Source organism: Pagrus major, chromosome 1 (genome assembly GCF_040436345.1).
Source record: "Pagrus major chromosome 1, Pma_NU_1.0".
In the NCBI taxonomy this organism is placed as follows: Eukaryota; Metazoa; Chordata; class Actinopteri; order Spariformes; family Sparidae; genus Pagrus; species Pagrus major.
The window spans coordinates 18,241,454-18,357,851 of NC_133215.1; the positions used below are offsets into that span (position 1 = coordinate 18,241,454).

The 116,398-nt window shown below is 41.9% G+C and overlaps 11 protein-coding genes across 12 annotated transcripts; 5 read left to right on the top strand and 6 right to left on the bottom strand.

Moving 5' to 3' along the window:
- Positions 1-14,917: 14,917 nt before the first annotated feature.
- melk (maternal embryonic leucine zipper kinase) lies at positions 14,918-23,433 on the bottom strand. Its single transcript, XM_073465630.1, has 18 exons — positions 23,347-23,433; positions 22,961-23,073; positions 22,781-22,866; positions 22,096-22,212; positions 21,849-21,992; positions 21,651-21,719; positions 21,211-21,303; positions 20,860-20,958; positions 20,510-20,578; positions 20,074-20,172; positions 19,748-19,834; positions 19,429-19,560; positions 19,083-19,247; positions 18,168-18,450; positions 16,254-16,347; positions 15,965-16,121; positions 15,773-15,876; positions 14,918-15,687 (listed from the first exon to the last, which is right to left on the bottom strand). The coding sequence occupies exons 2-18, from the start codon at positions 23,037-23,039 to the stop codon at positions 15,510-15,512; spliced, it is 2,055 nt and encodes a 684-aa protein (XP_073321731.1). The 5' UTR covers positions 23,040-23,073; positions 23,347-23,433; the 3' UTR covers positions 14,918-15,509.
- A 5,781-nt stretch (positions 23,434-29,214) lies between these two features.
- On the top strand, positions 29,215-37,979 carry adamtsl7 (ADAMTS-like 7). The gene is made up of 12 exons (XM_073469343.1): positions 29,215-29,284; positions 30,020-30,149; positions 30,270-30,445; positions 30,593-30,707; positions 32,319-32,507; positions 32,743-32,872; positions 33,582-33,804; positions 35,064-35,237; positions 35,373-35,546; positions 35,658-35,837; positions 36,181-36,325; positions 37,411-37,979. Exons 1-12 carry the CDS (start codon positions 29,216-29,218, stop codon positions 37,563-37,565), a joined length of 1,860 nt encoding a protein of 619 aa, XP_073325444.1. The 5' UTR covers position 29,215; the 3' UTR covers positions 37,566-37,979.
- Positions 37,980-38,968: 989 nt separating this feature from the next.
- ptpn9b (protein tyrosine phosphatase non-receptor type 9b) lies at positions 38,969-49,173 on the bottom strand. Its single transcript, XM_073467343.1, has 13 exons — positions 49,121-49,173; positions 46,620-46,763; positions 46,040-46,129; positions 45,695-45,819; positions 45,325-45,430; positions 45,087-45,197; positions 44,092-44,990; positions 43,859-43,955; positions 42,995-43,064; positions 42,811-42,889; positions 42,528-42,678; positions 42,125-42,332; positions 38,969-41,129 (listed from the first exon to the last, which is right to left on the bottom strand). Exons 1-13 carry the CDS (start codon positions 49,151-49,153, stop codon positions 40,906-40,908), a joined length of 2,337 nt encoding a protein of 778 aa, XP_073323444.1. The 5' UTR covers positions 49,154-49,173; the 3' UTR covers positions 38,969-40,905.
- A 1,087-nt stretch (positions 49,174-50,260) lies between these two features.
- On the top strand, positions 50,261-65,918 carry polq (polymerase (DNA directed), theta). Its single transcript, XM_073467345.1, has 35 exons — positions 50,261-50,515; positions 50,636-50,729; positions 50,816-51,210; positions 51,312-51,541; positions 52,704-52,880; positions 52,970-53,100; positions 53,204-53,360; positions 53,441-53,552; positions 53,660-53,861; positions 53,952-54,093; positions 54,187-54,333; positions 54,453-54,665; positions 54,751-54,893; positions 54,999-55,188; positions 55,372-55,514; positions 55,681-55,874; positions 56,211-56,335; positions 56,734-56,977; positions 57,477-59,016; positions 59,099-60,695; positions 61,283-61,423; positions 61,508-61,710; positions 62,069-62,276; positions 62,358-62,551; positions 62,639-62,767; positions 62,850-63,024; positions 63,180-63,300; positions 63,514-63,614; positions 63,698-63,780; positions 63,860-63,961; positions 64,038-64,149; positions 64,535-64,659; positions 64,750-64,885; positions 64,999-65,105; positions 65,536-65,918. The coding sequence occupies exons 1-35, from the start codon at positions 50,445-50,447 to the stop codon at positions 65,647-65,649; spliced, it is 8,298 nt and encodes a 2,765-aa protein (XP_073323446.1). The 5' UTR covers positions 50,261-50,444; the 3' UTR covers positions 65,650-65,918.
- Positions 65,919-66,242: 324 nt separating this feature from the next.
- Positions 66,243-77,095, bottom strand: uba6 (ubiquitin like modifier activating enzyme 6). The gene is made up of 30 exons (XM_073467346.1): positions 76,999-77,095; positions 76,849-76,877; positions 76,109-76,203; positions 75,885-75,996; positions 75,236-75,316; positions 74,983-75,105; positions 74,647-74,770; positions 74,234-74,337; positions 74,066-74,128; positions 73,606-73,682; positions 73,381-73,447; positions 73,112-73,255; positions 72,755-72,901; positions 72,582-72,662; positions 72,392-72,469; positions 71,948-72,129; positions 71,651-71,756; positions 71,458-71,547; positions 71,279-71,359; positions 71,049-71,177; positions 70,879-70,930; positions 70,703-70,766; positions 70,544-70,613; positions 70,389-70,460; positions 70,176-70,299; positions 69,752-69,945; positions 69,096-69,223; positions 68,740-68,827; positions 68,517-68,611; positions 66,243-68,208 (listed from the first exon to the last, which is right to left on the bottom strand). The coding sequence occupies exons 1-30, from the start codon at positions 77,060-77,062 to the stop codon at positions 68,067-68,069; spliced, it is 3,006 nt and encodes a 1,001-aa protein (XP_073323447.1). The 5' UTR covers positions 77,063-77,095; the 3' UTR covers positions 66,243-68,066.
- A 2,190-nt stretch (positions 77,096-79,285) lies between these two features.
- On the top strand, positions 79,286-82,209 carry grhprb (glyoxylate reductase/hydroxypyruvate reductase b). The gene is made up of 9 exons (XM_073467349.1): positions 79,286-79,515; positions 80,372-80,505; positions 80,587-80,659; positions 80,782-80,898; positions 80,987-81,075; positions 81,167-81,271; positions 81,398-81,533; positions 81,759-81,889; positions 81,989-82,209. Exons 1-9 carry the CDS (start codon positions 79,343-79,345, stop codon positions 82,108-82,110), a joined length of 1,080 nt encoding a protein of 359 aa, XP_073323450.1. The 5' UTR covers positions 79,286-79,342; the 3' UTR covers positions 82,111-82,209.
- A 1,557-nt stretch (positions 82,210-83,766) lies between these two features.
- On the bottom strand, positions 83,767-90,091 carry zbtb5 (zinc finger and BTB domain containing 5). Its single transcript, XM_073467348.1, has 4 exons — positions 89,511-90,091; positions 88,432-88,645; positions 87,487-88,329; positions 83,767-87,352 (listed from the first exon to the last, which is right to left on the bottom strand). The coding sequence occupies exons 2-4, from the start codon at positions 88,639-88,641 to the stop codon at positions 86,201-86,203; spliced, it is 2,205 nt and encodes a 734-aa protein (XP_073323449.1). The 5' UTR covers positions 88,642-88,645; positions 89,511-90,091; the 3' UTR covers positions 83,767-86,200.
- A 417-nt stretch (positions 90,092-90,508) lies between these two features.
- Positions 90,509-94,491, top strand: polr1e (RNA polymerase I subunit E). Its single transcript, XM_073476547.1, has 12 exons — positions 90,509-90,595; positions 91,464-91,567; positions 91,676-91,752; positions 91,828-91,913; positions 92,101-92,156; positions 92,245-92,389; positions 92,809-92,919; positions 93,048-93,144; positions 93,233-93,363; positions 93,469-93,550; positions 93,926-94,057; positions 94,217-94,491. The coding sequence occupies exons 1-12, from the start codon at positions 90,520-90,522 to the stop codon at positions 94,380-94,382; spliced, it is 1,263 nt and encodes a 420-aa protein (XP_073332648.1). The 5' UTR covers positions 90,509-90,519; the 3' UTR covers positions 94,383-94,491.
- Positions 94,421-102,082, bottom strand: fbxo10 (F-box protein 10). Its single transcript, XM_073476534.1, has 11 exons — positions 101,896-102,082; positions 101,002-101,622; positions 99,690-100,505; positions 99,349-99,498; positions 98,370-98,506; positions 97,615-97,685; positions 97,296-97,448; positions 96,828-97,175; positions 96,425-96,735; positions 96,126-96,313; positions 94,421-95,564 (listed from the first exon to the last, which is right to left on the bottom strand). The coding sequence occupies exons 2-11, from the start codon at positions 101,584-101,586 to the stop codon at positions 95,384-95,386; spliced, it is 2,940 nt and encodes a 979-aa protein (XP_073332635.1). The 5' UTR covers positions 101,587-101,622; positions 101,896-102,082; the 3' UTR covers positions 94,421-95,383.
- Positions 102,083-105,995: 3,913 nt separating this feature from the next.
- On the bottom strand, positions 105,996-107,669 carry LOC141005311 (interleukin-8-like). Its single transcript, XM_073477140.1, has 4 exons — positions 107,394-107,669; positions 107,130-107,262; positions 106,886-106,972; positions 105,996-106,332 (listed from the first exon to the last, which is right to left on the bottom strand). Exons 1-4 carry the CDS (start codon positions 107,443-107,445, stop codon positions 106,320-106,322), a joined length of 285 nt encoding a protein of 94 aa, XP_073333241.1. The 5' UTR covers positions 107,446-107,669; the 3' UTR covers positions 105,996-106,319.
- Positions 107,670-112,499: 4,830 nt separating this feature from the next.
- LOC141005298 (interleukin-8-like) lies at positions 112,500-113,709 on the top strand. 2 transcript variants are annotated; one of them, XM_073477118.1, is made up of 4 exons: positions 112,500-112,744; positions 112,861-112,993; positions 113,100-113,186; positions 113,328-113,709. In XM_073477118.1, the coding sequence occupies exons 1-4, from the start codon at positions 112,678-112,680 to the stop codon at positions 113,341-113,343; spliced, it is 303 nt and encodes a 100-aa protein (XP_073333219.1). In that variant the 5' UTR covers positions 112,500-112,677; the 3' UTR covers positions 113,344-113,709. The 2 variants fall into 2 exon arrangements, with proteins under 2 accessions (XP_073333219.1, XP_073333228.1); XM_073477127.1 differs by having other exon boundaries at positions 112,593-112,744; positions 113,331-113,582.
- Positions 113,710-116,398: the final 2,689 nt, after the last annotated feature.

Consider the following 116,398-nt stretch of genomic DNA (forward strand, 5'->3'; position numbering starts at 1 on the left):
TTTTTCCTGTTTATAGTTTGTTGCCTGGTATCAGTTGACACAGGTGCCACAGAATAAGACGGCATTTTTATCCGCTTCCTGAGTATTCAAAAAAGAAGAAGCGGGAAGCAGTGGCACCCTCTCTTTCTCTCTCTCTCTCGCTCTCTTTCTATTTCTCTCTTTAAACTCCCCAAAGATGGGCCCCCCCTAGTGGATCGGCTGACTAACTACAAAAGCACAAAGAGACTCAATCATCATTTAAAGGCGCCATTTTACTTTTTTTGACTTTCTTTCAGAACCATAAAATACTTCTTCTTCTTCTACTTCTTCTTCTTCTTCTTCTTCTCCCCCTTTTGAGTGCTTGTCCTTGTGCTGTTTGACATCCTGAAATTGTTTCTATAAAAGCATTGCTTTCGTGAAAAAAAAAACAAAAAACTGTTTTTATTTTGTTTGTCTCCTACATCAGTTCTGCGCTGTGACAATGTATGACACCAGGGTCGAGGCCTTACCCATCATGTACAGACAGAGTCGGACAGATTTGCCCTTGAGCGCGGATCTGAAATCAGTGTGTTATCCCTCTCAAACGTTTGAGGGCCCACGGTGTTGATCTTGCGAGGGGGCAATATCTTCCCAAAACTGTACGTAGCTTCCTGTCTCACTTCTGTCCATACAAGATTTGTACAGTAATCAGTGAACGAGAAGAGAAGTCACAATGTCAATAGCAATTTCAATTATTCACATTTGAATTTAGATTTTAGTGATGAAGCTTCCTTTACGATAAAAAAGACTAAGAGGTATGTGGTGTTGTTTTAGCCATCGTCTGCAAGTGTTTACATATCTTTTGTTTGTTTGTTTGTTTGTTTGGGGTATGTGTGGCTGACCGTAGCGCTTCATTGCTACTGTGTAGTTTTACTAGCTAACAGATTGGAGGCACCAAATCTGCAGCGTGAGACATAAAATATAGCTATATAAACATATACCTATAAACACTGAACAAAGCTGTTAGTTTCTCAATCTTTGTTGTTTCTGGGTTTTGAAATAGTGATAGAGTGGATCCTTTTACATTTGTAGACCTTAAAAGTTGTGTGCACACAACTCTAAAGAAGATTCTTTATGACGGCTCGCCCGCTGTGCTGCCAGCGTGCACCGCAGCAGGAGCCTTTCCTTATTTCTGTCTTTCTCTCTTGATCTTTCTGAGGCATTATTGAACCTGAACCACACCAGCTGAAAACAAGGACAGTGCCTTTAGTTTTATATGTCAACGACCCCCTTACTGACCACGCATCACTAAAAACAAGATTCAGCGTCCCTCCCTGCAACTCCTTAAACAAAACCTTGATAAAGCCTATCTGCCCATGCGAACACAGGGTTGTAGATCAGAAGCCTTCCACAAATATGTAGCAGTCAGTAATTTCAATACCAACTGCAGATAATAATTTACATTCTGTACCAACAATAACATCGCACCTCTGATAACAGGACCTAGCCCCGATCCAGCACCCTGATGGCATCGATTTGTCCTGGAACTTTAACATTTCAGTCACAGGTTGACTCTAAAATTTGTAACAGAGATGACGAAAATACAAACTCATCTGATGGGAAATCCTCTGAGCAACAAATGACGTCAGGAAAAGAACAACAAAGACAAAACATATTTTAAAGAAGAATCTTTAGCCATGTAACTATTTCATGGATTGCCATTAAATATGGAATAAGCGTACGTGATTCCCAGTGGATGTATTTGAATAGCTTTGGTGATCCTCAGACTTTTCCTCTAGCGCCACCAGCAGGTCAAATATTTTACTTTTTCAAGTAAATACATATCTCAACGGCTTGGCACTAAATTTGGTACAGACATTCATAGTTCCCAGAAATGTATCCTCATGACCAGAGATGGGAATTTCCAGCAAAAACGCTATGCGATAGTCATCGGGAACCATTCTACGATTAGCCATTCTACGTAACCCATTATGATAAATTGTAAAATCTTGATGAGCTTCTGACATTTTAAGTTGCAAGACTGTCAGGTCAAAATTAAAATTTGTCTGATAATTTGGTTTAAGCTAAACTAGATGGTTAATGGACCACAGTGCCACTAGCACAGTGCCCCATTAACATCTGGCTTGTCTCCTAGCAATTAGAAAGAAGTCAATTGCCTATTTTTAGCAAGTTTAAGCGTTCAAGAAACCTGCAAACTTGCCCTAATTTTGATGTTAAAATGGTATAAGAAGATTTCCTTCCGTCCATTGAGTTTATATTTTCAACATTCTTCTGCAGCAAATTTGTATTAGGTATCTCTGGCTGAAATGTCTGAGTTCTGGGAGATAACCCTGCAGGATTGTGATATGAGATGGATCAGGGATAAACTGAACCCACTGGCTTGACCATGAGAACAGTGAAAAAAAGGCACAAAATATAGAAAAAAGCCAAGTCAGCGACAGACATATTGCAAGTCTGTCCATTAATATTCCTTTTTTATTCAACCAGAGCATCTTCTAAATGAATTACACCCTTTTTACACACACACACACACACACACACACACACACACACGCACACACACACTACTGTAAACATGAAGAAATATTGATTGAAAGCCGTTCTCCTTGAAGAGGTGAATCCAGTCGTGCCTCCACCAAACCGGCCAAATTCACCGCCCGTTCTCCGGCGTAGCCAAGAATCCAGAGATACATTAACAGGATTATTTGTTAACTATGCATCTCATAGTGACACAGCTTGCCTTGCCATTGCTTTGACCTAATTGGTTCACATGGGGAGAGAATGGGCTCTCATTGGCCCGCAGTCGTTTCGATTGGCAGCCGTGACATTGACTGCAGCGCTGAGTGGGGACTGTCATTGTGGGTGGTACTGTAGGAAGCACGGCGGGCAGAGGCCACACACACACACACACACACACATAAATATAAGTACAGACACACACTCTCTCCCTCCCTTTGTCCTCTGTGGAGTGGTGATCGCCCCGCCTCTCATGCCCCCGTGTTCCCCAAGGGAGGCCAAACCTGCTGTGCCATCAGAAGCTCATCCCTTCTTTTTTCTCCCCCCCTTCCCCACTCCCTCAGCCCTAATCTCATCATATCTCATGCACTCGTCTTCCTTTCTCCTCTCCCACCCCTCCCGTAGCACTGCCACACCACCAGGATTAGGAATATTAAAACTATTCTGTTGATTTCAGGCCTGTGACCTTCCTCAAAAAGTCCTCCCTCTTTCTTCAGACAGACCTATTAATCCTTTTTTCCCCTTTGCTTTCTTACTTTTCTCTCTGACTATTCAGACGTGATGCTCAATGTCCTGTCAGAAATTCTGCACAGGAGTGGTGTTTTGTGCCAAAGCGAGGTCATTTCAATGGCAATATTGCTGCCGGTATCTTTATTTGGCCACGAATATCCTGCGAGATGGTATCACCTATTCTGCTGTCTGCTCATGTATCTATTAAAACACAAAGAAACATGAGTTTCAGCTCAAACAAAGACGTTTCATTTCCAGCTTTGCTACAGTTTACTGTCCATGAAAATACAATCGCATCCTGGATCTTTTTTTTTTTTTATCCCAGCTCCAAATCAAATAGGAAATAAATGCAAATGAGTTTTTTTTCTTTATTATGATTTCTCACCGAGTGTGCACCGCCTGACTGTATCTCAATATGAATCCATGAAGATGGCTACTGCCTTCGTAAAACCTGAGGGGATTTCAGCATCACATCTTGACAGCAATTAGTGGCACAATCTGTTTCATGCTTGCTGATATAACTAGGCTCTGGACAGATCTCATACTGAAGTGTTACAATGTTCTCTACATCTTAATATTATTCAACTGTGGAAGAGGAGAAACACACAGGACTCAGCCTACAGAAATCAACTGTGCTTTTAAAGCAGATGTTTCAATCAAAAAAAAAAAATAGATAACATGATTTTTCACCTTACTGTGGCCTTTCGTGTAACAATCTGGAGTTTTTTTGTGTCCATGGCTTCCTATCTGGGGTGTTAAAGAGATCTTTATATCTGTAATGTTTTGGTAAAAAAAAAAAAACACAAGATGGAAAGATACACATCAGAACGCAAAGACGAAATTAGGTTTTAACGATTCAGCTTGCTCTAATCTTCAAAATCAAAAACGCGACAAAAAGAAAACATATCTGTAACATTCACCAAAGCCTGTGATGCCTGTTTTAAAATGATAGATTCTTGTACAAAAAAACATATAAAATAGCAGAAAAGACTTACGGATACAAACACAAAATGAAGATAAGAAATGCCTTCAAATATTCTGGAGGGGAGGATTTAAAAAAAAGTAAAAAGAAATGCTTCTTTAAGAAAATGTGTATGTTTTTTATTCAATTTTCTAGTAGTTGCAAACAAAACTTGGTGTTTTTTCTCTTTGTGTGTTGTGTGTTGTCTTAATATTTGAATGTATTTTACTGCAGTGCGAATTTGCCAAAGATATCATATCACTTGATTTCTCCTTTATTTTTTGTTTCTTTTTTGTTTCTTTTTTTGTTCCTGAATTGTGACCAATTTTGTTCAGAAAACTGGAAATAAATGGTGAATTTGATATTATGCTTATTTTTCATAATTCTATTGTTAATATTATTGTTATTTTATTTCCGGGGTTTGAGTTTACTGTGAAATATTAAATTGCAGTTTGCTTGATGCATCTCTTCATACTCAGTCTGTGTACCTGTCCATCCGTCCACCTGAGTGACTGTTGTTGGTGAATTATTCCATTTATGTACCTGTAATGTGAAGCTAAGAAGTAATTATTTGTAAATATTTGCCATAATTTTATTGGTCCTTCAGAATAAAAAATAATTTTTTGGAAGTTAAAGGTTCTGTGTCAGTACTTAGCTGCAGATTTACATGTGTTTGTGTTTGTGTAAGTCAACACACATACAAACAAATGGCACATTCCTCAACATCCAGCGTCAGCCTGGACAGTCGGAGGCTTCCAGAGCAGGAGGCTGTTTGTGCCTCAGTTCGACCCCGCGGTGCAGCTTTCATCCTGGGGACACAGATCTCATCTCGGGGCATCTGTCTGGAGGCGAGGGGGGGGACACACACCCTCCCTTTCCTCTTCCCACCACTCTGAGTGAATGGAGTGTCCCAGTGCTGCAGTCTTGGCTGCTGGCCGAGTCCAGGAGGGGGCAGAGGTGTGTTTGTGCGTGTGTGTGTGTGTGTAGAGGAAAAGAGGACGAGGAGGAGGAGGAAGGGGGAGAGGGGTGATAATAGGACACAAGCCACGACATGGCGACAACACGCCACACACACAGAAAACAGCACAATCCCAGCTTGAGACACAGGCCGGGCTGTCCGCAGCTTGGGTGCCTGCCCAGGACACCAGAGCGGCATGGTGCGCTTTTGTGTGTGCATGTGTGTGTGCGTGCATCCAAGCTCGTTTTGGTTACTTGCCAACTAAAGGAAGCTCTGTCACACTGTATAAGAACGCATCATATGGTACAATATGAACACTTAAGAGTAAGTTAACAATCACTGCATCAGGGTTGGATTAACATGGGGGGCCCCAGGGCAAAAAAATAAATAAAAAAGTAGCTATGGGCCCCAGTGACGCTTCACACACATTTCCCAATCCCATTTGATTTCTAGAAACGAACCAGTGGTTTGATGCTGACATACCTCCATTCTCCAGGTTGTCAGTTTAGTTTATAACAATCTGTTTAAAAACTATTTTATCTAAAGGGAAATTGCACCAATTGTACATGTCAAAGAAAACATTATTACATGTATTATATTCCATTTTTTCCCTCTAAGTCCCTGAAATCCTGCACACTGGACCTTTAAAGTCAGGCTATCTCAGCCTCTGCTGCCTCAGTTTTTCACATTTTCTTCTTAAATCTATCTCTTACAGTATCAACTGAAATATCATAGCAATCTGACAAAGGACCCCACAAGACTTGGTGACAAGATTTGGTTACAAAGCAGGCGCCACATCAAAACTTCAGTGCACATCACCAAATGTGCAATGAATCAAATTACCAAAAGCTAATTGTCACAATCACAAGACGATCTTCCTTCAGGCCTTATTTCAAACATTCAGCCTCTGCACTTATGATGCATGTGACAAGAACGCAGTAAGATTAAGGAACGGATGGACTGTTTAATTTTGCACAACCACTGTATAAGAAGCCACTGTATGTTATGCTAGAAGACTACTAAAATATGGCCAAACATTCACTGTAAGTAACAGTGTTTGTCTGACAGATGCAGAGCCGCTGTAGGATCTGTCAGATCAATGTCAGCCTGAAAAATGAGGGTTTGACAGTGTTGAGTTAGTTAGAAAGCAGTGCCACACCCTTCGCCCTCTTTACTCCCCTTCTATTGCTCCAGATTACATAACATGACTAGGTACTGACATGTTCTACCTCCCCTCTTCCTCCCCTCCTCTTCCTCCTCCTCTGGCTTCCTATACAAGAGCAGGAGACAGACAACAGTGGTACTTATGGAGGCCAAGAAGTCATGCAAATTAACGTCAGTCAGCATCAGTATTTTTTGGCCCCCCAGAGCCCCTGTAGGGAGGAGGTGTGGGGCCAACTGAGTATAATTGGGCCTCAGCTGATTAGTGAAGAGGGGCTCATGCAGGAGAGAGAAGGGAATGAGAAGAGGAGATGCTGAGGAGATATTAGAAGTGAGAGAGCAGGGCCTTTGAATCAAACAGGAGGAGAAGGAAGAGAGAAACTGACAAAACACACAGGAAAAATAGGATGGAGCGGGGAGTGCGCTAATACACGTGTTGCATATTCATGACTGCTGCTGTGTTTGCATTCACACTCTCGCTGCCATCTCTGCTCTCTTTCTAGTCGATACTGTTTATCTCCACGAGCGAATTTGTCTCGTCTTGATATGTTGTGTGTTCGGGTGTAGAAACATTACTGAAGATGTGCGACAGGCATGTAAATGCTATGCATTATTTATTATCATGTATTCATTTATGTAAAAAATCCTCTGGTTTATACAACTCGGTTCTTTTTGACCATAATTCCTATTAGTTACTATAACATTGTACTCACTGAGTTCAATGCTGAGATCTGGGAAAGTGGCAAGATTCACTAAAAAAGACGAAGGCAAGCAACACAAGTTTTAATAATTTGTCATCAGACAAAGACGTCAATATTGGATGATTCTGCAACACTTCTTTTCAGGTCCAACACCAAAATTGTAGAAAAAAATGTTCTTGCTTTTTACGATATCTGTGCAGTAGTGAATATAGGCAAATGTAAAGCTACCATGACGTCAACCATTACTTTGTGGACTGCCATTTTGAAGCGAGAGTTTGGCATTACGGCCGTCACCATCTTAGTTTTTTGGACACTTAGAAAAACCGGAGGACACACTCTGGTAGCTATTGTCAATCACAAGATAGCCATGCCCAAAAGCATACCCTGCTCTCTCGTCTATTTTACTCTAAACGGGACCATAATTTATAAAACGATCAACATGCCGTATTGAAGACGACTTTAAACTAGCGATTGAGCCCATGAACCCATTAGGAAACTGTTTATTGAGGTAATAAATCAGGTGAGAACTTGGCTCATTTTCTCATAAGCTTACATACAATAGGACTTCTTTTTGCTAAATGAAAGTAAAGGTGAATCCATACTGTCCATTATAAGCATCTCCTTCATTCTTCTGGACTTTATTACCACACTTCAGGCATGCACATTCAGTTTTACCTCACAAAAAAGCGTTTTAGATGATCAAGATAAACTGTTGTCTGACTGCTCATGTTGTGTCAACATCAAACTAATTACTTTGGTGGGCACAATGTGTTCATCACTCATGGCCAAAAGTATGAAGATAAGCAAAAAGGGTTGTATTAAATCAGAATTATATGGAGCCCTATTACCAGAGCAGTTTGTTATTGTTTTCAGGTAAAATAATGTTTTAAATGGTTCTGAACTTAGATGATGTTAGTCTTCTGACTTTGTGCTTGTAAATACTAGAAAACTGGATATCTTAAAGCCTAAACTCTTTGGAACTGAATTGAATAAACAACCACCCAATGACAGCAGAGGGACTGCAGGCCAACATTGCTTCATTTTAAGGGGTCACAAGGACGTTTCAGTCCCACTTTCATGTGTAGTTGCATGCCACCTGTTTCTATCATCACCTTTAAAGCAACAATGTGTAGAAATTCGTATTTTGTGCGATTTATTTTTATTACCGTGCCACTCAAGGTACTCAAATTTCTAGAGTCGGAGAGAAGCGATCCAGTCTTCTGCTGGTCGGACTCTTGGCTCATCAAATGAGCAGAAACTCTCTGACAGACTCACAGAGAAAAAATGTGGTTTGACCTTATCACAGAAGACATTTGGACCTCACAGAATGAGCCTTTACATGCCTCTCGTTGCCCTTTACAGCAGCGTCCACACACACACGCCAAAGTCACAGAGATGATGATTACACAGTGACAGTGGTAAAGATGAGCGAGGCTTGTACAGAGTGCTTATGTGCTGTGTTTCAGTCATTAAGGCCCCCCGGACACCAGAAATGACGAGACATGTAGTTCCATGTAAAGTTTTTTTCCCGCCCTCGGCCCGTCACTCACAATCACTCCCTCACACAGATACTACATGTAACAAATGTCAGACGTGAGTACAGTGTGTGTGTGTGTGTGTGTGTGTGTGTGTGTGTGTGTGTGGGTGTGTGTACATGTGTGTCAGCGTGTGGATGTCGGACCATTGACAGGCATGGAAGCAGCTTGTTGAACTAATAGCCTAACTAATGTGTCTACATTCCCTCCCTCCCTCCCTCCTCACCTCCCTCCCTCCTCACCTCCCTCATCCCCTCTCCCCTCTGCAAAACTGACATCTATGAACTGAGCAGAGAAAGGAGGGACGGAGGAAAAGAGAAAGGAGGGGAAAAAGGGGGGGAGAGGAGAGCGTTGACAAGCGGCAGACCCTCTCAACCCTCCCGTCTGACTCCGTCTATCTCCACCTCGCTCCCTGAGGGTTTGTCTCAGAGGATGGTGCTATGATGAATAGGCCTGTCTAAGCTAACCTAGCAGAGACCAATTAGAGAGAGAGAGAGAAGAAGAAGAAGAAGAAGTAGAAGAAAGATAGAAACAGAAAAACAACGAGAGAAACTGAAGCAAAGGGAGAGCAAGAGACAGAGGGAAAAGAAGAGATCGAGAGGAAGGGCCGATAGGTTAAGAAGAAGGAAGGAGGACTGGGGTAAAGAGGGAAGTTTAAGATGATGTATGTTGGGAGTACAGTTGTCTACATGTATGTGTGTGTGTGTGTGTGTGTGTGTGTGTGTGTGTGTGTGTGTGTGTGTGTGTGTGTGTGAGCTGTCAGTGCTGAGGGAGAGGTAGTGTGAGAGGGGCTGGCCTCTTAAGTCTTAACCTCGTCTGCTGCTGCAGGAGAGGCTTTGACAGCAGAGACGCACAAACAGGACTGACCCTCGCAAAACACTTCCTCCTCTTCTCTTCTTCTCTTCTTCCTACTGATTATTCTGTTAGTCCTTATTACATTAGCAGCCTAGCTCTTTTGTCCCACAAGTTGAGCTATCTCATTATCATCTTCTGGAGATATTTTTGTATCAATAAAAGCACAAATGTCTGCAAATATACCACAGGCATCCCGGATTGATTGTTGCTGGCGACTTCAGGACTGCGTTTCCCAGAGATCGACTAAATCAGTCCTTCATTTTCTGTTATTTTTTTTATTTGTTACTGGTGATTCATCTGTCAGCATCTGCAGCTGTCATTTCACTGCGCCTGAAATTTGCTGCATAGCGCACCACAGCATGTACTAAGAAAATAGTGATGATTCATGTGTCAGAAATCTCTGTTTAATTGAGTGATTTATAACAAAGCATCTGCAGGATGTTTGTTGGCAGAAGACCTCTGTAGGTAGCATTAGCACTGGTGGCCAACCCAAAGAAGAAAATTAAAAAGAAAATCAAAGGAAAAAGAAAGATAGCACTGCACTGTCCTCACAAGTCCCGCCATAACTTCTTAAGGTTGTCACCTTATATGACCAAAGGTAGACAGAAGCACACACACCACAATTTCGCCATTGATGGGAGGTTGTGTGCATGTGGATGTTTAAGACTTTTAAACTCCCTGGCTTTTCCCAATCACCTTTACACTCATGTCATATCAGAGGTGTCATAATTATTAGTTTCAGACTTTTTTTTACATTTGCATTCACTTTCCAGTCGTATTTACGATGAGGAAAGTTACATTTTTCTGGAAAGGAACTTTTCCTGTTTCTACCATCCATCCCATATGATGTTAACGTTGCATTATACTGGATAACTTTGGCACCCCATGTAGGCCGAGTCTGGCCTGAGATCAAATCCCACCAACACTTCCTCGCCTGTGTCTGCCATGCTAATTTTCCTCCTTCAAACAAACATTTGATAAATGGCCTCCTCGCTCTTCTCTTTTAAAATAGGAAAACTCTCCCTCTCCTCCTGCTCTCCTTCCTCCAGACGATCTCTGTCGTCCTCTCCCCATCGCTGAGACAATTACAAACATCCAGCTTCCCATTTATCACTAACAATTAAACAGCATGGACGGAGGCTACTTCATAAGCAGCGAGGAGAGGGCGAGGAGAGCGGGAGGAGATGAATGCGAGTGGAATGAAGTAGAGTCAACAGTGAAAAAGAGAGAGGAAGGCTGACAGCACAATTAAGGTTTTTAATTCTCTGCTTGAGTGGGCCGGTCCAGTCTTTATGCTAATTAGGATGCCACGGCCATGTAATAAATCTCTATGATCCAGCCTCATTTCCCCTCTGTCTCTCTGTCTGTCTCTTTCACACACACACTCACGCACATTTACAACAGCACAGAAAGTTCACCCATTACTTTTTATGGCTGCACCCTCAGGCTGGAGTGTTAATAGTTTTGATAAAATTGTTTCTTCATGCTTTTTTCATGCTTCACTGTGATCTGAGAGCCACAGCGTGTCAGCACATACTGTTTACTGGTTGGCCAAGCATCCGCTATCTTGGCTCGACGCCTATACCACATGTAGTTTCTCTCCCTGTTAACTCCCTTTATTAGTGTTTTTCAGGAATATGGTTTGCAAGTCCCGCGCTGTCGGACCGCACTGTATAAACACACATTTAAAGGCACAATGAATGCAGAAAATATTCTCTTATTCCTCTCTCTTTTTCTCTTATCCGCTCATCTCCGTTTGACAGACATGTCTAATGATAACATCTGCGGATGTGAAGAAAACAGCACAACAATCCGCTGATAATTGGGGCACCGCATTTAAAGACGAGGAGAGAGAAAATGAGAGCCATAGATAAGTGGACAAGTGCATGCTGTTTGTTAAAATAGCAACTAGCAGATATATTTTCACCCTCATTTAGGTCACGAGGATGCACGCTAATCAGTGTTTTTCTTTTCCTGTTGCTTCCTACAAAGTGTCCCAAAGCCAATTTAAACACAGAATCTGTGTAAAAATCAACTACAGTTGTATGTTCATTAAATAAATGAAGGTAAACACATGTCCAAGCAAATTGAGGGGGATTTTTACTCAAAAGAAACACACAATATGATCATTGCACAGCAGAACTCAGCCGTGCTGCACAACTCTATGACCAAACATCCTCAGTCTGCTTTTGGTGTGACGCATCTCCAGTTTCTTCTGCTGGTATAACACTTTGTCACTGGTGGTGTCGCTGTCAGCCATTTTGTTCTGCGTCAGTGTCAAAATGGCCACAACCCCAACTACCAGAGCCAGGTGAAGCAGGTACAGGGCCACGTGGAGACATGTCAGCAGTAGGGAGACGCAGACGCTGGCAACGCACCAAGGCCCGGCCAGGAGCAGAAGCAGGGAGTGATGGAGGGAGCTGAGGACGAGAGCCGGGATGGACAGGACAAGTCTGAGCAGCGTGGAGGTGAGCCAGGAGTACAGAGACAGAGGAGACAAGAGGAGAGACACCACTGCCTCACTCGTGGATACTGCCTGAAAGATAAAAATGAAAGGTGGAAATGTTTGCTGCTGCAGCTGGAAATGACTCTAAGGGAGACACTGTGAGAGTGAACCAAAACAGTGAAGTTGTAGGCCAGAAAACCAAAACAATCAGCTTAAAGACACCAAAATGCTCCATAGAGCTTAGGGTAACTGCTTAATCGGGTTAGAATTAATCGGGTTAATCCCTACGATTGCAAAGCTTTCACATACAAGTATTACTTTTGATTACTGTAAACATTGATTTTTTTCTTGCCTTTATTGGACAGTCAATAGTGAGGAGGCAGACAGGAAAAATGAGTTTGACATGCAACAAACTTTATCAGCTGAAATCACCATTGGCCAACTAAGTATAGACATTTTTTTTTTTTATTTGAATAAGCAATACAAAAAAAAGACATCTGGAGAATCTTTGGGTAACTATATCCTTTTTTTTCTCCTCACATCCATCTTGTAACCATGGAACCGGTGCATTATAGCACGAGTGGGCCCATCCACACATTTATTAGCATCAACCTACCTCACAAGGATTTCCATGCAAGGTGTCATTAGACGTTTGAGCCTTGTGAAGCCCTGAAAAATGAGCAACGTACAGATATGCAGACAGAAGAACAAAAGAAATGGATGTGTCATGCAGCTGCCTCACACACACACACACACACACACACACACACACACACACACACACACACACACACAAAACAGCAAGCAAAATTGTTGGACCATATCGGTATAATAGCACTTCTCAAGAAACATAAACTCACATAGGAAAAGGAGAATGAGAGCGATTGCCAGCAGAGGCCTCATTTCTCCTACACGCCTTCACACTCCCAGGCCTGAAAACAACAAAACAACACAGTTCAACACCACGCTGCTTTAATCTGTTCCAGTATTCACACGACTCAACAGGAACTGCACATTTTAATAACTTGTTGAGAGCAGTTTATCATAGATTTACATGTCTACTTACCCAACACACTTCCAATCTGGATGTACAACTGCGGGTCAGCTCACTCCTGCTTCTGTCCAGCTGTAAACTTCACACTATTCTATATTCTGCTCAAATTCTCTGCTCTAATTCATTAATCCTCCTCAGGACATTGTGCAAGAGTCTTGCTCTCAAATCAGAGTGGACTGTACTGCTTGATTGAGGGAGTTGTCAGCGCCACCTGTTTGAGTGGAGGGTCAACAACATGAATCATTTCATGACAGATCATGACAGGATTTAAAGGTGTGATTTGAAAGATGTGGTGAGAATTTGAAGGTAGCTCCAAAAATATAGAGTAATTGCGCAATATATTCTTTGCTAGCTATCTTTGGCTAGTTGCTGTTAGATAGTCTGACCTCAGATCATGGGAGTAGTCACCGCCGGCAATAGGGCTCAGCAGTATGGGTGCAGTATGGAGGTGATTTACAGCGGCCCTGACCAGGACTATGACTAAAGGGGTGAGAAGACACTGTGTGTCAGGAGAGGTTTGCAGCAGGAGAGGAGGGAGAGAGCGGCAGGCAAAAAACAGCATGGAGAGCCAGAATATTTCCACATCGTACTCAGTAAACTGAGGATTTATCTTGACTTAAACAGAGGTGATTGTTGAGGGACAAACCAAGACATTTTTCGTAAGTTAAATTTTGTTTATGTCGAGTTTGAATGAAAGTGTTTAACTATGAGTTAATGATGCAATCAAGCCTGTTTTAGTTCAGTAAAAGAGAGAAACTTAAATTCAGACGGTGTATGGGAGTGTGAGTCTTATTTGTTTACTTATTAGACTAAGAAGCAAGACAGGATGGGCCAGCGTTAGTCTTTGACATAATGTCAAAACTGATATTTTCTTCACATTCTGTTAATAATGTTAGCTGATTTTTTAATGGCTATCTTACACATTGCCCCTTTAAGGTTTATCTTAATCTCAACCTGACCTGTAACTCCTACAAACACTGAGGGGTTAAAGTAAATCAAACGAATAAGGCACCAATTTCCTGACATTGAATAGAGAAATCGCAGGAAAGCATGCAAGAAGTTGAAAACTCTTTGGCTCCTGCAGCAGCTCTATTGTAAGGAGATGAAAATGGGCAATGGCCAGAAAAGAGGGGAGAGTCTCTCTTATATGTGATAAAGGTGACAGCTGGCTTTTAGTCCAGCTGTTGTCCACACCACACACACAAACACAGCTCTCATCTTCCAACCTCCACCCAGCAGGAGTCATTACCACCACTGGAATACTATAGAGGATATGGGGCTTTATTCTATCTCTCAAACTCCAACCTTCACCCTGTCTTAAATTACCATCCCCACCACCCACCCTCTCTCAGACTCCATTAAGGTCGAACCCCCCTTATCATCCTCTCAACCCACCATTACCTTTCCCCTCCCTGCTGAGACACCAAGGAGAACCTGCCACAAATAAATGCCAATCAGCTGCAGTGCTGTTATGACTAAGTGGCATCTTGTCTCAGAATAGGGAGGGGAGCGAAGCCCTTCGACTCTTGTGTTTTACCCTGTTCAGATGTCGCAGGCAATGATCATCATTATTTAGTCATCCAGACGGTCATAACAATCACGCTCCTACAGCCATTTCTGCCATAACAATGATCATCCACCATTTTGAGCGTCAAGGCTAAATCATTATCCTTCATTGGAGTTTTACATTTACTTGAGAACACAGCAAGTTCAAGATGTGCTCCAAAGTTATAATATTCAAGGATAAAATGGACCCAAAATAAACTTTGTATGTGCGTTATTATGGTTGATATCACTGATGAAACGCTGTAGACATTCGACACCTTTCAACACTTATTTTTTGTTGGAAACGCTGTCACCAAGATTAACGATCACTATCAATCTTCATACCAAAGAGGAGTGAAGCCTAGAAGACGAACAGAAGGATGGTGACAGAATGTAATACACACCACTGCTCCATCAAACTGCTGAATTAAAAAAAACAAAACATTAATGCATCCGTCTACCTAAAAACAGGCATATTGTATTTCCCAGAAACCATTTATTTTTGCTCTTTTTACATGTCAGAAGAATCAGACACAACGTAACAGTTTAAAACTAGACCAAAGATAAAAGCAGACAAGACAACCATGTAAAAACATGACAGAAGAATTGTAAACATATACATCAAAAAAACAATGTCAGTAAATTAGCAATGCTCTGCTTCTTTGTTATTCAATCAAGTTAAGCGCCTACAGGGGAGAATAACAACATCAAGATATAAATATGGAAATAATTAGCCAGAAGGTATGCTGTAAATAGTGCTGTAAATAGCGTTGTTATATTTCACACAAACACGTATTCATCTCGAGAGGATTGGCGCAGATCCTATTTAGCTTATGAGTAAGTAAGTAAAACAATATTCTACATAAAACAAGACACGCTGTACAGGATCCTGACATGTAATGCTCATAAATTGAATTCAACATGTAGTCGGGGGATTGTTAGCTAGGCTATGGACAGTTTTAAATATTCACTATGAATAATGAACGACTGATCATTAATGTGCTAAGACACCATCAATCACTGATCAATCACCCTTTATTGAATTGGTATTGCAGGAAAGTGCATTATTTAGATACTGGATGTGGAGAGGATGTCTTCAACTAGGTGCTTGTAGACCCAAGCGTCTCCCTTCAGCCTCTGGCGGCGGACCCCCACGACCTCAGGCCTCTGCAGCAGGCACACCTCCAGCTCAAACGCCATGGTTACCTTCCCAAAGTCGCCCTGTGTTTGACACTTCAGGGTATACCTAAAGGAAGTGCGAAGAAGACGATTAGGATCGGATCAAAGAATGGGATGTCTGATCAGAAAGGGGAAAACGTGCATCATTTTACCCTTTCTGTGTGAAATCAACGTTTTTCTCCGGCAGGACGGAGAGGATCTGGTTCAGGATCTGGTCTGGGTTGGTCTGGCTGGTCAGAGTAACATTGTACTGTGCCTGGAGGAAAAGACAGACATAAATGCTTTTCTCTGTGGAGTAATAATTTGACGTGGGACACAGAACACGAAACAAGAAGTGTGTATACCTTGATCTTGCGCGGGCCATCACGCAGGGCTCGTCTCTTACTGGGAGTGAGCATGGTGATCACCTTATCCAGGCCTCTCTCCAGGGAACCAAACACTTTTCCTCCTCTCTTCTTCTTCCCGCTGTCTCCTGTAACAGCCAAGTCCAGAGACCGAGACCTTGAGAGCAAACAGAGTCACACATTTAGTCCCTTCGGTGGGTCATTTGATCAAACTTCTATGTGAACTTTAGCCTCTCTCCTTTCTCCCATTTCTGACTCTCACCTCAGAGCCTCCACCCAGCCCACTCACCTTCGCTCAGGACTGAAGGCCATTATTTCAATGTTCGGAAACTCCTTGTTCTCTGTCCTCTTCTTACTTTGCTCTTTAGAGGCGCTGCCTCCACCTACAACATACAAAGGAAAAAAAAAACAGTTTGGTTCAAAAAGTCACATTAATCTCATACGCCCACCGCTGAACCAGTCATTACATGCTCATGCAGTGTAGCCAAAATTTCAAACCAACAGAAAGTTATGCTAAGTTCTACTCAAAATCCAAATGTTTCTAAAAGGTGTGAAGTATGTAGAGCTGCAACAACTGGTCGACCAATCGATTAGTCAAATGACAACATTTATCAGCAATATTTTTGATAATAATTTCAACTATGAAATGCAGATTATTTATTGTTTTAAATTATAGTAAATTTAATATTTTTGAGTTTTGGACTGATGGTCAGACAAAACAACATTTGATGAGATCATCTTTTCACTGTTTGTGAATGTTTTTTATAGACCAATGATTTATCAAGAAAATAATTGGCAGAGTAGGGTTGGGGTAAGTCTATCAGTGTTTCCCAAAGCACCAAGACGACATCCTTAAATATCTTGTTTTGTCCACAACCCAATGCTTTCAGTTCAGTGTCAAAGAGGAGTCCAGGAACCAGAAAATATTCACATCAAAGAAGCTCAGAATTTTGACTAGTTTTTCTAAAAAATATTACTCTGATTACTTTGTTAATTGATTATCAAAATAGTTGGCGGTTGATTTAATAGTTGACAATAAATCCATTAATCGTTGCAAGCTCCAGTAAAGAAGAAAGAAAATGTTGTGTTCGACCATCTCACCTGGTGTCACTCAGCATCTTATAAGTTCAAGAAAGACTGATGCAAAATATATGATATGGTCAATACGATATGGAATAAGACGATTTTCCAACCTCGAAGCCTCTTGACAGAAAATAAATGTAAAAAAACTTGAGAGACTGGCCAGTACAGCCCTTTGCTTTTATGCATGGAGCTCACTGGATTTGACATTGGACTTGTGAACACAAAGGCTTTGGTATACACAGAGACAAGTAGCCCGACACACACACACACACATATACACACAAAGAGAGAGGCTAGGCTTTAGTGGCAAGAGAACACATGTCACTACAGCCCACGTGGGACAGTGAGCAGAGGAAAGAGACAGCTACACCTGTCACAGCACACGCCTAGGGACAGACACACCAGACCATATTGTGTGTGCGTGTGTGTCAGTGGCAGCGTGTCTGCACTGTAGCTTAGAGAACAAGGGGCTGTAAAGAGAGCAGGACCGAGCCAGATTCCACAGGGTTTAACACCAACTGGGTCAGCTGTGGCGCGTTAGGCGACTTGTGGCCGAGTTTAAAGAGGGAACTAATGAGGCCGGACGTCTGAGCCGAGAATTCACTTTGACAAATAATTAAGACTTTAATGATTTTCCATTCATATTAGTGTCCTTCATTTACAGATAAGCGAACAGAATTAGCTTCCTGATAATAACCTCACCTTCGAGTTGACAGTGACAATAAGTGTGTATGTGAGTGTGTGTGTGTGTCCATTTTCCCACTGACAGCTAAATCATAGAAATATGAGTGGCTTTGGGCTAAAAAAAAACAAAAAAAACAGGCCCAATAAATGAGTTTATTACCAGAAGACAATTTACTTGCAAATGTGTGGCATGTGGACGTGGCACTTGTGATTATGACAGCTGCATGAGACAGAGCGAGGGACAGATAAATGAAAGAGCAATGTGGAGAGGGCCAGTTGGCTAATGCAAATAATCTAATAGAGATTGTACTTCAAAGCCCTTGTTTGGAACAATAAACAATTACAGTATACAAATAAACTGCATGACTGACTGAAACCCTGCATTGTCTGCACTTCATTACCGCCACTGGTTGAGTAACAGAGAGACTCCTCTTACCTTTGGGTGTTACTGCATTGGTTTTAGTGCCATTTGCATTTTGATTTGGTGTGGTCAGCACATTCTTGTTGGGTCGTGCATTCTTCTTACTGGACACAGGAGTTCGAGGAGGAGGCAATGCAAATATGTCAACATCTTTGTCCTGCACAGCAATATTCTCCTTGTTTTCAGTGGTCTGGTCTCTGCCCCTTCTTTCCTGGCGGTGTGGTGTTGTCACTGTTCGGCCCCTGTCTGGGGTTGGGCTGTAAGCGCATCTTCTCTCCACGGCTGGAGATGCTAGCCTCTTTAGGAATACAAAGAGGAGATAAATGCAGAGTGAGTAGACTTCTCTGGAAGCGGCATGGCTCTTGAGTGTCTTTTTCCAGAAACCTGATTACTCAAGCTAATCCAGAAAAATTGTTATGAGCAGTTTGATATTGGAGCTATTTTTCCTACCGAACTACACCCACCAAACGCATCACTGCACATAAGAAAGCATGGACGAGAGGCTAGCCAACTAAGCTAGCTAACATTACAGCCCAGCTGAAGAGGATATTATTGATGTTTATATCCCACGCACGAGCTTCTTGCCCATGAGTAGATGCATGTTTCCTTTATGATTATTTTGAGTAACCAGGCCATGATTTCTGGAAAGAGACATTGCTGTTGAGTTTTTTAAGATGTTTTTTTTTTAAATCTGTACTTGATTCAGCTCGTTTTGCTGGAAGATGAGTGGAGAACCCTGTTTTTGCCATCTAGTTCCATTATATTCAAGAGAAGGCAGACATCTACAAAGATGACACCTTCAAAACTCGGTAGCTCATAGCATTACAGGTAAGATGACAAATATCTCTTTTTGATTTTGGGGTTGAATGTCCCTTTAATCTGAGGACAGGGAAGGCTGCAAAAACACATTCGTCCCCAGCTTTCACATACCATGTCTTTGTTGTTTGCGGATCCATCTGGCTGACCTCTGACCCCCTGGGGTGTGTATTGTGTGCCTGAAACCCACGGGCAGTCATCAATATAGTCTGAGCAAAAGTCGAGAGAACCGACAATCACGGCGTCTTCATCCTCGCTGAAGTGAAGGGTGTTCCTAGTCTGAAAGTAAGAGGGAAAAATAAATCAAAGATCTGCAACAACACTGGGAACTGGGAAACAATACGAGTGCAAGGTGCAGGGTAGAGTCATAAAGACTGAACCAGAACATGCAGTTGTAAAGACAGTCAGCAGCCCAGAAAAGGAACAAAGCCTTTTGGGAGTTGTGGTTCCCGAGTCTGACCTGTATTCCCTGGTGCAGTGGAGAGCAGGAGTCCTCACAGACTGTTGGTTCAGGGCGCAGGCGGACAGGCTTGCCCCTCTGCTTCTTTGACAGCAGCAGCAGGTAGGTGGCTGTGGTCTGGTCGTACCGCCACTGAGTTAAGATGCATATCAAATAGAGAGTTACGTTTGCACAGAATACAAGGGGAACAAAAATGTTTAACATATGCAGTTGTGGTGATATCACCATCCATAACACAATAAAAATCCACAGATGTTGAACTGATGAGCGTTATAAACATGAATGCTAACACTCAAATGTGAGCACAAAGGGCACTCACCTCCTTGACCAGCGCTGTGGTGCTCTCCCGAGATCGCTTCATGTTGACAGCCATCTCAGTGATACAGTCCACATCTATGTGACCGAGCTACCAAAGAAAACATCATGTTGTCACAATTTTTTTCTCCATTTTTTAATGTGTGAACACGAATCAACAATTCTCAAAAAAAAAAAGGAAAAAAAGTCAAATCAAGCATTATTGAATCGTTTCAGGGAAAGGACCTGAGTGGTGACTGATGCAAAAACCTCAGAAAATTGATCAAAAATGTCAGTTTGACATCAACACAGAGAGAGAGAGTGTGTGTGTGTGTGTGTGTGTCTGCGTACCGGCTGCCTGCTGAGCCACTCCACGGGGCTGTTGTAGTCTTTCATCACCCAGGAATGGTCCAGCAGCTGTCTAACAGTCACACGCCGCTTGGGGTCCACCTACAGGACACATACAGAAACTACAGCTCAACATGCAAGAGACTACAAATCCAACAATCTACAGTAGGTCTTAAATACTGTACATGTTGTACAGATGAATAAAACTATATTTTAATTCTGAATTTCTTTTTTTTAATATTCATCATAAACTCCATTTCTTTCTACTCTCCATCTTTTCTACTCTTCTATTATAGCAAGTTGCTGTGACATATACAAAAGCTAACTGAGATCTACCTGTGCAATGAGAACCAGTGTACAGTTAACTGAAATAGCTAAAAGTGAAAAACAGAGGAGAGATCGTAGAGAAAAAGAGGAAACAGAATGACTGATTATGTACCTGCATCATCTGGTTGAGGAGGAGGACACTACCTGGAGAGAGCCACCGTGGGTTATCATATTTACCTCTCTGATGAGATAAAAGACATAAAAAACACAGATTATGAATAATAATATACATTAGAAATAGAAACAAACACATGGCTTTGCCTTAGGTGGCAATGACTATAATAACTCATAATAATTGTAGGAAATGGATACACGATATTTAAGAGCAATTCCAGAGCAGTTTTTCTTGAGTCAAACAATAAAATAATAAACATAATAAAACAATGCTTTTGTTTAAATAATTGGGGCTCAGAATTTCTGATAATTCATTTCCAGAAATATTGTGCTGGGAAAATGTCTTACTGTAATCTTCCTGTAGAGGACCATGCAGTTGTCGTCATCAAAGGGCAGGTATCCACAGAGCAGAGCAAACAGCAGCACTCCCATACTCCACACATCAGCCTGCAGGTTACACACACCGCACAGCAGTATTTCAGCTTCAAGTGTTAGAGTTGGGATTTCACAGCTCAGTTGCACCGAGTCATGCACCAGCGAATATGATCAGTACACCATGAAAAAAGCAGAATCGTGGAACAGGTAGGTAATCATGACTTTTAGTGAAAAACAAATGCAAAGATCTGTGGGTTGAAGTAAGGACACATCTTTAAATTATAACCTGGATGGTTCTAGCTGTGAACAGCTCAAAGCTCTCACCTCTGAACCAATATATGCTCTTCCCTGGATGAGTTCAGGAGCAGCGTACGCAGGGCTGCCACAGCACGTCATGAGCTCATAACTCAAACCTCCCTGAGAGAGATATAACCACATAAGAGACCACATGATCTGGATTTACACATCAGCTTTATAATAGAGATCAACCAATATGTTTTTTTCCAGGGATGATCATAAGTCATCACTGAGACTGATGACTGATATTTGGAACCCATTAACATCAGTTAAGTTCTAAGTTCTGTACTTTTAGTCCACTACGTTTATTTAACTTTATTTTCACAACTTTAATTACTAGTTACTTTGTAGATTCAGATTATTACTACTTGATTATAAGTTGGCATCAAAGCCAAAGTAGTTCAATTTCTTTTATCTGCAATCTAACAAACAAAACACAATAAGAAATGAGGAATATGGTGATGTACCTTAGGTTTGGCACATAATCCAAAGTCTATGAGCTTCAAGTTGTGGTCTTCATCGATCAGCAAGTTCTCCTTCAGGTCAGAGAGACAAACATTGCAGCAGGCATTAAAATTAATATGCACAATATATCACAGACAAGCAGACACATTTTATCATAGTTTCTCGTCACTTGTTCACATGCAATCAAGTGGTTGTTTTACCGGTTTGAGGTCCCTGTGTGCGTATCCCTGGCTGTGGACGTAGGCCATCGCAGACACAATCTGTCTGAAGAACACCCTGGTCTCCTCCTCAGACAGACGGTCCTTTGCTATGATGTAGTCAAACAACTCCCCACCTGTACAGTACTGAGAGGGAGAAAAAATGACAGAGGGAGAGAAGATGCAAACTGAATGAAGACGACAACGTCAAATTCACACTCACACAAAGTCTCTGTGCATGTTTACTTACCTCCAGCACCATGAAGATCTGGGTGGAGGTCTCTATGACATGGTAGAGACGACAAACGTGCTGATGACTCAGGTTCTTCATGGCCTCAATCTCAACCTTCACACGGGGTAGATCGTCCTGGGGTGACGGATAGACAATTTTTCATTTATTTCGTAATTTTTTAATGCTGTTTTTCAAGCAGAACACAGAAAGATTAGCAACCATGGTTCTCCAAATATAAGGAAAAAATAAAGAACAAAATAAAAGGCAAAGAAGGTTACTGATAAAATGAAATAGTTCTGAATAGGATTGGAGACAATTTGGTATTTAGTGTTTATTCACTTGTAGTGGAATCATATTATGGTGATCTGAATTTTTTATACCAAAATCTGCTGTCTTAATAATAAGTTTCAACAAATGTTAACAATAAAATAAGAAAATGTGTTATTCAAGTTCACAGTTTAACAAATAGTGAAGAGTTTTGTCTGATTCAATGCTTGGTAGTGGAACAACAATTGATGGCATTTGTTTGCCTTTCTTTATCAGATATCACTGTATGCCTCAATTCTGGGGTGTGGTAAGTTGTGATTTGTTTTACATTTCACAGACTAAAGACTATACTTTAAAGTATTACACACATTGTATAGTCTCTACTGTCTTTTGTGACATGTGGCCAGACGTGTGGGCAGAGGGTCTCTTGACTCACCCCTAGATCCTTCTTGTTCATGATTTTAATGGCAACCTTTTCTCCTGTCAGGATGTGTCGACCCAGCTTGACTTTAGCGAAGCCTCCTGAAAAACACGCAAGGTCCATAACACGCATAAGAGAGGACACGACACCGACAGAGCTGTTTCACACACAGACACGCATTAATATCGTCACTACCTGAGCCGATGGTCTCATAAACCTCATAGAATTTGAAGAGCTCGTCGGCCCCGCGGTGCTCCGTCCGTTCCACCGGCATCCTCCCTGCTTCAGCCGGGCGAAGATAAACCTCGCTGCGGTGGGGGGAAACAGTTCAGCATTCAACTTTCTAAAATACTCAACTAAGCTGGAAAACACACGCCTATCTCCGTGTTTAAAATAAACGTTAGAAGGCGGCTAACATTTTCTAGCTAACCATGCTAACGTCAGTTATCGCTAAAAGAAGAATAGTAGCGTTAGTTAGCTGAAACAAAACGTTAATACCAATAAAACTAATACAAGTAACTTTGGTAAAATTACGGCACTATAAGCTAACTGAACAACGCCCCTTGTCAGTATGAATTTACCTGAGTTTATGTGAAAATAGGAGCAGAAGGAGGTGAAGTCAGTCAACAACCTTATGGCAGAGCAAAGCCCTCCGGCAGAGATGTTTTGTTCCAGAAGTTTGAATTTCGCACGTCGACGTTGACGTCATTTCCTGCTTCCGGTTTAAGCTTCGCACGCCCCCCTGTGGCGAATAATAGTACTGCGGTCATTAAAAAAACAAAAAGTTGTTTTAGAGCGATGTTGATTAAACTTTATTTAATTGAGGCTGTAGTTTATGGTGTTGTTGATTATGCAGACTGATGTTTTCAATTTTAAATCCAGCCAAACTATAGATGGGGTGGACAAAACATTAGAAACACATAACATATATACACAAAGATATTAACAAATTAAGAGACAAGCAAATACAGATGTTTCTTTGGGTGCATGTTACAATCAAGCAGCTAACATTCTTGCATGCTTTGTAACATTGTACGAAGGTCCACTAGACCGCAATTTTCGAGCGTGATGGCATGAGGGCCGTGGTGGCAGAAGTATTCAGATTGTGTTATGTAAGTAAAACTAGCAACACCGCAACATTAAAATACTCAATTACAAGTCCTGCATTCAAATTTTTACTTTAGTTAAAAATAATTTATTATCAGAAAAATCCTTATAAAGTCTTAAAAACAAAAGTACACATTATACGACAGACTGACCTCTGTGACTGCTATGTTATTAGTATTATTACAATATTATGACTGACAGGTTAAAGGGTAACTCCACCAATTTTACACATTAAAGTGTGTTTACAGGTCTTGATAAGTACTACTGCGTATGTAAAAAAAAAACGAGTATAAAGGCTTTTGTGGCTCCAGAGGAAGCTGCATGTAATCTGATAAATTGCCTCCTGTGATGTCCTTCGGTGGCTAAATTGTATTGTGGGTAATGTAGGTGGCAAGCTTTGAAAAGCAGACCAATCCTATAACATTGTTTGAATCATTATGGACAGTTTTCTGAGTAACCGTGAAGAAGACAAACGAAGGAATATCTTTCACAAGAATAGTGTTTGTCCCACAAACAGAGTTCCAGAGGCTTGACTAGTCTACGCCAGTTAGCACTGAAGCTGTTCTGTTGGCCAAACACCTCACAAGGCATCAATTTATACTGGATTTCTGTTTACTTTGTTACTCATCCTCAAACACTCATACACACACTGTATGAACAAATGTACCCTTTGTGTGCCCCCTCTGTGCAACATTGTTTGACTGAGGTACTTACAAATAAAGCTAAATAAATTCCATAGCCTAATATATGGCACATGGATGGTAACACCCCTTTGAATAGTAATAGTTAGCTGTTAAATTTACCCACAAACATACATGTGCATTCATTAGCGGGTTTAAAAAACCTGTAGGATGGAAAGCATCACGTGTGTGAACCGCCATACTTGACCCCAAAGGTATGTGGGTGCAATAGCTAGCTGACCAGAGATGTGTATTTATGGTGTCAGAAGGTGTGTGTGCCTTCACCTGCACAACTTCTGGAGCCTGTAATTAGGACACGGTGAGAGGTGAGCTCAGAGCCCACTGGATGCATTTTACGTAACAGACCCTTGTAATGACTGTATACAAGCACTCTCACTGCTGCAGTTTACTCATTGGGCTGTAAATGCCACAGTAACCATTTCTCTCTTACATCAACTTACTGCACCTGTTCTTGTCAATTAGTAATGAGTCGGTTTTAAAGCTCTAAGTAGCAAAAAAATCCTGCTTCTTAGGTCTTGAAACAGGCCACTGCAGACATGTATTAGCCTTTAAAAAGTAAGAAAGACTTGTTTACCAAGAAATATATTGTATCCTGACACTTAGCCGACACTGACAGACAGCTGCAGAGGAATTTCAGTGATTGATTGGTGGTCGCCCTGTGTTTCTCATGGTCGTTAGGGAAGGAGTCGGTCGTTAGGGAAGTAACCGGTGGTTAGGGGACGTCCAGGTGTCAGCGGGATGACAAAACCCCTCATTTGGTTTCTGGGGCAGCTGGCCAGGACGGGACAGAGCGACATCAAACAACCCACAGCTGGAGGAGAAGAGAGGCGAGTGTGAGGCAAGTGTGAGGCGAGTGTGAGGAGAGGAGAGGAGAGGAGAGGAGAGGAGAGGAGAGGAGAGGAGAGGAGAGGAGAGGAGAGGAGAGGAGAGGAGAGGAGAAGAGAGGAGAGGAGAGGAGAGGAGAAAATGAAAAGAAGATGGGGGAGCAGAGAGGAAATTGAGAAGCGAGAAAAATGTAGGGGATGTAGGGGTGTTGAGATAAATTTCTGTTGACTGTATTATTCATTCATATATGTCTTTTACAATTTTGTCTTCCTTTCGTCTCCGTCTTCTTGCGGTCAATGTGGCCAGTTAGGACCGACACACATACACATCGAATTACTGACAACACAGAGAAACACTGACTAAAACACATTTTAAATAGTCACATATGGGTGATTCTCAGGAAAGCAATAGAACAATCTGAACAATCCAAAATCTATCAGTAAGGGCTCTTTCATTCCCAAATCTCCATGAGCTCACAATTTTACTGCGCTTTAAAACATATTTTCAATGTACTGTAACATACTGTAGGCCAGTGGGTGTTACCCCCCTCTGGGTCCTTTTATAAGATAAAACTCGAGAGAAATGTTTTTTCTTTCTTGAATAAAAATTAGAAATGGTTGTCATGTTTTTTAGGACAAGTTCTGTTACAGTCAATGGTTTTAACAGACAGCGCAGGCCTTCCATGGCCATGGCCAGCCTGTGTTTGTGTGAGTTTGCCAGTTAAGTTTCACATATACAAGCCTCAGTAGTGAATCATAGCAGTTAGGCATAACCAATGTCATTACCCAAATCCCAATGTAATTGCAGCAGAAACTGCAAAAGATGCAGCATACCAAATTATTTAAGTATCAACCCGTCTGTTTATGTCCATGGTTTGTCTGTGTACTGCATGCATGTATGGCTGTATGCTTGTACATGTCACTGTTTGAGCGAAGCTGTGTGTTAAGGAGCTGCTGTGCCACTTCCAACAGCTCTCATGGACTCATACTATGTGTGTATAATCAGACATGGCAGCTATTAAGCTGTCACAGTGGAAAACAGACGTTGCAGTCCTAACAGTGCCTGTCTTGGACAGAATTCCCAGTATTCCCTCGCAGACTTTCGGAGGCTCCCAGAATGCCTGTGTCATAACTCAATGACTACCGGGTATTCACTGTGGGGGACCGGCGTCTTAGATCTGGCTGTGTGCCAGAGACAGGGAGAAAGAATAAATAAAAGCATGTACAGTATGTTAATGTGGTTAGATGTTTATGTTAAGTATAGAGTTAATGGTATATTAATGTTTTGTGTTGCAGGACATCAGTGTTCTTCTGTGTCTCAGGTCAAAGGGCAAAGTGCCAAACACTCACCCAGACAGACAGACAAATGCAGACAGGGGCATTAAGACAGAGGAAACGATACACTGGCATCATTTCTCTCCCTACTGCCTCCAGCATCCTCATGAGGCTTCACAGAGCTTTGCAGAATCACAGTCTGCTTGTCTCTCTCATTCATGCTGCTTTCACGGTGACTCGATTGATTTACAGTGTATTATGAACATTGCATCATAGTGGTTTATCCACACATATGTGGCTCGTATATCCTTCAAGGGTCTACGCACAGTCACATGCACCTACACATGGATGGATTAATGAATGGGCACACAAGGCATAGCCCAGGGGCCCAAGGGGTCAGGCAGCAGAGATGCAAAATAAGCACAAAGAGACAGAAAACAACCACAAAGAGACACAAAATAACTACAAAGAGACACAAAGTGACAACAAAGAGACACAAAACGACCACGAAGAGAAACACAATGACCACATAATCACAAGAAAAGGCTACAAAGAACTTCAAAACAACCAAAAAGAGACAGAAAAAAGACTACAAAAGGACACAAAGTGACAAAAAAGAGACACAAACCACCACAAAGCCAAACAAAATGACCAAATGACTACAGATGGATACAAAATTACTATATGGGACACAAAGTGATAACAAAGAAAAACAAAAATGACGACAAAGCAGAATAAAACAACACACAAAGACACAAGGAAAGGCTACAAAGAACTTCAAAACAGCCATAAAGAGACACTAAATGACCACAAAGACAAACAAAATGACCACAACGACACAGGGAAAGGCTACAAGGAACTTCAAAACAACCACAAAGAGACACAAATATCTACAAATATACACAAATTACTATAATCAGACACAAAATGACAATAAAGAGAAACAAAAACAACCCCAAAGCCAAATAAAACAACCACAAAGACACAAGAACTTCAGAACAACCATTCAGAGACACAAAATGACCAGAGACACAAAATTACCACAAAGAGATGCAAAACAGCCACAAAGAGACACAGCATGACAATGAAAAGTTTCAAAATGACAACAAACAACTTGAACTTTTGTCTGTGTCTCTAAGAGTTGTTCTTCAAGTGCAAATCTAGGTTTCGCTGCATCACTGCTTCTATGTACTGTAGGTGGGGTGGAGGGGCATTTACATGTCTGTGCCAAAGGGCCCATTGCCTCTGTAATCCGTCCTTGTGCCTACAAAAGCACACACACTTTATCACAATGAAACAGAGGTTCACAGAGAAGTTGTGAAATTCTCAGCCTTGGCAATTTCACACCCATGTTGTGAGCAGCTGTGGTGTCAATCAGCTGGTAATCTAAGGGAATAAGCTTTTTGAGATCTGAAATGTTGTTTCTTCCACTCCGTACAAGCACTATGCAGGTAAGAAAAACACAACATCACTGCTCCAATCCCATCTAAGTTACAACTCTCAACTGTCCTCAACCCCAACATGAAACAGTGGAAAGTTAAAAAGCCAGGCAAGCTTCACTACATTGTGTGTCTAGAGGGCTAAACAGCCCTCTGCCCAGAAATGAAGCATTCAGCCAGGGGAATATATTGCACCCATATGTGTTTGAACTTCTCCAAATCATTTATGTCCATGCAGATATTACCATAACCTCTCCAGATGAAGAAGTTGGGAGAGTGTCACTGTGGGGTTTTGAATCCTGGCCAATAGACTTACAGTAATATCTGAATCGATCTGATTGTTCCCCGACATGGTATGGTGATTAACTGAGTCACAATAAAACTGGCATCCCTTGGGTGTGAATCACTGATGAAGGGATACTGATTCACTGCAGAGCACAATGGCATTTTTTTAATGTTTTCAGCACAGAGACCGAAAAGAGAGAGAAAAGTGATAAGCCGTGAGTGGATTTAACATATTTTTTCGATTATCCTCAATCCACTGTGGTATTTTTAATTTAGATTTTTCATCCTTCATTCTTTCCATCATCGGTGAAATGAAAAAAAAATTGAATAACTCAGAACAAGAAAGAAAAATGAAGTGAAAACAAGAAGTGGGTGGAGAAGCCAGAGCAAGATCAAGAGTGATGTGTGTCCAAAGCCTTACAATCTTGCATGACGATTCACAGGGAGAGATATTGTTTTTGGATATGCTTTAGGATATGCTGCAGCGAGCCTGTCCTCATGCCACAAGCACACATCATGAACTGTCACAACATTCGTACTGAGGTGCGGAATGGGTGTGATCTCAGCTTGAAGCAACTTTTTAAAAAATGTGCCACAATACTTTCTCTCAACATTTCTCCTTACATCCCTCCCAAACTTTGCCTTCTCTCCCTCCCACCCCTCAAGCCAACCCCACCTCACAAACACAACACTCCCCCGTAAAACATGTGTGTGTATGTGTGTGTGTGAGTGTCCTCCTCTCTCAGTTTCTCCATGGCTGGATTGTGGCAGCAGCTCGGTTCCCCGCGGCAAGGTCGAGCTCTGGCTCTCCTCCACTTCATGTGTCTTCTCTACCTACCCTCAGGTGCTCATCCATGGGATAACAAAGCCGGCTCGCCCCCTCTAGAGGTAAGACATCCACGTGGTCATGGAGCAAAAGTATAAATGTAATTCATATGTAACAGCATGCCTGTTTCCAGTTATAATTTAATCGTTTAAGCTTTTGAAGAGTTGTGTAAGTGATATTGTTTATAAGTTATACCCTTATCTTGTAATTTATGAAAGCAGTCATCACTGAAACTGATATATTTAACTCGAGCTTTTTGGAATTTGGTGTTCTTTTGCCCACTACAACTAAAATCCTGCCAAAATCAGGCATTGGGGATTAACTACACAACAGACCTCTGGTTTGTTTTGGACTTCCAGGCTAACTAATCACTAACAGATCGAGATATATATATCAAAGCAACAAAAGGGAAGGACCAGGAGAGCCCATAAAAATAGACATAAATATGAAAAGAACAGAAGGAGTAAATTCCAAACTTGCAACATCGAGATCTGCACAGAAAGGTTCCCCAACTCAAACCAACTGTTGGACTGGACTGAGTAAGCTGTGGGATTTCCAGAAAACGAGAGAAAGAGAAGGAGAGAGAGTTGGAGAGCAGGAGGAACAAGAGAGAAAAGCGCAGCAATGTGATCCAGCGGAATTTATGATTATACTGTTGAAACACATGCCTGTGATGGTGAAAACATGGCACAGGGAGCACATGCAGAGTGTCTGCAGATGTATGTACTTGAGTGGGGGCACATGCAGTGTTTGTACCTGTAGTGTGCATAAAAGCGTGCGTATGTGTGTGTTGGCAGGGGTTTCAGGTGGTGAAGGGGAATTTCTCTCGCATGTTCCTCCGCGTTGGCTACCATAAGATTGCAGAGATTCCAGCAGGGGCACGTAACATCACCATACGGGAGACAGTAAAGAGCCGGAGCTACCTTGGTACACACACACACACACACACACACACACACACACACACACACACACACACACACACACATACGCACACACAGAATGACAAACACCAGAGTGATAAATGAACATGGGGTTTCCCTCCAGCTCTGCAGACCAAAAGCGGTGTCTCAATCATCAATGGCAACTGGGTCATTGACCGGCCGGGGGTCTTCAGTGCTGTGGGAACACAGCTGACGTACCTACGACCCAATGAGATCCGCTCTCGTACTGGAGAGACCATCACTGCACCTGGGCCCCTGACTGAGGACCTGCATGTTTATGTGAGATGCAATGTGGCACACAATACAGGAGCAGCATCCTTTTTATGTCTCTTATTCAAATGCACAAACACTGTATGCAAACAATATCTATTCTACAATACTACCACATGTCATCATACACTCTCAAGCTTTCCTTCTCTTTTCCAGTTGATCTACCAGCAACCAGGTCCCAGTGTATACTATGAATACAGTGTGCCTTTACAAAACACACACACACACCCCACCCCTGAGCCTGACACACCTCCTGATATTCTACCGCTGGGTGAGTGCAGCACACGCTAACATAGACACACAAACACACAATTAAAACTATACATGAATGACCCTAAATGACCACAGTGCCATTTTTTTCATACCGATATTTCCTCAGGGGGCATAACACATAACAGATGCCTCTGTTTGTGCGTGCATGTACTGTGTGTGCTTGTGTGCGTAGAGTTCAGGTTTCACTTCAGGGTCATGGTAACGCCAAAATGTATCATTTTCAGCAAAATTCTCATTTTGAAAATTTAATTAGAATTTCGATAACATTCAATACAGGCAGGCAGCCAAACTTTGTTCTGGCAAAGAGCTGTTAACCGCACGCTGAGACAATAATCTGTCACTTGGGCCAGATTTGATTTCATTACCTAATATTTAACCTTCATTAAAGAGATTAAAGACATTTGGGCCTGTTGATGCTGATAAATAATTATTTCATTACCAAAGATCTCAAAAAACAAATGCTCTTAGAGTCTCTGCACATCCATACAGTCGTTTATAATTGTAGTCAATCAGACCCTTACTGGATGGTGGAGCTATGCACGTACTCCATGTACCTGTCTGAAATTACTAGTATTTGAATTTTAGTATCACAGTATTTGAATTTTGAGTTATTCATCCACTATAAAATGCCATCAACGTTATCTACTCTACTTTTTGACAACAATACACAAGGCAATGAGTCACATTTGATAGATATTAAAATTACTAACATGTGCCACTTCACCTGTTAGTGAGGGTGCCAAATAATGATGATTCACAAGCATCCACAAACTCACGTTACTGTTCACTATAGAATAAACTACAGTGTCTTTTATAGAGAAGTGAATAAATGAACAGGGGAATAGACTGGACATAAGAATGATAAAAGTTTCATTTGTCAACCCAATTGCCAGTTGTTGTCAATATATGTTTAAACTTTACATTTCTTTATGTATACTTATGTCCTGGTTAGGTTTAGGCACAAAAACCCTTTGGTTAGGGTTAGGAAGAGATCGTGTTTTGGCTTAAAATGCCTCTTTTGGTTGCCACAAACACAGCTGGAAATGTCTTGACTCCCATTAAAAATATCTGTTCTTTGTTGCCACAAACACACCTGGCAATGATCAAAGGTCTCCTTAAGAATATCCAGTGGTTTCAAGCTTTTAAATGTTGAAACGCAGTTTTTTAATTGTGGTCGCTGGCTCGGCAGCCTTCTCCCCTAGCTTAACTTCACCCCCACCCACTCCACATCCCGATATGTAAGTTGGCTCATACTCTTGTAACATGAACTTGATATGACACATTTTGCAGAAGTGTCATCATGGTGTTTAGCCTATGACACGTACAAATGTGACATATGAGTCTTTTGCAGAAACGTTAACTTCCAGCATTTCATCCTGGCCAATGGTCTTGACCCAAACAGGTGAAAATAAATGTAAGCAGCAGAGTGAGGGAGGTGTCAAACACAGTCCATGAACACACACAGAGAAAGATAGGACAATGAAGGAAGGACAAAAAGCCAAAATATCATCTTATCTCAATTTACCCCATAACCTTTAAATATTCAAAGTTTCAATTAACTTTACAGCCTTTCTTCTTATACTCCACCCTTTAACCTTCCACTTTCTAGTGAGGACCGTCGACCCACCCCAGACAGGTGAGGAGGTCCACCAAGGTGACGGCACCAACAATGACATAATTGAAAAGAAACCCCACCCTAACCACGTTCCATCTGACCCCAGTGTGACCTCTGACCCTCGCTCGCCCTACACCTGGACAAAGAGTGGGCGCACAGAGTGCAGCACGACCTGTGGCACTGGTGAGGAAAAACATGTAATTCAAAGGAGGATGATATAATGCAAAACAAAATTACTTCGTGCTTTAGTCCGATTTAAAAGATTTACATCATTGCTATGGATGAAGACGACTTTATTTCTGTCAGTGTGCATTCATACAGTCATATTTTTGCAGACAAACACATGTTCACTTGCTTTAATGTGTGTCTGTGCTTGTGTGTGTGTGTGTTTTTGTCTGTATGCGTGTGCACTTGCCAGGCAGGCGTCTGGTCCTCTGGGAGTGTGTTGAGAGAGAGTCCCAGGTGACTGTTCCTGCTGACCTCTGTGATCCTGCCCTCAAACCAACAAACCAGGAAGAGGACTGCAACATCCAGCCTTGTCCTGCATAGTGAGCAGCACACACACCTGATGTCCCATACAGTGGTCGTGACACACACACACACACACACACACACACACACACACACACACGCACACAAAATAAGAACAACACACACAGGTACTGCATGTTGTTTTAGTTTCAGATGGTACAGCGACTCTCAGGGTGAAGCTTCCATCACTCACACACATTCCAGCCATAAGTTAGTCACAGTCGATCACACTGACTCACTCTGATGTGGCTTCGTTTTTCATGTCTTGCTGTAAATACCACTAAATCTTACTGTTGTCGGTATGAAGAGGGGTATTAACTGTAAGTTTAGTTGTGGGTCTGTTGGATATTTTGCCCACAGTGTCAGTGATCCATGACAGCTGTCAGTCTGAAATATATATTCTTTATTGGGAACGCAGCAGCAGCAAAGGACCGGAAAACCAAAATTTCAGTGGTAATAGAACGAGGAGAAACATCTGAACACAGCGCACAAATTGGCTTATTTTGCTTGTCTCTCTTATGATCTTTTGGAGGAAACTACAGGCTTTATATTGCCCTGTGTAGACCAGGGTCAGCTGACCGCACACAATAACTGTGGTCAAAATGAAGACATAGAGCTGGGACAAACTCTGCTTGTGAAAGGTCATCGCTAAATATGTAACCACATCTTTTGTCATGGCTGCAGTTTAGTTCCTCTAACCCGATCTTTGTCTCGATTGGCTGACAGCTGGGACGTGGGGGAGTGGTCAGAGTGCAGCAGGAGGTGTGGACCCGGCACTCAGCATCGCCAGGTCATCTGTCGCCAGGTCAGTCACGTTCACACCAATGGGACGGAAACAGCTGTTACCGTGGCACCAGAGCTGTGCGGGTTGTCTGATAGGCCGGAGATCAAGTCTACATGTCAGCTGAAGATTTGCAGCCAGTGGGAGATACGATCAGAGTGGAGCCCGGTAGGAAAACACACACTAACACTAACACACACACACAACCCTCACCCTTCTTGATACAATGATCTAATATGGTAAGTTTTAGATGCATTCTAGATTTCTCTCTAGAAAAAGGACAGACTTGCCCTTTACAGGGACGTATCCAGAATTTTTTGACTGGGGTGGCCCAAGTGGGGCACAGACTTATGCAGCGGTGGCATGAAGTATGTGCTTGCACACGTTGGAATGGCATTCATTTACCATTTCTCATATCAACTTTAATTACAGACATAACAGTGTCGTACAGCTTAAAACCTTAATAATGATGGATGATAGTTTTAGTCAGTGTGTAAACATGATTGACATGTTTGACACAAGGTTGTATTTATTTTAAACCTGCAGCAATTTGGACAAACAAATGGACTTGGTGTGCAAAGGCCTTCATATCCAAAGCGATTTAAGGATTTAAAAGACAAATAGTCCTACCAATCACAACACAACAGAGCAAGACCAAACAAATGTAACATATATCACCCATACTTTATTCTTTAAGTCTTTTAAATGAAATTGTACCCCAAAAGAGGGATGCATACAAAAGAAACCATGCACATTCAAATATACTTGTGTAACAGTTGGTTCAGACTAAGGTTACACCTCTCACTGGGCAGATAGCCAATCATACATTAGGATAATGGGGTGGAACTTGGGGTGGCCAATTAGTTTTCATGGATTACCAGTGCCACCCCAGGACCTCCTTCTGGACACGCCCCTGGCCCTGTATGTCATTGGTATTGGATATGTGAAAAGCTGATCACGTGAGTGATAACAATATGATAGGTAAAGCAGTGCTTAACCTGTGTATATTTTCATGAATATTTTTTTCTTTCTATTGATTTATTGTTTTATTAGTTTTATTGCTATTATTTCTGTTATTGTTCCCTGTACATGATGCCTTTGTTCTGGTGATGTGTTTTTAAGTCTAAAACTACACAAATGTACCAAAATAATCAAAATTGAACCTGCTGGTTATGCCCTTTCAAGTTATTATAATATAAATATATGACATGTAAACAGCATTCAGTGTCGCAGAAAATTTTAGATCGTTTCATACAGTTCTATAATCTATAACAATGCATCATATTCTATAAGATGAGCACATGTTTTTTGTGCAAAATCTTACTCTGCAAAGTAACTAATAACGTCAGAATGTTTGGAGTAAAAAAGTACAACATTTGCCTCTCTTTTTTCACTCACCCCTCTCTCTCCCACCCTCTGTCTCCCAGTGTTCAGTGCCATGTGGGGTGGGCCAGCGCAGCAGGGAGGTGGTGTGTGTGAACAACCTGGGTGATGTGGAGGAGGATGAGGAGTGTAACATGAACCTAAGGCCAGAAACACTAGAGAACTGTGATCTGGGAGCCTGTGCACGCAGCTGGTTCACCTCCCTCTGGAGCCAACAGGTAACACAGAAGTGTGTGTGTGTGTGTGTGTGTGTGTTGGAGGCAAATATGACAGAACAGATGGGAAATCATGTTTAAATCTTAACGTGGCAGTGGCACCGGTTATTGCATGTGTGCCTGCGTGATATTCCTCAGTGCTCTGCAGAGTGTGGTAAAGGCAGTCGAACCCGGAGGACAGTGTGCCTGTTAGATCATGTGACTGATCTCCCATTGGACGGCTGCGAAGGGGAACACCCATCAGAAGTGATATCGTGTGACTCAGGCCCCTGCCAGAACCGCCTGGAGTGGTACACCGGACCCTGGGGTCAGGTAATTTACATGCACAGATACACACATCATCCATTTGAAGTTTTTCCCCTTACACGTGTGTGTCTCTCTCTCTCTCTCTGTGTGTGTGTGTGTGTGTGTGTGTGTGAGTAGTGTTCTGCAGAATGTGGGAATGGCACACAGACCCGTAGTGTGGCTTGTATTTTCAACAACAACGGCCTCATGGAGGTTGTGGACAACTTAAAATGTTCCAGTCTCTCTCAGCCAATCACAGCTCAGGTCTGCAGACTGAAGCCATGTGGTGTCCAGTGGTATGTCACGGAGTGGAGTGTGGTAAGTGTCCTAAAGTCTCTCCTTCTACCATGCAACCATTAACCCTTTGTATGATATCCTTCCTCATTATGTTCATTCTTGGCTTTGACACACACACACACATTTATCATGATGATCATGATTTTACGGATGTCATCTTTCATCACTTTGAACACCACAAACGAAATTCTATCAATCACTATTGTCTCCACTGTTAGATACAACTAAAAATATGTGAGAAAATGTTTTTCAAAAATGATTTGTATTAATTTATCGTTAAAGCTGCTGGTAACTAAGTGATGTCCACAGTCAGTCCTCAGATTGCAGTCTATTTACTGTATGTGCCTTGTTTTTATCACCTCAGTGTTCACGCTCCTGCAATGGTGGCTACCGTGTGCGTGAGGTGCGTTGTCTTGCAGACAACATTGCCCCTAGCAACCGCTGTGACCCCACATTGACCCCAGAGAACCGTGAGGAATGCAACAAACAGCCTTGTTTGGCTGAGATAAGTAAGTGTGCGGAGCAGCGTTGTTGTAGCCTACTCCCTACTCCATTTTGATGATAAAACATTTAGTAATCCATTAAAATGAGGCAGAAGCACAAACACACCATGTTGAACTGTGAATATGCTCTTCTGAATTCTGGGAAAAGATATAGGCTTCCCTTGTGCAGGCACAATCGATACAAACATTCCTTTGTTCCTGTATCAACCAAGCTTCTTAACAGCCAGAAATGAATGTGATGGTTCTGTATATGCATATGAACATATGTGTATATGGAAATGAATGTACATTCATGACTCCAGCTAGTGTATGGATGTATGCGACTGAATGGATCAATGAATGAATACTGTGTTAGAGTGCTGGGATGTGTGACTGAACCTATATTTATGACAGAATGAATGTTTTGGTAGGTTGACTTGGTGATATGGTGAGGGTGATGTGAGGTGATGTGATGTGATGCGAATGCTTATGTGAATGCTTGTGTGGATGTCTATTTATGGCAGTATATGTGTAGGATCGTCCAGTGTTAGTCTGTGTCTATTCCACCACTGTCTTTTAACCTGATGTACATTTGTACTGCATGTTGTTTTTTTATTGTATGTCATTTTTGTGCTGCAACTTCTTCCCTATCTCCGAGACAAATTTCTCCCTGGTGGAGACCAATAAAGTAACCCTAACCCCCTAAAACAACTGCTAAACTAGGCTAGTCTTGCATGATTAGGCTAGGCCTACTAGCCTAGCTTAGCTAGCTGTAACCAACATCTGAGTCCCTGACATCCTCAAGTGTTGATGTTTTTTCCTAAAAACCTTAGTTCAAATGCAGAGTGTCGAAATAATCCGCTTTAAAATGCGTTAAATTGATCAGTTTCTGTTTGACTAACCTGCCCCAAGTTACGGCTCCATGTCTCTGTAGGGCAGTGTAGATGCAGGTGGGTCAGAGTTCACAGGAGGGTCAGAGTTTGATGACTCATGTATGAAAGAAACTCCCTGCACAAATTCAGCAAGTGCATTCAGGAACCAATCTCAAAAAGATCAATTAACAAAATAAATTTTGCTTAGCTTCTCCCATTTTTCCTCAATTTCCTTTGCAGATCCATCATGCAACGATCAGTATCATAACTGTATGGTGGTGGTTCAAGCCCGACTCTGCATTTACCATTACTACAGAAGTGTGTGCTGCGCCTCCTGCTCCCGTGCCCAGAAAAAATACCCCGACTCGCTTCAAAAGAACTACATCCGCAGGTGATGCTGCCACCTCAGGTCACCATTCAGTCGGAAAACAAACCAGCACTGTGAACATGACGCTTAACTCTGTTGGGAGCGCCTCAGTATGTGGGATTATAGGGCATGGTTTAATATCCCGTCCCTCCTGACTGACTGAGTAATCAGCTGCTTTCTTATATTTTGTGAAAACTGCCACACACACACCACAGCCGGCATTGTTGCTATAGTGAGCTCTTGTTTCATCTTACTCCAAACTAGATGAAGAATAACCTGAAACTTTTTTTTAATCTCATGCCAACACAATCACAAACACTACAATACTTCACTATGTATAGGTCTAGAGTTTTGATTCTTAATGTAACTTTAAACTGGACTGGTCACATTTGGTGATGCACTTCTATATTTATTCTTAATAAATGATGTATAACTTCTGGTACTCGACTGTTGTTTGTTTTATTATTAAAAATGCCACAGAGGATATGACACACTCATTTAAATAAAATTAAGGCTGATATATATTATGATACTGGTAGCTGCATAAATGTACATACAAGAAACACTAGAGGATAGCAGAAAGACCCTAAAGCCAAGGTGAGTGCTGACTTATATCAGAGGCAAACCTTAGCACAAACAGACACAAACAACCTTGGTGCCTGCCACTGTTGCTTGCTAGCTTACAACTAATGTTCAGTAAGACATTCTGGCTGCAATCAAACTTGCATGAGTGACTAGATTGAACAAAAAATGATCCTGGGATCAAACTAATGCGAATAAGACAAGGCGAAGAAGAAGTCAAGAAGAGATCACATCAGCTTTGTACTCATTCAAGATAGTAATACCTTTGCTTTAATGGGACTGACAGCATGTAAAAGGCCATAATTCAATCACAAGAACTTAAAGCACGGAAAGAAACATTAAATGAACACCAATGACAAATGCACATTGCATTCTCTGTTTCTCATAAAACAAATTAAGAGTAGCATGGGGACCAAAACTCTTTTACATACACTCTCCCATTTTGTAGCTATACATGATCTTGAGTAATGTTCCCGAGGTGCTCCCGAGTCTTTCGGTGTCTGTGGATGCAAGGCTGCACCGATAGGTCCATGCTAGTAGGCTGTTGAGGATGTGTGATAGGAAAAAAATGTTTAGGGTGAGCCTGGGCCTTTGGCATTGAGGGATGCAGGGTCCACATTCACCAACAATATCCATGGTTTGTCTTGACTAAATTGCTCGGACACCATTACCCCGAAAACATTCAAGGCTCGCTTTCCATGCTAATCAATCCTAACCCATTCTAAATATATATATATATATATATTTACTCAGACACCAAGCTGGGGTTTTGTGAACAGAAATGGCAGCCACATGTCTTTTTTGCAGTTTTTTTCTCTTGATAGCTCTTTTTTTTTTTTTTGCTTTGTCCTTGGCATTGGGTACCAGACAGTAAGACGTTAATGTTATTGTTACTGAAGAGTTTAACAATAAGCTCTCTAAAAACATAATCATTAGCTTCCCCTGATCCCCCCCACCCCACCCCACATTGTCCTAGAATTGAACAATCACCATTTATACAAGTCAGTTCTGAAAATACAATGGCAAGTGAAAGTTTCCACCAATATTTCATTGTGAACAGAAAAAAATATATTTCACTCCCCATCTGATTTGTTCAGCTTATCAAATGCAATAACTGGTTTGTTTTATTTTTTAGCATCGTACCAACATTCACTGATTTCAATATTGTAGAAGTTTTACAAAGACATAAATATAGTAGGATACAATACAGTAAAAAATACAAAATAAAGTTGATATAGTTTTCTTCTTAAATGATAATTTACCAGAGGCAAACCCAGAAATGGATCTTTGACACTAGGCAAAAAACACTAGAATTACCCCCTGAGGTCAAATGATAAAAGAATAGCCATGTCTCAAACCAGAGCTTAGTCCCAGGTTACTCACTACTTTTATGTTATTCGTAAGTAGTGTACTATGTACACGACTATAGGCAAAATGTGGGTGTCCTGTGTGACACATAGTCAACGTGTACTATTCAAGTGCACTAGTTTGGGTGTTATTACTACACTAGCGAGACGTTAAGCTAAGGAGAACTTGAAGGCACAATTATCTGAGGCAGAATATGCCACGAAAAACAAAACTCAACAGTTGTGGTATTGAGGGAATACGATTTTTAAAGGGAAAGAACAAAAGGGGAAATTAAAGTTTACAGTTTCAGGTATGGTTTAGGTCTAAGAACGACGAGGCAGTGAATCAAGTTAAGGCCAAATTACTTAAGATCGTCCAATCAGAACGCTCAGACAGTAAAGATGATGTTAGACCTGACAAATCACACAGATTTGCAATACGATATCGGTTTCAATACCACAACCCTTTTCTATATTTTGTCATAGCCTGGCTCGCTACATAGATATTTCTTCTCAAGGTTAGGTCAATTATATTAAACAAGGCTTTTTTTGAGGTTGTTATCCACAATAATGTATAAATGTATGTTACAAGAATATACATGGGCTTCAGTCTATAATATCTCAGTAAGGAGTACATCCAAGCATTCAGGGTGAGGACTTTGGCTTTGAAAAGTTAGTCTACATATGCACAAATATGAAACACACGTAGAAAATGCACCATAGAAAAAAAGGACATGGAAAATAAAACGAAAAAAAAAACAAAACAGAAATGAACTAAATGGCTCACACACTGATCTACTGTCACGTACGACCATTTGCTCACACAGAACCATTTCCTCACAAAAAAATATAAACACAAAACAAAAAAAGTTTTCAAGTTTCACCTTTTCGTACCCTTCACATTTTATCTGTGTTTGCAGACTTGTTCAGGGTTGAAATGGAACAAGAAATACAAAAAAGGAACAAAGACCGGGGTTTGGAGGGCTTCAAGGGGTAAAGTTCAAGTTTGTCATTCCCTTATGTGCAAGTCAATATAAAAATGCTACAACTCGTACAACTCTCTTGTCAACAAGACAGGTTCAGGGCAGGCCGAGTCCCCCTGTAGTTTGCTAAATAAAAAGGGGCTCGGAAATTGGCAGGACAGCTTGCTCAATAGGTGACGCAATGCACAGTCTCCACTCCCTGTATTTATTTTTTTTTCTCCAGCTCTTCACCTCCCTCTGTCTATCCATCCATGTGAAGGAAGAGCAACTGTGGGAGTCTGCAACATTACATCAAGAGCCAAAACAAGATCTTCATCCTTTGTCTCTTCTCTCTTATGGCAGAAGAGTCATCTCCCTCCTCTACTCTGAAACGCCATCCCTCACTCTTTCATTCCTATGATTTCGGCTTAGGTTGGCTATCCCATTCAGGGTTTTTTTCTATACCTCCATGTGTCTCTCACTCGCTGTCAGTCTCTAGGTCGGAGTCAGACCACTGCACTGGGCTCAATTTCCCGTTGCGCTGGGCATACTCGATGACTGCTGTGTAGCAGAAGTAGTACTGGTCCCAGGTCTGGATACTGAAAGCCCTCTGTGTACGCATCCGCCGCACCGTCTGACGGACATCTACTGTGCCGATGTCCTCCAGCCGGGACAGGCAGATGTCCAGTGTACAGAACGTGCCTGGTAAAGAAGCATAGATGCAGAAGTTACCCAAGAAAATCACATATTATGCACAGTTAAACAAAAACAGAGTAGACTGCACGGACACAACACCAGAAGAAAATGTAAAACTCTAGGACTAAGTATGACTTAATCGTTTTACGTTTTTTATTGTTAATAATTTTACCAATTTAATGTAAGAATGTTAAAACCACTTTGAATATTGTTCAAATACTCTGCGGCTCGGTATTAAACATTGATACTTTTGGGTGCTGACCGAATGTATCCAAGATTGTCATGTACTGAAAAGCTGGTCTCGAATGCTTACTCAGATTTCCACCCTTCTTTACTTTTGCTTTTATTAGAGAGATTGTGATTTAAAATCATTACTGAAAGTGGAAACAGACTACTTTCCCCCTCCTAGCATTTCCAAGTGGTATTATTGTTGGCGCTGCAGTCAAAGACAACTGGATCGTTTCTGTTTTCTTCAGAGTTGCAACTACCAAGAACACAGGACGAACTGTGAGTTTAATTTTTCAATTAGTATATAATGGAGACATGAAAGCAGAAATGGTGCCAGGCTGATTTCATGCCTGGTGGCAGACAAAACAGCACAGTGAAAGTGAGGTTTATAGGGAACCAATCTAAACACAGATTGTTTCTTGACTTAATGCAAAAACATTGTCCATTGCCAGTTAAACTCATTTTCAACAGCATGTATACATCTTAGGCTACGTTTTTATACAACTTTTGTTTAGGCAGCATTTAACATTTTGAAACTTTTTAACAAAAAAGAAAAAAAGGTTTTGCAGCAAAATGTTAACAAACAAGTGTATTGAATTGGTACAGAAACTCTGGGTATTGCACCAGCTAGTAGTGAAAAATTTAAAAAGATATCTAGGCGTGCTAAAGTTACACTTACAGGATTTTATGGATAAACAAAGAGGTATATATAAACAATTGCCATTAATGTATTGTTTAAGTTCATTTGAATGCATACTGATTCAAGTGTTTACCTGTGCGGCCAATACCGGCACTGCAATGCACAACCACAGGGGGGCCCCCTGGAGGCCCCGTCCAACTGGAGCCCAGGCTTTGGACTGCAGCCTCCCTCCTCTGAAGTACATGCTCACGGAAGTCCAGCATAGCTGAAGCACTTTTGGGCACTCCAAAGTCTGGCCAGCTGACATAGAGGTAGTGGCACACCTCCCTTGTCTCTCCAGACTAAAAGGTCATAAAAGGTGCACAGAAGAATAAAGCAAGGTATTAGACTCTTTCATTTGAACTGGCATGTATGAGCATAATAGCCAGTAACTAGCCAAGTGTAACTGTCAGATTACATCAAATGGAAATATATTGAAGAGATTCCACAGACGAAATCATTCCCACAACAAAAGATATGCAGTCGGTGTGACTTACCTGTGTGTTGTAAAGTTCAAGATGAGAGAGTTTAAAGTCCTGAAACACCTGGATGTGTGTGTTCCTGACCAAGAAGTATCCATGCTGCTCAGTCCTGCCCTCCTCAAGAGGCCAGTACTGACCACACTTGACACGCCCGCGTTCTACCACCCTGTGACACACCGAATCACACAGTCTCATCAGCCTTATGACTACCACGTCTGTATACAAACAGCAGTATACATTTGTATACATACTCTAATCACACATCTGACTTAAAAAACCAAAGGCAAATGAGTCTCACCTGGTGGTCATGACAATGATAAGTACCATCTGTTCCCACACCATGCGCCAGAAGTCACCAAACGTTTTTGGCAAAGGACCTGAGGGACACAAAAGGCTATGGTATCACCAAACTGTACATTGCATGGAGGGCTATATCAAGATGATAAGAAGTGGGACCATAGTTTGTGTCAACAGCTGCTCACCCTGAGTTGCGATGTAAGCGTTGCCCCTCTTGTACCCATCCATGAAACTGGCATTAATGTAATCTGATGTCTGCAAAAAAAAATAATAGCAGAACAGGGGTGAGACTCACTGCTCAGTGTTGGGATCTACCACCTCCTGTAGGAGGACACTGGACATTACTATTAATAGAAGAGGGCCCACAAAGGCCAGTCACTTGCAGTAAATGGTTAAAATGTAAACTAGAGGCAGATAGAAATGTTAATAAATTATACATTATGAATCCACAGCAGATTAAGTCAGTCAATCTTCAATGTCTTCAGTTAACAAAATTAATTTAGTTGCCAATACCAACATTTATTCAACAGCCATTATTTTGTCTTAGGGACTTTTTATAAGCTTCTCTTATTTTCATAGTTCTGGCAATTATTAGGGTCTGTCACGATAACATTGTGCTCATTTTACAAAATAAGGCCCCTACTGCCAAAAAACTGGACTTTCCTTTTAGCCGCATAAAATCCACTGTATATGATACTGTCAAGCATTCAACTTTCTAATCACACATATCAGATACAATAGATAAAACAGGTAAAGACACCACAAAAATAGACCCAAATTTTAAATTTCCACATTTATGTCAGCAGCCAATCACTTGCTGATCATCTCATTGCCATCCAGTAACCACTCTGAATGCATGCAATATATGACAACATTACATTTTCTACGAAGTAAAACAATACATTAATCTTATGAGAAGAATCTGCGGCCTAAACCGAATATTAATGATGTTGTCAGCAAACATTCATAAAATCACCTAACTTTGACACAACATCTGTGAATGACCTAAATCCAGAGAGAACTGAAGTTTTTTATGAATGAATTATTACCTCATCCTCGTCGTCACAGAGCTGGCAGAGTCGCACTCGTGACTGATCCAGGCAGAGAACATCACTGTACCTGTTCTTTATCTGATTGGACAGTTTTCTGTAAAGGTGGAATTGAAACAATATGATGTATCCGTCACATAATTTTGCTTCACCTTGGTACAGAAAGATTGAAAATACAGGAAATGACAAGCAAGAGCCGATGTAAGAATATATATAAAAACACGATCCCTTACTTGGAGTAGTCAAAGGTGCCTGCTGGTGGCTCCTTGCGGATCTCCTCATACTCCTGATAGATCCCCTTCTTCTTCTGTCTCTTTACGTGCTCCACCAGGCCATGCACTGTCATGCCTCCCTGCTCTGGCATGTGAACAGAGACCTCCATGTAGCGGTCCTCATCGTCAGGACCCCACGATGAAGAAAGGGGTGGAGACTGGGAGGATGGCTGGTGAGGGGGGCGAGGCAAAGACTTTTGGGGCAACGGAGGCACCCCTTCCTCCTCTTCCTCACCATCCTCCTCGTACTCCTCCTTTACACCCTCATTCTGGGCGGAGTCTGATGCCGTGTCGTCCACCGCATCCTCGTCACCTTTATGGGAAAGCGGTGTGTCAGGGGGCGTGTCTGACTGGGGGGGAGCTTGGCGGCCACGACCGTTCATGTTAGCATTGGGGCTAGAGCCACTGACAGCCAGGCTGGTCCCGCTCACTGCTGAGCCGTTCCAGTGTTGGTGGTTCCCCTGCAGCCTGTTTGCAGCAGGGCTTTGCTGGTACTGTCCTGAGCCTTGAGTCCTGCCCTCCACCACACCGCAGTGGTTGTGTGGGTTAGCATTGCTATCATCGTAGCAGTTAGAGTTAGCCACAGCTAGCTCAGGCCCTAACTGTGTGTTTATGTGGGTGTGGGACAGTGTAGCGTCTGCACTTGTGTTGCTGCACTCTAAGCTGTAGGAGCGCAGCAGGCTTCCCACACAGTCGTGTGTGTCATGTTCTTTTGTGTCACCCTGAACAGTGTTTGTGTGTATGTTAACACAGGACTGGATCCAAGCCACATGGCTATACTGGGATGTCCCACCCAGGTGTTCAGGGAGGGAATAGACCGGGATGTGACTGGCAAGCTCATGGGCTTTCACTGTGCACACCTGGTGAATGGAGAAGAAAGAAAACACGATTCAAATGATGAATGACGACAAAACATCATACACAATATAAAGTAACTTTAAATTAAACGTACATACCCTTTCTCTTAGCTTCTCACGCACAAATAGGCGGAGAACCGCAAAGGGGGCTCGAAACCAAAGAGGCGAAGACACAATGAAGACGCATTTTAGACGAGCTGGAAATGCCCCCTAGGAAACACAAACATCAAGCAGAGGAAAGAGTTTGTTTTTATTTCAGAGAGTCTGTTTTGACACCAAAAACTTGAAGGCAGACAGATCAGAGAATAACAAAACAGAGGATGTTCCTTATAATCACCTTCAGCAAATTGAGGATCTTGACACAGAGCTCATAGTCAAAATTGCCATAGCTGGAGTTGGTCATGTCGTAGATAAATATGAGTCCGTCTCTTTGAGTTTGTAAACTGGAGAGAAATGAACAAGTTTTTCAAATTAAAAGCAGAGAAGGAGGGTTAAAAGAAGCTCGCCATTAGAAATAAATCGTTTTTACATTTTAAATTATACCTGTGGGAAACTTAGAAACACGTTTAGTTTTCTTCTTTTCACATTCAGGTACTTGTAGGAAAATTAACAGAAAGAGACGCAACACAGCTATGTGGGGAACCCTACCCTGCTAATATGTATAAAAGCAACAGAAAAGTTATATGTATGAACAATTCCGGCATCACCTCTCTATGGCTTTGTCCAGCTGATAGATGATGGCCTGCAGCACAGCTTTGTGGGTGGTGACATCTGGCCGATGGAGACGAGCAGTGAAGAGTGCCAGAGCAGCGCCTTTTGCATCTCGGCCAGGCTGGTAGGAGCATTAACATTATTATATGCAAATTCATTGTGCAATTTATTCTATGCAACCTTTTACTCCATCTCCATTCATAGACTAACATGCACATACACAAACACACAAAACTCCTTTGATGACCAGCATGTGCACCATTTTACTGTGTATCCTGGGGAGTAATTGTAAAATGATAAGCTGCAGTTACTTTGTGAAATGTAATTGCTTCGACACTCACCAGGACTGTAAATTTGCCACTCAGCAGCTCAGAGCGTAGGGGCTCCTCGTCAGGGTTGATATTGATGATGCCCTCTTTGATTCTTGTGTTCTAATTTTGACACATGACAGAAGAGACAGGATAGAAAGGGGGAGTCATTTGCCTGCAACTAAAATGTCATGTAAACAAACAGCATCTAAACACCTTATTAACCTGAATTTAGATTATGCCTGGTGTTGGTCTTTATATCAAAAGACCTGTCAATCAAAATGGAGCAGGTTCCAATCATGTGATTTGAATGTGGGCTGCAGATGTCACTTGTGCCTTTAGCAACATTACTAAGATAAATGTTCCCTTAAAAATCTTAAAAGGAAGCGTTTGAGTGTTCATAATAACAACCATAAGTGGACAGCAAATAAGCCTGAAGAAATTACTCTCAATTAAAGTCAGAGTTGCAATATTCAAAGGTCAGGTCAGAAAATTTGCAACTGGATATCTTCCCCAGATCCTTTAGCCCAAATTAAGCCCAATGAAATCCTGTTGATAACAGATAAGGTTAATAGTGATCTCACTTTTGTCACCAATCAAAGCAATGCTGTACCTTGTATGCTTGGAAGAGTTCGATGGCTCTGGAGACATCAAACTTGCGGGCCATAAGAAACTTTACAGCTGTAGGTTGGGACACGAGCCCAGCACTGTGTGGCTGCTCCCTGCTACGCACCTCACAAAGGAACTCCTCCACAGCCTGGACAAACATGAGAGAGGAGATGGAAGAAGAAAGGTGAGGTGTTGGTGTGCAAGGTGAGACTTTTGCAGATGCGTAATAATCAGATGAGGAGAACAGGTAAAAAATACACCAAAATCTTATAATATAGGGAATAGAGCAATAAGAAAGAAAGGCAGATGACATGATATGGCATGAGTCCGTCAATCAGGCCTTTCAGCTTTGTCATTCTTTTCCTGCCAAAGTCACAATAATGTGTGACACAGATGGCAGCAGCAGGCTGTGCCTCTGGAAGATGCCCTAGATGAGAGCACTTATCTGCCAGGAGACAACAGTCTGCCTGTTTTCACCCGAGTGAGCTGCATCTGTCCTCCAAATATGTAACCAGCACAAGGAGAGTCTATGACTGGGTATAATGGATAAACTCATCAGCTGTATACCAAACTTGAATCTACTCTCTCACAGAAGAGAGAAGAATGCTGATGTCAAGTGAAAAACTATGAATTGTTTGGCAGACGTGGTAAGTCACTCAGGCCCTGATACAGCTCGTCTCACAATCAATTCTGTTATTAGATGACTGGCTAGAATACAGAGACACCCATTAAATATATTGCATTTGCTATGCAAAATAAAAAGCAAGTAAATAAAACTTTATGATACCCGCAGAGATGGTCTGTGTTGAAGGTAATGTAGTACGCCACCGCATTATAACACCATGGGAAACCCTACATCTATGACATCATGTCAGGAACATAATAATGAGCCTACACATAAAATCTATATTCGGTCATTTATCCACAACATCTGGATTTGTGACTACCGGACTGTGACAAAGTCTGAACTCTGTGCCAAGAATGTACTGATTGAAATGCAGTGAAGTGAAGTCGCAAGAAATACAAGCACACGTAAGAGAAACCTTAACAAAACGTTGTCCTTGCATTACAACTCAAGAAGCAAGGCATCAAATCAGATATAGATAATTACATCAAAGGGTATGACTGACTGCCCTTGACAGCCCTCAAGTTGGGATTAGAATATTTTATACTACTTTATATTTTAATACATAAAGTGATGTGTAATTTGAAGGTACTCTTACTACAAATGTTATTACTGCACCACAAATGTTTTCCTAAATCAGTGGTGATGTTGCCAAAACATGTTTGTAAATGGCTAACAGTAAGATGGGATCATTTGGGGGGATATGGGGCACTAACAAAGTCAGGTAGGGTCCCTTTATAAATCACATCATTTGGATAAGTTGTATTTCACCACCAGTAACTGAATATCAGCCCCCAGATGGTTTCTAGCCTTCGGTGGGGATACTCCAAGGCAAGGCAACAAGTCGCTGATTGCAGCAGCGAGTTAAAACTACAAACATTTTATACAGTAAAGGTTCTCAGGGAAGTTTATCGTCTCACGTTACAGTGAAGTGATGTTAGCGACCAAGAAACAAATCGGAAAATCTGGGGAGCATTACAAGCGTGCCCTGTACCTTAGCTTACTGATCTGTTAACCTTGTGAATGCTAAATGAAGATATATATTTAAAAAAAAGTCATGTTAGCTCTACTATGAAGCTGTCATCGGAATAACAGCGTGACATCTGATGTTTGCTATGAATGTTAGGTCCACCCCTTTACTAGAAAGTGATGGCAACAACAATGCTAGGAACCGGAGGATCACTTCTGTGAATTCTCGACCGTAAATCTGATAGGCAGGACACTGCTAGCTGGTTGGCTCAAAGCGAACACTCGCGTTGTACGATGAGAGTCATGATCATAGTCTGTCATGGTACATAATGACTATCATCACTTAAAGCAATCAGGGTTTGGTCATTTTTAACCTTCACACTTGGCCCAATGTGATTTTTAACGTCTAGCGAGAGAGCTGTCGAGGAAATTCCCTGCAAGTCAACAATAGCTATTAGCATTAGCCAGCGGCTAGGTTACATGTGGCAGCTGGATGGCTAACGACAGCGTTAAAGACACTTAAAGCCACATGGATGGGGCAAACCATTGTTAACGAAATATGTGCCAGTTAACGTTAGTGATATGAACATATCTATGTTGTCCATTTAGACCTGGGTTATGAAGGGAGCGTATATTCGGGATACATAGCCGGCTAGGTGATCCCCTACTTCTACTAGCAAACGCCATCATGCTAACACACATGCTAACTGCTGTCAGTCACACCGGAGTCAGTAGACTCAGGAGGGTGCGAACGGGCCAGGGCTGTTTACTAGACCACATCGTTTCCAGGAACAACCACCGTGATAAAATATATGAAAAAAATCCCCGGGTAGAGGAGAGACTGAAGGTGACATGTGTACACACTGAACATGATGGGGAGATGAAGAAAAAATCCGTAAAGAGACCCTTACCAGCTGCTCCTGAGTTGTCAGGGCTTCCGCCATCTTGAAGCCTCCGCAACGTCGCAGCGGGCGCGCCCACCAGCCGCTCGCTCACGCCCTACACCCCGAGACAGAGCGCGAGGCCCCGCCCATGTGCATTCACTTCAGCCGGATCAAAGGCTGGACTTCTCAATGCGCTTCATACTGACAATTCACAAACTGACCACTGTAATGTTACCATTCATACTTACCAAATAATTTATTCAGGAGGAGATTTTACAACTGGCAGCAATTAACTCGATGTATTTTTTACATTTCACTACAAACAGTTCAAAATCTGTATTATTTATGCTAAATAGTGACTCTTCAAAAACTGTTTTTACACACATTTTTCAATATATGTTTACTCATACATTTTACCATCGACAGTTCGGATACTCTTTTATCTATTTATGTATTTCAGCCCATTTATTTATTTATCATGCGTCTTTATTTTCAATTCTTTGCCATAACAAAGATACAAAAAAAAAATGAATAAAAAATCAAATCAAATAAAGGCAAACAAAGGATGAACAAATAATACCCAACCAAAAATAGATTTTTAAAAAAAGGGGGAGATAAATGAAGATAAATTATAAAAACAACAGGCCAGATAAAAAACATTCAAATGGGAACACAGTCTCACAGTCTTAACAGCTTTTTTGTTCTTTGCTGAGGTTATTTTCGTTGTCATAGCAAATTTATACTTGTGAATTTAAAACATTGCCCAAAATATAATGAAAAAAAAAACCAAAACAAACTTTTTCCAGTAGAAGTTCAAAGTTACGCAGAATATTATCCAAGATAAATCTACAGATATTAATCACCACAGTTTACGGGTGTTTGTACATTTTTCATAGATAGTTTACATTAAAATATAATGAAACAATGAAACACAGAGAGCACCCAGACAATGTTCACCACTCTTCTATTTAACTATGAACCATAAATCCAGAAACACTGTATTTTCCCCCAAACATTTCACTGAAGGACAGTCTTTTGGGAGTGCATAGGAACCTTTTACTGTCGAGAATTTGTTCCGTCGAACTGTTTTTGTGGAGCACCGCGGCGACGCACCGGCGGACTTTTTGATTTCAGATGTGTCCGTCGCTGCTCAACGGACAGAAAATGTTTACACTCAGCAACCAAAATGTTTAAATCAACGGCGACGCCTGTTTTCGCTCCTCCGCTTCCTGAGCTTTGACACACATTGTTAAACATTGTTTTTAAACTCGTGTCAAGAGTCAAACTGATGTCATGTTAATCAACGTCCACCTACTCACGAGTTTGTCAGAAACAGTCCAGCTTCTTCAGTATGAGCGGCTCGGGTCCTCCCCCGAAAAAGAAAAGCTACATGGGGCAGCACCAGATCAAGAAGAAAAAAGGGTAAGTTTAAGTGACAGTTTCACTTTCTTCGTAATGTTGGCTGATTTATGAGAATAATTGCGGATTCTAGCGACATCTTCCAATCTTTGAGGCATTTCTCTTACATGTTTGTGGGCACAGCCTCCAAACTCCGGATGAGCCACCAGACGGAGACATCAGCTGTCTATCAGACAAAACGAACAGACTAGAGAAGATCAACAAAGAAAACCTCATGGTGAGTGAAAGTTTTTCTTTGTCATCTCTGACTCTCTTTCACATTCACATAGATCACACATGAACATGTGTTAATCTCCATCTCAGGGTGGAGGAGCAGTGTTTCCACTGGGTGAATCCACATTAGCTCTTGATGAAGAGATGCTGCAGGTGTTGGATGCTGTCGACGCTGTGAAGCCTGCAGCCGATGATGCTTTACCGCCAGCAGTAAACGGATGTGCACAGGAAGAGCCGGCATCATCAACTGTCTTTTCCAGGCCTCTTGCACAGATTGCAGACAATAGAAGGGAGAGTGATGGAGCACTTTGCAAGAGACCAGGACGGAGAGCTGACTGCAAAGACCTTGCTCAGAGGCTCCTCTTCAGCGAGGACTTGGAGGAAGTGGAGCATGCTCCGAGGGTTGTAGAAAGCATCCAGGCATCACAAGCCTCTGCCTGCATCAATGAGCTAAAACATGATCAGCCTGTAGGCAGCTCCACCAAGTGAGTCTTAACTTACACACAACTGCACAGTTTTTCTTTGCTCCAATTATCAGCTTTTGTACTTTTCTGTTAACGACTGTTTTTCATACTTTTCGTGTTAGGCAGAAAGCTACATCCAGAGGAAAGAGCAAAGACAAAAGTGGGCCGAACATGAATGCTGACCCACCCCTGGATGTATCCAGGGACTACATCTTGTTCAGCCCCACCCGCCTCGCAGCGGCCATGAAGAAGGCCAAACTCCAGCAGTCATTACAGAATCAGTCTGCCTCTGTGCTCACGGTCCCCAGCGGCTTAGACCTCAGCACTCTCAATGACACTTTACCTCAGCCAGGTGAAGTCATTTGTAATATCTTTCTCTGTGTTACTGACTCCTTTCACGCCTTGTCATGGCTGGATTAACCTGCTGGGGTGCCCCGGGGTAAAAATGAGCTGCTGGGCCTCATTTAACTCCCCCTTTCCTCCCAATCTCTATACTTTGCACAGTTTTCCTTCACTGGACCACTAATACTTGGATGTAAAAATACTGTTTGGTGATTTGTTTAAACTTTTATTTTTTTTGCAACATATAATCCCAAAACTAAAATAATGAAGGTTTTAAAATGAGACTTTACTCAAGTAGTCTCTACAGGACAGAGGTTCAAGGTCCAGTAATAAAGAAAGACCGACCTGGAGGCTCTTATCATGTCAGTTCATACTGGGTTTTATGGTGCCTTCATGTGCTGTCGGGATTATTGGAGAAATGTTTTTCCGACTGGGAAAATTTACAGGAATCGGAACAACTCAGAAAGTTGGAGAAAATTTTGGCACACGAGTTTGATGTCAAATGACGCTGAAATTAACATTGGGTTGATGGTTAGAAACTTTTACCAAAGTCATTGTATTGTTTCCGTTGCAATTTCTAGTCACTCAAATACTTGAAACAAGTGATAAACAACTTCTTTCTGGCGTCCATGTTGCTCCCACATTCCGACGCACACGAACACACCAAATTTAAGACGGTAAAGCCTGGAGCTTTGGGCCACCTGCAACAGTTGCTCAGTTTGTCTGCCTAATCCAGCCTTGCACCTTGTATGAATGCATCTCTTGTCCACATTGTATAATTTTGAACTGATTTACATTTATATCTTTCCCTTATAAAATCCACTTTGCTGTGGTTAGGGCTGCAACTAAGTGTTTATCAATGTTTCCCAAAGCCCAAGATGACATGCTCAGATGTCTTGTTTTGTCCACAACCCAAAGATGTTTACTTAACTGTAACGTAATGAGTAAAGAAACCAGAAAATATTCACATTTAAGAAGCTAAAATCAGAGAATTCAGATTTTTTTTTAGAAAAAATTGACTCAAACCAATTAATTGATTATCAAACTAATTGGCAAATATTCGATTAATCATTGCAGCTCTAGTTGTGCTCAAAATGCCTATAAGACTCCTGTCACCAGTTTGATTTAATGTCATGTGTAAAGTCAGGACTCTGATCTGTGCTCTACTGCAGGCATTGCTTTGCACGCTCCCGCTGGTCAAGCTGAAAAGCTGCTGTTATCCAGTTGGGGCTTACCGAAACCTGTCCTGGAGCGTTACCATAAACACAGAGTGTCTCACATGTTTGAATGGCAGGCTCAGTGCCTCACTGTTGGACAGGTGCTGCAGGGGGGTAACCTGGTATACTCTGGTAAGAAACTGAATGTCTCTCTCTAGCATGTGTGTCAAAGAGAGAGTCACTGCTCGGACGTTTTCAGCTCTGTATTCCATCTTTTTCAGCCCCCACCAGTGCTGGAAAAACTCTGGTGTCAGAGCTGCTGATGCTGAAGCGTGTGTTGGAGACTAAAAGAAAAGCTCTCTTCATTCTGCCGTTTGTCTCTGTGGCCAAAGAGAAGATGCACTACCTTCAGGTTAGGTGGACAGAAAAATACATCCACGTTGTGATAGATACTGTGTTGTCTGTCTGTGTGTGTGTCATTGTATATCTATCACCATTTCCCTCTGACCTTGTAGAGTGTATTCGAAGATGCAGGAGTTCGTGTGGAGGGATACATGGGCAGCACCTCGGCTGCTGGAGGCTTCAAATCGCTGGATGTGGCTGTTTGTACCATAGAAAAAGCCAATTCTCTCATTAACAGACTCATTGAAGAAGACAGCATGGGTCTACTAGGTAACACAACAGTGATAATTGTGTGTTTTATTGAACGTTAAACAGAACATGAGTTCATAAGAGTGTTTTTGTACGACTAGGTATGGTGGTGGTGGATGAGTTACATATGGTTGGAGATTCTGGGAGAGGATACCTACTAGAGCTGCTCTTAACCAAAATCCGCTACATCGCACAGAAGCGGAACACCACTGGGTTTGTCTGTGTTACTCTGTCTACATTTGTCTTGTCTAATAGCTGCAGTGTTGAAGACTGTTCTTCTCATCTGCTACATGTTTTAATCTATTCAACTTTGTGTGCAGGTCTCTCTCTGAAGGTGTACAGATCATAGGTATGAGCGCTACCTTGCCTAACCTCTCCCTCCTGGCTAGCTGGTTGGGTGCAGAGCTCTACCAGACAGACTACAGACCTGTACCCTTGCAGGAGCATCTCAAGGTGGGCTGCAACATCTACGACAAGAGCCTCTCTGTGGTCCGGCAGTTCACTCCTGCGCTCCACATTAAGGTAAGTGCAGATATTATCCAATGTGCATGTTATCGTAAAGGATTCATACTCTTTAATAGTATAATCGTCTAAATTTTCACTTTCATAAAGGGTGATGATGACCACATAGTGAGCTTGTGCTATGAGACTGTGAGAGACGGCTGCTCGGTGTTGCTGTTCTGCCCCTCGAAGAACTGGTGTGAAAAACTAGCAGACAGCATTGCCAGAGAGTTCTACAACCTCAGACACGCTGGTACTTTGAATTTAAATGTCATCTCAACATCTTTTCACACACACTGTATTTAATAGTGAAGTCAAACTGTTGCTCAACCCTCCATCCTTTCAGACCGTCATGGTGAAGCAGAGCCTCAGCCAGTGAGTGTGGATCAGGAGGGACTAGTGGATGTTGTAGCCCAGTTGAGACGGACTCCCGCCGGGTTAGACCCCATCCTCCAGCGGACTGTGCCATGGGGGGTGGCCTTCCACCACGCTGGTGAACACACTCACACAACTTCTCATCCACAACAAAAAAATGTTCAGATGTTTTCTGACTATGAATGAGATAAAGTTTGTCTCGTGCAAGGTGCATTTACACTTGGTTTGTCTCTTAAGGTTTGACGTTTGATGAGCGAGATGTGTTGGAAGGAGCTTTTCGTCAGAGCATGGTCAGAGTCCTGGCTGCTACCTCCACACTCTCTTCAGGGGTTAATCTGCCGGCTCGCAGGGTCATCATTCGAACCCCCACCTTCAATGGACACTTGTTGGACCCGCTCACATACAAACAGATGGCTGGACGAGCTGGGAGAAAAGGGGTTGACACTATAGGTATGGAGGAAGAAAGGGGGCAGAAGATGAAAGACAAAACACAGCTCGCTCTTGGTTCCACATGATTTTCTTTGACTTCTTTCAGGTGAGAGTGTGCTGGTGTGTAAGGAGGCTGAGCGTCAGAAAGGTATTAGTCTCCTTAAGGATGCTCTTCAGCCGATCAGCAGCTGCCTGGTGAGAAGGGAGGGAGAGGGCGTCACCACCAGCATGCTGCGAGCCATCCTAGAGGTACGGCTGACATCTGCATGAATTTGACACCCATGGAAATGGCTTAAAGCCATAAATGATCATGATTAAGTACTTCTTAAAAATTGTTTATGTTTTTACTCGCAGATCATTGTTGGAGGTGTAGCCAGCACGCCACAGGATGTGAGGTTATATGCATCATGCTCACTGCTGGCTGCCAGCATGAAATGTGACACCAAGAAACAATCAAATGAAGAGACCAACAAAGGAGCTATTGAGGCCTGTGTTGAATGGCTGATTGACAATGAATTCATCAGCATCCAGAAGGACGGACAAGGTACTGCCTCTTGTGCTGTCTTCTCAATCAGCATTCTTCATATCTTGACATTTGAGAAAAGTAGACTCTTAGTAACAAATTGAACCACTGGTGCAGAATGAAGAAGTCTATAAATCAAAGTATCAGTTTTACTTCCTTTGCTATTACTGCTACATATCCTCTGATCTGTCTTTGCATATCCAGAGGAGCGGTACTGTCCGACTCAACTTGGTGCTGCCACCCTTTCCTCATCCCTCTCCCCTCCTGAGGCTCTGGGAGTATTTGCAGATCTCCAGCGGGCCATGAAGGGCTTTGTCCTGGAAAATGACTTGCACATTCTATATCTGGTACACTCACACATATCCTATATTATTACTTGCTCAATAAGTTGTCTGTCAACTTTATTCACTCCTTATCACCCCTAAACCCTACATACATTACTAAATACACACAAAATCCAGACCAGACCTCCAAAGCATAGTATTTTAAGTTCTATGTCCAAATTCTCCTCAGATCACGCCGTTGTACGCAGAGTGGACTACCATAGACTGGTATCAGTTCTTCTGTCTGTGGGAGCAGCTCTCATCGTCGATGAAGAGAGTCGCAGAGCTGGTGGGCGTCCAGGAAGGTTTTCTCGCACGATCTGTCAGCTGCAAACTTTTTGCCAAGACAGAGAAGCAGCGTCGACAGATGGCTATTCATAAACGGTAATGAACATACAGTATTCATGGTAATTACACAAACTTTATGCATATCATAGTATTGGCGAATAGTTGACTCATGTGGTTTGCTGTTGTTGAAATAAAAGTCACTGACAGACCAAAATATGAAAAAAATAATTGTAACATGCACATTTATTCCCAATATTGTGGCCCTTGGATAAAAGGTGACTCAGAAGTTAGACCCTAAAACAAACTGCTCATGGATGCATGCCCTGATAGTCATACAACAATTTATGTTGTATGTTGTGTTGTAAGTTTGAGAATTTTTTGATCAAATAGAGGTTTTGTCATTAACATTCTCTCCTATTTATCTGTTTACAGGTTTTTCACCACCCTTGTGCTACAAGATCTGGTGAATGAGATGCCTTTGGGAACAGTGGCGTCCAAATACAACTGCAATCGTGGGCAGTTACAGTCTCTCCAGCAGTCTGCTTCTACATATGCAGGTACGTGACTGTAGAAGAGATAGACTTTGAATTCTGCACGTCTTTACGTTAAAAAGGGAGGGCAGTAACAAGTCAAGTAACTTGATGCAGGAGGCAGGAGCACTTTGGACTGATGGATATACAGCACAGACTTCATTCCATTAGCTGATGTTTCGGCACCTACATGCTTCCTGCTGAGACACGTCATTCTAAAGTGTTCATGCTTCTTGCTTCAAGTTACTGTAAGAAGGTTTATGAGAACCTAGTGTAATTCAGACTCAGCAAGTGTGTTAAAATGTGATGTCTGGTTGTGAGTATGTATATATATTTATAAAAAAAAAAGCTAAACATTAGTAAATCAATGACGTAAGATCATACACTAAATTGTGCAGCTGAGTGAAACACTGCCTTTCCTTCAGGTATGGTCACAGTGTTCTGCAAGCGTCTGGGCTGGCACAACATGGAGCTGCTGTTGTCCCAATACCAAACCAGGCTGAGCTTTGGAGTCCAGAGGGAGCTGGTCGACCTCGTCAGGGTCTCCCTCCTGAATGCAACACGAGCCAGAACACTGTATGCACAAGGCCTCTGTACTGTTGCTGAACTAGCCAGGGCTACTGTAGCTGATGTGGAGAAAGCCTTGAGGAACGCTGTCCCATTTAAGAGGTACATGTGTGTTTGTTTGTTTGTTTGTTTGTGTGAGTTCCATTAAGATATTAATGCATTATTATATAAACGATGATATCTGCCGGATCTCTTTAGAGCACACACAGGCTATTTCAAATGAAGGGGAAGCAGCTGGGATGAGTATATAAAATAGCACTTACAGTAGCTTGTTTCCACTCTTAGCTTCCATACATTAACAAGATTGTTTTCTATGATGGAGTAAAGAAGTCCCGCAAAGAGACATTGATACATCAAATACATTGTTTAGAAATATTTAAAATATATCCAGAGTAGTGATTGGAGTAGACATTACTCTTAACACAGCTTATAAACACACTAATGTCCTTTATTTTGAAAAAGAGTACATTCCTGTAAACCCCTCTTCAACCATAAGCTTGGATCTAGTGTGTGCAACTATAGCATCAGCACTCCACACTATACTCTCCCTGAAACATGACCCCAGATGTAAAGCCAATGTTGTACTGTCCGTCTTCCTCAGCTCTAAGCGTGCAGTGGATGAGAGTGAGGGGGAGGCAGCGGAGAGACGGAGCCTCCGATGCGTCTGGGTCACCGGTGGTCGGGCCCTGACGGAACAGGAAGCCGCTGTTGAGATTGTGTCTGAGGCACGACTGCTCCTTCAGGAAGACCTGGCCCAGTTAGGGATCCAGTGGGACCCAACAGCACTTCCTCCTGAGGCTCCTGCTGCGAACAGCCCTGATGACCATCACAGCAACGACTCGGACACCTCATCGGAATCACATCTCAGCTCTCATAAAGCACAGGTGCACACCATTAAAGATCACCAAGAAGGAGACAGGGTAAAGAGAGGTGAGAGTAGAGATATTGTCAGACGTGGAAAGGAGAATAAGGAACACGAGAAAGCAGGAGCTGAAGACAAGAGAAAGCAAAGGAAGTGCAAGCCTGAAGAAAAGATAGGGGATAGAAAATCGGAAGACAGCAGAAGGGAAGACGAGACAGAGCCAGAAATCAGACAAACAGGCAATGAAGTGCTAGAGGAAAGAAGCAAGGAAACAAAAAAAGATGGTGCAAATAAGAAAATGGCAAAAGATACAGAAGTTCTAGGTGATAAAAGAGAAGAAAAAAAGCACTTAAGCTCAAAGCAAGAAGAGGAGACGAGTAAAGGGATTGTCTCCATCCGACCAGAGAGTCATCAAGGGAATCGTCCTGTTCCTGAACGGAGCCTGACACAGGAATTGGCTGAGATTGTATCCAGCCCTCTACCTCCACCAATGCCACGTCCTCTGCCTTCTTCTTCCCCAATGCCTCCTCCTCGGTTTAGAGCTCCAACATCCAGAGTAGAAGAACAACACGGTGTCTCTACAAGGACATCAAAAGGAGATGTTACCACAGGGCTTGCAGTCTCACCTGTGCAGCCAGGTAGACTGAAACACTCGAGAGCTTTGAGCAAAGTCCTCCACTCTATACAGACTGACAAAAGCCGACAAGATAATGTACAGATTGCACACACGTCACACTCAAAACCCAGAGAAGTTCCATCAGACCAAAATCCAGCACCTGCTGACCAGGTGCCTTCAAATGTTCAAGCTCCTGGCCATGCGCAAGAAAGCCTTCCTGGTGTTTCTGCAGCTACAAATGCACATATGCTGGACTCCCCTGTGTCTGTCTCTCCTGCCTCTGTTCCCTTAAACTCTCCTGAGGCCAAGCGAAGACGAATGGACGGTGGAGAGGTCGACAAGTTTTCATCTCCTGAGCTGTACGCTGGAGATGAAGAAGCTGAGAGAGATCTCAAAAAAGGAGAAGAGACTTTTGGTGACAGCTTTGAACTGGACACTCAGACAGAAAGAATCATTGTTCAACACACATCCGAACACGGTGATAGAGGTATGAATCAGTTGGCAGAAACAGAAAACATAATAGAGGAGGAAAAACTAAAAGCAGCTGTAGAGCTGGATAATGAGGGAAGCAACAGGCCTGAAGGTCCTGACAATGTGTGTCCCAGATTCAATATTTCTCTCACAGATAGCCAGATGGAGCTCATCCTTAACACCAGCCATCAGGTGAGTGATCAGAATCATCCATTATGTACTGATTAAAACATCAAATGTAGTCAAATCCGATAATATGATGTTGTTTTTACAGATTTCTCCTGATCCAGTTGGTTATAATGTAGTGGATGATAAAGACAAAGGTGGGGATGAGAATGAGGCCCTCTGTGCCGATCAGGCTGCCCCTGAGAGTGTGAACAGAAGCAGCAGCTTCCTGTTTGACAGCCTGTATGACAGCTCTCTGCTGGCTGGTCTGAGCCCGCACCAGATCCTCGACCAATCAGACGACGAGGAATCGGTCGGCCGGGAGATTGGAGACAAGCGCCCCCTCCCGTCAACCCAGGAGCGAAGACGCAGCGAGCTTCTCGCCAATCAGGAGGCGGAGTGGCAGGAAGCGATCCAATGGGGAGAGTCCTCTTTCAACCTGTCAGAGTGGGGCGACTCGCTGTTGGTGGGTGAACACTTTCTGGAGAGGCAGAGCAGAGGCAGAGAAGCCAGTCATCATGAAGCTCTGCAAACCAACACAGATCAATTTCTGCCTGAGGAGCAGCTGTCCGAATCCCAACCTAAATCCAGTGAAATACAGCCACAACCCACCACTACAACTTCTACCACGACTCAAAAAGAGAATGACGAGGATAAATCCATTATTAACCGAGGCAATAAACATAAAATTAAACAGAATAATAATGCACAAAATGACTATAAGCCAGATGGAAGATGGGAAACAATGAATGAAAAAGGTGAAAATGGAAAGCAAGAAGAGAAGAAAATAATTAAAATATCAGATAATGTCTTTTTAAAACACCCACATGTCCAAAATGTACCTGAAAGCACTTTTTCCTGCAGCCCTGGTTTACAAGAGATCTTTGACCGCTGGCCTAGTATGTCTGACCAGACCTGGCAAAACACCACCACAGGCCTCACAACCAATCATACGCATGCTGCAAATACAGCACAAGTTTCAGATCTACCTCAGTCCTCAGTACAGGCCAGAAAAAGGGCAAAGCCAAATGAGCAGGTCACTGCTGCTGAGAGTGATTCTCAGAAGGAACAACCGTCAAGACATAACAGTGAGGATGTAGCAGAGAGACCAGGCTCTGCTGGTGATCTCATTCCCCCAACTCAAGAAACGCCACCTGTCACTCCCAGAGTAAAACTGACCACCTCATCTGTCCAATCACCTCTCACCGTTCGGCCACTTAGCCAGTCCACTCCTTCAACCCTTCTGAGACAGAAACCAGCAGTCACAAACTGTCCTAAATCTCGCCCAGGACGCAGTGATCATCTATCAAAAACTGACACTAAACAGCCTAATTCTTCATCTGATCGCAGCCACAAACACCAGCAGGGGCCGAACTCAAAGACTCATCCTGTCCCTCAATCAAGTTCAAAAACAAAGCCCCAGTATCTCAGGCGTCCCCCATCCTCCCCCCAGCAGGAGCTTCCCTCTGATGTAGAATCACCTGTGACTGATGAAGGCTTCACTCTTCAGCTGTCTCAGGACGCATCACTCTGTTCCAGCAACTCTGGGAGCTTCTCCATCATAGACGTGGCGAGTGACAGGCGCCTCTTCAACACTTTCATTAATGAGTGGAAAACAAAGGAGCGGTACTCTCTGGCTTTGGCCTTTGAGAGGAGGGAGCACAGACAGCAGGCTGAGGAGGAAATAGGAGGGAAACATAAGAGAGGTAACTGACAAACATGGACTGAAGTGACTTTATGTTTTCGGGTTGTCTGTCTATCCGTCCCATTTTTGTGAATGTGATATCTCAAGAATGCATTGAGGGAATTTCTTCAAATTTGGCACAAATCTTCACTTAGACTCAAGGATGAACCAATTACACTGTGGTGGCCAAAAGTGAGAGGTCAAGGTCACAGTGATCTCACAAAACACATTTTTGGCCATAACTCAAGAATTCATAAATTATTTACAATAAAATGGTGCACTGAGGCATACGACCATAATGAAGTAATTCTAGTTGATTAGATTTTTTGTGATAAACTGAGGGACCAAGTGTTCCTTTATGGGATTATATTTTAATTATAAATTCTCCTACTTCTAAGATAAATAAACTATTGAAAAACCCTCCTGGGTTAGCTGGAAAATGCATTGCCACAGGGACTATAATACTGCAGAATGAATTTAACTTTGATATGTTAATTAACTCTTGCTGCTTATACTTACACAATTTTACTTAAGTAAGGTTTTGATTACAGGACATTAGAAACGCACTGTTTCATGTGGTCTCCTCACCCCTTCATGTTTTCTGTGCAGCGTCAGCACGTCATCAAAAGCTCCAGAGGGTCGACGGTTTTCCAGTAAGAGACAGTGATGGACTGGTTTTAATTGGACTGTCTGTCTGCTGGGGAGCCAGAGATGCATACTACGTGTCTCTGCAGCAAGAGCAGAGCGAAGGTAAAGACACACACATTTATGCATATATGCACAGGCTCACTCTAAAAGTGTTTCCTCAGTTCAGTCTGTCTGTCAACCCCTCAGGTTTGAGCTCCAGTCTGGCCCCTCCTCCACTGGATGATGATTTGCCAGTGAGTGAGAGGCTGACGCAGGTGAAAACCTGTCTGAGCAGGTCATCAGCGGGTCATGGAGGAGGTGTGGTCGTCACATATGATATCATCCAGGTGTACAAGATGCTAGTCCTGAGCTGTGGCGTCAGCTTGGAGGGAAACTGTGAAGATCCAAAGGTGAGGTTGATCATATTCATACACACACTGTACTACATACAGACACTAACATCCTGACCAAGCTGTTACATGGGATTTCATTTAAAGCCTTTTAATGACATTTGAGAGTATTGGAAGACACTGTTTTGGAAGACAGCAATGCATCACCAGAGTCGTTCATTTTCCTGCAAATCTTCCCCAGTAAGAATAATTTGAACGGCTCACTCATCACATAAAAAACACAACAGGAGCTTTTAAAAGAGAACATGTATTTGAACATTTGTTAATATTTGTTGTTTTGCTCAGAACATTTCATAAAAATGTCAAGAGCAAAATTCATAATGCAGCAGCGTGATTCTGTTTTGAATGTCTACCACAGGTTGCGTGCTGGCTGCTGGACCCTGGCAGTGAGGAGAGGACTCTGCCCAACATGGTGACCGTCTACTGCCCTGAAGAATTACCTCTGCTGGACGGTCTTGGAAATGCACACGCACACTGTCCTCGTGTCAGGGCAGCAACCAAGAGTGTGCTCGTACTAGCTGTCATGAACCATCTCACCAGCCTGCTAGAGAAAGATGGCATGCTTGGTATAAAAAAACGTTATATTTCCAGTGTTATTACATTAATGGCTTTACTGTGGTTGTAATGCTTTTGTACGCATGTGTCAGACATGTTCAGGAGCACTGAGATGCCTTCCCAGGTGTGTTTGGCTCTGTTGGAACTGAACGGAGTGGGCTTCAGCGTGGAAGAGTGCGAACGACAAAAACACGTGATGCAAGCCAAACTCACAGCGCTGGAATCTCAGGCTTACAACCTAGCAGGACACAGCTTCTCCCTCACCAGCGTCGATGACATAGCACAGGTCTGACGCGACTTCTGTTTTTCAACCAAATTCCAATTAACAACAAAGCATTGTAAAACATACAACCTCCTGCATGCTGTATTGTAGGTGCTGTTTTTAGAGCTCCACCTGCCTCCAAATGGTGACGTTGGTGGATCGAAAAGTAAGAAGACTCTCGGCTACACCCGGAGAGGTGGTGGCAGAGTACGACTTGGAAAGCAGTTCAGCACCACCAAGGTGAAACTACTTTGCATCACATTCAATTCTTGCTACTGCTTTGACTCCCTGTGCTTAAACTGACTTGTAATGATGTTGGCAGGATGTGCTGGAGAAGCTCCTTCCCCTGCACCCGCTGCCAGGTGTGATTCTGGAGTGGAGGCGGATCACTAACGCATTGACTAAAGTGGTGTTCCCCCTGCAGAGAGAGAAGAAATGCCACACTGCACTGAGCATGGACAGAATATACCCCATCGCTCAGACACACACAGCCACAGGTAAAACACACACACACACAGATACACATATTACACGTTACATGCTGTCTTGTAGACACACCTTGATGTCATTTACAAATTCCTGCTATTGTGCACTACAATTTTATTTGAATTTAATATAAAGCATGCAGTGACCCAGCTTCTTCTGTTGTCAGGCAGAGTGAGCTTCACTGAGCCCAACATACAGAACGTCCCCAAAGACTTTGAGATTCAGATGCCCACAGTGGTGGGTGAGAGTCCACCTTCACAGGATAGCCTGATGACCACCAAACCGGGGTAGGTCAATAGGTTATTGCTCCAATCCCTTACAAGTCGGAAGTCGATATTTCCGAGTCGGTATTCCCGACTACAAAGTTGTGACAGCAACACAAACACTTGATAAAGTAAAGGAAATTGTTAACTGCTGTGATGTCATGGGTGTTGAATTCAGTGCGTAACATTATGTGTGGGAGGGAATGAGACAGTTTGTCCTCTTTTGTTTTGTTACAGAAAGAAGAGACGTTCTGTGGTGCCTTCAGTTGCAGAAGGCAGTGCAGAACGAGGCCAGGCCTTCTCTGTCAGCATGAGACACGCCTTTGTACCTTTTTCAGGTTACTATGATGATATATCTGTTTTCACCTCTTCTGTCTGTCACTTCACTCTTCCATCAGCTGTGATCTGCTCTGTACTGTAGGTGGGATGATATTGGCTGCAGATTACTCTCAGCTCGAGTTGAGAGTGTTGGCTCACCTCTCCAAGGATCAACGCCTTTTGCAGGTCAGTGGCTTAGACGCAAGAAAACATCATATATTGTCAATAAAAGATGTAGAAATGATGAAACTGTGCGTATCTCCAGGTGCTGAATGGAGGAGCAGACGTGTTTCGCTGCATCGCTGCCGAGTGGAAAAGTGTCGACACAGAGTCCGTGAATGACAGCCTCAGACAACAGGCAAAACAGGTACAACCAGGCACAAAAGGGACGAAATGGACACGCATGCATTCACACATGTATTACATGTATTTGGTCTTTGCAGATTTGCTATGGCATTATCTATGGGATGGGAGCCAAGTCTTTGGGGGAGCAAATGGGAGTGGAGGAGAATGACGCGGCCTGCTACATAGAGAGTTTCAAGGCCAGATACAAAGGTATACACTGCTGTTTAATTCTTATTTTCATTTCACCCACTCATTGTTTTCTGGACCCAAATAATTTTGTGAACGTTTGTGGCAGTATTTACATTCTTCATACAGATGTACTTGTTCATATTGTAATTGTACGTATTGTTTTTCTTTTTTAGTGTTGCTGACATCTTTATCAAAGTTGTGAATCTTGCCCCTGACAAATAACCCCAAGTTATAATTAAAAAAAGAAACTGAACTGAAAATACTGAAAGTAGTGGAATAAAAATAAAATAACAGATGAAAAATACAAAACTCTGTATTTAGCCAATAACTGGTGTCCACAAAATTCCATTAAACTTCTACATTCCCACGCAGGAACGTTACATCCATGTCCTGTCTTGTGTTTCAGGGATCAATGCTTTTCTTCGAGAAACTGTGAAGAACTGCATAAAGAACGGCTATGTTCAGACTCTGATGGGCCGTAGAAGATACCTGCCTGGGATCACTAATGGCAACACGCACGTCAAAGCACATGTAGGCAAGCACGTCCATCAGAACTCGCCAGAATGTATTTATAAGCTGTTCACTGTGAAATATATAATTTTTCATTTATTCCTCATTCAGGCAGAACGTCAGGCGGTGAACACAACTGTACAGGGTTCAGCGGCAGACATCGTTAAATTTGCTACTGTGAACATCCAGAAAAGACTACGGAAAACTTATCCTGCAGCTCCTCTCTCTCACCAGCACACACACTCAGGTGGCTCAGTCTGGCTTTTCCTATTTCTGTATAAACATGCAGAAAAGATGTAACCACTGCATCATTTCAAATGAACCATGTCTGATGATGTCAAACGGTGTCCCTTTATACAGCCGGCAATCAACGCAGGGCTAGGACGCCTCAACTCAGAGGAGCCTACTTTGTCCTTCAGCTGCATGATGAGCTCATTTATGAAACAACAGAGGAAGACCTCATACAGGTAAAATTTTTGGATAGTCACTTATTAGTAGTATAGTGTGTTGTGTATGTTTAGTTTACAGAAAACATGCTGCTCAGTAGATCTGCAAAGTTTTAATTTTGAATTGTCATCTGAGTGAAAAGTGCTAAATCCAGGCTGACACAGCAGGTTAGTTAGTTGTATTTATTGTTAAGTCTCATCTTAAGCTAAAAAGACAGACAGCCATGATATAACTTGAATTTGAGATATTTAATAAAATGACAACAACCTTGTTCGCAGTAATTGATTGGCCTGTGATAGGAGATGATAGACTAATTTTCAGATAGCTCTTTAATATAATGAAGTGTATTTACTTCACGTATTTTGGAGTAGAGTAACAGCATAGCACATTCTGGAAAAGACCACAAACATACTTGATTCTTTGTCTCTGTACCAACCGCCTTTCTTTCAGGTGGCTCAGATAGTCAAGAGGGAGATGGAGTCAGCAGTTAAACTGTATGTAAAGCTTAAGGCCAAAGTCAAGGTGGGACCCAGCTGGGGCAACTTGCAGGACCTCGATATATAATGTGAGTGTTTGGCTGAAAAGAAACACCATGTACTTACTCTGTAATATATGTTCATACTATCGTTCGTACTTAAGATCAATATATTTTTAATCACAATATCAACAATAATGAAATGTGAGATAACCCAGAGCTCTAAATGAACGATTGAATGTATTTATTCTATTTTCTGGTGTACAGTGTCACAAATTATACATTTGTCATGAGATTTTATGCAAGATGATATTCTGTTATATATCAACTTGAAAAGTTTGTTTTTCTCTATTTCGAAAGACAATGAATTTCATTATCAATTAATGTGCAGATTGTTTTTTTTTTCAATTAACAGTTTACGCTATTTAACATAAAAGACAATGTGAAAAAATGTCCAACACAACTTCACAATGCTGAAGGTTATGAGTGCAAATGTCTTGTTTCATGTCACAAAAAGTCCAAAACCTGAAGATACTCAGTTTACAATCTGACAAGGAAAAGCAGCAAATCCTCTCATGTAAGAAGCTGGAACTGAAGAATGTTTCACATTTTTTCCACAATGGTTTTCTTTAAAAATGACAAACATACCGTGATGCACTTAAAAACAAAGACATGAAGCAGCTTCAGTCTAGAGGACATCCTGAAATCTCACATTTTATTGGACCATTGGTTGATTGGTTGTCTGTCACAAGAACATACATTATTATCATTGTCAGTCATTAACACTGTTTTGTTTTACACTTATGACATTCACTGCACAAAAAGTGTTGTCAATATGATAGACATTTTCTGTGCCAAGTGAAACTTACCACCTCTGGTTATGGGGAGAAAATAAATGTTGTCCAGGAAGCATTTTGTGTGACTTAATTGTTTGTGAAGATGATAACCTGTCCGTGCACTGTAGGTGAACTGTCAGGTGGATCTCAATAACCTCAATACTTAGCTTGATTTTTAACATGATTCCATTCAAAACTGCATTGACATTATTGCCAATATAAGCCAAAGCAGACTACTTCAAAGAACCTTTTCACAACTCCACCTTTAAGTAAATAGAAGGGCAATTTACACCCCAGGATAAAACCCCTTTAGGATGACTTGTTCACAATTAACCAGTGCACCATGACTCAATAGAGCTCAACAACACAGGCTCAGTTTGACACAGAAAAATTAGAAACAAGTAAATAAATACATGTCAGGGTTTATGACACACATCCATAAACAAATACAACAAATACATCATGAACAGCAAATACTTCTTTTTTAAAAAAAGAAAGGTGTTTTAAAATATCAGGAGTGTTACCCCAGATGTTGGAACAGATGTTTAAAGAAGAAAAAAAAAAAGGCTTTTTCTGTGTGTGAATTGAACTCATGCCATTGTGTTATCTAATGTGGAACTTATTTTTACCCAAAGGTGTTAACTAATGTTGATGCTGTCATGACCCAAGTATTTAACAAGATGGTTACAACTAGCAGCTAATATGAGTAGTTGGTTTTACCCACAGTGATGAGAGCAACACACATCTACTGCGTCATTTGATGCACGTCAGTTGGCTGGGGAACAATGATAAAATTGCTGCCTTTGTGATGTGTTGACGCTCGACAGTAGGCCAGTGATATATCCCAAAGAGTTGGCGTGCATCAACCTGAGATGAAGCCGGTGTGTGTTGCCCTTTAATGTTTAGGTAATACCCATCCCCCGTGATATAAATGTGTTTTTAATGAGGCTGTCAAAGTCATAAAAGAACAATCATCTGCAGACACAATGATAATCAGTATCTTTGGTGGTTTTTGCCATTGTCCACTGACCTTTTGCATCTCTAAATTATTCAACAAATATTGGCTTGGCCTGTTTCTACAAGGGGAGATGACCAACAACTGGCAAATTCTGTGGTTGGCAATACTTTCAAAGCCAATGAGAGGACTCCGAGGAAGAAGACACTGTAATGCCTACAAACAAAAAATCAACTTTACTGCGCCAACAGCCCTACCACCACCACCCCCTTTAGGGCCTAGCTTACATAAAACACAAAAGAGACTGTGTTGGGAGTATGCAGGTTTCTGTAAACATAGTTTTTAGTCAGACTCACTGCACAAACAGAAAAAAGGTTATTAATCAATTAAGGCATCGTCACAGGCGGAGCTGTGCATTTCACCAGAGTAGAAAACAGAACAGATAAAATATATGTACACAGGTACAGTTAAGTGCTACTCCAGCAACCTCGTGTTCCACTGGCTAGATCTGGGGCAAAGAAAACCAAGACTGGCCTTTTCTTGCTCCATGAAGTACAGGGGGGGGCTTGAGCTGGGGCCAGGAGCTTTGCCCTTATCGGATAACATCCTGAGGGAATAGCTCTTGGCCCTGGCCCAGGTTATTGGGGTCCAACAATTTACATGAAAGAAGGGAATTAAGGACACAAGAGGTTTGAGGACAACATCTAGGAAGGTGTCAGGGCGTCTCTCCATTGCGGCTGAAGTAGTACCTGACCGGAGGACCAGGGAGGTCATCGTCTCCGTCTGCCTCTGGAGCGAATGACACGGTGAGGTCGACGTAGCGGCGGTCCACTGATGGCTTGATCAGCTTGTGCATCCTGTAGAGTCAGAGGCAAGGTGTTCAGTTTGGATGGATCACTTAAATGTGAGTTATGGAGGAGAATAATTTCAAATTTGTTCAGAACAGCACAGGAGCAAGCAAAGATTTGAGATGCTTCATCAAATTTACTCATTATAATGGCCTAGATGACAGAAACCATCCACCCAGTGTCTTTGAGCAAGAGACTGACCCCTGTAGAAGTTCTGTTTTCTAACTCTGATCTCCGTTCTGGGTACCAAGAAGGGCACAGAACTCTTCATGGGTCAATGCTTATCACAAACAATTGGAGAATCAGGAAACACGTACGTTAGTTTCAGTCTCTTTGAGTGTCCAGGCATCACAGGCACGTAGAGCATCTTCACACCATGGACGACCATAGTGGGTTCAATTCCATACTTTTCCTGAAATAAAACAACTATTCATCATTAAAAAGAAAAAACTGAAGATAAACTACAAAGAAGAAGATAAAAACCTCATTGGAAATGCAGGAAAAATACACCAATGTACAATAAGAGTGAATGGTTCTCACCCTGACTGCATTCATGAAGTCAGAGAGAGTGAAGTCCTCATGGCCAAAGATGGTCCAACAGTCCCAGATGGTAAAGTAGATGTCGTCCCTGGAAGGGATATCACAGGGTTGTCACTACAATTCATTGAAATAATTAAGAAATATGGCTAAAAACCCTGTGTTTGGTGCCATATTATGGCTGCAATTTTCATTTTGCTGCTGTGATGGTACAACAGTAAGGTGTGGTCGTAAGTGTACTAGACTCGATATTTTCAGTGCACGGAGTCAAAACAGCAATGCTATCGGGCCATGAAGCCCTTAAAAGGTGTTTTATTATGATTATGTTGGAGGCAGTTAGATTGTACATATGCCCCTACCTGATGAGTGTCCTTTTGACTGCAGCAGGCTCAGTCAGCACCACTACAGGGATGGCCAAGTTGAAGAAGCAATTTTTGAAAGATTCAAACTCGTAGGCTCCAACCACCTTGATCATCTCAAGGGCCACCTGAGTACATCAAAATAATAACACAAAATTATTGTTACATTATGTATATAGTATTACACATAATTCATATTGAAAAATGTATGTAATTTCAATTTTTAAACCAAACTTTCAACATCTATTCAGATTAACATCTTAATATTGAAGTAAACATTCATCCATCTGGATTGTACAAGATGCAGGCTGCCACCATGTAAGGCACCAGCGACCTTCTGACCACAACTCTTAGCAGTTAAACAGTTAAAGACCTCAATGATATGACCACAAAGTCTTTCATTGTCATTGGCCTAATGTGTTCTGGTACAAAGTACACTAAAGAATCGCCCTATGCTCAAAAAAGGTATTTGTTATGGCCAATTAGTGACCAACACAGAGATTCAATAACAAAGCATCAGTCAGGTTCCTTGAGGGCTTTGACCCTTGGGGACCGGTCGGGCGTCAAATTTACATTGCCTAGTATCTGTATGTGTTTCAAAACAATGACTACATGTTAAACCATCAGTATATGGCAACATTTCAAATATGTCTCACCAATCCAGCCACAGCAGCTGTTGCTGTGGCAATAGCAGGGATGATCTTGCCAGCGATGCGTTTGGTCTTGAGTCTGTCAGCGGGCTCGATGGAGTACATCCTTGCCCTGAGAGCAGATGCCGATGTGACAAAGTCCATGTGGCCGTTGCTGTCGTCGTCCTTCTCAAACAGCAGTGGACTCATCTGTAACCTCTCTACATGTGAAACACATTTTCACCGATTATTAAAAGTAGTTTCACGGTGTTTGTAATATGAGCTTGCCCTCTTAGAAGGATGGTGAAAGATAGTGCATGTTACCTAACAATTCTCACCGTTGTAGTGGATTTAACTCAATAACACTCCAGGTTTCACATTTACAATTAAGCAGTCATCTTGAGTGTCCAGTTACAAAACTGTTGTGATTTTCCTGAGTTTAATTGTTTACCTGCTGTGACATTGTCAGTAGCAATGGCCTCCTCCAGCTGTGAGATGGCCTCCCTCTCCTCTTCACTGCTTATAGGCATCTTTATCAGGTCAGGCTTCTTTGCCGTCTCATCTGTCTCTATACTCTGGAAGGGACAGATCCACAAAAATCAGTAAGATTAGGATGTTTTACACTCGAATAGGAATCAAAGACCAGACTGATGGAGAAGCTTACTTTCTCTGAGGGACTGTACTCAGGAATCTTGACACCTGCGAGAACCCTGGTCACCGCCTCTTCAGAGAGGTCCTGAGAAGGAAGGAAAGGTCGAGTTGGTCAGTGAGTAACTGTATGTGTTTTAAATTTCGTATGTGTGAGTGTACATGACCCACCTGTTCTGAGTAAGGGATGTTATAAATCCCCGCAAAGAGCCGAGCAGTGCTGACAACGAAAGTGAAGTGCCTGATGGAGAAAGAGAAGTGTGTTTCAAGCTTAGATATGAAACAGACAATACAAGAAAGGCTTAAACTGTAATCTAAGAGCATACTCACATAGAGTCTTTCAAGTCGAAATCAAATGGTGCTGGAGGTCTTTTTGGGGACTGCCAAAACAAACCTAAGGAAGGGAAGAAGAATTCATTATATGTTTTGCTTTTAAGTATAGTTTTCACTGCAGTTGTGTTGTGAAATAACTTTATAGCTATTCGTATATTTGATTAAAAACTTACTTCCATCTTTTAACCTTGTGTCCAGAGGGAAAGAGTGCAAGAGTTGTAGAGCCTGCATAAAAACATCAGCAGCATGTAAATCGGTATCACACCGCATATCATATTGTGGAGCTTTCTTCAACACACATTTCAATCTAATGAAGATATATTTTCAGGGGGAGACTCGTTACCTTTCTCTTGAAATATTTTTCAAACTTTAGACGGGCAAGAGTAACACACTGTTCCCACTGGCTAGGCCGTCTGCTCAGCAGCTTAATGACCTGAAATGACCCATCCAGACTTTCCCCCGCCTGCATCCTCTATAAAACACACACAAATATTTTATTAAATATTATTATCGCTGGCATAAATCAACACAAAGGCTACTTACAATTAGTCAGTCACAACATTAATGTCTTACCTGTAGCACCACTTCAGCTGAGTTGTGGGTCTGCCAGAACGAGTTGTACATGGAGGGCTTGTGGACAAACGCGTTCTCAAACTAGACAAAGCCAAAGAAAAGTTTTATAATTTTTCCAAGTTCAAGATTCGGATAGTACACAAACACATACCCTCAAAAAAGATTTCACGTTGACTCACTTTGTCTCTGGCCCACTGAATGGTGTGCTCAATGACAGAAGGGAAAGACTTGAGAGTGCAGAATGGGATCTCCTCTTCAGGGGGGTCCCTCTGTGAGCCAAGGGAATGGATATATTTAGGAGAGCTGAAAAGAGTAAGGTCTGTGGGACCGACTAATGCAGGGAATAAATAACAAACTCTCACACATACTCACATGGCTATTGTAAGACTCTGTCAATTTTGGCACAATGATTTCTGTGTGTCCTTTAGTTCCCATTGTGCCAGAGTCCAGGAGAGCTCTCTGATTTGATACACAGCGGCTGAAAAATAAAACAAGATCAGCTGTTCACCAAATAAGTAAATGTTTCATGACATACCTTTCCAGCTCATACATTCATGTCGTAAATATGCTCTCTCTCTCTCTCTCTCTCTAGGTTTATGATGAGGGAAACAAATTCAACTGAATACTTTTAGAAAGTATCGATTTTCCCACTTTAATATTTGCACCAACCTGTCTACATATCTCCGAGCCTCCACGTTGTCCAGCGCAGTGACCACAAAGTTCAGGCGGGTGTAGAAGGAATCGCTGTAGATGCTCTCAGTGGCAGGACACACCTTGTTGAGGTGAGCATCCACCTGCAGGTCGGGGTTGATATCACGAGTGGCATCTGCTGCTGTTGTACTCTTCGGTTTCTGAGACAAAAAGAAGACAGGAAAACAGTGTGTGAATGTTAAAGTCATTGATTCTAGTCAAGTTTCTTCTAAACGCTGATAGTAATCCGAGTGCTTGCTATTGCATTAAATTCCTTCCCTATTTCTGGGTTACGCAGACATATTTTTAAGTGCTAGGTTGAGTTTGCCAAGATGAGTCAAGGTTACAGAAAAGGAAGAGAAATGGTAAGTCTAAAGGGTGGAGGAAAAGAAAAAAAGGATTATGAAGTGGACTTCTCTTCACCTGTATATGATGTGGTCTGAAGAGAAACTGCCGATTGAGGTTGGACTTTTCGATAAGGTCTGGATCTGTGATGCACACCTGAGAATTGACAGATGCAGAGTGCAAGGTTTCACTAAATATGTATCACCAAGAAATTGAATAATTTTTAAATTCATAAAGAAATACAGTCAAACAGAGAAGAGGAAACCACCTCTCCTGAGCTCTTGGCCAACCCCACTCCAAGTAGAGCAAAGTTTTTCAGCATCTCACAGCCTATGGCACCACAGCCCACCTGGAAGAGAAGGCATTGTCGGGTTCATTTGGACATAAACCTTAAATTACATAAATATATAAGAGGTCTTCTTTGTACTGCGCAATCCTTACCATGAAGACCCTGAGCTTATGCAGCTGTTGACACATTGATTCACCAATGCAAGCTCGCAGTCCATCATAGCGATCGCCTCTTGGGAAAAACTCCTCAGCAGGAACAGACTGAAGTGGCCTGACTACCTCGATGGCATCAAGATAAAACTAAACAGGACAGAAACAGAGAAAGAAACAAACAATTAAGGGACATTTCTTTAAAAAGATGCAAAACTTGATAAGATTTGTTAAACCCTGTTAAAGTTAATTGGTTTCCATTGATGTGTTGCTGTCGAAAAGGGGTAGATTGAACTATTGACCTACCAATAGGCAACATTTCACTTTTGCAGAAGGAGGAGTTCAGATTCAGTAACGTACCCATTGCTGCAGTGGTGCAAACTTCCCTGTAATGGCCTTAAGAACTTCCTGGCTGGCTAGACCTCCTACAGCTGCTGCTAACGGAGGAAGAGTTCCCCTTGCTGTTCTCGACAGACAGCGCACCAACTCAGCATTCACAGAAGTCTGAAATGAAAATGAGATAAGACATCTGTGTGCTTGCAATAATTTTTTCAAAGAGGAGCATCTTTGCAGGTTCAAGAGAATGAAAACGTGAGGGATGAAAAAAAAAAAAAAAGAAAAGCACTCACTTTGTTCCTGAGAGTTGCATTCACTTCTTCGGTTAGCTTCAGTAAAACCTCAGCATCCTGTAAACACCTGATGGCATCAAAGTGAAACTGCTCACAACTGAACATGTCACATTTCAACAACTTCACACACTGAAAACCGCAGCCAGTACAAGTGATATCCTCGGGTACAGTTGAGTAACAGAGAGTAAGGCAGAAGATTGAAAAGCGGAGAAGTATTTTGCTTACCCGATGTTGGGGAGTCTACCGTGCTGCTCCTGGAAGGTGTCCAGAGCCAACATGGCTGCATGGATCTGTAGAGGGGCCTGATGGGCAGGAAACTGCTTAGTTAAACTCAAACAAAAATTACTAGGCATTTGTTCACTTGAGTCTGTATCAAGGTTGACTTGGTAAGACCATCTTTTGAGTTATCTGGCTTTAAGGAAACTAACATTAGAAAATAAAGATTGATGGTTATCACGAAGCTGTTAACCCTGGGGGTAAACCGATTAAGCAAGGAGGGTATACTAACATGTCAAGTGATTCTATTGGTCTGTACACGTACTGTTTGTTCTCCTTCATTTGTAAATATGATATAAAGGCAGTGTTTTTATCCATTGAGGGTCTCTGAATGTATGATGGCTCCATTATTTCTGAATTTGTTTCACTTGCTTTGTGACGTCTCCAGCAACAGCATCAAAACTCTCACCTCTGGTTTACTGAAGTCTGGAGTCAGGACTTTAGGATCACACAGCTGTTGCTCTATTGCCTCCTGAAATACATTAATGGACAAATGCGGTAACAAACATACGGTGGGTGATGGGCTTTTATGTTAGACTGTGATATTTGTGCTTGATATGACAACTGGTTAACTTACAAATCTGTACGTTTTAGGGGTCTTCACCAGAACAAAGAAACCTCCATGTGCATATGGTTGAAACTGAGATGTGTCTCCTATTGCGAAACTGTGAGGGGAGAGGACTAATAACACACACACACACACACACACACACACACACACGCACAAATATATACAAAAGCAGACAGAAATGATTTAAATTAGATTAATGCACAATTACAGTAACCATTTCATCAAATCTGCTCTTAGAATAGTTCAAAATATGACTAAAATAACAGACGCAGTATGGTATGAACAGAGTGTTTGTTGAGTAATCTGTCTCACTGGATATGTATGCTGGTGTCACACAATTACAATGATAAACGTATATTAAAAACTCTTTAAAAACATAAAAGTGAGTGAAGTTATTTGCTCCAATGTAGACACAATACCTGAAACCTGTCGCACGCTGCTGTTGAGTTCCACCATGCCATTAACCTCTCTGAAGACAACACTCTGGCCTGTCTGTAGGCCATGAGGTTGGTTGTCCATGCATGTTACCACCCCAGGATCGTCCTGCAGGGTCAAAAAGAGTTTAAAGTGTTTTGTGTAGCAGACAGTATTTTGGAAATATGAACCATATTTTCATCGCTCTACTTCCAAAGATGAATTATGGAATTGCATTTTCATATAATGCAAGAATCTGGCACATCGCACTTACTCTTTCAGCACTCAGAAATGTGGCTCATAATAATTTGATCATTCGGGACACAGAGTGCTCAGACTACCTGAGTGATAGTTTGGACGAAAATCTCCTTGGGCTCCTCTCCTGTAGGATCCGACACCTCAAACTCATCTCCAAAATCACAAAACACCCGCACACAGATGCCATATGCATCACAGCCAATGAACTGGAAAGGACATACAGTGAAACAGGCCGAAAGTTTAGTTAATATTTTAGTTTGTAAGTTCCCCATATGTAAAGAAATGGTTTAACTAATGCTGTGTAATGTATAACCACTATAGGGGCTGTAGACTTACTCTGATGGGGGGTTGTTGTGAGTGGCAGAACTCATTCACTCTCTTCTGTAGACTCAATCTGGCTTCAGTCAGAATCACACACTTGGAAGAGAGAGCAGAGCAGATGGTCAGAGTAGAAAAAAATGCAGGTTTTGACTAACGTCATCTGCCATCTAAACCAAATGACAATAAGAAAATTTTGTAGTTGTTCCATTAATGCAAACAGATAATGAAGACATCTCATGGGCTCATAAGAACAGCTTCACTGAAGCAAGACGCCTGTTCACTTGTTTAAGGCATTATCATACACTGAAGCAGGAACCTATCTTGTTTAAGTCAGATTTGAATGCTCAGCTTCCAGTTATTTATTTTTTTTAGTTTGACTGGTGATTTATTATATACTTGATTAACTGTGTGATTAACCATAAGATCTCATCTCATCTCAATTGAAACTGAGCTGATCATACTATACCCTCCGTTTTCCATAAGAGTCAACTACAAACAATGCAGCCACCCTAAAGTCTACAATTGTGGGGTGATTTTCATCCTTAGCGTACAACAAACATTTCTTAGTCACCGGTGGGACTGCAGGAGAAGTGAGAAACCAATTCAAAATTCCCCACGCCCCACGGGTTGCTCATAATCCAGATTCTGAGAAGTAAAACCTTACCTGATACTTTCTGAGAAAGCTGAGATCAGTGTTGTCATCCAGAGCGGAGTAAGACATGTCAACATGGACATAAGGGTTCAACTCTGTCACCCGAGGGCACACTGCCTCCACCCTGTGGTAGAAAAGTGAAAGAGGGTGGATGAGAATGTGTAAAGACAGACAAATAAACTGAGATATAGTGAGTGCATGACATTTCAGAGTGTGAGTGAGGTCAGACGTTTTACCTCCTTCTCTGGCTCAACACATCCTCTTTGCGGATAAAGAAGTTAGAGCCCAGATCCCAGGTCTCACACTGCTTTGTGTCATGAAGGGTGACAGCCTGTTTTCACATACAAATATTACATTTTTTCAATTCAATTCAAAACTTTATTGCTGACTCACAGTCCAGATAAAAGCCAAGACATTACATAAAATACATGACATACAAACTCACAACAAAAGATCAGTTTAAAAATAATATACATTAGTGTCTTACAAAGAGACAACTGTACCAATGTCTTCACAACTGGGACTGGCAGCGTGTAGTGCTTAACCTCATGTTTGATAAAACCAGGATGATTTTATTTTTAGACACATTAAGGTGGTTAATAAATGTATACATACGATTTCTTAAAACAGCTCGGAAAGTACTGACTCCTGCAGCAATGAACATTTCACTTGCACTATTCCATCCAGGTCTCTTAAGTAATAATCTCAAGGCGTCATTATAAGCTACCTGAAGTCTGAATGCTTGCTTTTCTGTAGTTTGACCACAAGTGTGAAGTATACAGTGGTGTACAGAGACATCTCCACTCCATCTGTACACACACTAAATTTGCGTGAAAGCATGTTTGCTTATGCATACATCTTGTGGCATTGCCTATAAATGTCAAATACAATACCTAAGGCTACAGGAAGACGCAAGACACTCCACATTGAAACTTTACACACTGTCACGATGATGAGATTTAGTGAGAGTACACACCTTCACACCAGCCAGGACAATATTCTTTGCTGTGGAACAAGAAGTGAAGTTGGTTAGTGTTAAAACACAATTGACAATGCAGATCATGTCAATACAATAGCACTGAATATATTACAGTGCTGTTGTGCCATGATGTGATATTTAGCCTACCTATCTCAATTCCCAGTCCTCCCATTCCACTGAGAAAGACTGAGGACTGGGCCATCTGGTGCATAGCGCTGTCTCCCAGCACATATCGCTGGCGGCTGGACAGGTGGAAAGGAAGGAAGAGGAAGTGTGAGGGGAAGTGCTTCAGATCAGGAGGGACAAGTGAGGAGCAATAACTGCATTGATTATAGTATAAAGCACAGTGTTGTCATAACCTTTCTTGACTTCTGTGTGACCTTATCTGTAGCTTATGGTGCTTTAGTACAGAAGACTAGCACAGATTGTGATGCACAGCCAGAAAGGTTTGACTTGCCTGTAAAGAGAGTCGTCAATCTCCATCGAGTCTGCAGCCATGCTGGGAGGGGAAAGAGGGGGGATTCAACTGTCCGTGAGATAGCGACTATACCTACACAACATACAAAAGCACAAACAGTGATCACCAAAGTTATTGAACATTGTGGTTGTCAGTTATGATCTAAAACCAACGCCCTGTTGTCAATTAGCTAACATATGTGGCTAACTTGCAGTTAATGCCAGCTAAGCGTAGCTGCCAGCAATATTGATCACCTTACAGCAGTCAGCCACACGCTAAGGTAAAGTGAGTGTCTGTCAACGTTAAAGCTGCCATAATACCGCTGGTTCGCTTGTGAACCTGCTGAGGAGAGCTACAACGTTAGCAGCTACAGCTAGCTAGCACCGAGTGCCTCTGCTGCCTGGTGCCGGTGGCGAGGACACTTGTCATAAACTCGTTGAAAGTGACGACACATACGTTAGGTAATAAATAACTCCCCAGAGCAGAGGGCTGTTTTAGGTTTTCTAATTCTAGCAATACACGTGAAAAGAATCGTTGTAAATGTTAGACAAATGTTCACGTAGCTACCTGTCAGTATGCGCGACGAGCTGTAGCGAATGAATGGCTGTGACTGGTTAAAAACTTGGAGTGTTTCCGGGTTACAAAAGTCACATGACCGAGGTCGTCCAATAGGGTGACAGTATTTTTCAGGACTGCATTTGTGATAACATTTCACTGATTTTGGAAGTTTTTCCACCTTAAATATCAATCTATAAACAGGATCTGCCCAAATTGACTCTGCATGTTTTGTTTTTTGTTGTTTTTTCCCCCTCCTTGCTTTGTTGTATTTAAGGAAGCATTTTTAACGCCTTGGCCAGGGTACTATAGATGAAAAACAACCTCATAACTCATGTATTACCATGTGTTTTATTAATCTACACTGTCCCTTCTTAAATAAACTAAACTAGAGCTATAAAAAAAAAACCTTCTGTATATCAAATATTACAATTTCAAAATAGAAATCTAGAAGGAAACTATTATCATAAACTCACTCATCAGTCCTACACATCAATATCCTATACAGGGACATTATTATATGTTATATATCAAGAAAAAACAAAAGAGAAAATTCTATATAGAAGAAGGTGGGGGTGTAAAATACCTGTCACAATATACGGATTGATAACATTTATTGAGGTTTGTCCAGTTTTGTAAATTGGACAGAAAATGTTGCCAGATCCTATAAAATTCTCCTGATCATGAGCCTTGGATATCATGATGTAACAGTTGGATTTAAGGTGTGACATTACCTCCTCCAACCAGCATTTATGAGGAAGTGGAAAAGTCTTTATCAGTCTGAGGAGAGTCCGTCATCAAGCAATTAGTGTCTCTTCTATTGTCATGAGCAAGAATACCATTATTTGACAAAATACAATAACATTGTGTTTAAGACCCTTGCAAAGCGTTTTTAAGTTTAAATATGTGCGCATGTATATGTATGTACACCAGTTTTGGACATCAGTGCTCGACTGTTTGACTGACCTGTGACAACAATTGGGGAAAGATAAAAGCATAGCATTGTGTAAAACTCAGCTTCATTGGGGAAAGTAAGAAGAGTTTGCTTAAAACCAGTTCCAACCAGAGAGACAGAACAGAAAATACAAAACTGTTTAAAGAAACAAAGGTCAACAGCCGGGTGAAACATTTACATCCCACTGACTCCCATCCTGAGCGATGATGTAAGGAAAACAAGTCTGCTGCTGACTTTATGACATTTGTGTAATTTGTGTTTGTGTATGCATGTGTGGCTGTTAGTGTGGGTGAGAGTGTGAGAGAGAAAGCCAGACATTGATTTGACTTCTGTTTAGTTTTCTGGGACAGTATCCCTCAACTTCAGACTTTGGAGACACCCTCCCTCTGATCATATTGGTCAAAGACACACACAGGAACCTCCCCCGTGAACTAGAGCCAAAACCATGCACATGCACACAACAGACTCCAAAGTACCACTTCTACCTCTCGGACACCTGCCCGCAGATTTACTCTCCCGTGGCAATGTGGTGCAGTCGTATGGCACTGCGTCAGCTCCAGCGGATCGCTGTTACTCCTTTGAATATCACCGGGGGTCTCACAAGCAACGTGCTGAGGGAGATGTCAACCCTGCCACGGGTGTATGTCACCCGACAGATCCCACCTGAGGGGCTGAAGATCCTGCGTGAATCTGGACAGTGAGTCATTGTGTCCTAAAAGAATGAAACATCTTGCAAGATCAGTTCTAGTATCATATATCTGATTTAACACTTTCTGAATTTATAATGTCTGCTTTGCAAAGTTCATCATTTACATTGAGTAAACAGGACTGCTAATGTTTGACCTGAGGTTAGTCAGATAAGACTGGTAGCCTAAAGGGTATTCCCCCACAGTAGAGTTGTGAAAAATGTTTTTTTGCACCTCAAAGTCACAATGTTTTAAGAAGGCCAGCAGTACATGTGATAAAGCTTGAAATACTGCAATGCTTCGGAGCTTTAAATTCAGCTTTTTCTGTGGACAATTAAAGGATAAGTTCACCCAAAAATTAAAATTCAGTCATTATCTTTTCACCCCCACGCTGATGAAAAGTTTCATACAAAAAAAAGAATAAAATGGCTCCATACAGATTAATCCAAATCTACGGAAGCCCTGAGATCCAAAATTGCGATGAAAAACAGTTATTTACACACTTTTAAAAGTCGAAATCTTCTGTAGCCACTAAACTAAAACTGCATTCCCCGTCTAAAGTGGGTGGACAAACTTGACCTCATGTCGAGGGTGTAAATAACGTCTTTATAAATCAGTCTGGGAACTCTGGGCTTTTGGAGACTTGAATTATGCCACATGAGCTGTACGGAGACTTTTTGGGGGTTGTTTTTTAAGTTTTAATACAAGTCTGTGAAGCTCCAGAAATGCTTTGTGGACTACAACACTTTCAATCACCATGGGGGTGAGTAGACAATGACTGACTTTTTAGGATTTTAGGGTAAACTTGCCCTTTCAGAAAAACATGGGTTTGACTTGGCCCTACAGTCATAGTTTCTTATTTCCCAGGGTGCAGGTTGAGCTGTGGGACTCAGACGATGCCCCCGTACCCAGGAAGGAGCTGCTCCAGAAGGTCAAAGGTGCTGATGGTCTGCTCTGCGTGCTGACAGAGAAGATTGATGCAGAGTTACTGAATGCTGCAGGTCTGAGGATAGTCTTTGAGTCAGTTGAATGACAAATGCAATGGAAACCCCTCTCAAACATGCATATGTGTGCTCCCACAGGCCCAAACCTGAAGGTCCTCAGTACCATGTCAGTGGGTTTTGACCATCTCTCTTTGGAGGAGCTGAAGAAAAGGTGCCTTCTAGTTTTCTCTTTTTTAAAAACATATACAAGTGTTGATTTGTGTGTATATAAGACACGGCAATAAAATCACGTAAAATATTATGTGTAATATGTGTGTGTGTGTTATCCTCCAGAGGTATCCGTGTGGGTTATACCCCCGACGTTTTGACAGACTCTGTGGCTGAGCTGACTGTGGCCCTGCTGCTCACAACCTCCAGGAGGCTCGTAGAGGCCACACATGAAGCCAAGACGTAATGTTCCACACACACTGTCACAAACACACACACTCAAATCTTTTTTGTTCAAAGGTTAACTACATCTCTCTCTGTCTTGTGTCAGTGGTGGCTGGGGCACATGGAGAACTTTGTGGCTGTGTGGATATGAGCTGGCCAACAGCACTGTGGGTATCCTGGGCCTGGGGAGGATTGGTGAGCAAACAGCATCTGAAAATCTACACACACCATGCACATTATCGTCCAAACTACCTTTTCTGTGAATCTGAAACTTCTTTTCTCTAAGGTGTGGCTATCGCTGAGCGTCTGGCACCTTTCAAAGTAAAGAAGTTCATCTACACAGACATGGCCCCCAGGCCTGAGCTGGCCAGTATCATCAATGCAGAGTACGGTAAGGACTGATGGACACTGAGATGTCTCATGCCACCATTTGATACTATTATAATCAATCAACAATGGAGACACAGTCAGGCTTTTATTTTAATGTGATAACGAGCGCCACTGTCTCTTGGTCTAGTTTCTTTCGACGAGCTGGCAAAGCAGTCAGATTTCCTGGCTGTGTGCTGTGCTTTAACACCGGAGACAAAGGAGATCTGCAACAAGGACCTCTTCTCCAAGATGAAAAACACCTCCGTCTTCATCAACACAAGCCGGTACCCTTATCTTAAACACAAAAAACACACACTGAATCACCCCAACACATGTTGTACACAATGCCGTGAAGTGAAATACTCAACAAAGAAAGATACAACACAGCGTGAACTACAGTGCAGTCAAGGTTGGATTACCAACTGCCAGTGGTACCTTTTGTTTACTACTTTTTGCCAGTGTTTTTTTTCCTGTCTGTCATTAATTCTGGTCTGTCTGTCTCGTGTCAGAGGTGGTGTGGTGAACCAGGAGGACCTGTATGAGGCTCTGTCCACTGGGCAGATTGCAGCAGCTGGGTTAGATGTCACTGTTCCTGAGCCTCTGCCCACAAGCCACCCTCTGTTTACCCTCAAAAACTGCGGTGAGTCTGTCAGATATATACACACAAAAACAGTACTTCACCAGGATTTATTATCACCATGCTCAGTTCTCACCGCTTACCAACTGTCTCCTCCAACAGTGATTCTCCCACATATTGCTAGTGCCTCCTATTCTACCCGTAATGCTATGTCGGCCCTGGCAGCAAACAACCTGCTCCTCGGCCTGCGAGGTGAGCCGATGATCAAAGAACTCAAACTGTAAGAAGAAACTGGTTCCACTCTGACGACTGGCTGCATACCGGACCATCATGTACCCAATTATTCTTTAGAAGATAAAAATAAAACAAGGATTTTGAACGTTTCCTTATTCTTGTACAATCTGTGCAGCTGCGTCTCTCATAACAACTCAACAGTCACCGGCAACAAAACTGACTTTCATTGTTTTTTTATTCAGTTTATACAACAACTGAACATACTATACAATCGTCATCGCCCTCAACAGTAAAGAGACAAACATTTAGTCCTCTCATGGTTACACTATGTTAGGTATACAGAAAACAACCAACAGAAATACTTCAGATTTGGCATATCAACAAAAGCCCAGCTTTTCAAGCTAGTGGGCATAAGGCAGTGACTTTCATAATCAATTCAGGCCTTTTTTTTAAATATGTTTTAACATTTTGGCATAACCATACAGGGGTAATACAGTCAGTGCATTTTTTTTAGAGATTCACATTTACGGTTTATGCAACAGTTTTAGAAGACAGCACCATAATAAACCTTTACAGGCCACTGTGTGAGACATGGAAGCCATTTTGGAGGATGTCTCCTTCGCATCATCACCTCTACTTCCCGTTATTTCTAAAGAGAACATCCCAGGAGGCTGAATGTGACTGGGAACACACACAGATTTGAGACTGAACCATCAGCGATCATTTTAAATACTGTGGCCGAGCTTTAACCGTGCAATATGTAAGAATTTTAGTTAAAACAGACTAAAATTAACAACAGAATGTGAACAGTTTTGCTGTTATGATGACGTACTGTGTTGCAGAGATATCTACTGAGGTTAGCATGCTAACAGCTAGCCCAAAGCTCCCTTGCTCCCCCAGTGCTCTGAGCTCACTGTCTGGACTGCTAGCAGCACTACTAACTGAGCTAACAAGCCAACGGCAGCTACATTTAGCAGCAGTTAGCGGTTACTCTTGTGATATGCTGCTTATTTGTTTTTAGTATGAATTCCACAGCTAACCAATTCTTACATATTGCACCTTTAACGACTCTACTATCGATTCCTTAGTGGCAGAAAATACAGGGTAAGTTAGCTTATGTTTACAGGAAAACATCCTGCAAGGCAATTATTCTTCTGAAGTAGAAAGTCAACATTATCCATCAACGTATGCTTCAAATAAACCTGTGTACAGCCTAACAGTGTGATGACTCTACAGTACAATAAGGTGCAAACTAGGAATGGAAGCAATGACCGTGTGTGTGTGTGTTTCTCATCGACAGTGTAGGCGACACAATACAGCAAGCAATAAAGTGTACAGAAAGGCAAACATGTAATTAAAAGTGTTATTTTTTTTCCATTTTGGTTCACTAAAACAGAACTCTACAACACTGCATGAACACTGATGTCAATCAACCGACTGTCTACCAATGAAGCTGCTCTTATTTATAACCCACGGGAGGTCAGGCCTCCAGGAGCGGGCTGATGTAAAAATCCTTTTTATGTTATTTTTCTATCAGCTGCAAATTTAGATTCTCTTTTTGAATCTTACGCAAATCGTCAACTGAAACATAACTGTCGAACTTTATGACAGCATTTATCAAGTTACAGGTAGATATTAAAATACAGACACAAACATAAACAAACAGCTAAAAGTAAAATCAAAAGATGACATGAGACCCTATAAAATTATTTTTTTTAAATTTTCCCCATGTGTATTTGCATTTCACAACCTGTGGAAATGGTGTATTACAGATGTCAGCAAACATGCTACAACCCTTAGCTTGCAAACTAATTGTGATGGTTGTGTAAAAAACCCTTGAGTAATTGTAACACGGCAACGTTTTCACATAGTTAAACATTCCAGTAAACATATTAGTTACAAAAAAATGATTTGTCTAAGTGCTTTTGTAATGGATGCAACATCAGATGTATAAAGAGACATGTATAAAGCACTGATATCAAGTACAGTCGTAAACCTATACAAATATTCTGTTTTTCATGAGTTTTGTCTCTTTTAAGAGAAAAATTAGGAAACCAACCACATAAATGTGCAATATTTACGACTCTGCATCTCAACGTTCTGCCCTTTCAATAAACACACATACTGTACACAGTAGAGCACCAGCGAGCAAGGAAACTTGGCTGGCATGTGGACGGTCAGTAAACGTGTTCGCCACAGCCAAACTTTTTGTGGTCATTCCCAGTCAGGAAGGAATAACAGGGAGGGGAAATCATCAAGATACAAATTTGAAACAATTGTAAACCACAACAGATTGCATGTTCTGCACATCATGACACAAAATAAGGTGCATTTAGAGCGCATTTTCCAGGTATTAAAATGGAATTATAATGCACTATTAGTTTTCTCAAAAAGAGACTGCAAGGCCCAGCGAATGCAGATTTATTTCCTGCTGTTAATATGAAGATTGTGCAAGCTTTTTCTTGCTCATCGCTCTGATTTTACCCCCCTAAACAACAGAACTGTATCTAATGTTAACAGCTCTGCCTGGAAAGCACAAATTGGGGCAAGATGATTGTATTTGAAAAACTACAGGTTTAAATGTTTCAAAGTGAGACTTATTCCTGTCGGCATATGAAGTGTGAATCGGTGCAAAATGAATCATCTTGCCAGCTACCATATGACAACAACACTTCCGATGATGGTAATTCAAAGGTGCTTGGGACTGAAAGGCAACGACTGGGGTCAAACATCTAACATCCGTTGAATCAAACTTTTTTTTGGGGGTTGCTCCTGTCCTAGTCGATTTTCTCTCTTCAGTAAATAACAGAATTTAGGTTATATTACAACAGCATACGGTACCAACTACAGGGTTAAAAAAAGAACTACTATAGCACTAGATTCCTGTTATGTTTTCTGTTGGTTGACGTAGGCCCGCCTCACAGGAGTGAATCTGACTTCATCCACCTTCTTGTACAGTAGAGTGAGTATCAACAGTTCTCTCAGGCATCATATCTGGCATCCAAACTGACTCTGAATCAGTCAGTCGACAGCTCGTAACGCTGCCGTCGCACAGAACGGTTACGGTCAGGTGTGGGATGCTGCTACATGTTTTACATATGTTCAATGGAAATCTACACATTAGGACACTATTTTACACTACATTTCTTAAAGGATAAGTTCACCCAAAAAGGGAATTTCAGTCATTAACTGCTCACCCCCACGGCAATGGAAAGTCAGGTGAAGTTTTGTAGTCCGCAAAACAGTGGATCTGGATCTTTACAATGTAGGCGGGGGTTATGCTAATGCGTTTAGCTCAGCAGCTACCAGAACTGTAGTGTATATATACTGTTTTTTGACTTGAAAAAAACAAGTTTCAAATCAGTTTGGGATCTCAGGGCTCCCAGAGACTTGGATTACAAGCTGCTGTTCAGAGCCATTTTGTGTTTTATTTTTTAGTTGCCTTTTTTTAACATTTTAAATCAAGTCCCCATCTGTTTCAGTTGTTTAGGAAAATGCTGCAACGTTGTTTTGCTGCGAAGTTCCATAACTATTTTGTGGACTACGAAACTTCACCCGACTTTCCATCAGAATTGGGGTGAGTAGATAATGACTTTTCCTTTTTGGGTGAACTTATCCTTTAATGTTGGTGCTGCACAGCTGCCTCTGATCTGCAAACACTGATCATAAGCGTACCACAAACAGCAGATCTAATTTTCGCTTAATAACGAGAAGGCCCAGGTGATTCTTTTTAGAAACACAACATAGGCAACTGCGTGGCTGCTTTACAAGTCAAAACTGGCCCAGATAATATTACGCAAAGTCTGCACGCTGCATGTATTGACACAGATTGAGAGTCCTCATAATATTAACGATACTCCTACAGGAGAGTATCCATAGTGATAAATGTGATACTTTTGCTTGTCCGACAATCTTTCGACAGGTTAAGTGTCCTTAAAACTTTAACCGACTTGATACTGCGGGTTTGTCCCCGAAAAGAAAATGTAAGGTTACATTAACATCCCTATCTTTGGTCTGTGATCAGGACTGGTTAGTCTGGACAGAACATCTGTGACAGCTTTCAAAAAAAATCTAAATATTTTAGGGAAACCCTTCACTGATTCCTAATGTATCCATCCTGTCGGCCCGCTCTTCTCGGCCCTACAGCAGCGCATTGGACATGTTACTGTTCTGCCAGCGCAGGCAGGTGGTCTTGGAATGCTTGTACAGGTGGGAGGACTGACTGAAGCGCTTCCCACACTTGAGACACGCGTACGGTTTCTCTCCCGTGTGCACTCGGATGTGTTTCTTGCAGTCAGTCAAGGTGAGGAAGGTCTTGCAGCAGATTTTGCAGGCGTATTTCCGAGCTCCCTCCACCACCAGGACGTTATGCTCCGACAGGGCCTTCTTGCACTTGGACAGGACGTCGGCTGAAGCTCGGGTCAGCTGAGGGGGGAGCGAGGTGGGCCTGCCACTGTTTATCTCATACCCACCACTCTTGTTTAGAAGCAGAGGACTGGTCAGACTTGAGGAGGAAGATGCTGCGTCCTGGAGTACGCCACTTACTCCTTCCTCTGATCCCATCCCGGTGGCCATTTTAGGGGCAATACGTCTGTAACCTGGGTAACCCAGAGCAGCGGCAGTCGCTGCGCCTCGTGAGTGTCGCCCCATGGAGTGGAACCCCAGACTAGAGCGCTGGAAGTCCAAATCAAAGGGATCTACACCTCCATGTCCTGCATTCCCACCTCCCCCACTTCCTCGAGGGTTCCCTAAACCATCATGCAGTGGGCGGAGGAATAGAGAATCAGGTTGGAGGCTGTCTCCAAATCCGTTGCGACTGTCACCACCAAGCGGACCTGACTGCAGAAGAGAAGAAGAAGCAGAGCCGGATGGCCCAGCAGCTTCCTGTCTGAGCAGGAAGTGATGTGCTACTGCGTCACCAGTAGTTGTGTTGGGGAGGTCGTCCTCTCCAGTAACTAACCCTGGCCCGCCGCTTCCGAAATCCTTAGGGCTGAGGAAGCTGGAAATATTGAAACCAGGTTTGCCACCCAGTCCGTTATTACACCCGTACCCTCCTCCGACTCCTCCTCCCATGCTGCTCTTGAGGAGGAGCTGCGAGCTGGGCTGCAGCAGAGAGTTGGAGCTGGGTTGGGGTTCGGAGGTGAAGCTGCGGTCGCTGCTCTCTGGGCTCAGCTCTGCCTTCTCCTCCTCGCCTCCAGGCTCGGCCCGGTCGCTGCCTTCAGCCTGCGATGTCACGTCGCTGATTTCGTCAGTTGGCTCGGGCGAACTTAGCGGCTCTCGTTTAACCACCACCTACAAGTCGGGGGAAAGTAGAGGAGGAGTTTCATCAAATGCCAAAGTAGATTTAGAAAAGTAAAAAGGTAAACCTCACAAAAGTGAAAAAGATTTAAAAATGTTGCTGCATGCAGTTAGTTACTCAACTTTACCTTCTGTTCTTCAGCCTCCTCCTCCTCTGTCCCTGATTTGATCTGCACCCCCACTCTGTTGTCCTGCTGGTCCTGGTCATCCATGTCCTCCTCCTTGTTCACCCCACCCTGCATCCTCCCCAAGTCCTCCCCCTCGCAGTGTCCACTATCCGACTGGCTCGGCATCTGAGGGTCATCTTGGGACACTCCCACTAAGCCAGTGATCGCGGCATCCAATTTGGATTCATCCCCCATCTTGTGGGAGTCCGGGGAGAGCAGTGCTCCCTCCTCGTGCTCTGCGTTCATCCCTCCCTCACCTAACAGCCCCATGTTAGGGCCGGAGGGACGCTGCCTCTGCCTGGGTCTCTCCTCTGACAGGCCCATGGCCAGAGAGGGCTTACGTTTGTGGAAGCGTCTGATCGGGAAGGATGCTCTCTGTTCGACCACTCCTCTGCCGACGACATTTCCAACGGTGTCCTCCTCCATCCCGCCCAAAGCAGAGCTCACCAAGCTGAGCCCCAGCTGCTGCAGGAGGAAGGAGCGCTGCAACTTTGACGTGGCGGCGTTTGCTGCGAGGTTAGCGTTTGCAGCTAGAGCAGGGTTTACTGATAAATCTGCTACCTGCTGCTGCTGCTGCCGGTGCCTCTGCTGTTCCTGCTGAGGGTGGTGATGGGTGGGTCGGTCAGAGGAGGGGGACATGGGCAGGGTGCGTGTGGTCAGGTAGTGTTTGCAGGCCTTGACAACATTGTTTAGGTGCAGATGTGAGGCTGCGAGGAGGATGTCCATGACGTTGCTCTCGCCCAGCATCAATGTGGAGGTGTACATCATGTCCACGAGAGCAGCAAAAGCTTCAGCTGTCACCACCTGCAAGTACACATGGAGTTCATTGAGTAGTTTTAGTTTTTAAACATTAATATATTATCATCATCCTTGCCCTCTTTCACACAATATTGTCAAGATATTAACCTCGCTGTCCAGCTGGATCATGTTCATGCTGGCATCTCCCTCTGCAACAGTAAACAGGGCTCTGAAGTGGGTGCTGCAGGCCGCCAGCACCGAGCGGTGGGCCTTGAAGTGTCGGCTGCCCACCACGATGACGCAGTCGCACAGCTGACCGTGGACACGCTGGTAGTTGAGCTGCTGAAAGATCTGCTCGAAATGGCCCGGGAAATCCATGGCCCTGGTGACAGACGCAGGCAAAGGTTAGAAGGTTGGAGACGGTGGTGATTAGTCGAATGACATGACATCTAGTGACAACAGGTTTAATGATCGAATTAATGGTCGACCAGAAATGCCAGAATTTCCTCTTAAATTTGATTCTTTTCACCTTCATGTGTTATAGGTAAAGCTATCCCTGTTTATCCTTGGTGTTTATGTGGTTTTAATCATCCTTTTTTTAAAGTTTTATTTCTCTTTTGGCCTGTTTATTCATACGCAACTGCATATTTTATTGTTGTGTTTTTGCGTTTGCTGTAAAGCACTTTGTAAGGCAGTTTTTTTTAGTAATAAAATAATCTAAATAGAGTTTTGCTAAATTGAGTTTTTGAAATTGATGGTAGGTCAAAACAAGCCATCTGAAGACATCACTTTGGACTATACCATTTCCTGATATTTCAAAAATCAGAAAGTGTTGATGTTATTTGGACACAGGGACAAAACAGGCATGAACTGTAGTGAGAGTAAAGCATTATTCTGTGGTCCTGCAAAACTTCCTGTGAGATTATTAATGATTGCATCAAGATCAATGTTTCCAGAGGACTGATATTCTTGCTGTAAAGTAATATGCTGTTAAATAATTTGCACTTTAGCTTGTCTATCTGTTAACTGATATTTAAGGTATGTAGGTTAGTAATGCCAGATTGATAACAGAGCAGCGGGCTGTGCTCTGCAGCACTATAACAACATCAGATAGGTAGGATAGTTAGCTAGCTTGATTGGCTAACACAGGTTAGCCAGTTAGCTGGCGAAATTAGCCAAATTAGCAAAAACAAAGAATTCTATTGTTGTGAAGATGACACTGGAGAAAAAGTATTGACTAATATTACCTTGAATTTTCCGAAAGCGCAGGTAACAAGAGCAGAAACAGGCCCCTGACCAGAACCAGACGAGGCTAAAGTTAGCCGGCTACCTACCAGCCTGTTAGCTACAACGGAGGCAGTGAGTTAGCATTCGGTCACCTGTCTGGACCGGTTATCTGGATCCTTTTCCATCAAACGGAGCTACAGCTAGTCAACATTCCTGCTGCTACGCCCCACGTCCCCTGCTGTCCGCTCACTAGCTCCTGTTTCCTCGTATTGAATGGTTTTAGCTGTGGAGGCGAGAGCTAACAGTGATGTGCGAACACGGTGAGCTGTCCGCGTCAGCCCCAAGGCACAGTCGGAGATAACGCTAACCACCCTCAATGAGACCTGACCGCCAATATCGACCCGGCTCCGACGATGACTGTGTTATGATTTCTAGTAATTTAACACCCTCAGACGGGTTTTTCCCAACCAGACTCACAGGGTGGCGCTGTGCTTCACTTCCATGTCCGTGACCTCGACGAGGTGAAGAGCTGCAGTTACACGTTTCACCGCAGGAGGTCGCTGCTGCACCCTCAGAGCCCGTGTATCCAAAGATGACAGTGTGTCAGGATGATAACCCTCCTACCATCTTCTGTTGTTTTCTGTTGACTCTTCATTAGGTTTTTTTTTTTGTTTTTTGTTTTTGTGTTTTTTTAACCATTGTGATACTTTTTTTTACTGGAATGCATTCATACATTTGACATAGTTTGGAATAAAGTCTGTTTGTGTCTTACTGCTATATTATGTTTGTGTTTGTTGATACATTCAGGGCCTACATTAAAAAATGACTTTCTAATATGAAAACTAGCATTCATTATATGATCAGCGCTAAAAGCTTTATGTTTTAAAACTGCGGCAAACTGACAAAATATGACAAATTGGTTTAAGATCAAAATCAAATTGCGTAAAATATATGATATATTACATGGTTTCAATCTTTGCGAACCCGGAAGTCCGCAGGAGAGACTCCTCTTGCCTCACCTGGAAACTCATGACAACAACTATGGCTGCCTCCTGCTCGTTAGTGTGTTGTGGAGAGGAGAGAGACTCCGATAAAGCTGTTATCGGTGACTATCTTACATTTGTTGTTTGTCAGAATGTTTTAGAAGAATATTGTAATTGTAATCGTGCCTGTAAATGCCGGCTCGTGCTCGTCTTCTCTATTTTAAACAGCCATTTGTATTGCACACGTGGGTGCTAGCAGCAGGGCTAGTTGTTTAGTTGTGTGCCTGTCTGAGGGAGTTTCACGTTATGTGTGTGTGTGTGTGTGTGAAGTTACATTTGACAATAGTTAAGCACAATAAGAAAAACAAACTCCTTATACGTGAATGTGGTTTATCTTGTTAGTTGCTGGTTGCATGAATTCAACTTAATGTCTTACTTGTATCATCCAAATTGTGTTTATGTATAAAACACAGGTGTTGACAGTGGTGGAAGAAGTACTCAAGTATTTTTACTTGATTAAAAGTAGAAATACCCCAGTGTAGAAATACTCAGCAATCAAAACTGTATCAGGCATTTATGCAAAATGGCTGAGATCACAATAATGTAACTTATATCCTGTAATAATAGTGAATTAATGAATTATTGTCTCTTAAGTTCTCATTATGAACACCGATGGATAGCTTGTGAATTTCACCAAGGCATCATTACTCTTATTTTAACCTCATCAGTAACATTTTCTGATAATATTTGTGGTTATTAATCTAAATCTATTTGATCAAATCAATAAAATGGCGTAAAAAGCACAATATACTACAGTAGAAGTGTAAAGTAAAAATTGTAAAACCCTTTACGATAAAATCATGTAAATGCTGCCACCGACCATTTAGCGGAAAATGGAAATACTCAAGTACAATACTTCAGTAAATGTACTGAGACACTTTCCACCCCTGAATGTTGACAAGTGTCCGATTATGTTTCTTCTTCTCACAGTCCGGTTTTCTAACGGCAGCGTCAAAAATGCAGACAAACTGGATTTCAGCATGTACAAGAACACAGATGAGAATAACCCCAGGAAAAAGAGCCGACGGATATTGGTGAGGAAGATGAAGGGCTGCTTCCATCCTCAGTATTATGTGTATTATGTGGTTGTGTTGCTCTGCTTTAAGCGCTTTCATGACCGCGTTTTGTTTTCCTCTGTCTAGGTGGCTGAATCAGACAGACTGTCCTATGTTGGAAATAATTTTGGAACGGGGTCCTTGAAATGCAACAACCTTTGCAAGTAGGTTAACGAAGCATGTTTTGAGACATTGTGACTGTGGCAAACTACTAACTGTGATGTTTTGTGTGTGTTTAGATATTATGTGGGAGTTCTGAATAAGCAGACCATGCAGATGGAGGTACACAGTGCTCAGCTCTTTAACATGCAACCTGTAATACCAGGTAAAAAGAAAAACAATCGCCACCATGTACTTATTGCAATAGTGAATCTCACTAAAGGAGTCTACATACCCCAAGTTGCAGTCAACTATCCAAAACAACCATCTCATCTTTTGAGATGAAAATGAACTGTGTTTGGCTTGAGATTATTTCTGGTTGCTTATTTACTTGCGATGTCTTCTTTCATCAGGAGAGACAACAGAGAGTGCAAAACCTCAGGACACTACTCTGACCTACAGAGACAAGGTAAGATCATTTGTCCAGAGAAGACTGTGCTCAGTTGAGAATAAACTTGGTGTAGGTGTCTTAATGTTATGTTGCGTCTCCTCTTCAGGTCGACTCTTTGATTGAGGCGTTTGGCACCAACAAACAGAAGAGAGCTCTGAGCTCCCGCAGGCTGAATCAAGTGGGGAGTGATACCCTGCAGCAAGCAGTGGCTAAGGCTGCCAACACAGTGATTGACCAAAAGGGACTGGAAGGTAAGCCATATGTTTACATTGACTGTGTCTATGTGCACAAAATATTCAGTTTTTTGCCCTTATTCTAAAAAAAACAATAGTCCTGCTCAGCTTCTTACGTGGGTAACGAAAATGTATACATATTAATACTCTTGATAACATGCTTTGATTTAATTAACACAGCCTTCCTCTTTCATTTGTTCAACCGCCTTTTAGAAGAACCTCCTGAATATCCAAACACAATATGCTGTTTACATGACCTTTGTCTAATTCTGTAAAATGTCTGATAGTAGTGGGATATTGGGATATTGGTGTGGATGTAAACGTAGTCACTGTCTAAGTCATGGAAGTGGGTTGTCTTTCTCTCCATTCGTGGTCTTCCTCTATTCTTGTGCCACGATCATGATTTTCTCATTTGTTCTTCCTCTCTCTCCCCTCAGCTCTACAACAGGAAGTGGCTGAGACAGAGTCCCAGGCAGAGCTGGCTCTCCACCTGCCTCCTTGCACTGCAGACGCTGACAGACCTGAGAACGTCTACGCGTTTGACGATCGTATCCTACATTTTCGTTGTGTGTGTCAGTGCAGGAACAGTAGATGGTGGAACAGATGATTTAGTTGGAGGGGAAAGCTGCAGCTAAGGTTGTTTGTTCAGGTCTTGGTCCTTAATGGATGTCCACAGTCCTGAGTCCGGTAGAGTTTGGGGCGTTGGAACAGGCTGGTTCAAAGATGGCAGCTCTCACCCATGAGGAGCTGCAGAAGATGAGAAATGATGGAGGGTAAAAGGGCCTCACATTGCTAAGACATTTTATTAAGCTACATTTTGTTTTTTTGCCTTCTAATTCTGTTTGTACTTTGTTTTTTTAGGTGCTTGTGTGTTGTGAAGCTCCTGGAGAACATGCCAACTGTAGGTGAAACCAGAGATAAAACATCACGCTGTGCCTTTTACATTTCTCTGCTCCTCAATCTGGCACGGCAGAAAAGCATCAGCCGCAAGTGTGAGTAATGTTCGTTTGCCTTTCATCCTAAACGTGTCGCTCAAAAGTGTCCTTCTGCACATCTGAGGAGCCTGGACTAATTATGAGTAATGTTTACATTTACAGTTGGACAGGAGGAAGGCTGTCCTCGCATCATTCTGAACAAACTGATGAAAACATTCACTGTGGAGACTTTCAACAATGGCAGGTATGATAGTGATCGAAGTTTTGCACATCTGTCATCTAGTTATTGTCTATAGGGATAATGTTTATTATCTTTCATTTCATGTCATGTCATGACTGTTGGTACCTTTCTGAATCCTTATAACTTGGCTGCACGTTGGTGGTACTTGCAGGATTCTATCCCTACTTGTTATTGTATAGTGGCTGTAAAAGGACTAACCTCTATAAAAACATTTTATGTTAAAATTATCATGAACTCAGTATTGATCATAAAAATGCTTTTTAGCATAATCGAGCAGCCTTTAATTTGTTGTCGCACTGATTTTTGTTGCAAATACATTTCCTGTCATTAGGCGACTCAGTCTTGCATAGTGTTGTTCACCTCGCCTGTCCCTCTTAGGATCCAGAACATGGTGTCTTCATCAATGCGTGCAAAGCTAGCAGCGTACTCGCTGGCCCTGCTGCTGCATTTGGGTCACATGACTGCTAACCTCACATTACTGCACCGTGACCTGGGAATCACTGAGGCCAGGTAAGAGGGGGGGAAAGACTTGGATATGGAAACTTCAGTTCGTGTAGTCTGTGTGAAATGTACACACTCTTGTTGTACACATAATTATCACACCACATGAAACCCTGTCAGAGTTGCATTAGAAGAACTCTGCCTGACTGTTTTTGTGTCTTCTTATAGGATGATTGAGGTTGCAAAATCAATGGGACTGACCCTGATTAGACCACCCCGGGCGAAGTCTGATGAGGCCGGACTGCGAGACGAACACAGTCAGGCTTCTCTTGTTCTGCCGTTGGTCAAATACGACCAGTTCATGGAGAGACGGAAACGCAAGAAAATGCACTGAGGGTCAAGATAGGAAGAGATGAGAATTGGATACAGAGAGAATTGGAAATGCCACAAACGAGGACTGTTTATTAATGCATTTTGTAGACAAATAAAATGGTGAACTTTGAGTTGTACATGACTTTGTTCCTTAATGCTTACTATGCAAGATACAAAAAAAGCAATGAGTAATGAGCTGTAAACAAATTCTAGATGAGAGAAAACATCTAGCTCAGACAGTCAGAATGTATAGGCACATTTGTAGACGGTACATATTGCACACTGAACATCATTTTCCTTCTTTAACTGGCTATTACCAGGTGAGTCTGTGCATCGTGTGTCACTGTGCAGCGGACTGATGGTGTCTGGAATGATAACTTGTCCTCCCTCACTGAATTTTCTCCAAAACACAGACTCACCAGGAAACAAAACAGCTCTGTGCAACAGGCAGAAGCTTAAGTTTGGCCTTTTTAGTTTTGTTTTTTTTGCATATGCACCTCTCACACTATGACAACTCCTCCTCTAGCTACAATCATTAATTGATTAAAAGAGTCAAACAAGGCACAGCTTTACTTTGTAACATGTTTGAAACTGGCATCTCTGAAGCCTCTGGCTCCTGCTAGGATTTATAAATGTGCACCTCCTAACCAGTGAGTCTCAGAAGCAAACTGACGAAACCACCACGTCTACAGCAGTTTTGTACATGTGTATGAAATGTGCATGTTAAAGATTAAGTTAAAGCTTCAGTCTGGAAATGGTTCTTTGACTTGAATGTGTTGTACTCCAGCTGCAATTCATTGTTTGACATTTACACAAATTCATTCATAAAATTTACAAAATCTGGTTCCAGATTTACAAAATGTCGTGCCGCATTAATGCACTGGAAGGTGGATGTCCCCCTTTAGTGGTTATACTCAGAGCAGCCTCTCACTTTTTACTACAAGAGGAGGTCATCATTTAAAGTCAGTGTGCTCCACGTGCATGACATATGCCGACCATTCATTCATAAGTGCCCGGCAGTATTCACAGGATGGAGCAGAACATGCTGCCACTGTGGCAACCGCTTTCTACAGTGGCGCTGATCCTGGTTGTCATGGAGATTCCAAGTCGGGAAGGATATTGGGATGAGGAGAGGCCAGAAGGGGAGCTGGCCAGTGGACGAGGTGGAGGGTTTTCCAAAACCCAGGGAGGAGCAGGTGTACAGCTATAAAATACAAAGAGATAAAAAATGAGAGTTAATAAGAAATGTTCATACAAATTACAACTGCAATAACTGTTTTTTTTGGGCAATTTGTGGGCAGCTGAGGCAAATTGTGAACACAACACTGACATTTCACCTAGCAAACATTTATTTAGACATATAGTAGTTCATTTAAAGTTGTGTTTCTGGCTACTTGGTTGTCAGATAACAATTTGATCCCTTGAGGGAAATTATTTGGCCCTTTAGCTGCTAAATGCTCCACTGTTTTCACCAGCTAATTTAGTGCTGAGCAGGTGGTTTACAGCGAGCTTTTAGAGGTTTTTTTCTGAAAACAGCTGCCTTCTGTGGCTGAAAACAACGCTGCAGGAGCGATGAGATTGAACCAAAACAGTAAAGTTGCAGCCAGGTCAGAAACTAAAATAAGGCTCCATAAAGCTGAGGATGAATATATAGATTACAGCTGCTACAAGTGTGTGAACAGCAGAAAGAAAGGGAGAAAGAGCAACGACCGTAAAGCCGCTGGTGGTCTCAATCTATGGCACTTTCCGTTGGTTGCCTAGTTACCTGTTATTATGCCTTAGAACACTGTTGTTGCGCAACGCACAGCTCTCATTGGCAGGATCCATATGTAGTAGTGTTTTTTTGTTTCCAGGATGGCCCTGGAACAAGAGATTGTCATGGACAACACCTTTTACTGGCCCGAGCACAGCGATGCCACAGCCCTGCGCTGGTTGGACACGGTTGCGCAGTATCTAAAGATAAAAATTACAAAAATTATGAAGTAATGAGTTGATTCTTATTAAGGAGTTATGTACAGTGTTGTAAAAGTAGTCACACTGTGTTCATTCCCTAGTCCATCTCACCTTGATGTCAGCGCTACCAGAGACTTGGATCCCATATCCACAGTTTCCAACCACATCATTCTCCACAATCTGCCCGTTACCACCGAAACTGACACCATGGCCACCGTTTTTATAAATGCCGTTACCACGAAGCTCCACTCTGCAGTCTTTCTCCACCGTAACACCACCTCGACCATTGTCCACAATGCAGTTTGTAACCAGCCGGGTCAGCTGACTGCTCTGCAGTACAGTAATGCCGGTGCCACGGTTACTGTTCACAAGGTTAGAGAAAACATTCAGGGGCTCACTGCTCTTCACGTACAGACCAACCGCTGCAGAAAAGGGAGTGGGAAAGATGGTGAGGTCATCAGATGCATGAAGTGAGTCACTTTAGTCGACACTATTCAACAGGTCTATTAATTACCTCCATTGTAGTTCATGCAGTTGCTCTCCACCAGGGCCACACTGATGGAGCGACGGGCAGAGTGGCGCTCATCCTCACTGTCCAGATCACTCTCCCACGCAAATAGCTCCCCCTCTTCATTCAAGTTCTCCTGCCCTTCTCGCCCTTCTCCTTCTACCCCCCTCCTTTCCCCACTGCCTCCGTCTCCACCCCCGTCCTGCCCTGGCCAGTTCCCCTCCCTGGCCTCTATGTTCCCTGGGTCCTTTCTGCAGAACACGGCCAGCCCGTACATGCAGTTATGGGTGATGTAGTTTCCCAGGAGTTGCGGGAGGCTGGAGGACATAACCCACACACCACAGCCTTTGTTACCTGAAGAAACAGGAGAAAGAGGAGACCTCAAACATCTGTGTCGCGTTTGGAAAAGACAAGAGCTAGAGATAAATGTGCTGTTATATGATAAATGTATGACACTGCCTTGAAATTACATACAGTAGACATGGTTTCCCTCAATAAGTCCACGACCTCTCTCTCCCACCACAACACCATCTGAGTAGCCATAACAGATGTAGTTGTTCCTCAAGATGGGGTCACCTCCTCTGCGGATGTCCACACCTCCCCACTGGTTCTCTCTGATCACATTCTCTGGAATTAAAATACATTTACTGTATACGTCGAAGAAAATCAGGGTTCATGACCACAAATGAGTCTTTAATTTCTGGAAGTGACACATCAACTGGGGAAAATGAGGAACCCATTTGGCATGCTGATGTGATATGTGGAAAGAGGTGGGAAAGACTGACTTACACACCTGATATCATCCCTCTTCCATTCTCATTTATAGCTATCCCTGCTGCCTGGCCTTGGAAGATGTGATTCCCACTAAGAGAGAAAGAGAGGAGAGAATATGAGTGGAACAGGGGCAACTATTGAACAAGACTTTATATAGTCATCTACACAGGAACACTGGGCTTGGCTTGCTTATTTATGTCACAAACTGCACCCTACAAGTTATCAAGCCACACACACAAGTTGATAAATTTTAACTTGTTGTGTGGAACATTGCATGAACGGTGCAAACATACTTTTATACGCTCTAGGACTGAATGCCAGTGTCTCCATTAATAAACTGGACATTGCTAATAAAGATCAGAAGTGACCCATAGGAACACATGCACGTTAAGAAGAGACTGTAAAGGTAGACTGTGTCCTGCCACAGGTATAAATCATAAAAGTAATGAAGGGTGAATTCCATTGAGCTGCTTTGGTTTCAGGATCCTGGTATTTCCGATGCTGGTTCACTGTCCTGACTTATTAGGAAACATCTGTGTTTTTATGGTGAGTCAGACTGTGTGCTGTGATTGCCTATTGTACTGGTGGTTTGAAACAGAGTGCTCAACAATATTGCTTTCATTTGATGCATTAAAAAAACAAAAAGCTATACTCTTTCTTTCTTACTGGAAAAAACCCTCTACAGTGCATTCTGTATGAACACAATGAATAAAAGTGGAGAAGCAGGGACTACACATTCCTAGGCAAGTTAGATGTGTGTGGAGTCCCACCTACCTGACCACAGGATTGCCGCTGAAGAGTATATACACGCCTGCTTCCTTGTTGTTATAGATCTGGTTGCTCCGAATTGAACCTTTTCCATTGCCAAGGACAACAACCCCTGAACGCAAACCGCTGTGTATTTTGTTACACTGTGGAATGAAAGACAAAGAGTAAAAATTGAGTAGAGAAGACAAACTAAGAAGAGTTACATTTGGAAATGTAACCACTGCTGTTCGAGTTTCATCAAATGTGAGCTTCTATACATCACTTTTAATGCCTTTTATACATGTTCACACTCAGCATCCGTTTCTATCATGGACAGCACTTCACATCATTGAGGGAATTCAGACCTGGTATTACCATCTGTCCTGCGTGATTCGATCACAAGTGGACAGCTCTAAGTCCGTCAGTTCACACCTGGCATTAATATACGTCTCGAGTGACCACTTGTAATCGGATCACACACCCCGGCTCTATGTGCAAATGAACAAGTACATCACTGGGACAAATGAAGTTTCTACTCACTTAACATCTCAAAATTTCCCTGGGGATTTTCCTCACAGGTGACAAAGTTGCCTATATTGGTAAAATCTGAGATGTTTACTGTCAATAAAATATTGTCTTCTTTCATAAATTAAGCGTAAATGGTGAACTCAGGAGAAATAGAGTGCTGTTTCAAATAGCTGCTAATTGTTGGCAGGAACCTAACCTGGACTTAGAGCTGTCCACTTGTGATTGGATCACTCAGGATGATGTTGATACCAAGGGGAAAAAGGGACACTGTGAATTATGTGACAGTCTACAAGGTCTGAATTCACTGGTAAGATATAAAGGGCAAGGGTGCAATGTACCATCTTTGTAACTGACTCTGAGATGCTGTTGAAAGCTCTGTGTAAAGCTATTAGGTGTAGCTTGTTTTAAGATTATTTTGTCAAACGTGTGTATTGCTTCTTTCTCTTAAAACTTCAATAGACAAGGGATCAGCAATCACCACAATGATGGGGTTAGCCCCTTTTCGGATGTCCAGCCCCGCCTCCCCATTCGAGTGGATGTCGTTTTCTGCGATGAGGCCCTGAGCAGAGAGGCGCAGGAACACACCCGATGCACGGCACTCACACACCTCGTTTCTCAGCATCACTATCTTAAGGAGGTTAGAGGAGAAGGAGAGTGAGATCAAGTAGCACTCTGAATAGAAAACATCTCCTCAATTACTCATGATCTGAGCCACTTAACTTGATACCAAAGCCATTGAACATATTGCATTTAAATGTGCTAAGATACATTCAAGTGTCACTCCAATAGTCTGGAAAATGTTATCATGATCTTATTTACTGTGGAGTTCTGGATGCAGCGGACAGCATAGTTCAGCCCACGGAAAACATTGCCCTCCAGCCGAGCTTGTCCATAATTAGACAAATGCACGCCACCCTTCCCTTCCCTGAAGAGGCAGCGCCTGAGGATACAGCCATGGGTGGATGCTGCCAACATCTGAGCCTCAGGGTCCCGGTCTAGTTCCTGTTGAAAGGTGAGGGGTTCAGGGGTTACAGATGGGGGATCCAGGGAGGAGGCCGGTGGCAGAGAGCCATCTGGCCGGGGCTTGAGCAAATGGGACAAGCCGTGATGATCACATGGGATTTTGTAATCCAATGTACATGGGTTTATGGTGTTAATTCCTCCTCCATCTTCCTCCTCTCCCTCGCTGTGGTCACTCCAGCAGTCTTCAATCACTGTGCCCTGACACACTGCATCTACCCCAGTCCTCTTCTGCCAGTCCTCTATGTTCACATGCTCCTTTTTAACATTGGCACCTGGAGGTTGATGCCCACCAGTGGAACCTGCCACATGGCCTGTGGGAGGGCTGCTGTTACTCCCAGATGCACCACATGATTGGAACGTCCTGGCCAAGGCAGCCAGGTGTTTGCAAGCCCAGTTCCTTTCTGAGACGGGGGGACCTTCAACTGTCACAGAAGCTGTGTCACTTCCTGAGAAGTCACAGCTGTCCAATAAACTGAGGACGACACCCAGTAAGTGGGCTGAGCTGCCTTGTGAGAAGGAGCAGAAGCGAGCCTGGCAGGTTCCTGGGCCGCGGACTTGCAACTGAGCCCCCTCAAAGTTGCAGTTATCTAGTTGGACGTGACCCCATGACGTCTAGAGCAAAACGAGGAGAGAAAGGTGGGGAGTCAGACAGATTCAGCAAGAAAGAAGCAAGGAGAATAACACTAGGGCTGCAACTAAGGATTATTTTATTTTTGATTAATCAGCTGATTACTGTCTAGATTTTCAATGAATCATTTGGTCTCTAAAAAGTCAGAAAATAATGAAAAATGTCCATCACAGTCCAAATTGATGTCTTTAAAGGGACCTATTTGTAAGAAAAGTTGATTTTTGAGGCTCATTCCTATGGTCAAAAACTGAGACTTTGGGATGGCAGGATAGGTCAGCTGCAATTTCTATTTTACAAAAAGGACCTTTAAATGTCTTGCTTTGTCAGTCCAAAATCAAAAGATTTTCAGTTTAATATGATATAAAACAGAGAAAGCAGGAAATCTGTGTCTTATTATTGCGGCTCTTACACCTGATTTTGTTAAGATGATACGACCCTGCTGTAAAAAAAACAACAACATCACAACAAGCTGTTCTTTACCTTGTAGACCACAGTGGAGAACCAGGGTGGCATGAAAACCAGATTACACAGCCTGGCAGTGGGGCACTGCTGCTCCATACACACCAGGAGGGCCACCTCACCCAGTCGCCCCAGCCCAACCAGCTCCACGGGCACCTTCAGCGCCACCTCAGCCTGCTCCTCATACACCCCTGGATGGAGAACCACACGGTCATACGGCCCCACCACCCCAAGGGCCCCGCGAAGGGTCTCAAACTCACATCCTGGCCCCACATGCCAAGTCCTGCGGTCTTTCCTGCGACGGAAAAAGAGGAGGCAGGCGGAGGACTGGAGCTCTGGTCCATTTTGAGTCCAGGTGCGGGTGGCCAGGGCGTGCTGCTTCAGGGCCTCTCTCCAGGATGGGGGCTCCAGATGTGGCTGACTGGGCCAGTTGGGGTGCCTGCACTCAGGGCAGCGGAGGCAGAGCTGCCTCCAGCGGGTGTTATCTAGAGAGAGGATGAGCTCCCGCCAGGCACGACACACCTGGCAGCAGCGGCCCAGGTCAGGGAGAGGAAGGTAGGCCAAGATAACCCTCCACAGCTCCACGGGGAGGCTGCCCACCTCCATGGCGGCTGCAGCAGCACAGACACCGGCGGGGAGCACCTGGAGACAAGCGGGTCACACGCACACACGCAGGCGCAGTTAAGGCAACAAGAAACCGCTAGCGCCCACCGTTACACAACAATAACAAAGATGACACCGTGTATGCTGTAACATTATCGTGTTTACAATTCTTTGACTAACATCTACATTGTGTTAAAAGTTTGCAGCGACAAATGGCGGTTAGCTAGCGAGGTAACTTAGCGCTACGCATCCGCGCGTTAGCTTCAACATCACCAGGACAGCATCGCCTCCGTCACAAATAAAACGCCTCACCTCTTATCAGCGTGCCATAGTTAAAGATGTGAATCAACACGTCTCGTCAGCTGTCCATCCAGCGTTACATGTCTGCGGCAGCGACTTTTTCCTCCGTGCCTCCAGCGTTCACAGCAGTCCACGATGACTGCAGATGTGCCATCGAAATGGAGTTCAATTGCTTCCAGTTTACGGCAAGAGACCTCGAAACCAGCAGAGAGCTTCTCCGTCTTCCGCTTCCCATCAGTGGGCGTTAACCTTGTGGAGGTAGACCGTCGTTAACGTAGTTGTTAACCAGTTAAGTCCTCTGTAACACTAACCTGTGTGGTTAAACACGATGCTACGGAAAGTGGGTGGCGTCAGTCCAACATCTGCCTCCAGCTTGGCCCGGCATACACTGGTGAGGTGTCACTATAGTGGTTTTCACAGTACTCAAACATTTGGGACTAATTCTCCTCATTCTTGCATCATAACAATTCATCGTAACATATTTAAAGACTACATTACAAAAAAATCTAACAGATATGATGTCTCTTTCACACTTAGGGGTTGACATGTGTGGAATGTAACTAAATACATTTACTCGAGTACTGTACTTAAAGGGTAACGCCACCAATTTTACACATTCAAGTGTGTTTACAGGTCTCGGAGAGTACTACTGCATATGGGAAGGGAAAAGTAGCATAAAGTCTTTTGTGGCTCCAGAGGAAGCTGCGTAATCTGATAAACTGTCTCCAGTGATGTCACTCAGTGGCTAAGTTGCATTGTGGGCAATGTAGGCGCTAGATTTTGAAAAGGAATAAAATAAAAAAGGCGATATCTCTGGTTTATCGATTTTGTTCATTTGTTTTTTAACTTTGAGTCCGACATGAGTCCAACAATGCTATATTAGTGCAATGCTAGACCAGTGGACTAACCTGTCGCCTACATTACCCACAATGCAACTAATCCACTCAGTGACACCATGGAGGCAATTTATCAGATTGCATGCAGCTTCCTCTGGAGCCACAAAATACTTTATACTACTTTTTTTTCACATATGCAGTAGTACTACCCAACACCTGTAAACACACTTTAAAGTGTAAAATTAGTGGAGGTACCCTTTAAGAACAATTTTGAGGTACTTGTACCATTATTGCACAAGTATTTACATTTTCTTCTACTTTATACTTCCACTCCAATACATTCTGGAGTCAAATATTGTACTTCTTACTCCAAGACATTTATTTGATGAGTTGAGTAACTATGCAGATGGCATGCTGCATCAGAGCCGAAGTAGTGCATTTTTTCATTCATTTACTTTATTGGCAATCTGATAAAAAAAAACATTGATTCAGATAATCAAACAAAATGCTGAATATCAGATCCATAATTGCTCATAGTGTAGCCTACTACACATGTAACTATATGTAAATTTACTTGTATTTGTACTTTGGATACTTAATTATATTTAAAGCCAGAAATAAGATGAGAGATTGTTGTGCCATAGATTGCTCAAAAAATAAATAAATTACAGTACAGCCACTAACAACCCTGACCCTGACCCTGACCCGACTAACAACTTGGGTCAGGGTCACACACTTGGCCCAGTTTTTTTGAGAATAAAGGCAATAGAGTTTTAAATATTATTGAAATATACAAAATAAGACTTAAAGACTTTTACTTAAATACTATTCGTATGAGTGACTTTCACTTATACCAAAGTCATCCTTGAGCATGAAACCCTTTTACAGAAGTATGACTTTTGAATACTTTTTACAATACTGTACACAAGTTGCATATATTTCACAGGGAGGAAAAACTACTAAATTGTCTTAATTTGCGTATTAATTCCCCATGATTAAATATCAGTCAAACATTTGTAAGTTACAAATCACTGATGACACAAACAAAACAAAAAAGATAAAAACATGCACAATGGTGTCACAGAGAACATTTTCATTGTGCAAACCTTTGACATGTGGCATTAGATGGGATGTGTGACATTGAGACATCACAATGAGTGACTTGTATATGTTATCTTATTCTTTCAGTCTGAAATCTCATCATCATAAGTTAGCTGATTTAATTTTATATGATCACATTAAAGTGTATACACTGCACTACATCTCTGGGTCTTGTCAGTTCAGACATAAACTGTCAGAAAGCAATATATTAGTTATGTCCAAAAATGTCATCAACACATACCTTTTGCAACTATACAAATTGCTTCAGTGTCACTTTTTACTGAAGCTGTATCCCAAATGCCTGACTTTACTGGATTATCAGCTTCCTCTGACTAGATTTTGAGATGCTTAAATAAGTGGGTCAATAGCTAAACTCTTAATTCAACTTCCCCTCTGCACAAAATCACAATAATATACTTCATTAGATTATCCACACCAGGCAGTGATTTTATTTATAACTGCTTATTAAACAAGTTAGGTTCAAGTGTACTTGAGATCACATACAGGCAAGAGTCAGAAGCAGACAGGCCGGAAATAAACAGGAAAACATATCCAAAAGGAGCATAATCAGATCGGCAAAAGTCCAAAAAATCAGGCTGCAGTTTATAACAGGCCAAAAGTGGGAGGCAGAGAATATAGCTGGCAATATCACTGAACAACAGACAGTCTGGTGGGAAAAGAAGGGGTGTGTTGGTACAAATACTACTAAGCTGATCATGATGAATAGGTGTACAGATGAATTTGGTGGTGGTGAATGGTGGGAACACTGCAGTTATGGCAGGTAAGAGGTGGGAGTGGCTGAAAAAAGAAGCAGACATGGGATTAAGAACTGGCTTATGTTGTAACGTACTTCACCAGGTACTTTCCCTCCTGACTGTCAAAACTACTTTACATCTTCATCTCTCAACACCAGCTAAAGTTGAAAGGCCCTCTTAATTCCCCTTTCATCGAACTATTATTATAAACACAGAGACTGTGTTTTTTCTGAAGCTCTGGTGAATGATGCACATAACATTTACAAACCTCCATATTTAAATGTTAGAGCATCGATGGTATGACTTCATGATTCCGCCAATATCTGTAATCGATTTCAATTGGTAATAAATAACAGCAATTGGCAAATTTAGTTGAGTTTCTTTAGAAATAAACAACAACACAGCTAAAGCAGACCTTGAGATAAACTGAATAGTCCTTGCCAAGAGCAACAGCACTAATATGATGGATTTTGAGATTGCACTGCTAATAGCTTGGCCAGGAACAGCAATATCATGTTGTTGTTGGCTCTGGTCTTAATCACTTTTGGTGATTAGGGAGAGATGTACAGCAGACAAATGTTTTTCCTGGAAATGATACAATGAAATACTGTTTAACGATGGGGTAATGCTGCACTGAGATTACACTTTGTCCGTAATGTCAGCTGCCAATGAGGGAGTACACTTTACAGCCGTGACCAATAGTGTGCACCTTTGTCCAAGAGGTGGCAATGTTCTCCCACTGACAATCTAATCTGACCCTGCAGGTACGTTGTCAGCCACAACCCAACTAAGAAACACTGTATGAAATTTGGTTTTCCGAATTGTATTTTTCAGGACATTATGTTTTCTCCATCATCAAACAGTAAAAAGACCTCCCTGAAAACTGATAAGGTCTTGCAGAAGAGAGTGGAGTGGACAATCACACAGTGTTTATGTGTCTCTTCCAGACATATCTTTTTTAGAAACAGCATTTGGTGAGTTATTTTGTATGCCCTGTCAAGAGACAAAATCAGAGATAATATCTGACCGCTGGTTGAAACTAATGTGGAGTCGAATCTAAAATGTCAGGTAGCGCAAATATCAAATCAAACATATTGTGTTTGGTTGCCATTTTCATACAAATTTTCGTCATTATGGCAACTGTATTCTTTTTTTTTTATTGCTGGCTTCTCTACATAGCCACAATAAATGAACGCAACTTTTATGATTTAAGCACTGAATTATGTTCTTTCACCTTCCCTAAACACTACTCACTAACTATAAAATTACAACAAAATAATTGTAAAAATTTGGACTAAGAGAGATTCTAGCAGACTTCTGCTTTGTAATGACACAATTTATTCACAACCATTGTCTAAATATTTTAGATGAAAAAAAACGTACACGATGAAAATGTTTTTTGAAGAAGCAGGCGCACACATGACTTTTATTATTTTATTGCACATGTAACCTGTTTTTATTACAGTTCTTTACATAATTCCTGCTGCACATTTGAAATACAAGTAATTTAATTGCATACAACAAGAACTCCTCTAAAGTAAGCAGACATATGATTTTTAACATATAGTGTAAAGTATAGGTTTGTGTCAAACTATAAATTACTTAATCACAGCTGCCACAAAATTCTTTCTCATGAAGCAAAACTAACTCCTGGTGCTCCGTCAGTGCAGTACATGCTTTCACTTTGAACCTAACATAAAAGGTCCTTCTTTACATCTGGGTCAAATCTGTGAGGGTCTGTTCTTCAAGGTGCCTGCCTACAGGGAGAAATATGTACATTGTTATAGGTTGAAGAGTAAGCAGTCACTTACACAAATATGATCACAATGAAATGAATCAAAAATATGAATTTTTGTCATGACAAAATTTTAAATTCAATGCTGTGGCTTGAAATGGGGTGTGAAGCTTTTAAACTGTAATTTCAAATTTGTTGTTTTTCCAGTTTGGTTGTTTATGGTTAAGACTTTGGCTCCATTAGTGTCGGGAAGGAAGCCATTGCCTCTGGTTTTCAATAACAAGCTCGCCCTACTCATTTAGCCAGTTAATGACTCATAGTTAGTCAGTTTTCTGGCAGAGTAAATGTTGAAGATAAACTTAAATTCTCTTCTGCAAACTTCCTCATCCTTTCCTGTAAACACGATGAACAAATGTTTATACTACTGCCATAGAAAAGGCAAAGGTGCCTATCAGTCGACACTAAAGTAATAAAACCCTGAACGTGAGGAATTCAAAATCTTCCTGTTCAAACAGTGTCTCTTCTCGTGCCAACCTATTCACCCATTCATAAAAATATAATGAAAGTGGACTTACTCAACCTGTCTCCTCGCAAGCACTTTTTGGACCCAGGGGGCATCAGGGTCCAGACAAATCTTTTGCCCATTCTTTTTCAGAGTGGCACTGCATCAAAGACAGGTCAGAAACATCAGACACAGCAATAAGACGTTATATTATTACTCCTGACCTATTGAGACAGGTAATCACTTCCGGCTTCTTTCAAGTGTTTTGAGAGGATCAATTAACAAAACAACTGTTGAACTTTGAACCTACAACTTACATAATCTCAATTTCGTTGCAGTGAGAGCTGACAGGGTTCACCTCCACCTGTCCTATGTGACGTCCAATGGGCTTTCTCTCCTTTGTGATGCACTGACATCGCAGAATAACTCCTTGATCCCCCAGACTGATACCTGAGGTAGTGAGAGGTCAGAGAAGGATATCTGGTTAAACACACTGCTGATTTCAGTTCACAAAGTGTCTGCACAGAACATGCTGGCAACAAAGAGTAAGACATAAAATGCACATTTATGATTAGACTCACCCTCTGGGATTGTCAGGAAAACCAGGAGTGCCACGATAGTGATAATGGACATTTCTGCTCTGAAGCTGAAGTCAGAGAAGCAATCTGCAGGAACTTCCGAGACTGGTGTGTGTCAGTGGACTGCAGACATTCATATAAAGCTCTTCCCTCCGCAGAAGCAAACTATGATGCAAGTCTGCTTTTTTTTTTCATTTTCATGTCTCCCTCCTTTGTTCATTCCAAGGAGCTTTTTTCATCACAACTTTGGAAGTTAAAGGAAGTGCTTGGCCAAAAGTGGTGGTACTGTTCTTGTAAATCTGCAGGAAACAATTCTCATTTATTTGTTATTTTGATTAATTTGAGCTATGATGACTAATAAACTGAACAATACTAAAGAAACTAGAATACTTTTCTACAAGCTTCATTTTGTTTTTGCAGAATTGATGTTGGAATTGATATGTTTGTTCTTTTTAAAAGATTTGAATACCTGGGAAAGTAATTTTCCTAAGATGCAGGAAGGCATGTGGGATTGATTAAACTTGTATCTACGTACATTGCTGCAGTGGAGGTCACTTAGCAGGAGTTTATTTGGAATCTGTGCCAAACCACCAAATTGTATTTATCTTGGGTGTCTCCATCCTGGTGTATTTGGGCATTTTGAAACACTCTGTTTGCATTAATGCTTTCCAGAATTCTTCCAACATCTCTGAGTAAATTAATTTCTTTTCTCCCTCTTAAACAGAAGTGTGCAGAAATAGAAAGATATGTTTTGGGTATAATCCTGTCAAAGAACCAAAATAAGACAGTTTGTGACTTATAATTGATTTTAATGTAAAGATGTGCGGTGTAAAACTCAAGTTGAGGTTTAACAATCCCCTAGGTTTGCAAGAGTAAGTTTACAACTAAAGGTTCCATAGGGGAATGCTATGACAAGCCAGCAAGCTTGTCCCGGCATGACGCTTAGCGTCACAGGAACGCTGTTACAAACATGTGGAATGTAAACTCCAGCAGGGCCACCCACCCTCAGACAGATACCCCAACTCATAGTTTTGTGTGAGGGTTACAAAGCAGTCAATTTTCACCCCCTCCTCCAGCTGTTAGTAAATCCCTGACATTTCCCGAAACCCCTCAGAGGCGAACGGCCTCAGATTCTCCTGCTGGCGCCTCTCACTTCCGTGTGTTGTATATCATTAGTACTGACAACAGTCCAACCACAGCCCAGCTGAAACTTATTGTTATTATATTTCAATGGAGCATGCATGTACTCAAGCAGCACAGTAGCGCTTAAAGTTCCAGCTTACCTCTGAGACACAAAGTAAAAGGAAAAAAACAAAAGAGTGGGCGATGATAAGTTCATGATTCATTCCTGGTTTTCCCAGCTCCTTTGTAGGTGGTATCGGTGTTTAGTGTGCATGTGCCTTTGTTTGCTTTGTAATCCACAGTTAACAAGGCAGTGATAGTGAATGTTATCAGGCAGAATGCCATTCAAGACAGATCAACCTCTCTTTTACTGTACAGTATTATACTCTCCAACACTATAGTCTTGTATATATGCTATGGTATGGAATGCTATGAAATTCCTTAATCCACTATGCAATGTTATGTTATAACAATGCTAATGCAGGCAACATGTGCAACAACATAGAATTGACAAGACACCCTTTTTTTTTACACACAAAGCCAGTGGTAGAGCAAACAAAGCAATTCTTGTTAGGCGCTATTCTGTTTTTTTTCCACTTCTCTGATATTCTCTTGGCTCTAAACATACTTGTGTAGAGGTGGGTGGAGTGGTGCAGCTGATATTTATACTTTTTTCAACACTTTCTTACATAAAATTAGCACTGAACAAAAAGTGCAGCTGAGGCGGATAGTTTTGCAGATAGTTTGTCACAAACCGAAGTATAAAAAATTGAAACTTTGACCTGATGAAAGCTCTTATCGGCAACATTTTCTCATCTCATCTAGAAGGAATCTCACAACTCATCTCGAAGGAATGTCACAACTCAATGGCCAGATTAAATATTACTAAATAAGTTCCTGCAAAAGCGCAGATAAGTTAAACCTGAAGGTTTGTGCACAAAAACTACTTGGTTAGGATTAGGAAAACATCATGGCTTAGCTTAAAAAAAACCCAAAACTGTTTTGATCAGATAGAGTTGGTCCGACTTCTCGTGAAAAATACCATACCATACAATGCCACCAAATGGCTGAAAATGTCCCCAGGTGTCCTTAAAAATATCCAGTGGTGTGACTTGACTTGTGGTCGGCCATTTGGCAATCTTGTTGGCGTGCAATGACTCCACCAACACCCCCTCCACCCCATGATGTGAAAGGTGGTTAATATACTGGTGAACATGATATGCCATGTTTGGTACAATTGTCAACCTTGGACGTTATCTGTGGTTTGCAGAAACGTGAACTGCTAACATAATATCCTGGAGATTAGGCTGAATCTCAAGGGATCACCAAGAAAATTAAGATTCTTCTGTATCTCTGAATTTAATCGCAGTGCATCCAATATTTGTTGAGTTAGAGCAAAGTGGACTACTTACTAACTAACTTTGCCTCTCTTTACCGTCACCCCTCTTAGATTTATAATAACATGCTATTACCTTGAATGATACACCATGAGCAGGAAGATGCTGGGTCACTTTAGTTTAGTCTGGGTTTGAATATTTACCACATTTAAGTGGATTTTCTCTGGTAACTATGAAAGTTTTCGATGAGATCAAGGGGAAGTTTTAGATATCCAAACATCTATGTATCATGCTGTCAAAAAAGATTTCATCATACGTCCTCTCATGATCCCATGAAGCTACGGGGCCTGTTCCTGTTTGTGTGTGTGTGTGTGTGTGTGTGTGTGTGTGTGCATGTGTGTGTCTGTGTGAAATTGACCCTGATTTACAAAAAATTAAATCATGCAATTCAGAATTAAATGAAAGGAATTAAAGTGTTCGCGATTTGTCTTTGCCATTGTTATGAACATGAAAACCTGAAATGTGGTAAATGCACACATCCTAAACACTTCTCTCTTCATTGTATTTTCCATTGTAAAAATAATCTGATATTACCACCGCACAGATAAAATTTGGGGGGAGACCAATAGATGACAGTGGGTCATATGTTTCCGAACTCATGTTCATCACACGCCGCCAGTCGTGGAATTTTTATTTGTCTCACCACATACAAGTCCACCACCATCACATTAAAACAGAAACTCCCCAGCGAAGTTTATCACGTGCTATCTTTAACCAAAACATAACTTTCAGCCTGTCTTCGATGTATCTTTATTCCTCTTTAATAGAAAATGACTAAAACTCCTCACAGACAAAAAACTGTCTGTCAGCACATATTAGTGGGGCAACAACTGAAGAGTTAATATGTCAAAACCACAAGATTACCCCTGATTGTTCATAAGTTACTCCATACTTCCTTCTGTTTTGAGAAAGTGGCTGACGTGACGTGATGACTGCAGGCAGATGTGTTCGAGCTTGTTGAGATTGTGTCATTTTTTTAGCCGGCCGTTGCAATAGGAATGTTACATGCATGAGCCAGCATACAGTATACATGACCTTTTTGATGAGTGTCATCAATACCCTGCAATAATGTGCTTTTAATCAGGGATGCATTGGAAATCAAACGTTTCTCTTTGTACCTTCATACCTATTGTTAATTATTTATTATTTTATTACTAAAAAGTTGTACTCTTATCTGGAGAGGAGTTGATGTCAGACACCATGTTACTTTCTGTATCTTTCTAATACACAGTATTCACCTTGATTAACTACATCAGTTAGGTAGCTGACTGACCTTTACTTAGCTTTAAGAGCAACGAATATAGCAGTGCATGCAGGGCAGTGTTTGAAATTGTTATTGTGGTTTAGTATGAATCAACATTCTTAACACAAAACCACAGGACATCTGGACCCATGTTAGTGGCCTCAAAATGAGATATTTTTGAAGAGACATCTGACATGTTCCTGTCTTGTTAGTGGCTACAAAATCTGAGATATTTGACGAGACATTGGGACATTTTCCAGCCTTGTTAGTGACTACAAAATCAGATCATTTTACTGAGACTTCAAGACATTTTCCATCTGTGTTAGTGGCAACAAAACTTGAACCATAAGCACAGCATTGTTACACCATAAAATTAAAAAATTGAACCTTATGAAATTGCAAGTTCCAACATAAATAAATGCAAAGTTTCAACGCATCCATGGTTTGTAAAAAATATACATTGCCAACATTTATCATGGGGATTGGGTTGACACCTGTGCAGAAAAAGAATAAAAGAAAAGTCACAAATACCAAGCACAAACCTAAGCTAAGAGACACATATAGAGAAATACACAAGACAAGAGAAAAATGTAGAAAAAATATGTACAAATATACAAACCAATGCACAAGCATACAGAGAAAGCATTCAGCAACCAGTCGTCACCCAGAGCAAGAAAAATTAACTTTAGGCAAAAGAGCAGCCGCCTTGAGTTTTACTTTTGGCCCGTGGTACTGTGAAGAGGTTGTGATTGGAAGACATGAGAGGCTGTTCATTTGTGTAAGGGTTTAGTAGTTCAGAAATGTAGACAGCAGCTAAGCTGTGCAGTGCCTTTTAAGTGATTTAAAGAATCTTAAATCAGTTCTGAACTTCACTGGCAGTGAATGCAGCAATGTGAAATAGGAGCCATGTGAATGGACTTTCCCCTCTCCTTCCTGACTGTGACATTTATGACAAAACGTGAAGGGACAATCATCAGCCACTCATTCAGAGATTGCATGGTTGTTCATTTTATTGCACGCAGTCAATGAATCAGCTGTCAGTTGATCAACAGATAATCCATGAGCAAATGTTTAATGAACTGTTAACAGCAATGTCTAATTTTCAAAGAATGTTTCTCAAGCATTCCTGTCACATCAAATATTTCAGATTTTTAGTCACTGTATTTTTCCAAATGTAACTCTGTATTAGTGACAAGCACCTAACCATGAATCCTCTTGATTTCTTATGGTGTAAATTCCCGCTCTGCTGCTGACAATCCCAGGTTGCGCAACCTGGCTGAGCGTGCCATGACTCACTTCCAGGAGGCAGCTATATAAAGAGAGACTCTCCTCTTCAGCGCTATATTCAAACAGCAGAGCGAGAAGGCAGCTGAACCAAGAAAAGGAAAAGCTGAGGAGAGAGGAAACTAAGCAAAAGAAAAAAGCTGAACGAGAAACATCTTCTTTGCTTTACTTCATCAGACAACTTTCTGAAAGACGCTCTTATTCTTTAGTGTTAATTGTTGCAGAGTTTGTAAAAGGCACAATGATGAGCAGCAGAGTCTTCGTTGTCTCTATTGTGGGGCTCCTGGCCTTCCTCGCCATCAGTGAAGGTAAGATCTCGCTATTCGAACTCTCACTACTTTACCACATTCTGTTGTCAGTGCATCAAAAGTCATGAGTATAGACTGTTGCACTTTGTGACCATGTGACACCTGTCTCCTAACAGCGATGAGTCTGAGAAGCCTGGGAGTGGAGCTGCACTGCCGCTGCATCCAAACAGAGAGCAAACCCATCGGCCGCCACATTGAGAAGGTGGAGCTGATTCCTGCTAACTCCCACTGCGAGGAGACCGAGATCATGTAAGACCTGATTTCAAAAACTCCATCCCTGATGGTGTTGATACTTTGAGAGTTTGTTGTCACCACTTATCAACTTGTTCTGACTGTTTCTCGCTTGGTGTTGCAGTGCCACTCTGAAGAGGACAGGCCAAGAGGTTTGCCTGGACCCCGAGGCTCCCTGGGTGAAGAAAGTGATTCAGAAGATCATGTCCAAGTAAGTACATGTCAAACATACAGTATAAGGGCACCCAAACACACTTATAGTCTACTTTTCTTAACTGCATAATGTGACAGAAAATGCCAGCGTTCCCTTTTGATACACAAATTAACTCTTCTTTTCTGTTTCTTTTTTCAGCAGCAGAAGACGCTGAGCAGACTGGATGAGATGTGCTTCATGAGACTGAGCCATTTACTGGATCGACCAAAGAAAACCAAAGACCAAAAAGTATTGATGAGCTGATTTGATATAGCTCATTTTTTAATGTCCCGATCATCTGTTGAAAATGACAACAGATTCTACCCGCTCAGAGTATGTTTGTATCAAACATGTTATTTATTATTATTATTATTATTATTATTATTATGTTTGTTTGTATGTCGCTTATGTGTGTTACTGTTCTATAACTTATATCTTAAAAATATTTATTGGTGTATTTATGAAACATAAATGTATCTGGAATCTGGATTCAGGAGTTGCTCTGACAATCTATTGATTAATAAAAGAAGTACACATGAAATTGAAAATGCAATTTCTTTTTTTTGTCTCGCTTGCATATTATTATTTTCCCTTCATGCTGTATGAAAGAATACAGTCATAAAGTTTCCAACTTTAATCAATTTAATCTGCATATATAGGCCTATTGTTTTCTACTTTACTGTTACTTTTAGAATATAAAAGAAAATGTGTTCTGTAAGACTTAACTCGATGATTTTGAAATTGATATCAAGTCTTCTGCTATGAGAGAACACAATTTCTTACTTACTTACTCCCTTACTAGTTCGATAAGACAAAAAACTCATAGGCACTCAGTCAAGTGCATACCTCTGCCTAACAGTCCCCTCTAATCCAAAATCAAATTCAATAACACTGTATCACTATGAATTTTAAACCATAACTGCTTAACCACATCCATCATATTTTTCATTGTATTGTGGAAGAATATAATTTTTAATTTGGATCAGCATGAAATTGTTCCTTACTCATAGATACCAGCCACCTGAACACGGCTGATTATTTTTAATCAAGTCCCATGCATTATTCATTGTGAAGTTGACATACATGCATTAAAACGCCCTATCACAACTGTTAAAGAAAGTGAGAAAAACTTCCTGGATCTGTCACTTTATCCAGATCTGCACCAAAAGTTAATGGGGTTTATTCTGGGCTGAGCACCATCCTCCATCAAAGTTTTGTGGAAATCCGTTCAGTAGTTTTTGTGCAATCCTGATCACAAACCAACCAACAAACAAACAAGCATAACCTCCTTGGTGGAGGTAATAACTAATAATATAATTTTAAGATTAAGATTAAGATTAAGATTGGTTTTATTTATCCCACAACAGGGAAATTCACTTACAACAACTCGAGACACAACAGTACAGGAAAAAGAATCAGAAAAATATGCATAAAGTTAAATAGAAAATAAATAGAAAAAGACAAGATATTTATAAAAAAACAAACAAGTGAGTGGAAATCTTTTATGAATACAAGCACTTCTCTTTTTTATGCATGAGGAAGTACTTAAGAGCGTGCCCCCTTGGTCAACTGTGGGCCTTTTCCACTTCCTCAAGGAAGTTTACATCACTGGAATCTACATTACACCACATGATGCCGATGTCAGCAAACTGTGCCATTAGTCATGTGCGCTTGTTATTGCATTTGCATCAAACTTCTAACCTCTGCAGAATGGATGATGCCGCAACAGCATTATAATTCACAGTGAAAGCTTACAGTCATACTCCCTAAAAAACAAGAGTTGAAGGGTTCCCTAACAATTTAATGTTTCACTTTTATAACGTTGAGGATGACCAAGAGACAGATTAAATATGGCTGCCGAAAGTCTTCATTAATGAAATTTACAGCGCCTTTCATTAAACACAAACTGGCTGCTTAATGTGGTTGTCTTTGAAACTCGAGCTGAAAAGATTGGTTGATTACTTAAGTAGCTGATCAAAAGAAAAAATGTTGGCAGAATTTTGATTGTTTATTATTAATAAAAAAAACTACAAAAAGCAGAATATTCACTGGTTCTAGCTTCTAACATCTGAATCATTTGCAAAATGTATATATATATATGTATATATATATATATATATATATATATATATATATATATATATATATATATATACATATACATACATACATATATATATACGTATATATGTATATATATATACATATAACTGTTAGATTAAGCTCAACTCCACAGACCCATAGTCGTATGGAGAATTTTGTTTAAAATTGGTAGTTTTCCACCCGCAATAACCTGGATGACATCATCAGGGTTATTTTCCAAGATGGTCTCTCCAGAGACCCAGAGGACACAAATCTGGTGAAGTGGGGGGTTATAATATTGTTTACATTTACTAATAGGGCAACATTAAAAGAACAAGGAGAGTTTTGTGTATTTTCTTCATCCTATAAGCCTTAGCAGGACTTTTGTATGATGACTACTTTAACATAAGCGCAAATTCTCATAAATGTGCTGTCACTGATGCTGACACAACAATTTTAAGAAAACATGTAATTAAGTGATCATTAACACAATCTGTTCTACTTCAGCCTTGATGTAACTTTATAAATGCTTAAATAATCTTATTGTTTTAGCCCGCAGCCTGTGGTTCTGTGTGTTTCTGGTCAAAAACACTACAAGGTTGACAGGTGAAAACTGCATTTTTGCAGCTTGCTCATGGAATGACTCACGAGTAGATCTAAAATTGGACACATTTATATCCACTGATGAATTTAAGGGCATCATATATTATGTAGGAATGTGGTGAAGGAGGCATGTTTTTTTTCCTTGAGAGGCCACTGTATTTGAACACCTGTTCTTCTGTTGTATTGTGATTTTTGTTGTACTGTTGGCCATGTCTCTCTTGTAAAAGAGATCTTGATTTCAGTTGGGACCTCCTGGTAAAATAAAGGTGAAATAAATACAAATAAATAAATGAATAATAGATGAATTTCATTTTAAGTAGCCTAAACTGTCTCGTTTCTTTCCAGAATTATAGCTGCATTAAAGCCATATTAAAAAAGATCGATGCACCTATGTTATCATAGTTAATATTTACAGTAATATCATTTTTTATAGTTGTTCTTTGTTTGTTAGTGGCCTGTGTGAGGATGCAGGCAAAGGGGCGGGCCTGAGCGCACAGCTGGGGGTAGGTGCGGTAGTGCGGCGTCTGATGCGCGCAGAGAGAGAC

Bases quoted from the DNA above. Each gene is read 5' to 3' on its own strand.
- melk (XM_073465630.1), bottom strand. From the start codon at position 23,039: ATGCCGGTGGAACGGACGGAGCACCGCGGGGCCGACGAGCTCTTCAAA. The intron at 19,248-19,428 runs GTCAGACTCGGG...TCTTACTTTCAG, and splicing joins CACTGCACCAGGGAATACAG to ACTAGGAACACCCTTCACTT. The intron at 16,122-16,253 runs GTGAGTGGGCTG...TTTGCTCTCAAG, and splicing joins GCCTTCAGTCCTGAGCGAAG to GTCTCGGTCTCTGGACTTGG.
- adamtsl7 (XM_073469343.1), top strand. From the start codon at position 29,216: ATGTGTCTTCTCTACCTACCCTCAGGTGCTCATCCATGGGATAACAAA. The intron at 30,446-30,592 runs GTGAGATGCAAT...TCTCTTTTCCAG, and splicing joins CTGAGGACCTGCATGTTTAT to TTGATCTACCAGCAACCAGG. The intron at 32,508-32,742 runs GTGAGGAAAAAC...TGCACTTGCCAG, and splicing joins CAGCACGACCTGTGGCACTG to GCAGGCGTCTGGTCCTCTGG.
- ptpn9b (XM_073467343.1), bottom strand. From the start codon at position 49,153: ATGGCGGAAGCCCTGACAACTCAGGAGCAGCTG. The intron at 46,130-46,619 runs GTACAGCATTGC...TGTCAAAATTAG, and splicing joins AACTCTTCCAAGCATACAAG to AACACAAGAATCAAAGAGGG. The intron at 44,991-45,086 runs GTATGTACGTTT...TCCATTCACCAG, and splicing joins GTGAGAAGCTAAGAGAAAGG to GTGTGCACAGTGAAAGCCCA.
- polq (XM_073467345.1), top strand. From the start codon at position 50,445: ATGAGCGGCTCGGGTCCTCCCCCGAAAAAGAAAAGCTACATGGGGCAG. The intron at 51,211-51,311 runs GTGAGTCTTAAC...TTTTCGTGTTAG, and splicing joins CCTGTAGGCAGCTCCACCAA to GCAGAAAGCTACATCCAGAG. The intron at 56,336-56,733 runs GTACGTGACTGT...CCTTTCCTTCAG, and splicing joins GTCTGCTTCTACATATGCAG to GTATGGTCACAGTGTTCTGC.
- uba6 (XM_073467346.1), bottom strand. From the start codon at position 77,062: ATGCACCAGATGGCCCAGTCCTCAGTCTTTCTCAGTGGAATGGGAGGA. The intron at 74,129-74,233 runs GTAAGTTAACCA...AATGTATTTCAG, and splicing joins CCCCTAAAACGTACAGATTT to GAGGCAATAGAGCAACAGCT. The intron at 72,130-72,391 runs GTGAAGAGAAGT...TTTTTGTCTCAG, and splicing joins TCAGACCACATCATATACAG to AAACCGAAGAGTACAACAGC.
- grhprb (XM_073467349.1), top strand. From the start codon at position 79,343: ATGTGGTGCAGTCGTATGGCACTGCGTCAGCTCCAGCGGATCGCTGTT. The intron at 80,660-80,781 runs GTGCCTTCTAGT...GTTATCCTCCAG, and splicing joins TTGGAGGAGCTGAAGAAAAG to AGGTATCCGTGTGGGTTATA. The intron at 81,076-81,166 runs GTGAGCAAACAG...CTTTTCTCTAAG, and splicing joins CCTGGGCCTGGGGAGGATTG to GTGTGGCTATCGCTGAGCGT.
- zbtb5 (XM_073467348.1), bottom strand. From the start codon at position 88,641: ATGGATTTCCCGGGCCATTTCGAGCAGATCTTTCAGCAGCTCAACTAC. The intron at 88,330-88,431 runs GTTAATATCTTG...GTGTACTTGCAG, and splicing joins TGATCCAGCTGGACAGCGAG to GTGGTGACAGCTGAAGCTTT. The intron at 87,353-87,486 runs GTAAAGTTGAGT...CCCGACTTGTAG, and splicing joins AGGAGGCTGAAGAACAGAAG to GTGGTGGTTAAACGAGAGCC.
- polr1e (XM_073476547.1), top strand. From the start codon at position 90,520: ATGACAACAACTATGGCTGCCTCCTGCTCGTTAGTGTGTTGTGGAGAG. The intron at 91,753-91,827 runs GTAGGTTAACGA...GTGTGTGTTTAG, and splicing joins AAATGCAACAACCTTTGCAA to ATATTATGTGGGAGTTCTGA. The intron at 92,920-93,047 runs GTATCCTACATT...GGATGTCCACAG, and splicing joins CGTCTACGCGTTTGACGATC to TCCTGAGTCCGGTAGAGTTT.
- fbxo10 (XM_073476534.1), bottom strand. From the start codon at position 101,586: ATGGAGGTGGGCAGCCTCCCCGTGGAGCTGTGGAGGGTTATCTTGGCC. The intron at 100,506-101,001 runs GTAAAGAACAGC...GTTTTGCTCTAG, and splicing joins TCTCCACTGTGGTCTACAAG to ACGTCATGGGGTCACGTCCA. The intron at 95,565-96,125 runs GTAACTAGGCAA...TGTATTTTATAG, and splicing joins GTTCTAAGGCATAATAACAG to CTGTACACCTGCTCCTCCCT.
- LOC141005311 (XM_073477140.1), bottom strand. From the start codon at position 107,445: ATGTCCATTATCACTATCGTGGCACTCCTGGTTTTCCTGACAATCCCA. The intron at 107,263-107,393 runs GTGAGTCTAATC...TCACTACCTCAG, and splicing joins TTTCCTGACAATCCCAGAGG to GTATCAGTCTGGGGGATCAA. The intron at 106,973-107,129 runs GTAAGTTGTAGG...TCTTTGATGCAG, and splicing joins TGCAACGAAATTGAGATTAT to TGCCACTCTGAAAAAGAATG.
- LOC141005298 (XM_073477118.1), top strand. From the start codon at position 112,678: ATGATGAGCAGCAGAGTCTTCGTTGTCTCTATTGTGGGGCTCCTGGCC. The intron at 112,745-112,860 runs GTAAGATCTCGC...GTCTCCTAACAG, and splicing joins CTTCCTCGCCATCAGTGAAG to CGATGAGTCTGAGAAGCCTG. The intron at 112,994-113,099 runs GTAAGACCTGAT...TTGGTGTTGCAG, and splicing joins TGCGAGGAGACCGAGATCAT to TGCCACTCTGAAGAGGACAG.